At 45.9% G+C, this 138,219-nt stretch overlaps 51 non-coding genes and 8 pseudogenes across 51 annotated transcripts; all 59 read left to right on the forward strand.

Annotated features, from left to right (window-relative positions):
- Positions 1 to 700: 700 nt before the first annotated feature.
- Positions 701 to 891, forward strand: LOC130339299 (U2 spliceosomal RNA). Its single transcript, XR_008879690.1, has one exon. It is a non-coding gene; the product is annotated as a U2 spliceosomal RNA (small nuclear RNA).
- A 2,092-nt stretch (positions 892 to 2,983) lies between these two features.
- Positions 2,984 to 3,174, forward strand: LOC130339300 (U2 spliceosomal RNA). The gene has a single exon (XR_008879691.1). It is a non-coding gene; the product is annotated as a U2 spliceosomal RNA (small nuclear RNA).
- A 2,096-nt stretch (positions 3,175 to 5,270) lies between these two features.
- Positions 5,271 to 5,461, forward strand: LOC130339301 (U2 spliceosomal RNA). The gene has a single exon (XR_008879692.1). It is a non-coding gene; the product is annotated as a U2 spliceosomal RNA (small nuclear RNA).
- A 2,092-nt stretch (positions 5,462 to 7,553) lies between these two features.
- LOC130339293 (U2 spliceosomal RNA) lies at positions 7,554 to 7,741 on the forward strand. Its single transcript, XR_008879688.1, has one exon. It is a non-coding gene; the product is annotated as a U2 spliceosomal RNA (small nuclear RNA).
- A 686-nt stretch (positions 7,742 to 8,427) lies between these two features.
- LOC130339277 (U2 spliceosomal RNA) lies at positions 8,428 to 8,613 on the forward strand. The gene has a single exon (XR_008879680.1). It is a non-coding gene; the product is annotated as a U2 spliceosomal RNA (small nuclear RNA).
- A 2,094-nt stretch (positions 8,614 to 10,707) lies between these two features.
- LOC130339302 (U2 spliceosomal RNA) lies at positions 10,708 to 10,898 on the forward strand. The gene has a single exon (XR_008879693.1). It is a non-coding gene; the product is annotated as a U2 spliceosomal RNA (small nuclear RNA).
- Positions 10,899 to 12,978: 2,080 nt separating this feature from the next.
- LOC130339289 (U2 spliceosomal RNA) lies at positions 12,979 to 13,138 on the forward strand (annotated as a pseudogene).
- Positions 13,139 to 13,826: 688 nt separating this feature from the next.
- LOC130339276 (U2 spliceosomal RNA) lies at positions 13,827 to 14,011 on the forward strand. The gene has a single exon (XR_008879679.1). It is a non-coding gene; the product is annotated as a U2 spliceosomal RNA (small nuclear RNA).
- A 2,096-nt stretch (positions 14,012 to 16,107) lies between these two features.
- On the forward strand, positions 16,108 to 16,298 carry LOC130339303 (U2 spliceosomal RNA). Its single transcript, XR_008879694.1, has one exon. It is a non-coding gene; the product is annotated as a U2 spliceosomal RNA (small nuclear RNA).
- Positions 16,299 to 18,378: 2,080 nt separating this feature from the next.
- On the forward strand, positions 18,379 to 18,569 carry LOC130339305 (U2 spliceosomal RNA). The gene has a single exon (XR_008879696.1). It is a non-coding gene; the product is annotated as a U2 spliceosomal RNA (small nuclear RNA).
- Positions 18,570 to 20,666: 2,097 nt separating this feature from the next.
- On the forward strand, positions 20,667 to 20,857 carry LOC130339306 (U2 spliceosomal RNA). The gene has a single exon (XR_008879697.1). It is a non-coding gene; the product is annotated as a U2 spliceosomal RNA (small nuclear RNA).
- A 2,088-nt stretch (positions 20,858 to 22,945) lies between these two features.
- LOC130339307 (U2 spliceosomal RNA) lies at positions 22,946 to 23,136 on the forward strand. Its single transcript, XR_008879698.1, has one exon. It is a non-coding gene; the product is annotated as a U2 spliceosomal RNA (small nuclear RNA).
- A 2,084-nt stretch (positions 23,137 to 25,220) lies between these two features.
- On the forward strand, positions 25,221 to 25,330 carry LOC130339292 (U2 spliceosomal RNA; annotated as a pseudogene).
- Positions 25,331 to 26,093: 763 nt separating this feature from the next.
- Positions 26,094 to 26,274, forward strand: LOC130339280 (U2 spliceosomal RNA; annotated as a pseudogene).
- Positions 26,275 to 33,224: 6,950 nt separating this feature from the next.
- LOC130339284 (U2 spliceosomal RNA) lies at positions 33,225 to 33,413 on the forward strand. The gene has a single exon (XR_008879685.1). It is a non-coding gene; the product is annotated as a U2 spliceosomal RNA (small nuclear RNA).
- Positions 33,414 to 35,472: 2,059 nt separating this feature from the next.
- LOC130339309 (U2 spliceosomal RNA) lies at positions 35,473 to 35,663 on the forward strand. Its single transcript, XR_008879699.1, has one exon. It is a non-coding gene; the product is annotated as a U2 spliceosomal RNA (small nuclear RNA).
- Positions 35,664 to 37,760: 2,097 nt separating this feature from the next.
- LOC130339263 (U2 spliceosomal RNA) lies at positions 37,761 to 37,951 on the forward strand. The gene has a single exon (XR_008879668.1). It is a non-coding gene; the product is annotated as a U2 spliceosomal RNA (small nuclear RNA).
- Positions 37,952 to 40,036: 2,085 nt separating this feature from the next.
- LOC130339268 (U2 spliceosomal RNA) lies at positions 40,037 to 40,227 on the forward strand. Its single transcript, XR_008879672.1, has one exon. It is a non-coding gene; the product is annotated as a U2 spliceosomal RNA (small nuclear RNA).
- Positions 40,228 to 42,310: 2,083 nt separating this feature from the next.
- Positions 42,311 to 42,501, forward strand: LOC130339310 (U2 spliceosomal RNA). The gene has a single exon (XR_008879700.1). It is a non-coding gene; the product is annotated as a U2 spliceosomal RNA (small nuclear RNA).
- A 2,086-nt stretch (positions 42,502 to 44,587) lies between these two features.
- LOC130339267 (U2 spliceosomal RNA) lies at positions 44,588 to 44,777 on the forward strand. The gene has a single exon (XR_008879671.1). It is a non-coding gene; the product is annotated as a U2 spliceosomal RNA (small nuclear RNA).
- Positions 44,778 to 46,870: 2,093 nt separating this feature from the next.
- Positions 46,871 to 47,061, forward strand: LOC130339311 (U2 spliceosomal RNA). Its single transcript, XR_008879701.1, has one exon. It is a non-coding gene; the product is annotated as a U2 spliceosomal RNA (small nuclear RNA).
- Positions 47,062 to 49,157: 2,096 nt separating this feature from the next.
- On the forward strand, positions 49,158 to 49,348 carry LOC130339312 (U2 spliceosomal RNA). The gene has a single exon (XR_008879702.1). It is a non-coding gene; the product is annotated as a U2 spliceosomal RNA (small nuclear RNA).
- A 2,095-nt stretch (positions 49,349 to 51,443) lies between these two features.
- On the forward strand, positions 51,444 to 51,634 carry LOC130339313 (U2 spliceosomal RNA). The gene has a single exon (XR_008879703.1). It is a non-coding gene; the product is annotated as a U2 spliceosomal RNA (small nuclear RNA).
- Positions 51,635 to 53,571: 1,937 nt separating this feature from the next.
- On the forward strand, positions 53,572 to 53,789 carry LOC130339296 (U2 spliceosomal RNA; annotated as a pseudogene).
- A 5,389-nt stretch (positions 53,790 to 59,178) lies between these two features.
- LOC130339278 (U2 spliceosomal RNA) lies at positions 59,179 to 59,364 on the forward strand. Its single transcript, XR_008879681.1, has one exon. It is a non-coding gene; the product is annotated as a U2 spliceosomal RNA (small nuclear RNA).
- A 2,098-nt stretch (positions 59,365 to 61,462) lies between these two features.
- Positions 61,463 to 61,653, forward strand: LOC130339314 (U2 spliceosomal RNA). Its single transcript, XR_008879704.1, has one exon. It is a non-coding gene; the product is annotated as a U2 spliceosomal RNA (small nuclear RNA).
- A 2,096-nt stretch (positions 61,654 to 63,749) lies between these two features.
- On the forward strand, positions 63,750 to 63,940 carry LOC130339304 (U2 spliceosomal RNA). The gene has a single exon (XR_008879695.1). It is a non-coding gene; the product is annotated as a U2 spliceosomal RNA (small nuclear RNA).
- A 2,088-nt stretch (positions 63,941 to 66,028) lies between these two features.
- Positions 66,029 to 66,219, forward strand: LOC130339315 (U2 spliceosomal RNA). The gene has a single exon (XR_008879705.1). It is a non-coding gene; the product is annotated as a U2 spliceosomal RNA (small nuclear RNA).
- Positions 66,220 to 68,304: 2,085 nt separating this feature from the next.
- Positions 68,305 to 68,495, forward strand: LOC130339265 (U2 spliceosomal RNA). The gene has a single exon (XR_008879669.1). It is a non-coding gene; the product is annotated as a U2 spliceosomal RNA (small nuclear RNA).
- Positions 68,496 to 70,577: 2,082 nt separating this feature from the next.
- On the forward strand, positions 70,578 to 70,768 carry LOC130339317 (U2 spliceosomal RNA). Its single transcript, XR_008879707.1, has one exon. It is a non-coding gene; the product is annotated as a U2 spliceosomal RNA (small nuclear RNA).
- Positions 70,769 to 72,861: 2,093 nt separating this feature from the next.
- Positions 72,862 to 72,991, forward strand: LOC130339295 (U2 spliceosomal RNA; annotated as a pseudogene).
- Positions 72,992 to 74,438: 1,447 nt separating this feature from the next.
- Positions 74,439 to 74,623, forward strand: LOC130339283 (U2 spliceosomal RNA). Its single transcript, XR_008879684.1, has one exon. It is a non-coding gene; the product is annotated as a U2 spliceosomal RNA (small nuclear RNA).
- A 2,093-nt stretch (positions 74,624 to 76,716) lies between these two features.
- LOC130339318 (U2 spliceosomal RNA) lies at positions 76,717 to 76,907 on the forward strand. Its single transcript, XR_008879708.1, has one exon. It is a non-coding gene; the product is annotated as a U2 spliceosomal RNA (small nuclear RNA).
- Positions 76,908 to 78,991: 2,084 nt separating this feature from the next.
- LOC130339320 (U2 spliceosomal RNA) lies at positions 78,992 to 79,182 on the forward strand. Its single transcript, XR_008879709.1, has one exon. It is a non-coding gene; the product is annotated as a U2 spliceosomal RNA (small nuclear RNA).
- Positions 79,183 to 81,271: 2,089 nt separating this feature from the next.
- On the forward strand, positions 81,272 to 81,462 carry LOC130339272 (U2 spliceosomal RNA). Its single transcript, XR_008879676.1, has one exon. It is a non-coding gene; the product is annotated as a U2 spliceosomal RNA (small nuclear RNA).
- Positions 81,463 to 83,553: 2,091 nt separating this feature from the next.
- On the forward strand, positions 83,554 to 83,744 carry LOC130339321 (U2 spliceosomal RNA). The gene has a single exon (XR_008879710.1). It is a non-coding gene; the product is annotated as a U2 spliceosomal RNA (small nuclear RNA).
- A 2,082-nt stretch (positions 83,745 to 85,826) lies between these two features.
- LOC130339322 (U2 spliceosomal RNA) lies at positions 85,827 to 86,017 on the forward strand. The gene has a single exon (XR_008879711.1). It is a non-coding gene; the product is annotated as a U2 spliceosomal RNA (small nuclear RNA).
- A 2,086-nt stretch (positions 86,018 to 88,103) lies between these two features.
- Positions 88,104 to 88,294, forward strand: LOC130339323 (U2 spliceosomal RNA). The gene has a single exon (XR_008879712.1). It is a non-coding gene; the product is annotated as a U2 spliceosomal RNA (small nuclear RNA).
- Positions 88,295 to 90,383: 2,089 nt separating this feature from the next.
- LOC130339290 (U2 spliceosomal RNA) lies at positions 90,384 to 90,543 on the forward strand (annotated as a pseudogene).
- Positions 90,544 to 91,237: 694 nt separating this feature from the next.
- LOC130339285 (U2 spliceosomal RNA) lies at positions 91,238 to 91,422 on the forward strand. The gene has a single exon (XR_008879686.1). It is a non-coding gene; the product is annotated as a U2 spliceosomal RNA (small nuclear RNA).
- Positions 91,423 to 93,515: 2,093 nt separating this feature from the next.
- On the forward strand, positions 93,516 to 93,706 carry LOC130339316 (U2 spliceosomal RNA). Its single transcript, XR_008879706.1, has one exon. It is a non-coding gene; the product is annotated as a U2 spliceosomal RNA (small nuclear RNA).
- A 2,089-nt stretch (positions 93,707 to 95,795) lies between these two features.
- On the forward strand, positions 95,796 to 95,986 carry LOC130339328 (U2 spliceosomal RNA). Its single transcript, XR_008879717.1, has one exon. It is a non-coding gene; the product is annotated as a U2 spliceosomal RNA (small nuclear RNA).
- A 2,088-nt stretch (positions 95,987 to 98,074) lies between these two features.
- On the forward strand, positions 98,075 to 98,265 carry LOC130339324 (U2 spliceosomal RNA). The gene has a single exon (XR_008879713.1). It is a non-coding gene; the product is annotated as a U2 spliceosomal RNA (small nuclear RNA).
- Positions 98,266 to 100,360: 2,095 nt separating this feature from the next.
- Positions 100,361 to 100,551, forward strand: LOC130339325 (U2 spliceosomal RNA). Its single transcript, XR_008879714.1, has one exon. It is a non-coding gene; the product is annotated as a U2 spliceosomal RNA (small nuclear RNA).
- A 2,103-nt stretch (positions 100,552 to 102,654) lies between these two features.
- LOC130339273 (U2 spliceosomal RNA) lies at positions 102,655 to 102,847 on the forward strand. The gene has a single exon (XR_008879677.1). It is a non-coding gene; the product is annotated as a U2 spliceosomal RNA (small nuclear RNA).
- Positions 102,848 to 104,919: 2,072 nt separating this feature from the next.
- Positions 104,920 to 105,079, forward strand: LOC130339291 (U2 spliceosomal RNA; annotated as a pseudogene).
- A 694-nt stretch (positions 105,080 to 105,773) lies between these two features.
- On the forward strand, positions 105,774 to 105,958 carry LOC130339287 (U2 spliceosomal RNA). Its single transcript, XR_008879687.1, has one exon. It is a non-coding gene; the product is annotated as a U2 spliceosomal RNA (small nuclear RNA).
- A 2,096-nt stretch (positions 105,959 to 108,054) lies between these two features.
- LOC130339340 (U2 spliceosomal RNA) lies at positions 108,055 to 108,245 on the forward strand. Its single transcript, XR_008879728.1, has one exon. It is a non-coding gene; the product is annotated as a U2 spliceosomal RNA (small nuclear RNA).
- Positions 108,246 to 110,340: 2,095 nt separating this feature from the next.
- On the forward strand, positions 110,341 to 110,531 carry LOC130339326 (U2 spliceosomal RNA). The gene has a single exon (XR_008879715.1). It is a non-coding gene; the product is annotated as a U2 spliceosomal RNA (small nuclear RNA).
- Positions 110,532 to 112,621: 2,090 nt separating this feature from the next.
- Positions 112,622 to 112,812, forward strand: LOC130339327 (U2 spliceosomal RNA). The gene has a single exon (XR_008879716.1). It is a non-coding gene; the product is annotated as a U2 spliceosomal RNA (small nuclear RNA).
- A 2,076-nt stretch (positions 112,813 to 114,888) lies between these two features.
- Positions 114,889 to 115,021, forward strand: LOC130339298 (U2 spliceosomal RNA; annotated as a pseudogene).
- A 5,170-nt stretch (positions 115,022 to 120,191) lies between these two features.
- LOC130339281 (U2 spliceosomal RNA) lies at positions 120,192 to 120,377 on the forward strand. Its single transcript, XR_008879682.1, has one exon. It is a non-coding gene; the product is annotated as a U2 spliceosomal RNA (small nuclear RNA).
- A 2,086-nt stretch (positions 120,378 to 122,463) lies between these two features.
- On the forward strand, positions 122,464 to 122,654 carry LOC130339271 (U2 spliceosomal RNA). Its single transcript, XR_008879675.1, has one exon. It is a non-coding gene; the product is annotated as a U2 spliceosomal RNA (small nuclear RNA).
- A 2,064-nt stretch (positions 122,655 to 124,718) lies between these two features.
- Positions 124,719 to 124,909, forward strand: LOC130339329 (U2 spliceosomal RNA). The gene has a single exon (XR_008879718.1). It is a non-coding gene; the product is annotated as a U2 spliceosomal RNA (small nuclear RNA).
- Positions 124,910 to 126,999: 2,090 nt separating this feature from the next.
- Positions 127,000 to 127,190, forward strand: LOC130339331 (U2 spliceosomal RNA). The gene has a single exon (XR_008879719.1). It is a non-coding gene; the product is annotated as a U2 spliceosomal RNA (small nuclear RNA).
- Positions 127,191 to 129,281: 2,091 nt separating this feature from the next.
- Positions 129,282 to 129,472, forward strand: LOC130339332 (U2 spliceosomal RNA). The gene has a single exon (XR_008879720.1). It is a non-coding gene; the product is annotated as a U2 spliceosomal RNA (small nuclear RNA).
- Positions 129,473 to 131,560: 2,088 nt separating this feature from the next.
- LOC130339270 (U2 spliceosomal RNA) lies at positions 131,561 to 131,751 on the forward strand. The gene has a single exon (XR_008879674.1). It is a non-coding gene; the product is annotated as a U2 spliceosomal RNA (small nuclear RNA).
- A 2,093-nt stretch (positions 131,752 to 133,844) lies between these two features.
- LOC130339333 (U2 spliceosomal RNA) lies at positions 133,845 to 134,035 on the forward strand. Its single transcript, XR_008879721.1, has one exon. It is a non-coding gene; the product is annotated as a U2 spliceosomal RNA (small nuclear RNA).
- Positions 134,036 to 136,113: 2,078 nt separating this feature from the next.
- LOC130339274 (U2 spliceosomal RNA) lies at positions 136,114 to 136,304 on the forward strand. Its single transcript, XR_008879678.1, has one exon. It is a non-coding gene; the product is annotated as a U2 spliceosomal RNA (small nuclear RNA).
- The last annotated feature ends 1,915 nt before the right edge of the window (positions 136,305 to 138,219 follow it).

Here is a 138,219-nt window from a genome sequence, read left to right on the forward strand (position 1 = left end):
GTGATGTCGTCTATTATGGCCTTCATAGAAGCAACAGGAGATTGTTGCATCCATCTAGAACCCTCAGAACTACAGTGCTATGATGTCACTCACTTCCACAGGCCTTGCAGAGTGTAAACAACAACAACCCAGCTTTGTTGTGTATGTAACCATAGGGATTTGTGATGTCACCTAGAACCTTCACAGCAGCGACAGCTTTATGAGGAGCATCAGCACTGCTCTGCCTGAGCAGAACCATCACCGCCATAGGTTGTCAAATAACCTGGGTTTAACCCACACAGGTAAGTCCAATGGGGTGCAGGCATGTCCTCTATGCTTACAGCTTCCCGTGGGTGTTGGTTTGATACCGTTTGGGGACAGCCAAGGAGGCATCTGCAGGCAACAAAGGTAGGTGTATGCTTGTGTGTGTGTTTCCTATGCAGATCCTAAGCCCAGTGTCACATGCAAGTAGGAGGAGTAAGAAGGGTTCCTGGCAAATCCGGGTTATGGATTGCATTTAAAAAGGCCCCGTGGGAGTGCAATGGGCCCCTGTCTTGCTGCTTAGCAATAATGGTATGGGTTTAGGTTCTGCTGTGTGTACTGGTGGTTGACTGCCCCCCAGCCCAGAGTGTGCATGGAAAATTGTCTGGCAGCCTCCCTGACAGCAAGCAGTGATAGTGCCCATGAAGGGCACCTTGTTGGGCCCGCCCCTTTCACGGTTATCGCTTCTCGGCCTTTTGGCTAAGATCAAGTGTAGTATCTGTTCTTATCAGTTTAATATCTGATACGTCCCCTATCTGGGGACCATATATTAAATGGATTTTTGAGAACGGGGGCCGATTTCGAAGCTTGCTTCCGTCGCCCTATGCATTGACCCGATATGGCAGTATCTTCGGGTACAGTGCACCACCCCCTTACAGGGTTAAAAAGAAAGATTCCTACTTTCATTGCTACCTGCTTGCTGGCTAGCCAGCTAGCCAGCCCTGTGGGCCTTGCTGCTGCTGCAGCCAAAAAACAAAAGGTGGTGCTGCTGCTGCTTCTGCTGCTTCTGCTTCTGCTTGTGTCTGGCCGCTGTTGGAGCGTCCAGGCACAGGACTTCTGCTGCTGCTGACTAAATGGCCTCCTTAATTGGATCATTTGAGTAGCCAGCACACCTGTGCAGGTAGGGCATGACATGATAGGCAGCTGCCTTGATAGCGGGTGGGTGCTGAATGTTCCTAATTGACAAAATAAGATTAATGCTTATGAAGAAATATAAAATCTCATCCCTTCCCCAATATCGCGCCACACCCCTACCCCTTAATTCCCTGGTTGAACTTGATGGACATATGTCTTTTTTCGACCGTACTAACTATGTAACTATGTAACATAACATGGGGGGGGGGGGGGGGGTCTCCTGGCTGTTCACACAGGTGTGTCATTGCTGTACATTGACCATGCATTGCTTCTGTGGTATTGCAAAGGCAAAGACAAATGCTTCCAGCCATCCATTGCACTAATGGATTGGTCATCAGCTGGCTGTCTATGTCCCGCATCAATATAGACCAAAGTACAGAGGGTTAGGCTATGCTATTGTGCACCTACCTGATGCATCAGAAGGTGCGAGGCCCTTGCTAAATTCTGTGCACAGACTTTGAGATCTATACTTTAGACTGTATCTAAACCTGCTCCAACATGGACTGACATTCTGGCCTACTTTCAGCCGATGCGACTTGTCTGTCGCTGAACAGTCGCTTTTTATGTATTCAGCACCTATGTATAATGTTGTAAAAATGCTCTAGAAGCTAAAGTCGCAGAAATGTCACACATATTTGGCCTGCAACTTTCTGTGCGACAAATTCAGACAGGAAAAATCAGTATAAATCCTTAGAAAATTATCCCCCAGTGTCTCCATCTGCTGGCGGTATTGAATAAGCATTGCTGCACTGATGGGGTATGCATTAGACGAAAAAAAAGAAGAAAAAGAAGAATAATACGCCCAGAAAAGAGGCGAAAAGGAGAAAAACGTAAAAAAACGTGAAAAAAAAGTAAGAGGAAGAGAAGGGAAAAAAAGGTGGAAATGGGTTTAAAAGTGATTTCGGCGGAAAAAAAAAAATATATATATATATATATATATATATATATATATATACGCGCACACACACACATATATATAAACGTATTCTCCGTTGAGATATTGCAGCCGCTGCTGTGTCCAGGCCCAGGAGCCTTAGCACTGTGCTGTGATGTCACTCAATACCACTGACATCACTAGGTGTAAACAACATCTCTCCTTTGCTGTGTATGTGACTATGGAGCTGTTTGGTGATGTCGTCTATTATGGCCTTCATAGAAGCAACAGGAGATTGTTGCATCCATCTAGAACCCTCAGAACTACAGTGCTATGATGTCACTCACTTCCACAGGCCTTGCAGAGTGTAAACAACAACAACCCAGCTTTGTTGTGTATGTAACCATAGGGATTTGTGATGTCACCTAGAACCTTCACAGCAGCGACAGCTTTATGAGGAGCATCAGCACTGCTCTGCCTGAGCAGAACCATCACCGCCATAGGTTGTCAAATAACCCGGGTTTAACCCACACAGGTAAGTCCAATGGGGTGCAGGCATGTCCTCTATGCTTACAGCTTCCCGTGGGTGTTGGTTTGATACCGTTTGGGGACAGCCAAGGAGGCATCTGCAGGCAACAAAGGTAGGTGTGTGCTTGTGTGTGTGTTTCCTATGCAGATCCTAAGCCCAGTGTCACATGCAAGTAGGAGGAGTAAGAAGGGTTCCTGGCAAATCCGGGTTATGGATTGCATTTAAAAAGGCCCCGTGGGAGTGCAATGGGCCCCTGTCTTGCTGCTTAGCAATAATGGTATGGGTTTAGGTTCTGCTGTGTGTACTGGTGGTTGACTGCCCCCCAGCCCAGAGTGTGCATGGAAAATTGTCTGGCAGCCTCCCTGACAGCAAGCAGTGATAGTGCCCATGAAGGGCACCTTGTTGGGCCCGCCCCTTTCACGGTTATCGCTTCTCGGCCTTTTGGCTAAGATCAAGTGTAGTATCTGTTCTTATCAGTTTAATATCTGATACGTCCCCTATCTGGGGACCATATATTAAATGGATTTTTGAGAACGGGGGCCGATTTCGAAGCTTGCTTCCGTCGCCCTATGCATTGACCCGATATGGCAGTATCTTCGGGTACAGTGCACCACCCCCTTACAGGGTTAAAAAGAAAGATTCCTACTTTCATTGCTACCTGCTTGCTGGCTAGCCAGCTAGCCAGCCCTGTGGGCCTTGCTGCTGCTGCAGCCAAAAAACAAAAGGTGGTGCTGCTGCTGCTTCTGCTGCTTCTGCTTCTGCTTGTGTCTGGCCGCTGTTGGAGCGTCCAGGCACAGGACTTCTGCTGCTGCTGACTAAATGGCCTCCTTAATTGGATCATTTGAGTAGCCAGCACACCTGTGCAGGTAGGGCATGACATGATAGGCAGCTGCCTTGATAGCGGGTGGGTGCTGAATGTTCCTAATTGACAAAATAAGATTAATGCTTATGAAGAAATATAAAATCTCATCCCTTCCCCAATATCGCGCCACACCCCTACCCCTTAATTCCCTGGTTGAACTTGATGGACATATGTCTTTTTTCGACCGTACTAACTATGTAACTATGTAACATAACATGGGGGGGGGGGGGGGGGTCTCCTGGCTGTTCACACAGGTGTGTCATTGCTGTACATTGACCATGCATTGCTTCTGTGGTATTGCAAAGGCAAAGACAAATGCTTCCAGCCATCCATTGCACTAATGGATTGGTCATCAGCTGGCTGTCTATGTCCCGCATCAATATAGACCAAAGTACAGAGGGTTAGGCTATGCTATTGTGCACCTACCTGATGCATCAGAAGGTGCGAGGCCCTTGCTAAATTCTGTGCACAGACTTTGAGATCTATACTTTAGACTGTATCTAAACCTGCTCCAACATGGACTGACATTCTGGCCTACTTTCAGCCGATGCGACTTGTCTGTCGCTGAACAGTCGCTTTTTATGTATTCAGCACCTATGTATAATGTTGTAAAAATGCTCTAGAAGCTAAAGTCGCAGAAATGTCACACATATTTGGCCTGCAACTTTCTGTGCGACAAATTCAGACAGGAAAAATCAGTATAAATCCTTAGAAAATTATCCCCCAGTGTCTCCATCTGCTGGCGGTATTGAATAAGCATTGCTGCACTGATGGGGTATGCATTAGACGAAAAAAAAGAAGAAAAAGAAGAATAATACGCCCAGAAAAGAGGCGAAAAGGAGAAAAACGTAAAAAAACGTGAAAAAAAAGTAAGAGGAAGAGAAGGGAAAAAAAGGTGGAAATGGGTTTAAAAGTGATTTCGGCGGAGAAATATATATATATATATATATATATATATATATATATATATATATATACGCGCACACACACACATATATATAAACGTATTCTCCGTTGAGATATTGCAGCCGCTGCTGTGTCCAGGCCCAGGAGCCTTAGCACTGTGCTGTGATGTCACTCAATACCACTGACATCACTAGGTGTAAACAACATCTCTCCTTTGCTGTGTATGTGACTATGGAGCTGTTTGGTGATGTCGTCTATTATGGCCTTCATAGAAGCAACAGGAGATTGTTGCATCCATCTAGAACCCTCAGAACTACAGTGCTATGATGTCACTCACTTCCACAGGCCTTGCAGAGTGTAAACAACAACAACCCAGCTTTGTTGTGTATGTAACCATAGGGATTTGTGATGTCACCTAGAACCTTCACAGCAGCGACAGCTTTATGAGGAGCATCAGCACTGCTCTGCCTGAGCAGAACCATCACCGCCATAGGTTGTCAAATAACCCGGGTTTAACCCACACAGGTAAGTCCAATGGGGTGCAGGCATGTCCTCTATGCTTACAGCTTCCCGTGGGTGTTGGTTTGATACCGTTTGGGGACAGCCAAGGAGGCATCTGCAGGCAACAAAGGTAGGTGTGTGCTTGTGTGTGTGTTTCCTATGCAGATCCTAAGCCCAGTGTCACATGCAAGTAGGAGGAGTAAGAAGGGTTCCTGGCAAATCCGGGTTATGGATTGCATTTAAAAAGGCCCCGTGGGAGTGCAATGGGCCCCTGTCTTGCTGCTTAGCAATAATGGTATGGGTTTAGGTTCTGCTGTGTGTACTGGTGGTTGACTGCCCCCCAGTCCAGAGTGTGCATGGAAAATTGTCTGGCAGCCTCCCTGACAGCAAGCAGTGATAGTGCCCATGAAGGGCACCTTGTTGGGCCCGCCCCTTTCACGGTTATCGCTTCTCGGCCTTTTGGCTAAGATCAAGTGTAGTATCTGTTCTTATCAGTTTAATATCTGATACGTCCCCTATCTGGGGACCATATATTAAATGGATTTTTGAGAACGGGGGCCGATTTCGAAGCTTGCTTCCGTCGCCCTATGCATTGACCCGATATGGCAGTATCTTCGGGTACAGTGCACCACCCCCTTACAGGGTTAAAAAGAAAGATTCCTACTTTCATTGCTACCTGCTTGCTGGCTAGCCAGCTAGCCAGCCCTGTGGGCCTTGCTGCTGCTGCAGCCAAAAAACAAAAGGTGGTGCTGCTGCTGCTTCTGCTGCTTCTGCTTCTGCTTGTGTCTGGCCGCTGTTGGAGCGTCCAGGCACAGGACTTCTGCTGCTGCTGACTAAATGGCCTCCTTAATTGGATCATTTGAGTAGCCAGCACACCTGTGCAGGTAGGGCATGACATGATAGGCAGCTGCCTTGATAGCGGGTGGGTGCTGAATGTTCCTAATTGACAAAATAAGATTAATGCTTATGAAGAAATATAAAATCTCATCCCTTCCCCAATATCGCGCCACACCCCTACCCCTTAATTCCCTGGTTGAACTTGATGGACATATGTCTTTTTTCGACCGTACTAACTATGTAACTATGTAACATAACATGGGGGGGGGGGGGGGTCTCCTGGCTGTTCACACAGGTGTGTCATTGCTGTACATTGACCATGCATTGCTTCTGTGGTATTGCAAAGGCAAAGACAAATGCTTCCAGCCATCCATTGCACTAATGGATTGGTCATCAGCTGGCTGTCTATGTCCCGCATCAATATAGACCAAAGTACAGAGGGTTAGGCTATGCTATTGTGCACCTACCTGATGCATCAGAAGGTGCGAGGCCCTTGCTAAATTCTGTGCACAGACTTTGAGATCTATACTTTAGACTGTATCTAAACCTGCTCCAACATGGACTGACATTCTGGCCTACTTTCAGCCGATGCGACTTGTCTGTCGCTGAACAGTCGCTTTTTATGTATTCAGCACCTATGTATAATGTTGTAAAAATGCTCTAGAAGCTAAAGTCGCAGAAATGTCACACATATTTGGCCTGCAACTTTCTGTGCGACAAATTCAGACAGGAAAAATCAGTATAAATCCTTAGAAAATTATCCCCCAGTGTCTCCATCTGCTGGCGGTATTGAATAAGCATTGCTGCACTGATGGGGTATGCATTAGAGGAAAAAAAAGAAGAAAAAGAAGAATAATACGCCCAGAAAAGAGGCGAAAAGGAGAAAAACGTAAAAAAAACGTGAAAAAAAAGTAAGAGGAAGAGAAGGGAAAAAAAGGTGGAAATGGGTTTAAAAGTGATTTCGGCGGAGATATATATATATATATATATATATATATATATATATATATACGCGCACACACACACATATATATAAAATAAACGTATTCTCCGTTGAGATATTGCAGCCGCTGCTGTGTCCAGGCCCAGGAGCCTTAGCACTGTGCTGTGATGTCACTCAATACCACTGACATCACTAGGTGTAAACAACATCTCTCCTTTGCTGTGTATGTGACTATGGAGCTGTTTGGTGATGTCGTCTATTATGGCCTTCATAGAAGCAACAGGAGATTGTTGCATCCATCTAGAACCCTCAGAACTACAGTGCTATGATGTCACTCACTTCCACAGGCCTTGCAGAGTGTAAACAACAACAACCCAGCTTTGTTGTGTATGTAACCATAGGGATTTGTGATGTCACCTAGAACCTTCACAGCAGCGACAGCTTTATGAGGAGCATCAGCACTGCTCTGCCTGAGCAGAACCATCACCGCCATAGGTTGTCAAATAACCCGGGTTTAACCCACACAGGTAAGTCCAATGGGGTGCAGGCATGTCCTCTATGCTTACAGCTTCCCGTGGGTGTTGGTTTGATACCGTTTGGGGACAGCCAAGGAGGCATCTGCAGGCAACAAAGGTAGGTGTGTGCTTGTGTGTGTGTTTCCTATGCAGATCCTAAGCCCAGTGTCACATGCAAGTAGGAGGAGTAAGAAGGGTTCCTGGCAAATCCGGGTTATGGATTGCATTTAAAAAGGCCCCGTGGGAGTGCAATGGGCCCCTGTCTTGCTGCTTAGCAATAATGGTATGGGTTTAGGTTCTGCTGTGTGTACTGGTGGTTGACTGCCCCCCAGCCCAGAGTGTGCATGGAAAATTGTCTGGCAGCCTCCCTGACAGCAAGCAGTGATAGTGCCCATGAAGGGCACCTTGTTGGGCCCGCCCCTTTCACGGTTATCGCTTCTCGGCCTTTTGGCTAAGATCAAGTGTAGTATCTGTTCTTATCAGTTTTTCATGCCGGTGGACAGTAACGCCGGTATGGGGCTGGTGGGGATGGGTGCTGCATGGAGGATGCAGGTGTACCAGGGCTTTCCGGGGCTGGTTCTGAGGAATCAGCTCGACGGCTGCCCCGATGTGACCTGTTCCCTCCGGGTCTCGCCATGAGGCTGAGAGGGTCTAGAGCCGAGGTACTTTTGTGCCTCGGGGAGTGGTGACCCCGAGGTGCCGAAACTCACTGGGAGGATAGGCTCACTGAGTTGAAGCACGGGCACCATAATCTCTTCACCTTGTGGCACTCACCTCTTGATTCCCGGCCTTCTGGCTAGGATCAGAGAAATTTTTATAGATCCGGCCGGATGTCCGGGCAGTATATCTGCACACATTCACTTATTTATTTCTTTTTTGTCTCACTGTGTCACTTTTTGCGTGTTGTGTGTTCACAGGATTGGTCAGGATGCGGTAGCCCTTCTGGGTGTCCCTCCTGGCGGTCTAGGGGAGGTGTGTGTGGCCATTAGGTTCCGCACCTCCCTGCAAACACCCCGGGTACTCCTGCTTTGGCAGGGTACCTACCGTAATCGGCTCTGCGGGCAGATACCTTGGCTAACGCCAAGGGGGATGCCGGGAGCATTTGTGGTCCCCTAGTAGCTTCGGCGAAAAGGGACATCGAACCTGGAACCTCGCAGGTACCTTTTGGTCCGGAGGCGAAGGGTAAGGTTTGTTGGGGGGCCTCTCTCCTATCGGAGAAGGGCTTGCGATAGACCGCATCCTTTGTGCACGTTTTTTTAGTGTAACACGTTTGCACTTTTTCTTGCACTTTGGGTGAATCGAAAGCACGTTCCTCGGCTTTAGATAAAAGAAAAAGTATCTGTTCTTATCAGTTTAATATCTGATACGTCCCCTATCTGGGGACCATATATTAAATGGATTTTTGAGAACGGGGGCCGATTTCGAAGCTTGCTTCCGTCGCCCTATGCATTGACCCGATATGGCAGTATCTTCGGGTACAGTGCACCACCCCCTTACAGGGTTAAAAAGAAAGATTCCTACTTTCATTGCTACCTGCTTGCTGGCTAGCCAGCTAGCCAGCCCTGTGGGCCTTGCTGCTGCTGCAGCCAAAAAACAAAAGGTGGTGCTGCTGCTGCTTCTGCTGCTTCTGCTTCTGCTTGTGTCTGGCCGCTGTTGGAGCGTCCAGGCACAGGACTTCTGCTGCTGCTGACTAAATGGCCTCCTTAATTGGATCATTTGAGTAGCCAGCACACCTGTGCAGGTAGGGCATGACATGATAGGCAGCTGCCTTGATAGCGGGTGGGTGCTGAATGTTCCTAATTGACAAAATAAGATTAATGCTTATGAAGAAATATAAAATCTCATCCCTTCCTCAATATCGCGCCACACCCCTACCCCTTAATTCCCTGGTTGAACTTGATGGACATATGTCTTTTTTCGACCGTACTAACTATGTAACTATGTAACATAACATGGGGGGGGGGGGGGGGGGGTCTCCTGGCTGTTCACACAGGTGTGTCATTGCTGTACATTGACCATGCATTGCTTCTGTGGTATTGCAAAGGCAAAGACAAATGCTTCCAGCCATCCATTGCACTAATGGATTGGTCATCAGCTGGCTGTCTATGTCCCGCATCAATATAGACCAAAGTACAGAGGGTTAGGCTATGCTATTGTGCACCTACCTGATGCATCAGAAGGTGCGAGGCCCTTGCTAAATTCTGTGCACAGACTTTGAGATCTATACTTTAGACTGTATCTAAACCTGCTCCAACATGGACTGACATTCTGGCCTACTTTCAGCCGATGCGACTTGTCTGTCGCTGAACAGTCGCTTTTTATGTATTCAGCACCTATGTATAATGTTGTAAAAATGCTCTAGAAGCTAAAGTCGCAGAAATGTCACACATATTTGGCCTGCAACTTTCTGTGCGACAAATTCAGACAGGAAAAATCAGTATAAATCCTTAGAAAATTATCCCCCAGTGTCTCCATCTGCTGGCGGTATTGAATAAGCATTGCTGCACTGATGGGGTATGCATTAGACGGAAAAAAAGAAGAAAAAGAAGAATAATACGCCCAGAAAAGAGGCGAAAAGGAGAAAAACGTAAAAAAACGTGAAAAAAAAGTAAGAGGAAGAGAAGGGAAAAAAAGGTGGAAATGGGTTTAAAAGTGATTTCGGCGGAGAAATATATATATATATATATATATATATATATATATATATATATACGCGCACACACACACATATATATAAACGTATTCTCCGTTGAGATATTGCAGCCGCTGCTGTGTCCAGGCCCAGGAGCCTTAGCACTGTGCTGTGATGTCACTCAATACCACTGACATCACTAGGTGTAAACAACATCTCTCCTTTGCTGTGTATGTGACTATGGAGCTGTTTGGTGATGTCGTCTATTATGGCCTTCATAGAAGCAACAGGAGATTGTTGCATCCATCTAGAACCCTCAGAACTACAGTGCTATGATGTCACTCACTTCCACAGGCCTTGCAGAGTGTAAACAACAACAACCCAGCTTTGTTGTGTATGTAACCATAGGGATTTGTGATGTCACCTAGAACCTTCACAGCAGCGACAGCTTTATGAGGAGCATCAGCACTGCTCTGCCTGAGCAGAACCATCACCGCCATAGGTTGTCAAATAACCCGGGTTTAACCCACACAGGTAAGTCCAATGGGGTGCAGGCATGTCCTCTATGCTTACAGCTTCCCGTGGGTGTTGGTTTGATACCGTTTGGGGACAGCCAAGGAGGCATCTGCAGGCAACAAAGGAAGGTGTGTGCTTGTGTGTGTGTTTCCTATGCAGATCCTAAGCCCAGTGTCACATGCAAGTAGGAGGAGTAAGAAGGGTTCCTGGCAAATCCGGGTTATGGATTGCATTTAAAAAGGCCCCGTGGGAGTGCAATGGGCCCCTGTCTTGCTGCTTAGCAATAATGGTATGGGTTTAGGTTCTGCTGTGTGTACTGGTGGTTGACTGCCCCCCAGCCCAGAGTGTGCATGGAAAATTGTCTGGCAGCCTCCCTGACAGCAAGCAGTGATAGTGCCCATGAAGGGCACCTTGTTGGGCCCGCCCCTTTCACGGTTATCGCTTCTCGGCCTTTTGGCTAAGATCAAGTGTAGTATCTGTTCTTATCAGTTTAATATCTGATACGTCCCCTATCTGGGGACCATATATTAAATGGATTTTTGAGAACGGGGGCCGATTTCGAAGCTTGCTTCCGTCGCCCTATGCATTGACCCGATATGGCAGTATCTTCGGGTACAGTGCACCACCCCCTTACAGGGTTAAAAAGAAAGATTCCTACTTTCATTGCTACCTGCTTGCTGGCTAGCCAGCTAGCCAGCCCTGTGGGCCTTGCTGCTGCTGCAGCCAAAAAACAAAAGGTGGTGCTGCTGCTGCTTCTGCTGCTTCTGCTTGTGTCTGGCCGCTGTTGGAGCGTCCAGGCACAGGACTTCTGCTGCTGCTGACTAAATGGCCTCCTTAATTGGATCATTTGAGTAGCCAGCACACCTGTGCAGGTAGGGCATGACATGATAGGCAGCTGCCTTGATAGCGGGTGGGTGCTGAATCTTCCTAATTGACAAAATAAGATTAATGCTTATGAAGAAATATAAAATCTCATCCCTTCCCCAATATCGCGCCACACACCTACCCCTTAATTCCCTGGTTGAACTTGATGGACATATGTCTTTTTTCGACCGTACTAACTATGTAACTATGTAACATAACATGGGGGGGGGGGGGGGTCTCCTGGCTGTTCACACAGGTGTGTCATTGCTGTACATTGACCATGCATTGCTTCTGTGGTATTGCAAAGGCAAAGACAAATGCTTCCAGCCATCCATTGCACTAATGGATTGGTCATCAGCTGGCTGTCTATGTCCCGCATCAATATAGACCAAAGTACAGAGGGTTAGGCTATGCTATTGTGCACCTACCTGATGCATCAGAAGGTGCGAGGCCCTTGCTAAATTCTGTGCACAGACTTTGAGATCTATACTTTAGACTGTATCTAAACCTGCTCCAACATGGACTGACATTCTGGCCTACTTTCAGCCGATGCGACTTGTCTGTCGCTGAACAGTCGCTTTTTATGTATTCAGCACCTATGTATAATGTTGTAAAAATGCTCTAGAAGCTAAAGTCGCAGAAATGTCACACATATTTGGCCTGCAACTTTCTGTGCGACAAATTCAGACAGGAAAAATCAGTATAAATCCTTAGAAAATTATCCCCCAGTGTCTCCATCTGCTGGCGGTATTGAATAAGCATTGCTGCACTGATGGGGTATGCATTAGACGAAAAAAAAGAAGAAAAAGAAGAATAATACGCCCAGAAAAGAGGCGAAAAGGAGAAAAACGTAAAAAAACGTGAAAAAAAAGTAAGAGGAAGAGAAGGGAAAAAAAGGTGGAAATGGGTTTAAAAGTGATTTCGGCGGAGAAATATATATATATATATATATATATATATATATATATATACGCGCACACACACACATATATATAAACGTATTCTCCGTTGAGATATTGCAGCCGCTGCTGTGTCCAGGCCCAGGAGCCTTAGCACTGTGCTGTGATGTCACTCAATACCACTGACATCACTAGGTGTAAACAACATCTCTCCTTTGCTGTGTATGTGACTATGGAGCTGTTTGGTGATGTCGTCTATTATGGCCTTCATAGAAGCAACAGGAGATTGTTGCATCCATCTAGAACCCTCAGAACTACAGTGCTATGATGTCACTCACTTCCACAGGCCTTGCAGAGTGTAAACAACAACAACCCAGCTTTGTTGTGTATGTAACCATAGGGATTTGTGATGTCACCTAGAACCTTCACAGCAGCGACAGCTTTATGAGGAGCATCAGCACTGCTCTGCCTGAGCAGAACCATCACCGCCATAGGTTGTCAAATAACCCGGGTTTAACCCACACAGGTAAGTCCAATGGGGTGCAGGCATGTCCTCTATGCTTACAGCTTCCCGTGGGTGTTGGTTTGATACCGTTTGGGGACAGCCAAGGAGGCATCTGCAGGCAACAAAGGTAGGTGTGTGCTTGTGTGTGTGTTTCCTATGCAGATCCTAAGCCCAGTGTCACATGCAAGTAGGAGGAGTAAGAAGGGTTCCTGGCAAATCCGGGTTATGGATTGCATTTAAAAAGGCCCCGTGGGAGTGCAATGGGCCCCTGTCTTGCTGCTTAGCAATAATGGTATGGGTTTAGGTTCTGCTGTGTGTACTGGTGGTTGACTGCCCCCCAGCCCAGAGTGTGCATGGAAAATTGTCTGGCAGCCTCCCTGACAGCAAGCAGTGATAGTGCCCATGAAGGGCACCTTGTTGGGCCCGCCCCTTTCACGGTTATCGCTTCTCGGCCTTTTGGCTAAGATCAAGTGTAGTATCTGTTCTTATCAGTTTTCATGCTGGTGGGGATGGGTGCTGCATGGAGGATGCAGGTGTACCAGGGCTTTCCGGGGCTGGTTCTGAGGAATCAGCTCGACGGCTGCCCCGATGTGACCTGTTCCCTCCGGGTCTCGCCATGAGGCTGAGAGGGTCTAGAGCCGAGGTACTTTTGTGCCTCGGGGAGTGGTGACCCCGAGGTGCCGAAACTCACTGGGAGAATAGGCTCACTGAGTTGAAGCACGGGCACCATAATCTCTTCACCTTGTGGCACTCACCTCTTGATTCCCGGCCTTCTGGCTAGGATCAGAGAAATTTTTATAGATCCGGCCGGATGTCCGGGCAGTATATCTGCACACATTCACTTATTTATTTCTTTTTTGTCTCACTGTGTCACTTTTTGCGTGTTGTGTGTTCACAGGATTTGTCAGGATGCGGTAGCCCTTCTGGGTGTCCCTCCTGGCGGTCTAGGGGAGGTGTGTGTGGCCATTAGGTTCCGCACCTCCCTGCAAACACCCCGGGTACTCCTGCTTTGGCAGGGTACCTACCGTAATCGGCTCTGCGGGCAGATACCTTGGCCAACGCCAAGGGGGATGCCGGGAGCATTTGTGGTCCCCTAGTAGCTTCGGCGAAAAGGGACATCGAACCTGGAACCTCGCAGGTACCTTTTGGTCCGGAGGTGAAGGGTAAGGTTTGTTGGGGGGCCTCTCTCCTATTGGAGAAGGGCTTGCGATAGACCGCATCCTTTGTGCACGTTTTTTTTTAGTGTAACACGTTTGCACTTTTTCTTGCACTTTGGGTGAATCGAAAGCACGTTCCTCGGCTTTAGATAAAAGAAAAGTATCTGTTCTTATCAGTTTAATATCTGATACGTCCCCTATCTGGGGACCATATATTAAATGGATTTTTGAGAACGGGGGCCGATTTCGAAGCTTGCTTCCGTCGCCCTATGCATTGACCCGATATGGCAGTATCTTCGGGTACAGTGCACCACCCCCTTACAGGGTTAAAAAGAAAGATTCCTACTTTCATTGCTACCTGCTTGCTGGCTAGCCAGCTAGCCAGCCCTGTGGGCCTTGCTGCTGCTGCAGCCAAAAAACAAAAGGTGGTGCTGCTGCTGCTTCTGCTGCTTCTGCTGCTTCTGCTTCTGCTTGTGTCTGGCCGCTGTTGGAGCGTCCAGGCACAGGACTTCTGCTGCTGCTGACTAAATGGCCTCCTTAATTGGATCATTTGAGTAGCCAGCACACCTGTGCAGGTAGGGCATGACATGATAGGCAGCTGCCTTGATAGCGGGTGGGTGCTGAATGTTCCTAATTGACAAAATAAGATTAATGCTTATGAAGAAATATAAAATCTCATCCCTTCCCCAATATCGCGCCACACCCCTACCCCTTAATTCCCTGGTTGAACTTGATGGACATATGTCTTTTTTCGACCGTACTAACTATGTAACTATGTAACATAACATGGGGGGGGGGGTCTCCTGGCTGTTCACACAGGTGTGTCATTGCTGTACATTGACCATGCATTGCTTCTGTGGTATTGCAAAGGCAAAGACAAATGCTTCCAGCCATCCATTGCACTAATGGATTGGTCATCAGCTGGCTGTCTATGTCCCGCATCAATATAGACCAAAGTACAGAGGGTTAGGCTATGCTATTGTGCACCTACCTGATGCATCAGAAGGTGCGAGGCCCTTGCTAAATTCTGTGCACAGACTTTGAGATCTATACTTTAGACTGTATCTAAACCTGCTCCAACATGGACTGACATTCTGGCCTACTTTCAGCCGATGCGACTTGTCTGTCGCTGAACAGTCGCTTTTTATGTATTCAGCACCTATGTATAATGTTGTAAAAATGCTCTAGAAGCTAAAGTCGCAGAAATGTCACACATATTTGGCCTGCAACTTTCTGTGCGACAAATTCAGACAGGAAAAATCAGTATAAATCCTTAGAAAATTATCCCCCAGTGTCTCCATCTGCTGGCGGTATTGAATAAGCATTGCTGCACTGATGGGGTATGCATTAGACGAAAAAAAAGAAGAAAAAGAAGAATAATACGCCCAGAAAAGAGGCGAAAAGGAGAAAAACGTAAAAAAACGTGAAAAAAAAAGTAAGAGGAAGAGAAGGGAAAAAAAGGTGGAAATGGGTTTAAAAGTGATTTCGGCGGAGAAATATATATATATATATATATATATATATATATATATATATATACGCGCACACACACACATATATATAAACGTATTCTCCGTTGAGATATTGCAGCCGCTGCTGTGTCCAGGCCCAGGAGCCTTAGCACTGTGCTGTGATGTCACTCAATACCACTGACATCACTAGGTGTAAACAACATCTCTCCTTTGCTGTGTATGTGACTATGGAGCTGTTTGGTGATGCCGTCTATTATGGCCTTCATAGAAGCAACAGGAGATTGTTGCATCCATCTAGAACCCTCAGAACTACAGTGCTATGATGTCACTCACTTCCACAGGCCTTGCAGAGTGTAAACAACAACAACCCAGCTTTGTTGTGTATGTAACCATAGGGATTTGTGATGTCACCTAGAACCTTCACAGCAGCGACAGCTTTATGAGGAGCATCAGCACTGCTCTGCCTGAGCAGAACCATCACCGCCATAGGTTGTCAAATAACCCGGGTTTAACCCACACAGGTAAGTCCAATGGGGTGCAGGCATGTCCTCTATGCTTACAGCTTCCCGTGGGTGTTGGTTTGATACCGTTTGGGGACAGCCAAGGAGGCATCTGCAGGCAACAAAGGTAGGTGTGTGCTTGTGTGTGTGTTTCCTATGCAGATCCTAAGCCCAGTGTCACATGCAAGTAGGAGGAGTAAGAAGGGTTCCTGGCAAATCCGGGTTATGGATTGCATTTAAAAAGGCCCCGTGGGAGTGCAATGGGCCCCTGTCTTGCTGCTTAGCAATAATGGTATGGGTTTAGGTTCTGCTGTGTGTACTGGTGGTTGACTGCCCCCCAGCCCAGAGTGTGCATGGAAAATTGTCTGGCAGCCTCCCTGACAGCAAGCAGTGATAGTGCCCATGAAGGGCACCTTGTTGGGCCCGCCCCTTTCACGGTTATCGCTTCTCGGCCTTTTGGCTAAGATCAAGTGTAGTATCTGTTCTTATCAGTTTAATATCTGATACGTCCCCTATCTGGGGACCATATATTAAATGGATTTTTGAGAACGGGGGCCGATTTCGAAGCTTGCTTCCGTCGCCCTATGCATTGACCCGATATGGCAGTATCTTCGGGTACAGTGCACCACCCCCTTACAGGGTTAAAAAGAAAGATTCCTACTTTCATTGCTACCTGCTTGCTGGCTAGCCAGCTAGCCAGCCCTGTGGGCCTTGCTGCTGCTGCAGCCAAAAAACAAAAGGTGGTGCTGCTGCTGCTTCTGCTGCTTCTGCTTGTGTCTGGCCGCTGTTGGAGCGTCCAGGCACAGGACTTCTGCTGCTGCTGACTAAATGGCCTCCTTAATTGGATCATTTGAGTAGCCAGCACACCTGTGCAGGTAGGGCATGACATGATAGGCAGCTGCCTTGATAGCGGGTGGGTGCTGAATCTTCCTAATTGACAAAATAAGATTAATGCTTATGAAGAAATATAAAATCTCATCCCTTCCCCAATATCGCGCCACACACCTACCCCTTAATTCCCTGGTTGAACTTGATGGACATATGTCTTTTTTCGACCGTACTAACTATGTAACTATGTAACATAACATGGGGGGGGGGGGGTCTCCTGGCTGTTCACACAGGTGTGTCATTGCTGTACATTGACCATGCATTGCTTCTGTGGTATTGCAAAGGCAAAGACAAATGCTTCCAGCCATCCATTGCACTAATGGATTGGTCATCAGCTGGCTGTCTATGTCCCGCATCAATATAGACCAAAGTACAGAGGGTTAGGCTATGCTATTGTGCACCTACCTGATGCATCAGAAGGTGCGAGGCCCTTGCTAAATTCTGTGCACAGACTTTGAGATCTATACTTTAGACTGTATCTAAACCTGCTCCAACATGGACTGACATTCTGGCCTACTTTCAGCCGATGCGACTTGTCTGTCGCTGAACAGTCGCTTTTTATGTATTCAGCACCTATGTATAATGTTGTAAAAATGCTCTAGAAGCTAAAGTCGCAGAAATGTCACACATATTTGGCCTGCAACTTTCTGTGCGACAAATTCAGACAGGAAAAATCAGTATAAATCCTTAGAAAATTATCCCCCAGTGTCTCCATCTGCTGGCGGTATTGAATAAGCATTGCTGCACTGATGGGGTATGCATTAGACGAAAAAAAAGAAGAAAAAGAAGAATAATACGCCCAGAAAAGAGGCGAAAAGGAGAAAAACGTAAAAAAACGTGAAAAAAAAGTAAGAGGAAGAGAAGGGAAAAAAAGGTGGAAATGGGTTTAAAAGTGATTTCGGCGGAGAAATATATATATATATATATATATATATATATATATATATATACGCGCACACACATACATATATATAAACGTATTCTCCGTTGAGATATTGCAGCCGCTGCTGTGTCCAGGCCCAGGAGCCTTAGCACTGTGCTGTGATGTCACTCAATACCACTGACATCACTAGGTGTAAACAACATCTCTCCTTTGCTGTGTATGTGACTATGGAGCTGTTTGGTGATGTCGTCTATTATGGCCTTCATAGAAGCAACAGGAGATTGTTGCATCCATCTAGAACCCTCAGAACTACAGTGCTATGATGTCACTCACTTCCACAGGCCTTGCAGAGTGTAAACAACAACAACCCAGCTTTGTTGTGTATGTAACCATAGGGATTTGTGATGTCACCTAGAACCTTCACAGCAGCGACAGCTTTATGAGGAGCATCAGCACTGCTCTGCCTGAGCAGAACCATCACCGCCATAGGTTGTCAAATAACCCGGGTTTAACCCACACAGGTAAGTCCAATGGGGTGCAGGCATGTCCTCTATGCTTACAGCTTCCCGTGGGTGTTGGTTTGATACCGTTTGGGGACAGCCAAGGAGGCATCTGCAGGCAACAAAGGTAGGTGTGTGCTTGTGTGTGTGTTTCCTATGCAGATCCTAAGCCCAGTGTCACATGCAAGTAGGAGGAGTAAGAAGGGTTCCTGGCAAATCCGGGTTATGGATTGCATTTAAAAAGGCCCCGTGGGAGTGCAATGGGCCCCTGTCTTGCTGCTTAGCAATAATGGTATGGGTTTAGGTTCTGCTGTGTGTACTGGTGGTTGACTGCCCCCCAGCCCAGAGTGTGCATGGAAAATTGTCTGGCAGCCTCCTTGACAGCAAGCAGTGATAGTGCCCATGAAGGGCACCTTGTTGGGCCCGCCCCTTTCACGGTTATCGCTTCTCGGCCTTTTGGCTAAGATCAAGTGTAGTATCTGTTCTTATCAGTTTAATATCTGATACGTCCCCTATCTGGGGACCATATATTAAATGGATTTTTGAGAACGGGGGCCGATTTCGAAGCTTGCTTCCGTCGCCCTATGCATTGACCCGATATGGCAGTATCTTCGGGTACAGTGCACCACCCCCTTACAGGGTTAAAAAGAAAGATTCCTACTTTCATTGCTACCTGCTTGCTGGCTAGCCAGCTAGCCAGCCCTGTGGGCCTTGCTGCTGCTGCAGCCAAAAAACAAAAGGTGGTGCTGCTGCTGCTTCTGCTGCTTCTGCTGCTTCTGCTTCTGCTTGTGTCTGGCCGCTGTTGGAGCGTCCAGGCACAGGACTTCTGCTGCTGCTGACTAAATGGCCTCCTTAATTGGATCATTTGAGTAGCCAGCACACCTGTGCAGGTAGGGCATGACATGATAGGCAGCTGCCTTGATAGCGGGTGGGTGCTGAATGTTCCTAATTGACAAAATAAGATTAATGCTTATGAAGAAATATAAAATCTCATCCCTTCCCCAATATCGCGCCACACCCCTACCCCTTAATTCCCTGGTTGAACTTGATGGACATATGTCTTTTTTCGACCGTACTAACTATGTAACTATGTAACATAACATGGGGGGGGGGGGTCTCCTGGCTGTTCACACAGGTGTGTCATTGCTGTACATTGACCATGCATTGCTTCTGTGGTATTGCAAAGGCAAAGACAAATGCTTCCAGCCATCCATTGCACTAATGGATTGGTCATCAGCTGGCTGTCTATGTCCCGCATCAATATAGACCAAAGTACAGAGGGTTAGGCTATGCTATTGTGCACCTACCTGATGCATCAGAAGGTGCGAGGCCCTTGCTAAATTCTGTGCACAGACTTTGAGATCTATACTTTAGACTGTATCTAAACCTGCTCCAACATGGACTGACATTCTGGCCTACTTTCAGCCGATGCGACTTGTCTGTCGCTGAACAGTCGCTTTTTATGTATTCAGCACCTATGTATAATGTTGTAAAAATGCTCTAGAAGCTAAAGTCGCAGAAATGTCACACATATTTGGCCTGCAACTTTCTGTGCGACAAATTCAGACAGGAAAAATCAGTATAAATCCTTAGAAAATTATCCCCCAGTGTCTCCATCTGCTGGCGGTATTGAATAAGCATTGCTGCACTGATGGGGTATGCATTAGACGAAAAAAAAGAAGAAAAAGAAGAATAATACGCCCAGAAAAGAGGCGAAAAGGAGAAAAACGTAAAAAAACGTGAAAAAAAAAGTAAGAGGAAGAGAAGGGAAAAAAAGGTGGAAATGGGTTTAAAAGTGATTTCGGCGGAGAAATATATATATATATATATATATATATATATATATATATATATACGCGCACACACACACATATATATAAACGTATTCTCCGTTGAGATATTGCAGCCGCTGCTGTGTCCAGGCCCAGGAGCCTTAGCACTGTGCTGTGATGTCACTCAATACCACTGACATCACTAGGTGTAAACAACATCTCTCCTTTGCTGTGTATGTGACTATGGAGCTGTTTGGTGATGCCGTCTATTATGGCCTTCATAGAAGCAACAGGAGATTGTTGCATCCATCTAGAACCCTCAGAACTACAGTGCTATGATTTCACTCACTTCCACAGGCCTTGCAGAGTGTAAACAACAACAACCCAGCTTTGTTGTGTATGTAACCATAGGGATTTGTGATGTCACCTAGAACCTTCACAGCAGCGACAGCTTTATGAGGAGCATCAGCACTGCTCTGCCTGAGCAGAACCATCACCGCCATAGGTTGTCAAATAACCCGGGTTTAACCCACACAGGTAAGTCCAATGGGGTGCAGGCATGTCCTCTATGCTTACAGCTTCCCGTGGGTGTTGGTTTGATACCGTTTGGGGACAGCCAAGGAGGCATCTGCAGGCAACAAAGGTAGGTGTGTGCTTGTGTGTGTGTTTCCTATGCAGATCCTAAGCCCAGTGTCACATGCAAGTAGGAGGAGTAAGAAGGGTTCCTGGCAAATCCGGGTTATGGATTGCATTTAAAAAGGCCCCGTGGGAGTGCAATGGGCCCCTGTCTTGCTGCTTAGCAATAATGGTATGGGTTTAGGTTCTGCTGTGTGTACTGGTGGTTGACTGCCCCCCAGCCCAGAGTGTGCATGGAAAATTGTCTGGCAGCCTCCCTGACAGCAAGCAGTGATAGTGCCCATGAAGGGCACCTTGTTGGGCCCGCCCCTTTCACGGTTATCGCTTCTCGGCCTTTTGGCTAAGATCAAGTGTAGTATCTGTTCTTATCAGTTTAATATCTGATACGTCCCCTATCTGGGGACCATATATTAAATGGATTTTTGAGAACGGGGGCCGATTTCGAAGCTTGCTTCCGTCGCCCTATGCATTGACCCGATATGGCAGTATCTTCGGGTACAGTGCACCACCCCCTTACAGGGTTAAAAAGAAAGATTCCTACTTTCATTGCTACCTGCTTGCTGGCTAGCCAGCTAGCCAGCCCTGTGGGCCTTGCTGCTGCTGCAGCCAAAAAACAAAAGGTGGTGCTGCTGCTGCTTCTGCTGCTTCTGCTTCTGCTTGTGTCTGGCCGCTGTTGGAGCGTCCAGGCACAGGACTTCTGCTGCTGCTGACTAAATGGCCTCCTTAATTGGATCATTTGAGTAGCCAGCACACCTGTGCAGGTAGGGCATGACATGATAGGCAGCTGCCTTGATAGCGGGTGGGTGCTGAATCTTCCTAATTGACAAAATAAGATTAATGCTTATGAAGAAATATAAAATCTCATCCCTTCCCCAATATCGCGCCACACCCCTACCCCTTAATTCCCTGGTTGAACTTGATGGACATATGTCTTTTTTCGACCGTACTAACTATGTAACTATGTAACATAACATGGGGGGGGGGGGTCTCCTGGCTGTTCACACAGGTGTGTCATTGCTGTACATTGACCATGCATTGCTTCTGTGGTATTGCAAAGGCAAAGACAAATGCTTCCAGCCATCCATTGCACTAATGGATTGGTCATCAGCTGGCTGTCTATGTCCCGCATCAATATAGACCAAAGTACAGAGGGTTAGGATATGCTATTGTGCACCTACCTGATGCATCAGAAGATGCGAGGCCCTTGCTAAATTCTGTGCACAGACTTTGAGATCTATACTTTAGACTGTATCTAAACCTGCTCCAACATGGACTGACATTCTGGCCTACTTTCAGCCGATGCGACTTGTCTGTCGCTGAACAGTCGCTTTTTATGTATTCAGCACCTATGTATAATGTTGTAAAAATGCTCTAGAAGCTAAAGTCGCAGAAATGTCACACATATTTGGCCTGCAACTTTCTGTGCGACAAATTCAGACAGGAAAAATCAGTATAAATCCTTAGAAAATTATCCCCCAGTGTCTCCATCTGCTGGCGGTATTGAATAAGCATTGCTGCACTGATGGGGTATGCATTAGACGAAAAAAAAGAAGAAAAAGAAGAATAATACGCCCAGAAAAGAGGCGAAAAGGAGAAAAACGTAAAAAAACGTGAAAAAAAAAGTAAGAGGAAGAGAAGGGAAAAAAAGGTGGAAATGGGTTTAAAAGTGATTTCGGCGGAGAAATATATATATATATATATATATATATATATATATATATATATACGCGCACACACACACATATATATAAACGTATTCTCCGTTGAGATATTGCAGCCGCTGCTGTGTCCAGGCCCAGGAGCCTTAGCACTGTGCTGTGATGTCACTCAATACCACTGACATCACTAGGTGTAAACAACATCTCTCCTTTGCTGTGTATGTGACTATGGAGCTGTTTGGTGATGCCGTCTATTATGGCCTTCATAGAAGCAACAGGAGATTGTTGCATCCATCTAGAACCCTCAGAACTACAGTGCTATGATGTCACTCACTTCCACAGGCCTTGCAGAGTGTAAACAACAACAACCCAGCTTTGTTGTGTATGTAACCATAGGGATTTGTGATGTCACCTAGAACCTTCACAGCAGCGACAGCTTTATGAGGAGCATCAGCACTGCTCTGCCTGAGCAGAACCATCACCGCCATAGGTTGTCAAATAACCCGGGTTTAACCCACACAGGTAAGTCCAATGGGGTGCAGGCATGTCCTCTATGCTTACAGCTTCCCGTGGGTGTTGGTTTGATACCGTTTGGGGACAGCCAAGGAGGCATCTGCAGGCAACAAAGGTAGGTGTGTGCTTGTGTGTGTGTTTCCTATGCAGATCCTAAGCCCAGTGTCACATGCAAGTAGGAGGAGTAAGAAGGGTTCCTGGCAAATCCGGGTTATGGATTGCATTTAAAAAGGCCCCGTGGGAGTGCAATGGGCCCCTGTCTTGCTGCTTAGCAATAATGGTATGGGTTTAGGTTCTGCTGTGTGTACTGGTGGTTGACTGCCCCCCAGCCCAGAGTGTGCATGGAAAATTGTCTGGCAGCCTCCCTGACAGCAAGCAGTGATAGTGCCCATGAAGGGCACCTTGTTGGGCCTGCCTCTTTCACGGTTATCGCTTCTCGGCCTTTTGGCTAAGATCAAGTGTAGTATCTGTTCTTATCAGTTTAATATCTGATACGTCCCCTATCTGGGGACCATATATTAAATGGATTTTTGAGAACGGGGGCCGATTTCGAAGCTTGCTTCCGTCGCCCTATGCATTGACCCGATATGGCAGTATCTTCGGGTACAGTGCACCACCCCCTTACAGGGTTAAAAAGAAAGATTCCTACTTTCATTGCTACCTGCTTGCTGGCTAGCCAGCTAGCCAGCCCTGTGGGCCTTGCTGCTGCTGCAGCCAAAAAACAAAAGGTGGTGCTGCTGCTGCTTCTGCTTCTGCTTGTGTCTGGCCGCTGTTGGAGCGTCCAGGCACAGGACTTCTGCTGCTGCTGACTAAATGGCCTCCTTAATTGGATCATTTGAGTAGCCAGCACACCTGTGCAGGTAGGGCATGACATGATAGGCAGCTGCCTTGATAGCGGGTGGGTGCTGAATGTTCCTAATTGACAAAATAAGATTAATGCTTATGAAGAAATATAAAATCTCATCCCTTCCCCAATATCGCGCCACACCCCTACCCCTTAATTCCCTGGTTGAACTTGATGGACATATGTCTTTTTTCGACCGTACTAACTATGTAACTATGTAACATAACATGGGGGGGGGGGGGGGGTCTCCTGGCTGTTCACACAGGTGTGTCATTGCTGTACATTGACCATGCATTGCTTCTGTGGTATTGCAAAGGCAAAGACAAATGCTTCCAGCCATCCATTGCACTAATGGATTGGTCATCAGCTGGCTGTCTATGTCCCGCATCAATATAGACCAAAGTACAGAGGGTTAGGCTATGCTATTGTGCACCTACCTGATGCATCAGAAGGTGCGAGGCCCTTGCTAAATTCTGTGCACAGACTTTGAGATCTATACTTTAGACTGTATCTAAACCTGCTCCAACATGGACTGACATTCTGGCCTACTTTCAGCCGATGCGACTTGTCTGTCGCTGAACAGTCGCTTTTTATGTATTCAGCACCTATGTATAATGTTGTAAAAATGCTCTAGAAGCTAAAGTCGCAGAAATGTCACACATATTTGGCCTGCAACTTTCTGTGCGACAAATTCAGACAGGAAAAATCAGTATAAATCCTTAGAAAATTATCCCCCAGTGTCTCCATCTGCTGGCGGTATTGAATAAGCATTGCTGCACTGATGGGGTATGCATTAGACGAAAAAAAAGAAGAAAAAGAAGAATAATACGCCCAGAAAAGAGGCGAAAAGGAGAAAAACGTAAAAAAACGTGAAAAAAAAGTAAGAGGAAGAGAAGGGAAAAAAAGGTGGAAATGGGTTTAAAAGTGATTTCGGCGGAGAAATATATATATATATATATATATATATATATATATATATATATATACGCGCACACACACACATATATATAAACGTATTCTCCGTTGAGATATTGCAGCCGCTGCTGTGTCCAGGCCCAGGAGCCTTAGCACTGTGCTGTGATGTCACTCAATACCACTGACATCACTAGGTGTAAACAACATCTCTCCTTTGCTGTGTATGTGACTATGGAGCTGTTTGGTGATGTCGTCTATTATGGCCTTCATAGAAGCAACAGGAGATTGTTGCATCCATCTAGAACCCTCAGAACTACAGTGCTATGATGTCACTCACTTCCACAGGCCTTGCAGAGTGTAAACAACAACAACCCAGCTTTGTTGTGTATGTAACCATAGGGATTTGTGATGTCACCTAGAACCTTCACAGCAGCGACAGCTTTATGAGGAGCATCAGCACTGCTCTGCCTGAGCAGAACCATCACCGCCATAGGTTGTCAAATAACCCGGGTTTAACCCACACAGGTAAGTCCAATGGGGTGCAGGCATGTCCTCTATGCTTACAGCTTCCCGTGGGTGTTGGTTTGATACCGTTTGGGGACAGCCAAGGAGGCATCTGCAGGCAACAAAGGTAGGTGTGTGCTTGTGTGTGTGTTTCCTATGCAGATCCTAAGCCCAGTGTCACATGCAAGTAGGAGGAGTAAGAAGGGTTCCTGGCAAATCCGGGTTATGGATTGCATTTAAAAAGGCCCCGTGGGAGTGCAATGGGCCCCTGTCTTGCTGCTTAGCAATAATGGTATGGGTTTAGGTTCTGCTGTGTGTACTGGTGGTTGACTGCCCCCCAGCCCAGAGTGTGCATGGAAAATTGTCTGGCAGCCTCCCTGACAGCAAGCAGTGATAGTGCCCATGAAGGGCACCTTGTTGGGCCCGCCCCTTTCACGGTTATCGCTTCTCGGCCTTTTGGCTAAGATCAAGTGTAGTATCTGTTCTTATCAGTTTTTCATGCCGGTGTACCGTAACGCCGGTATGGGGCTGGTGGGGATGGGTGCTGCATGGAGGATGCAGGTGTACCAGGGCTTTCCGGGGCTGGTTCTGAGGAATCAGCTCGACGGCTGCCCCGATGTGACCTGTTCCCTCCGGGTCTCGCCATGAGGCTGAGAGGGTCTAGAGCCGAGGTACTTTTGTGCCTCGGGGAGTGGTGACCCCGAGGTGCCGAAACTCACTGGGAGAATAGACTCACTGAGTTGAAGCACGGGCACCATAATCTCTTCACCTTGTGGCACTCACCTCTTGATTCCCGGCCTTCTGGCTAGGATCAGAGAAATTTTTATAGATCCGGCCGGATGTCCGGGCAGTATATCTGCACACATTCACTTATTTATTTCTTTTTTGTCTCACTGTGTCACTTTTTGCGTGTTGTGTGTTCACAGGATTTGTCAGGATGCGGTAGCCCTTCTGGGTGTCCCTCCTGGCGGTCTAGGGAGGTGTGTGTGGCCATTAGGTTCCGCACCTCCCTGCAAACACCCCGGGTACTCCTGCTTTGGCAGGGTACCTACCGTAATCGGCTCTGCGGGCAGATACCTTGGCTAACGCCAAGGGGGATGCCGGGAGCATTTGTGGTCCCCTAGTAGCTTCGGCGAAAAGGGACATCGAACCTGGAACCTCGCAGGTACCTTTTGGTCCGGAGGCGAAGGGTAAGGTTTGTTGGGGGGCCTCTCTCCTATCGGAGAAGGGCTTGCGATAGACCGCATCCTTTGTGCACGTTTTTTTAGTGTAACACGTTTGCACTTTTTCTTGCACTTTGGGTGAATCGAAAGCACGTTCCTCGGCTTTAGATAAAAAAAATCTGTTCTTATCAGTTTAATATCTGATACGTCCCCTATCTGGGGACCATATATTAAATGGATTTTTGAGAACGGGGGCCGATTTCGAAGCTTGCTTCCGTCGCCCTATGCATTGACCCGATATGGCAGTATCTTCGGGTACAGTGCACCACCCCCTTACAGGGTTAAAAAGAAAGATTCCTACTTTCATTGCTACCTGCTTGCTGGCTAGCCAGCTAGCCAGCCCTGTGGGCCTTGCTGCTGCTGCAGCCAAAAAACAAAAGGTGGTGCTGCTGCTGCTTCTGCTGCTTCTGCTTCTGTCTGGCCGCTGTTGGAGCGTCCAGGCACAGGACTTCTGCTGCTGCTGACTAAATGGCCTCCTTAATTGGATCATTTGAGTAGCCAGCACACCTGTGCAGGTAGGGCATGACATGATAGGCAGCTGCCTTGATAGCGGGTGGGTGCTGAATCTTCCTAATTGACAAAATAAGATTAATGCTTATGAAGAAATATAAAATCTCATCCCTTCCCCAATATCGCGCCACACCCCTACCCCTTAATTCCCTGGTTGAACTTGATGGACATATGTCTTTTTTCGACCGTACTAACTATGTAACTATGTAACATAACATGGGGGGGGGGGGTCTCCTGGCTGTTCACACAGGTGTGTCATTGCTGTACATTGACCATGCATTGCTTCTGTGGTATTGCAAAGGCAAAGACAAATGCTTCCAGCCATCCATTGCACTAATGGATTGGTCATCAGCTGGCTGTCTATGTCCCGCATCAATATAGACCAAAGTACAGAGGGTTAGGATATGCTATTGTGCACCTACCTGATGCATCAGAAGGTGCGAGGCCCTTGCTAAATTCTGTGCACAGACTTTGAGATCTATACTTTAGACTGTATCTAAACCTGCTCCAACATGGACTGACATTCTGGCCTACTTTCAGCCGATGCGACTTGTCTGTCGCTGAACAGTCGCTTTTTATGTATTCAGCACCTATGTATAATGTTGTAAAAATGCTCTAGAAGCTAAAGTCGCAGAAATGTCACACATATTTGGCCTGCAACTTTCTGTGCGACAAATTCAGACAGGAAAAATCAGTATAAATCCTTAGAAAATTATCCCCCAGTGTCTCCATCTGCTGGCGGTATTGAATAAGCATTGCTGCACTGATGGGGTATGCATTAGACGAAAAAAAAGAAGAAAAAGAAGAATAATACGCCCAGAAAAGAGGCGAAAAGGAGAAAAACGTAAAAAAACGTGAAAAAAAAAGTAAGAGGAAGAGAAGGGAAAAAAAGGTGGAAATGGGTTTAAAAGTGATTTCGGCGGAGAAATATATATATATATATATATATATATATATATATATACGCGCACACACACACATATATATAAACGTATTCTCCGTTGAGATATTGCAGCCGCTGCTGTGTCCAGGCCCAGGAGCCTTAGCACTGTGCTGTGATGTCACTCAATACCACTGACATCACTAGGTGTAAACAACATCTCTCCTTTGCTGTGTATGTGACTATGGAGCTGTTTGGTGATGCCGTCTATTATGGCCTTCATAGAAGCAACAGGAGATTGTTGCATCCATCTAGAACCCTCAGAACTACAGTGCTATGATGTCACTCACTTCCACAGGCCTTGCAGAGTGTAAACAACAACAACCCAGCTTTGTTGTGTATGTAACCATAGGGATTTGTGATGTCACCTAGAACCTTCACAGCAGCGACAGCTTTATGAGGAGCATCAGCACTGCTCTGCCTGAGCAGAACCATCACCGCCATAGGTTGTCAAATAACCCGGGTTTAACCCACACAGGTAAGTCCAATGGGGTGCAGGCATGTCCTCTATGCTTACAGCTTCCCGTGGGTGTTGGTTTGATACCGTTTGGGGACAGCCAAGGAGGCATCTGCAGGCAACAAAGGTAGGTGTGTGCTTGTGTGTGTGTTTCCTATGCAGATCCTAAGCCCAGTGTCACATGCAAGTAGGAGGAGTAAGAAGGGTTCCTGGCAAATCCGGGTTATGGATTGCATTTAAAAAGGCCCCGTGGGAGTGCAATGGGCCCCTGTCTTGCTGCTTAGCAATAATGGTATGGGTTTAGGTTCTGCTGTGTGTACTGGTGGTTGACTGCCCCCCAGCCCAGAGTGTGCATGGAAAATTGTCTGGCAGCCTCCCTGACAGCAAGCAGTGATAGTGCCCATGAAGGGCACCTTGTTGGGCCCGCCCCTTTCACGGTTATCGCTTCTCGGCCTTTTGGCTAAGATCGGGGTTTATTGCCTCGGTCGGCGCTGAGGGTGCGAGTGAACTGCGCCGCGACTAGCTGCGTAGGTGATCAAGACTGTGGTACTCGTTACCGACAGATTTGGAAAGATGGCTGGATCCAACATGTCTGCAGTGGAGAAGACCGTACGCATCAAGGTGCTAACCACGGATCGTCTAAGAAACAGCATTGAATACATCGGCCATACCATTGTGGAGCGACTGGCAGGATTTTCCTTGAGCGACCTCTTTTGTGTCCAGGAGAACAAGCGCCAAGGTATTTATGACGTGTCCTTCTTATATGATGCTGACTGCCAGAACTTTTATGAGTGCTTAAAACGGAACAGTGGAAGTGAGGTTTTGCGGGATGTGTCCTTTTATCCCCTTTTTGAAATGGGGACAAAGACTTTGTTTATCCACATGTACAATCCGTTTGTTGATGTCTCTATGATTAAGAACTTCTTGAGCATCTATTGTGAGTCTATTGCTGGTGGTACTAAGCAGACAAGCAGCATTGGTGTATTTAATGGCACGTATAAGTTCTTTGTGAAGTTGCGGCTTGATGGAGATTGCATTGGAGGCGTTAAGCACCCTCCGGCGAACTTTACCATTGCTGGTTTCAGAGGTTATCTCTATTACTACGGACAGCCATCTTTCTGTAGAAATTGTCTATTGTTTGGACATGTGAAGGAGGCCTGCCCTGGCAGTAAGAAATGCAGGAACTGTAAGCAACCGGGGCATGAGGCGGGTGCATGTCCACACCCGAGGACCTGTGACCTATGTGGGGAAGCTGGCCATGTGTACAAGAACTGTCCAGTGTTGAAGAGGAGGGAGGAGGAGAGGAGAATGGAAGAGGAAATGGTGGAGAGGAGGAGGGCAGCTGCAGCTGCGGCTGCAGTGGTTCCTGCAAGAGAGAGCGTTATTATTGGAGAGGTACAGAGTCCTGTGGTGGTAGAGGAGCAAGTGAAGGTGGTGGAGGAGCAAGTGGTGGTGGAGGAGGAGCAAATGGCGGTGCAAGTGGAAGAAGGGGAGATTGAGGATGCTCCCAGTCCCCCGGCTGAGGAGTCGCCGCAAATTGAAGAGTGGTCTTCTTCTGAGGGTGAAGACCGTGAGGAGAGACATAGAGAGAGAGAGGATGACTTTGATCTTTTTCGTCCCCCCAAGAAGACGGCCAGGAAGCTTTCTGGTGGACAGATGGAGTCGACGCTGGTGGCTACGGACAATCGGTATCAACCGCTATCTGAGAGCGACATGGATGCGTGCTCTGCGGGAGAAGCTTCTCCCACACCGCTGAGGAAAGCTACCTAAATAACTTTCTTCTTTTCTGTCAAATTCTTCCTTAGGGTTGTTAAGATGGTGGTATGTCTTTTTTAGTCGGTTCTATAAACGTTAGAGTCTTTAGAAGTAAAGTCAGAAGGACAGTAATTTTGGAGGACTTGGCAGGGAAAAAAGCGGACATTATTTGTTTGCAGGAATGTGGGCTAAATGATATTCCGGGGAAGGGAGAATGGGCTTATGGTCCTGCTGTTTGGTCGGTGTCTGGGCATAATAGGAATGATGGGGTAGGGGTGCTTTTTAAGAGCTTTAAGTTTGAAGTTTGTAGTTATGTGGTAATAGAGGAGGGGAGGTGTATCATGGTGGAGGTTAAGGTGCAGGGGGTTAAATTTAGGTTGATAAATGTGTATGCGCCGGTAAGGAGGGAGGAGCGGGTGGGGTTGTTGGAGGTAATTAAGAGGTTTCTGCCGGGTAAAATACCTTTGGTGTGGGTGGGGGATTTCAATTGTGAAATTGAGGGGAATGTGGATGTATCTGGGAATATTCTTAAAAGTATGGTGTGTGACTTTAAGTTAAAGGATGTGGCTGAAGCGTGTGGAGTGTGTCCTTTGTTAGATACATATTATTCTGATAGTGGAAGTCATAGTTCCAGACTTGATATGTGTTTTGTGTCTAAGGGTGTGTTATGTAAGAATTATATGCAAGAAAAAGTAGGATATTCAGATCATGAGTATGTGTGTTGTGAGTTAGTATTGGATGCAGATTGTGTGAGTGGGAGGGGTGTATGGAAATTAAATGTTAAATTGTTGGAAGTGGAAGGAGTGTATGATAGATATGTTAATAAGTATAGGGGTTGGTGTAAGAAAAAGAATGATTTTCCTGATATATTGTGTTGGTGGGAATGGGTTAAGGGTCAAACAAAAGTTTTCTTTAAAAGAGAGGGATATAAGCGGAATGCTGGGAGGAAGAAGAAGTATGAATGGTTGAATAAAAGATTGGTGTTTCTCAATAAGTTAAAGAAGTATGGCTGGAGTGTGGGTGAGCAGATTGAGGTTGTGAAGAGTGATCTAAAAAATTGGTTGAATGAGAAAGGTAAAGAGTTGATGTATCAAGCAAAACTTGATAAGTTAGAGAAAGATGAGAAATGTTCGAGATATTTCTTTAAAAAAGTTATTGGGAAGAGAGAGGATATGGTAAGAGTGTATGATGATGATGGCTGTCTGGTTAAAGGAAAAGCTGTGTTGGGAGTGGTTAAAAGTTTTTATGAAGAGTTGTATGCGGTAAAAGATTGTGAAGAGGACTTGCAGGATGAAGTGTTGAGAGTGCTTGATAAGAGGGTGGATGGTAGTGAATATGGGACTCTGATGAGAGAGATTGGAGAGGAGGAAGTGAAGAGGACTGTGGATAGTATGTCAAGAAATAAAACGCCTGGAGAGGATGGGTTGCCTGTTGAATTTTATGCTTGGATTTGGGATGTTGTGAAGGATGATTTGGTGGAAGTGTATAGGTATATGTGGAGGAAGGAGAGAATGGTGGAAAGTATGAAGAGTGGAGTGGTTGTGTTGATTTATAAGAAAGGTGATGTGAATGATGTGAGGAATTGGAGGCCGATAACTTTGTTGAATGTAGATTATAAGGTGTTTGCTAAAATAATTACAAATAGGATGAGAGATGTGGTTGAGCAGGTGATTGGAGAAGAACAAGTGTGTGGAGTGCCTGGGAGAAGAATAAATGAAAATTTGTGTTTGTTGAGAGATTTGTTATGGGATAGTATGAGTAGGAAACAGGAGGTTAGAGTGATGTCGATAGATTTTGAAAAGGCGTTTGATCGTCTGTCACATAGGTTTTTGTTTAGAGTATTAGTGAGAATGGGATTCCCGGGTGATTTTGTAAATGTTGTAAGGATGCTGTATGATGGAGTATATAGTAAGGTTTTGATAAATGGTTGGATGTCTGAGAAGGTGAAAGTATGTTCTGGTGTAAGGCAGGGTTGTCCGTTGTCCCCTATGGCTTTTATATGTGCTATGGAGCCATTATTAGAGATGTTGCGGCGGGATAAGTGTGTTAGAGGGTTAAAAATTCCAGGGAGTGGTGGGAGAGAAGTCAAAGTTTTGGCCTACATGGATGATGTGTGTATTTTGGGAGAGTCTGTGGCTGTTATGAGAAGGGCAAAGTTACTAGTTGGATTGTTTTGTGGAGCGTCTGGGTTTAAGGTGAATTGGGACAAAAGTGAGTATAAATGTTTTGGTAGTATGCAAGGAAGTGAGGATGTGGGTATGAAGAATATTGAAGGTGGTATTCAGGTTTTAGGTGTTAAAATGGATGAAAGATTGGATGGGAGAGAAAGTTGGGATGATGTAGAGAAGAGAGTGTCCAAAAAATTGAGTCTTTGGAGGTTGAGAGATTTGTCTATGGTTGGGAAAGTGCTGGTTGTGAAAAGTGTAATATTGCCTATTTTATTGTATGTGGCAATAGTGTTTCCGCCAAGTTATATGGTTTTAAGGAAGTTAAAAAGAATTTTGTTTGTGTTTTTTTGGGGTACAAAAGTGGAAAGAGTGAGGAGAGAAGTTGTGATGAAGGATGGTAGTAAGGGTGGAATGGGATTTCCAAATCTAGATGTGTATTTGGGGGTGAATGTGGTGTTTGCGGTTAGAAGGATGATGAGAGGAGAAAATAATTTTGCATGTATGTTGAGATATTTAGGTGGGCGTGTGTTATGCAAATTAGGTTGGCTGGAGAGAGATTTGAGAGTGCCTTATGCGTTTGTGTGCCCGAGTTGGTATTTGTATGTGGAAAAGTTTTTGGAGAGTTATAGGTTGATTGGTGTGAGAAAGGAGTTGTTTGAAAGTAAGAAGAATGTGTTTGGGTATGTCGCCGCAAGTGAGGTGGAGTGTCCGATTAATATGGTAAGAGGCCAGGATGTGTCTAAGGTGTGGAAGAGTTTAATGACAGATGGAATAACAAATAGACAGAGAGAGATAGGATGGCAGTGTTTGCATGGAGCCCTACCAGTAAGAGAGTTCCAAAGGAATAGAGGTATTGGAAGGAGTGAAATATGTCCGAGGGAAGATTGTAGTGGGGTTGAAAGTGTGATGCATGTGATTTGGAATTGTGACATGGCTCAGAATGTATGGAGAGGGATAGGTCCGTTGTGTAAGGAGTTGACTGGGATAAATAGGTTCTCATATGAGGTTGTGATGTTTGGTCTTAGTATGATTGGAAGAAAGAATGAAAGGGTGTTGTTTGTGTTGTTGGCGATTGTGAAGGAAGTCTTGTGGGATGTTAGAAATTTATATGTGTTTAAGAGAAAAGATGTGACTGTGGAAGGAAGTTTAAGAATGATTCTGGATAGGTTGTACACCGTTTATTTACGTGATAAAAAGAAATTAGGTGAAATAGATGCAGAGGGGATATGGAAATTTTTGAAGTGGAGACATGTTGTAAGGGTGTAATGGTGATGGTATTTGAATTTGTTTTGAATTTGCTTTGAACAAATAAAGAATGACCTAATGATGAGTTAGACTTCACCATGAGTCAAAAATGACGCATTATCTAAGTGGTGTTTAGTCTAAACCTGAAGGTTTATAAAAAAAAAAAAAAAAAAAAAAAAAAATCTGTTCTTATCAGTTTAATATCTGATACGTCCCCTATCTGGGGACCATATATTAAATGGATTTTTGAGAACGGGGGCCGATTTCGAAGCTTGCTTCCGTCGCCCTATGCATTGACCCGATATGGCAGTATCTTCGGGTACAGTGCACCACCCCCTTACAGGGTTAAAAAGAAAGATTCCTACTTTCATTGCTACCTGCTTGCTGGCTAGCCAGCTAGCCAGCCCTGTGGGCCTTGCTGCTGCTGCTGCTTCTGCTGCTTCTGCTTCTGCTTGTGTCTGGCCGCTGTTGGAGCGTCCAGGCACAGGACTTCTGCTGCTGCTGACTAAATGGCCTCCTTAATTGGATCATTTGAGTAGCCAGCACACCTGTGCAGGTAGGGCATGACATGATAGGCAGCTGCCTTGATAGCGGGTGGGTGCTGAATCTTCCTAATTGACAAAATAAGATTAATGGTTATGAAGAAATATAAAATCTCATCCCTTCCCCAATATCGCGCCACACCCCTACCCCTTAATTCCCTGGTTGAACTTGATGGACATATGTCTTTTTTCGACCGTACTAACTATGTAACTATGTAACATAACATGGGGGGGGGGGGGGGTCTCCTGGCTGTTCACACAGGTGTGTCATTGCTGTACATTGACCATGCATTGCTTCTGTGGTATTGCAAAGGCAAAGACAAATGCTTCCAGCCATCCATTGCACTAATGGATTGGTCATCAGCTGGCTGTCTATGTCCCGCATCAATATAGACCAAAGTACAGAGGGTTAGGCTATGCTATTGTGCACCTACCTGATGCATCAGAAGGTGCGAGGCCCTTGCTAAATTCTGTGCACAGACTTTGAGATCTATACTTTAGACTGTATCTAAACCTGCTCCAACATGGACTGACATTCTGGCCTACTTTCAGCCGATGCGACTTGTCTGTCGCTGAACAGTCGCTTTTTATGTATTCAGCACCTATGTATAATGTTGTAAAAATGCTCTAGAAGCTAAAGTCGCAGAAATGTCACACATATTTGGCCTGCAACTTTCTGTGCGACAAATTCAGACAGGAAAAATCAGTATAAATCCTTAGAAAATTATCCCCCAGTGTCTCCATCTGCTGGCGGTATTGAATAAGCATTGCTGCACTGATGGGGTATGCATTAGACGAAAAAAAAGAAGAAAAAGAAGAATAATACGCCCAGAAAAGAGGCGAAAAGGAGAAAAACGTAAAAAAACGTGAAAAAAAAGTAAGAGGAAGAGAAGGGAAAAAAAGGTGGAAATGGGTTTAAAAGTGATTTCGGCGGAGAAATATATATATATATATATATATATATATATATATATATATACGCGCACACACACACATATATATAAACGTATTCTCCGTTGAGATATTGCAGCCGCTGCTGTGTCCAGGCCCAGGAGCCTTAGCACTGTGCTGTGATGTCACTCAATACCACTGACATCACTAGGTGTAAACAACATCTCTCCTTTGCTGTGTATGTGACTATGGAGCTGTTTGGTGATGTCGTCTATTATGGCCTTCATAGAAGCAACAGGAGATTGTTGCATCCATCTAGAACCCTCAGAACTACAGTGCTATGATGTCACTCACTTCCACAGGCCTTGCAGAGTGTAAACAACAACAACCCAGCTTTGTTGTGTATGTAACCATAGGGATTTGTGATGTCACCTAGAACCTTCACAGCAGCGACAGCTTTATGAGGAGCATCAGCACTGCTCTGCCTGAGCAGAACCATCACCGCCATAGGTTGTCAAATAACCCGGGTTTAACCCACACAGGTAAGTCCAATGGGGTGCAGGCATGTCCTCTATGCTTACAGCTTCCCGTGGGTGTTGGTTTGATACCGTTTGGGGACAGCCAAGGAGGCATCTGCAGGCAACAAAGGTAGGTGTGTGCTTGTGTGTGTGTTTCCTATGCAGATCCTAAGCCCAGTGTCACATGCAAGTAGGAGGAGTAAGAAGGGTTCCTGGCAAATCCGGGTTATGGATTGCATTTAAAAAGGCCCCGTGGGAGTGCAATGGGCCCCTGTCTTGCTGCTTAGCAATAATGGTATGGGTTTAGGTTCTGCTGTGTGTACTGGTGGTTGACTGCCCCCCAGCCCAGAGTGTGCATGGAAAATTGTCTGGCAGCCTCCCTGACAGCAAGCAGTGATAGTGCCCATGAAGGGCACCTTGTTGGGCCCGCCCCTTTCACGGTTATCGCTTCTCGGCCTTTTGGCTAAGATCAAGTGTAGTATCTGTTCTTATCAGTTTAATATCTGATACGTCCCCTATCTGGGGACCATATATTAAATGGATTTTTGAGAACGGGGGCCGATTTCGAAGCTTGCTTCCGTCGCCCTATGCATTGACCCGATATGGCAGTATCTTCGGGTACAGTGCACCACCCCCTTACAGGGTTAAAAAGAAAGATTCCTACTTTCATTGCTACCTGCTTGCTGGCTAGCCAGCTAGCCAGCCCTGTGGGCCTTGCTGCTGCTGCAGCCAAAAAACAAAAGGTGGTGCTGCTGCTGCTTCTGCTGCTTCTGCTTCTGCTTGTGTCTGGCCGCTGTTGGAGCGTCCAGGCACAGGACTTCTGCTGCTGCTGACTAAATGGCCTCCTTAATTGGATCATTTGAGTAGCCAGCACACCTGTGCAGGTAGGGCATGACATGATAGGCAGCTGCCTTGATAGCGGGTGGGTGCTGAATGTTCCTAATTGACAAAATAAGATTAATGCTTATGAAGAAATATAAAATCTCATCCCTTCCCCAATATCGCGCCACACCCCTACCCCTTAATTCCCTGGTTGAACTTGATGGACATATGTCTTTTTTCGACCGTACTAACTATGTAACTATGTAACATAACATGGGGGGGGGGGGGGGGGGTCTCCTGGCTGTTCACACAGGTGTGTCATTGCTGTACATTGACCATGCATTGCTTCTGTGGTATTGCAAAGGCAAAGACAAATGCTTCCAGCCATCCATTGCACTAATGGATTGGTCATCAGCTGGCTGTCTATGTCCCGCATCAATATAGACCAAAGTACAGAGGGTTAGGCTATGCTATTGTGCACCTACCTGATGCATCAGAAGGTGCGAGGCCCTTGCTAAATTCTGTGCACAGACTTTGAGATCTATACTTTAGACTGTATCTAAACCTGCTCCAACATGGACTGACATTCTGGCCTACTTTCAGCCGATGCGACTTGTCTGTCGCTGAACAGTCGCTTTTTATGTATTCAGCACCTATGTATAATGTTGTAAAAATGCTCTAGAAGCTAAAGTCGCAGAAATGTCACACATATTTGGCCTGCAACTTTCTGTGCGACAAATTCAGACAGGAAAAATCAGTATAAATCCTTAGAAAATTATCCCCCAGTGTCTCCATCTGCTGGCGGTATTGAATAAGCATTGCTGCACTGATGGGGTATGCATTAGACGAAAAAAAAGAAGAAAAAGAAGAATAATACGCCCAGAAAAGAGGCGAAAAGGAGAAAAACGTAAAAAAACGTGAAAAAAAAGTAAGAGGAAGAGAAGGGAAAAAAAGGTGGAAATGGGTTTAAAAGTGATTTCGGCGGAGAAATATATATATATATATATATATATATATATATATATATATATATATACGCGCACACACACACATATATATAAACGTATTCTCCGTTGAGATATTGCAGCCGCTGCTGTGTCCAGGCCCAGGAGCCTTAGCACTGTGCTGTGATGTCACTCAATACCACTGACATCACTAGGTGTAAACAACATCTCTCCTTTGCTGTGTATGTGACTATGGAGCTGTTTGGTGATGTCGTCTATTATGGCCTTCATAGAAGCAACAGGAGATTGTTGCATCCATCTAGAACCCTCAGAACTACAGTGCTATGATGTCACTCACTTCCACAGGCCTTGCAGAGTGTAAACAACAACAACCCAGCTTTGTTGTGTATGTAACCATAGGGATTTGTGATGTCACCTAGAACCTTCACAGCAGCGACAGCTTTATGAGGAGCATCAGCACTGCTCTGCCTGAGCAGAACCATCACCGCCATAGGTTGTCAAATAACCCGGGTTTAACCCACACAGGTAAGTCCAATGGGGTGCAGGCATGTCCTCTATGCTTACAGCTTCCCGTGGGTGTTGGTTTGATACCGTTTGGGGACAGCCAAGGAGGCATCTGCAGGCAACAAAGGTAGGTGTGTGCTTGTGTGTGTGTTTCCTATGCAGATCCTAAGCCCAGTGTCACATGCAAGTAGGAGGAGTAAGAAGGGTTCCTGGCAAATCCGGGTTATGGATTGCATTTAAAAAGGCCCCGTGGGAGTGCAATGGGCCCCTGTCTTGCTGCTTAGCAATAATGGTATGGGTTTAGGTTCTGCTGTGTGTACTGGTGGTTGACTGCCCCCCAGCCCAGAGTGTGCATGGAAAATTGTCTGGCAGCCTCCCTGACAGCAAGCAGTGATAGTGCCCATGAAGGGCACCTTGTTGGGCCCGCCCCTTTCACGGTTATTGCTTCTCGGCCTTTTGGCTAAGATCAAGTGTAGTATCTGTTCTTATCAGTTTAATATCTGATACGTCCCCTATCTGGGGACCATATATTAAATGGATTTTTGAGAACGGGGGCCGATTTCGAAGCTTGCTTCCGTCGCCCTATGCATTGACCCGATATGGCAGTATCTTCGGGTACAGTGCACCACCCCCTTACAGGGTTAAAAAGAAAGATTCCTACTTTCATTGCTACCTGCTTGCTGGCTAGCCAGCTAGCCAGCCCTGTGGGCCTTGCTGCTGCTGCAGCCAAAAAACAAAAGGTGGTGCTGCTGCTGCTTCTGCTGCTTCTGCTTCTGCTTGTGTCTGGCCGCTGTTGGAGCGTCCAGGCACAGGACTTCTGCTGCTGCTGACTAAATGGCCTCCTTAATTGGATCATTTGAGTAGCCAGCACACCTGTGCAGGTAGGGCATGACATGATAGGCAGCTGCCTTGATAGCGGGTGGGTGCTGAATGTTCCTAATTGACAAAATAAGATTAATGCTTATGAAGAAATATAAAATCTCATCCCTTCCCCAATATCGCGCCACACCCCTACCCCTTAATTCCCTGGTTGAACTTGATGGACATATGTCTTTTTTCGACCGTACTAACTATGTAACTATGTAACATAACATGGGGGGGGGGGGTCTCCTGGCTGTTCACACAGGTGTGTCATTGCTGTACATTGACCATGCATTGCTTCTGTGGTATTGCAAAGGCAAAGACAAATGCTTCCAGCCATCCATTGCACTAATGGATTGGTCATCAGCTGGCTGTCTATGTCCCGCATCAATATAGACCAAAGTACAGAGGGTTAGGCTATGCTATTGTGCACCTACCTGATGCATCAGAAGGTGCGAGGCCCTTGCTAAATTCTGTGCACAGACTTTGAGATCTATACTTTAGACTGTATCTAAACCTGCTCCAACATGGACTGACATTCTGGCCTACTTTCAGCCGATGCGACTTGTCTGTCGCTGAACAGTCGCTTTTTATGTATTCAGCACCTATGTATAATGTTGTAAAAATGCTCTAGAAGCTAAAGTCGCAGAAATGTCACACATATTTGGCCTGCAACTTTCTGTGCGACAAATTCAGACAGGAAAAATCAGTATAAATCCTTAGAAAATTATCCCCCAGTGTCTCCATCTGCTGGCGGTATTGAATAAGCATTGCTGCACTGATGGGGTATGCATTAGACGAAAAAAAAGAAGAAAAAGAAGAATAATACGCCCAGAAAAGAGGCGAAAAGGAGAAAAACGTAAAAAAACGTGAAAAAAAAGTAAGAGGAAGAGAAGGGAAAAAAAGGTGGAAATGGGTTTAAAAGTGATTTCGGCGGAGAAATATATATATATATATATATATATATATATATATATATATACGCGCACACACACACATATATATAAACGTATTCTCCGTTGAGATATTGCAGCCGCTGCTGTGTCCAGGCCCAGGAGCCTTAGCACTGTGCTGTGATGTCACTCAATACCACTGACATCACTAGGTGTAAACAACATCTCTCCTTTGCTGTGTATGTGACTATGGAGCTGTTTGGTGATGTCGTCTATTATGGCCTTCATAGAAGCAACAGGAGATTGTTGCATCCATCTAGAACCCTCAGAACTACAGTGCTATGATGTCACTCACTTCCACAGGCCTTGCAGAGTGTAAACAACAACAACCCAGCTTTGTTGTGTATGTAACCATAGGGATTTGTGATGTCACCTAGAACCTTCACAGCAGCGACAGCTTTATGAGGAGCATCAGCACTGCTCTGCCTGAGCAGAACCATCACCGCCATAGGTTGTCAAATAACCCGGGTTTAACCCACACAGGTAAGTCCAATGGGGTGCAGGCATGTCCTCTATGCTTACAGCTTCCCGTGGGTGTTGGTTTGATACCGTTTGGGGACAGCCAAGGAGGCATCTGCAGGCAACAAAGGTAGGTGTGTGCTTGTGTGTGTGTTTCCTATGCAGATCCTAAGCCCAGTGTCACATGCAAGTAGGAGGAGTAAGAAGGGTTCCTGGCAAATCCGGGTTATGGATTGCATTTAAAAAGGCCCCGTGGGAGTGCAATGGGCCCCTGTCTTGCTGCTTAGCAATAATGGTATGGGTTTAGGTTCTGCTGTGTGTACTGGTGGTTGACTGCCCCCCAGCCCAGAGTGTGCATGGAAAATTGTCTGGCAGCCTCCCTGACAGCAAGCAGTGATAGTGCCCATGAAGGGCACCTTGTTGGGCCCGCCCCTTTCACGGTTATCGCTTCTCGGCTTTTTGGCTAAGATCAAGTGTAGTATCTGTTCTTATCAGTTTAATATCTGATACGTCCCCTATCTGGGGACCATATATTAAATGGATTTTTGAGAACGGGGGCCGATTTCGAAGCTTGCTTCCGTCGCCCTATGCATTGACCCGATATGGCAGTATCTTCGGGTACAGTGCACCACCCCCTTACAGGGTTAAAAAGAAAGATTCCTACTTTCATTGCTACCTGCTTGCTGGCTAGCCAGCTAGCCAGCCCTGTGGGCCTTGCTGCTGCTGCAGCCAAAAAACAAAAGGTGGTGCTGCTGCTGCTTCTGCTGCTTCTGCTTCTGCCTGGCCGCTGTTGGAGCGTCCAGGCACAGGACTTCTGCTGCTGCTGACTAAATGGCCTCCTTAATTGGATCATTTGAGTAGCCAGCACACCTGTGCAGGTAGGGCATGACATGATAGGCAGCTGCCTTGATAGCGGGTGGGTGCTGAATGTTCCTAATTGACAAAATAAGATTAATGCTTATGAAGAAATATAAAATCTCATCCCTTCCCCAATATCGCGCCACACCCCTACCCCTTAATTCCCTGGTTGAACTTGATGGACATATGTCTTTTTTCGACCGTACTAACTATGTAACTATGTAACATAACATGGGGGGGGGGGGGGGGGGGGTCTCCTGGCTGTTCACACAGGTGTGTCATTGCTGTACATTGACCATGCATTGCTTCTGTGGTATTGCAAAGGCAAAGACAAATGCTTCCAGCCATCCATTGCACTAATGGATTGGTCATCAGCTGGCTGTCTATGTCCCGCATCAATATAGACCAAAGTACAGAGGGTTAGGCTATGCTATTGTGCACCTACCTGATGCATCAGAAGGTGCGAGGCCCTTGCTAAATTCTGTGCACAGACTTTGAGATCTATACTTTAGACTGTATCTAAACCTGCTCCAACATGGACTGACATTCTGGCCTACTTTCAGCCGATGTGACTTGTCTGTCGCTGAACAGTCGCTTTTTATGTATTCAGCACCTATGTATAATGTTGTAAAAATGCTCTAGAAGCTAAAGTCGCAGAAATGTCACACATATTTGGCCTGCAACTTTCTGTGCGACAAATTCAGACAGGAAAAATCAGTATAAATCCTTAGAAAATTATCCCCCAGTGTCTCCATCTGCTGGCGGTATTGAATAAGCATTGCTGCACTGATGGGGTATGCATTAGACGAAAAAAAAGAAGAAAAAGAAGAATAATACGCCCAGAAAAGAGGCGAAAAGGAGAAAAACGTAAAAAAACTTGAAAAAAAAGTAAGAGGAAGAGAAGGGAAAAAAAGGTGGAAATGGGTTTAAAAGTGATTTCGGCGGAGAAATATATATATATATATATATATATATATATATATATACGCGCACACACACACATATATATAAACGTATTCTCCGTTGAGATATTGCAGCCGCTGCTGTGTCCAGGCCCAGGAGCCTTAGCACTGTGCTGTGATGTCACTCAATACCACTGACATCACTAGGTGTAAACAACATCTCTCCTTTGCTGTGTATGTGACTATGGAGCTGTTTGGTGATGTCGTCTATTATGGCCTTCATAGAAGCAACAGGAGATTGTTGCATCCATCTAGAACCCTCAGAACTACAGTGCTATGATGTCACTCACTTCCACAGGCCTTGCAGAGTGTAAACAACAACAACCCAGCTTTGTTGTGTATGTAACCATAGGGATTTGTGATGTCACCTAGAACCTTCACAGCAGCGACAGCTTTATGAGGAGCATCAGCACTGCTCTGCCTGAGCAGAACCATCACCGCCATAGGTTGTCAAATAACCCGGGTTTAACCCACACAGGTAAGTCCAATGGGGTGCAGGCATGTCCTCTATGCTTACAGCTTCCCGTGGGTGTTGGTTTGATACCGTTTGGGGACAGCCAAGGAGGCATCTGCAGGCAACAAAGGTAGGTGTGTGCTTGTGTGTGTGTTTCCTATGCAGATCCTAAGCCCAGTGTCACATGCAAGTAGGAGGAGTAAGAAGGGTTCCTGGCAAATCCGGGTTATGGATTGCATTTAAAAAGGCCCCGTGGGAGTGCAATGGGCCCCTGTCTTGCTGCTTAGCAATAATGGTATGGGTTTAGGTTCTGCTGTGTGTACTGGTGGTTGACTGCCCCCCAGCCCAGAGTGTGCATGGAAAATTGTCTGGCAGCCTCCCTGACAGCAAGCAGTGATAGTGCCCATGAAGGGCACCTTGTTGGGCCCGCCCCTTTCACGGTTATCGCTTCTCGGCCTTTTGGCTAAGATCAAGTGTAGTATCTGTTCTTATCAGTTTAATATCTGATACGTCCCCTATCTGGGGACCATATATTAAATGGATTTTTGAGAACGGGGGCCGATTTCGAAGCTTGCTTCCGTCGCCCTATGCATTGACCCGATATGGCAGTATCTTCGGGTACAGTGCACCACCCCCTTACAGGGTTAAAAAGAAAGATTCCTACTTTCATTGCTACCTGCTTGCTAGCTAGCCAGCCCTGTGGGCCTTGCTGCTGCTGCAGCCAAAAAACAAAAGGTGGTGCTGCTGCTGCTTCTGCTGCTTCTGCTTCTGCTTGTGTCTGGCCGCTGTTGGAGCGTCCAGGCACAGGACTTCTGCTGCTGCTGACTAAATGGCCTCCTTAATTGGATCATTTGAGTAGCCAGCACACCTGTGCAGGTAGGGCATGACATGATAGGCAGCTGCCTTGATAGCGGGTGGGTGCTGAATGTTCCTAATTGACAAAATAAGATTAATGCTTATGAAGAAATATAAAATCTCATCCCTTCCCCAATATCGCGCCACACCCCTACCCCTTAATTCCCTGGTTGAACTTGATGGACATATGTCTTTTTTCGACCGTACTAACTATGTAACTATGTAACATAACATGGGGGGGGGGGGGGGTCTCCTGGCTGTTCACACAGGTGTGTCATTGCTGTACATTGACCATGCATTGCTTCTGTGGTATTGCAAAGGCAAAGACAAATGCTTCCAGCCATCCATTGCACTAATGGATTGGTCATCAGCTGGCTGTCTATGTCCCGCATCAATATAGACCAAAGTACAGAGGGTTAGGCTATGCTATTGTGCACCTACCTGATGCATCAGAAGGTGCGAGGCCCTTGCTAAATTCTGTGCACAGACTTTGAGATCTATACTTTAGACTGTATCTAAACCTGCTCCAACATGGACTGACATTCTGGCCTACTTTCAGCCGATGCGACTTGTCTGTCGCTGAACAGTCGCTTTTTATGTATTCAGCACCTATGTATAATGTTGTAAAAATGCTCTAGAAGCTAAAGTCGCAGAAATGTCACACATATTTGGCCTGCAACTTTCTGTGCGACAAATTCAGACAGGAAAAATCAGTATAAATCCTTAGAAGATTATCCCCCAGTGTCTCCATCTGCTGGCGGTATTGAATAAGCATTGCTGCACTGATGGGGTATGCATTAGACGAAAAAAAAGAAGAAAAAGAAGAATAATACGCCCAGAAAAGAGGCGAAAAGGAGAAAAACGTAAAAAAACGTGAAAAAAAAGTAAGAGGAAGAGAAGGGAAAAAAAGGTGGAAATGGGTTTAAAAGTGATTTCGGCGGAGAAATATATATATATATATATATATATATATATATATATATATATATATATACGCGCACACACACACATATATAAACGTATTCTCCGTTGAGATATTGCAGCCGCTGCTGTGTCCAGGCCCAGGAGCCTTAGCACTGTGCTGTGATGTCACTCAATACCACTGACATCACTAGGTGTAAACAACATCTCTCCTTTGCTGTGTATGTGACTATGGAGCTGTTTGGTGATGTCGTCTATTATGGCCTTCATAGAAGCAACAGGAGATTGTTGCATCCATCTAGAACCCTCAGAACTACAGTGCTATGATGTCACTCACTTCCACAGGCCTTGCAGAGTGTAAACAACAACAACCCAGCTTTGTTGTGTATGTAACCATAGGGATTTGTGATGTCACCTAGAACCTTCACAGCAGCGACAGCTTTATGAGGAGCATCAGCACTGCTCTGCCTGAGCAGAACCATCACCGCCATAGGTTGTCAAATAACCCGGGTTTAACCCACACAGGTAAGTCCAATGGGGTGCAGGCATGTCCTCTATGCTTACAGCTTCCCGTGGGTGTTGGTTTGATACCGTTTGGGGACAGCCAAGGAGGCATCTGCAGGCAACAAAGGTAGGTGTGTGCTTGTGTGTGTGTTTCCTATGCAGATCCTAAGCCCAGTGTCACATGCAAGTAGGAGGAGTAAGAAGGGTTCCTGGCAAATCCGGGTTATGGATTGCATTTAAAAAGGCCCCGTGGGAGTGCAATGGGCCCCTGTCTTGCTGCTTAGCAATAATGGTATGGGTTTAGGTTCTGCTGTGTGTACTGGTGGTTGACTGCCCCCCAGCCCAGAGTGTGCATGGAAAATTGTCTGGCAGCCTCCCTGACAGCAAGCAGTGATAGTGCCCATGAAGGGCACCTTGTTGGGCCCGCCCCTTTCACGGTTATCGCTTCTCGGCCTTTTGGCTAAGATCAAGTGTAGTATCTGTTCTTATCAGTTTAATATCTGATACGTCCCCTATCTGGGGACCATATATTAAATGGATTTTTGAGAACGGGGCCGATTTCGAAGCTTGCTTCCGTCGCCCTATGCATTGACCCGATATGGCAGTATCTTCGGGTACAGTGCACCACCCCCTTACAGGGTTAAAAAGAAAGATTCCTACTTTCATTGCTACCTGCTTGCTGGCTAGCCAGCTAGCCAGCCCTGTGGGCCTTGCTGCTGCTGCAGCCAAAAAACAAAAGGTGATGCTGCTGCTGCTTCTGCTGCTTCTGCTTCTGCTTGTGTCTGGCAGCTGTTGGAGCGTCCAGGCACAGGACTTCTGCTGCTGCTGACTAAATGGCCTCCTTAATTGGATCATTTGAGTAGCCAGCACACCTGTGCAGGTAGGGCATGACATGATAGGCAGCTGCCTTGATAGCGGGTGGGTGCTGAATGTTCCTAATTGACAAAATAAGATTAATGCTTATGAAGAAATATAAAATCTCATCCCTTCCCCAATATCGCGCCACACCCCTACCCCTTAATTCCCTGGTTGAACTTGATGGACATATGTCTTTTTTCGACCGTACTAACTATGTAACTATGTAACATAACATGGGGGGGGGGGGGGTCTCCTGGCTGTTCACACAGGTGTGTCATTGCTGTACATTGACCATGCATTGCTTCTGTGGTATTGCAAAGGCAAAGACAAATGCTTCCAGCCATCCATTGCACTAATGGATTGGTCATCAGCTGGCTGTCTATGTCCCGCATCAATATAGACCAAAGTACAGAGGGTTAGGCTATGCTATTGTGCACCTACCTGATGCATCAGAAGGTGCGAGGCCCTTGCTAAATTCTGTGCACAGACTTTGAGATCTATACTTTAGACTGTATCTAAACCTGCTCCAACATGGACTGACATTCTGGCCTACTTTCAGCCGATGCGACTTGTCTGTCGCTGAACAGTCGCTTTTTATGTATTCAGCACCTATGTATAATGTTGTAAAAATGCTCTAGAAGCTAAAGTCGCAGAAATGTCACACATATTTGGCCTGCAACTTTCTGTGCGACAAATTCAGACAGGAAAAATCAGTATAAATCCTTAGAAAATTATCCCCCAGTGTCTCCATCTGCTGGCGGTATTGAATAAGCATTGCTGCACTGATGGGGTATGCATTAGACGAAAAAAAAGAAGAAAAAGAAGAATAATACGCCCAGAAAAGAGGCGAAAAGGAGAAAAACGTAAAAAAACGTGAAAAAAAAGTAAGAGGAAGAGAAGGGAAAAAAAGGTGGAAATGGGTTTAAAAGTGATTTCGGCGGAGAAATATATATATATATATATATATATATATATATATATATATATATATACGCGCACACACACACATATATATAAACGTATTCTCCGTTGAGATATTGCAGCCGCTGCTGTGTCCAGGCCCAGGAGCCTTAGCACTGTGCTGTGATGTCACTCAATACCACTGACATCACTAGGTGTAAACAACATCTCTCCTTTGCTGTGTATGTGACTATGGAGCTGTTTGGTGATGTCGTCTATTATGGCCTTCATAGAAGCAACAGGAGATTGTTGCATCCATCTAGAACCCTCAGAACTACAGTGCTATGATGTCACTCACTTCCACAGGCCTTGCAGAGTGTAAACAACAACAACCCAGCTTTGTTGTGTATGTAACCATAAGGATTTGTGATGTCACCTAGAACCTTCACAGCAGCGACAGCTTTATGAGGAGCATCAGCACTGCTCTGCCTGAGCAGAACCATCACCGCCATAGGTTGTCAAATAACCCGGGTTTAACCCACACAGGTAAGTCCAATGGGGTGCAGGCATGTCCTCTATGCTTACAGCTTCCCGTGGGTGTTGGTTTGATACCGTTTGGGGACAGCCAAGGAGGCATCTGCAGGAAACAAAGGTAGGTGTGTGCTTGTGTGTGTGTTTCCTATGCAGATCCTAAGCCCAGTGTCACATGCAAGTAGGAGGAGTAAGAAGGGTTCCTGGCAAATCCGGGTTATGGATTGCATTTAAAAAGGCCCCGTGGGAGTGCAATGGGCCCCTGTCTTGCTGCTTAGCAATAATGGTATGGGTTTAGGTTCTGCTGTGTGTACTGGTGGTTGACTGCCCCCCAGCCCAGAGTGTGCATGGAAAATTGTCTGGCAGCCTCCCTGACAGCAAGCAGTGATAGTGCCCATGAAGGGCACCTTGTTGGGCCCGCCCCTTTCACGGTTATCGCTTCTCGGCCTTTTGGCTAAGATCAAGTGTAGTATCTGTTCTTATCAGTTTAATATCTGATACGTCCCCTATCTGGGGACCATATATTAAATGGATTTTTGAGAACGGGGGCCGATTTCGAAGCTTGCTTCCGTCGCCCTATGCATTGACCCGATATGGCAGTATCTTCGGGTACAGTGCACCACCCCCTTACAGGGTTAAAAAGAAAGATTCCTACTTTCATTGCTACCTGCTTGCTGGCTAGCCAGCTAGCCAGCCCTGTGGGCCTTGCTGCTGCTGCTGCAGCCAAAAAACAAAAGGTGGTGCTGCTGCTGCTTCTGCTTCTGCTTGTGTCTGGCCGCTGTTGGAGCGTCCAGGCACAGGACTTCTGCTGCTGCTGACTAAATGGCCTCCTTAATTGGATCATTTGAGTAGCCAGCACACCTGTGCAGGTAGGGCATGACATGATAGGCAGCTGCCTTGATAGCGGGTGGGTGCTGAATGTTCCTAATTGACAAAATAAGATTAATGCTTATGAAGAAATATAAAATCTCATCCCTTCCCCAATATCGCGCCACACCCCTACCCCTTAATTCCCTGGTTGAACTTGATGGACATATGTCTTTTTTCGACCGTACTAACTATGTAACTATGTAACATAACATGGGGGGGGGGGGGGGTCTCCTGGCTGTTCACACAGGTGTGTCATTGCTGTACATTGACCATGCATTGCTTCTGTGGTATTGCAAAGGCAAAGACAAATGCTTCCAGCCATCCATTGCACTAATGGATTGGTCATCAGCTGGCTGTCTATGTCCCGCATCAATATAGACCAAAGTACAGAGGGTTAGGCTATGCTATTGTGCACCTACCTGATGCATCAGAAGGTGCGAGGCCCTTGCTAAATTCTGTGCACAGACTTTGAGATCTATACTTTAGACTGTATCTAAACCTGCTCCAACATGGACTGACATTCTGGCCTACTTTCAGCCGATGCGACTTGTCTGTCGCTGAACAGTCGCTTTTTATGTATTCAGCACCTATGTATAATGTTGTAAAAATGCTCTAGAAGCTAAAGTCGCAGAAATGTCACACATATTTGGCCTGCAACTTTCTGTGCGACAAATTCAGACAGGAAAAATCAGTATAAATCCTTAGAAAATTATCCCCCAGTGTCTCCATCTGCTGGCGGTATTGAATAAGCATTGCTGCACTGATGGGGTATGCATTAGACGAAAAAAAAGAAGAAAAAGAAGAATAATACGCCCAGAAAAGAGGCGAAAAGGAGAAAAACGTAAAAAAACGTGAAAAAAAAGTAAGAGGAAGAGAAGGGAAAAAAAGGTGGAAATGGGTTTAAAAGTGATTTCGGCGGAGAAATATATATATATATATATATATATATATATATATATATATATATATATATATATACGCGCACACACACACATATATATAAACGTATTCTCCGTTGAGATATTGCAGCCGCTGCTGTGTCCAGGCCCAGGAGCCTTAGCACTGTGCTGTGATGTCACTCAATACCACTGACATCACTAGGTGTAAACAACATCTCTCCTTTGCTGTGTATGTGACTATGGAGCTGTTTGGTGATGTTGTCTATTATGGCCTTCATAGAAGCAACAGGAGATTGTTGCATCCATCTAGAACCCTCAGAACTACAGTGCTATGATGTCACTCACTTCCACAGGCCTTGCAGAGTGTAAACAACAACAACCCAGCTTTGTTGTGTATGTAACCATAGGGATTTGTGATGTCACCTAGAACCTTCACAGCAGCGACAGCTTTATGAGGAGCATCAGCACTGCTCTGCCTGAGCAGAACCATCACCGCCATAGGTTGTCAAATAACCCGGGTTTAACCCACACAGGTAAGTCCAATGGGGTGCAGGCATGTCCTCTATGCTTACAGCTTCCCGTGGGTGTTGGTTTGATACCGTTTGGGGACAGCCAAGGAGGCATCTGCAGGCAACAAAGGTAGGTGTGTGCTTGTGTGTGTGTTTCCTATGCAGATCCTAAGCCCAGTGTCACATGCAAGTAGGAGGAGTAAGAAGGGTTCCTGGCAAATCCGGGTTATGGATTGCATTTAAAAAGGCCCCGTGGGAGTGCAATGGGCCCCTGTCTTGCTGCTTAGCAATAATGGTATGGGTTTAGGTTCTGCTGTGTGTACTGGTGGTTGACTGCCCCCCAGCCCAGAGTGTGCATGGAAAATTGTCTGGCAGCCTCCCTGACAGCAAGCAGTGATAGTGCCCATGAAGGGCACCTTGTTGGGCCCGCCCCTTTCACGGTTATCGCTTCTCGGCCTTTTGGCTAAGATCAAGTGTAGTATCTGTTCTTATCAGTTTAATATCTGATACGTCCCCTATCTGGGGACCATATATTAAATGGATTTTTGAGAACGGGGGCCGATTTCGAAGCTTGCTTCCGTCGCCCTATGCATTGACCCGATATGGCAGTATCTTCGGGTACAGTGCACCACCCCCTTACAGGGTTAAAAAGAAAGATTCCTACTTTCATTGCTACCTGCTTGCTGGCTAGCCAGCTAGCCAGCCCTGTGGGCCTTGCTGCTGCTGCAGCCAAAAAACAAAAGGTGGTGCTGCTGCTGCTTCTGCTGCTTCTGCTTCTGCTTGTGTCTGGCCGCTGTTGGAGCGTCCAGGCACAGGACTTCTGCTGCTGCTGACTAAATGGCCTCCTTAATTGGATCATTTGAGTAGCCAGCACACCTGTGCAGGTAGGGCATGACATGATAGGCAGCTGCCTTGATAGCGGGTGGGTGCTGAATGTTCCTAATTGACAAAATAAGATTAATGCTTATGAAGAAATATAAAATCTCATCCCTTCCCCAATATCGCGCCACACCCCTACCCCTTAATTCCCTGGTTGAACTTGATGGACATATGTCTTTTTTCGACCGTACTAACTATGTAACTATGTAACATAACATGGGGGGGGGGGGGGGGTCTCCTGGCTGTTCACACAGGTGTGTCATTGCTGTACATTGACCATGCATTGCTTCTGTGGTATTGCAAAGGCAAAGACAAATGCTTCCAGCCATCCATTGCACTAATGGATTGGTCATCAGCTGGCTGTCTATGTCCCGCATCAATATAGACCAAAGTACAGAGGGTTAGGCTATGCTATTGTGCACCTACCTGATGCATCAGAAGGTGCGAGGCCCTTGCTAAATTCTGTGCACAGACTTTGAGATCTATACTTTAGACTGTATCTAAACCTGCTCCAACATGGACTGACATTCTGGCCTACTTTCAGCCGATGCGACTTGTCTGTCGCTGAACAGTCGCTTTTTATGTATTCAGCACCTATGTATAATGTTGTAAAAATGCTCTAGAAGCTAAAGTCGCAGAAATGTCACACATATTTGGCCTGCAACTTTCTGTGCGACAAATTCAGACAGGAAAAATCAGTATAAATCCTTAGAAAATTATCCCCCAGTGTCTCCATCTGCTGGCGGTATTGAATAAGCATTGCTGCACTGATGGGGTATGCATTAGACGAAAAAAAAGAAGAAAAAGAAGAATAATACGCCCAGAAAAGAGGCAAAAAGGAGAAAAACGTAAAAAAACGTGAAAAAAAAGTAAGAGGAAGAGAAGGGAAAAAAAGGTGGAAATGGGTTTAAAAGTGATTTCGGCGGAGAAATATATATATATATATATATATATATATATATATATATATATATATACGCGCACACACACACATATATATAAACGTATTCTCCGTTGAGATATTGCAGCCGCTGCTGTGTCCAGGCCCAGGAGCCTTAGCACTGTGCTGTGATGTCACTCAATACCACTGACATCACTAGGTGTAAACAACATCTCTCCTTTGCTGTGTATGTGACTATGGAGCTGTTTGGTGATGTCGTCTATTATGGCCTTCATAGAAGCAACAGGAGATTGTTGCATCCATCTAGAACCCTCAGAACTACAGTGCTATGATGTCACTCACTTCCACAGGCCTTGCAGAGTGTAAACAACAACAACCCAGCTTTGTTGTGTATGTAACCATAGGGATTTGTGATGTCACCTAGAACCTTCACAGCAGCGACAGCTTTATGAGGAGCATCAGCACTGCTCTGCCTGAGCAGAACCATCACCGCCATAGGTTGTCAAATAACCCGGGTTTAACCCACACAGGTAAGTCCAATGGGGTGCAGGCATGTCCTCTATGCTTACAGCTTCCCGTGGGTGTTGGTTTGATACCGTTTGGGGACAGCCAAGGAGGCATCTGCAGGCAACAAAGGTAGGTGTGTGCTTGTGTGTGTGTTTCCTATGCAGATCCTAAGCCCAGTGTCACATGCAAGTAGGAGGAGTAAGAAGGGTTCCTGGCAAATCCGGGTTATGGATTGCATTTAAAAAGGCCCCGTGGGAGTGCAATGGGCCCCTGTCTTGCTGCTTAGCAATAATGGTATGGGTTTAGGTTCTGCTGTGTGTACTGGTGGTTGACTGCCCCCCAGCCCAGAGTGTGCATGGAAAATTGTCTGGCAGCCTCCCTGACAGCAAGCAGTGATAGTGCCCATGAAGGGCACCTTGTTGGGCCCGCCCCTTTCACGGTTATCGCTTCTCGGCCTTTTGGCTAAGATCAAGTGTAGTATCTGTTCTTATCAGTTTAATATCTGATACGTCCCCTATCTGGGGACCATATATTAAATGGATTTTTGAGAACGGGGGCCGATTTCGAAGCTTGCTTCCGTCGCCCTATGCATTGACCCGATATGGCAGTATCTTCGGGTACAGTGCACCACCCCCTTACAGGGTTAAAAAGAAAGATTCCTACTTTCATTGCTACCTGCTTGCTGGCTAGCCAGCTAGCCAGCCCTGTGGGCCTTGCTGCTGCTGCAGCCAAAAAACAAAAGGTGGTGCTGCTGCTGCTTCTGCTGCTTCTGCTTCTGCTTGTGTCTGGCCGCTGTTGGAGCATCCAGGCACAGGACTTCTGCTGCTGCTGACTAAATGGCCTCCTTAATTGGATCATTTGAGTAGCCAGCACACCTGTGCAGGTAGGGCATGACATGATAGGCAGCTGCCTTGATAGCGGGTGGGTGCTGAATGTTCCTAATTGACAAAATAAGATTAATGCTTATGAAGAAATATAAAATCTCATCCCTTCCCCAATATCGCGCCACACCCCTACCCCTTAATTCCCTGGTTGAACTTGATGGACATATGTCTTTTTTCGACCGTACTAACTATGTAACTATGTAACATAACATGGGGGGGGGGGGGGTCTCCTGGCTGTTCACACAGGTGTGTCATTGCTGTACATTGACCATGCATTGCTTCTGTGGTATTGCAAAGGCAAAGACAAATGCTTCCAGCCATCCATTGCACTAATGGATTGGTCATCAGCTGGCTGTCTATGTCCCGCATCAATATAGACCAAAGTACAGAGGGTTAGGCTATGCTATTGTGCACCTACCTGATGCATCAGAAGGTGCGAGGCCCTTGCTAAATTCTGTGCACAGACTTTGAGATCTATACTTTAGACTGTATCTAAACCTGCTCCAACATGGACTGACATTCTGGCCTACTTTCAGCCGATGCGACTTGTCTGTCGCTGAACAGTCGCTTTTTATGTATTCAGCACCTATGTATAATGTTGTAAAAATGCTCTAGAAGCTAAAGTCGCAGAAATGTCACACATATTTGGCCTGCAACTTTCTGTGCGACAAATTCAGACAGGAAAAATCAGTATAAATCCTTAGAAAATTATCCCCCAGTGTCTCCATCTGCTGGCGGTATTGAATAAGCATTGCTGCACTGATGGGGTATGCATTAGACGAAAAAAAAGAAGAAAAAGAAGAATAATACGCCCAGAAAAGAGGCGAAAAGGAGAAAAACGTAAAAAAACGTGAAAAAAAAGTAAGAGGAAGAGAAGGGAAAAAAAGGTGGAAATGGGTTTAAAAGTGATTTCGGCGGAGAAATATATATATATATATATATATATATATATATATATATATATATATACGCGCACACACACACATATATATAAACGTATTCTCCGTTGAGATATTGCAGCCGCTGCTGTGTCCAGGCCCAGGAGCCTTAGCACTGTGCTGTGATGTCACTCAATACCACTGACATCACTAGGTGTAAACAACATCTCTCCTTTGCTGTGTATGTGACTATGGAGCTGTAGGGATTTGTGATGTCACCTAGAACCTTCACAGCAGCGACAGCTTTATGAGGAGCATCAGCACTGCTCTGCCTGAGCAGAACCATCACCGCCATAGGTTGTCAAATAACCCGGGTTTAACCCACACAGGTAAGTCCAATGGGGTGCAGGCATGTCCTCTATGCTTACAGCTTCCCGTGGGTGTTGGTTTGATACCGTTTGGGGACAGCCAAGGAGGCATCTGCAGGCAACAAAGGTAGGTGTGTGCTTGTGTGTGTGTTTCCTATGCAGATCCTAAGCCCAGTGTCACATGCAAGTAGGAGGAGTAAGAAGGGTTCCTGGCAAATCCGGGTTATGGATTGCATTTAAAAAGGCCCCGTGGGAGTGCAATGGGCCCCTGTCTTGCTGCTTAGCAATAATGGTATGGGTTTAGGTTCTGCTGTGTGTACTGGTGGTTGACTGCCCCCCAGCCCAGAGTGTGTATGGAAAATTGTCTGGCAGCCTCCCTGACAGCAAGCAGTGATAGTGCCCATGAAGGGCACCTTGTTGGGCCCGCCCCTTTCACGGTTATCGCTTCTCGGCCTTTTGGCTAAGATCAAGTGTAGTATCTGCATTTGGTCTGGTCGGAAGGTGTCTGTGGTACCCCGCTTCTCGGCCTTGGGGGATTGTCTCTCCTTACGGAGGGACTTCACCCCCTTGCTGCTATTGGGGAGCGGGCTTAGTCCACGGACAACGGGTTGCGATCCCCCTGTCTCTGGGACCTTGTGTCTCAGAAGGCATTTTCGGTACGTTGAGCGTTACCTGTAGCTTCGGAAGCACCTAGGGTACCCCCGACCTCTGCCTTGGGTAAGGGTTCCGCTTTTATAGCGGGATTCCGAGCCCCTGCTGCTATTGGGGAAGGGGCTTAGTCCCTGGGTGTGGAAGATGCCGTTCTCCTGGGCTTTCCCCTCTGGGGAAATGTCGATGCGAAATACCATCCGCATAGAGGTGTCGGAGAGCCATCGTCAGTTGAAGAACCTCCGCTTCATTGCGGAGGTGATTCTTCTTGACTACTTCCGCCTCAATAGGGAGGACATCCTGTGTCTAAATGACCAGGAAAGCCGTGGCCTGTATACCGTCACCTTCACGGCCACGGCGTGTTGCGATAACATCTATGCAACCTTGTCTGGTGCGGACCAGAGGGACGATCGACTCGACGGTCTTTCGTTCCAGTTCCTCTATGGTGAGGAACATATACCGTTGGTGGTGGCTATGCACAGCCCTCATGTGACCACGGAGGATATAGCCACTTTTCTTCGGCGATACTGCGAAGAGGTGCGATTCGCAAACAAAATCTTGAACTCCGTGCGGTTCTGGAACGGCAAGAGGAAGTTCTGGGTCAAGCTCCGTAAGGATCCCGGTGGTATTGGGGGTCTTTGCCATCCGCCCCCAAATTTTGCCATCGGGAGAGTTCGGGGCTTCCTGTTCTATCCTCAAATGCCTATGTATTGCCGAAATTGCTTGAGGTTTGGCCACACCCAGGAGACCTGCGGCGCGGAGCGTGTGATTCGCTGCAATAGGTGTGGCCAAGAAGGTCACATAGCCTCAAGATGTAGCCATACGATAAGGTGCAACCTCTGCGGAGAGGAAAATCACGATTTTAATTCCTGTCCCCATAAAGCAAAAACTACGATGGGTGGGTCAAGGCTGGGCCCACCCAAAGAGGGGACAGGACAAAAGACGTCCTTTTTTAAGATGCCCAAACCCCAGATGGCAGGTACTGATGGGTCCAGGCCCAAGACCTCTGGTGCTCCATCGGGGGGCCCACCGGTGGTAGTGCTAGGGGGAGGCCATGGGGATTCCACGAAGCCCGGGCGGGTGATCGAGTTTACTGCCCGGGAAATTGAAAGACGTCGATCGACTTCCTACCTGGCTCAAGAGCCCGCCGAAACTTCTGAAGGGGGCTCACCTGTGGCGGGTGGCAGCCGACGGGCCTCGGTGGGGGCAAAAGTGGACCCAAAATTGCAGCATAAGCCAGGTACTGGCTTGGCCCAGGGTCGCCCTGCTCCGGACGAAGAGGCCCCGGTGAAAGCCCGCCGGAAGGGGAGCCAGGTGGCCAGGTCTGAGCCCGGTCCTGTTACTCCGCCTATACAGGACAGGGCCAAGAAGACAAGTGGCGCCAAACCAGGGTTTGCTGCCCCGCCAGCAGTGGACCCGGTGGGTAAAACTGGCCATCGTCGATCGATGGGGAAGTTGGAGCAACAGTCCTCAGCAACGCTTGCTGGGGAACAAGCGATGAAAACTTCCCAAGGTAGCGGCAAAGGTTCCGGAAAAGAGGCCTCACAGGCCCCTGTGCAGCAGTTCCAGTCGTCAAATGATGAAAGAAGACGCAGATCCATCAGCCGGGGGCCAGAGATTACATCGAGTGAGAGCAACACAGAGGATATGGACAGCAGTGTGACATTTAAAAGACAAAGAGAAGAAGAAGAGGAAGACATTCAAAGGAAAGCGGCGTGCCGTAGTTCGGACGAGAGCGAGCTCAGGGTCGGGGCATCATCGATCTCAAGCTCCGACCCTCAGAACATCAAGGAGCTGATGACCCCGCAGGCGGGGGATGACGGTACGCAGCTTATTATTGACTTTGATTCTCCAAGCACGGACTCTCCATAAACTATGCCTATCCCTGTAAAAATTGCCTCACTCAATGTGAGGTCCTTAAAGAGCCCTGATCGCAGGGCTGCTTTATTTTCTTATCTAGAGACATGTGACTTTGACCTTTGCCTGCTACAAGAATGTGGAATCCCTAGTAAAATGGACTATAAAGACTTAAAAGAAGACTGGAAGCTGGGCCCATCCATATGGTCCGGTGCAAATGACTGTCGTTCTGTGGGTGTTGGGCTGCTCTGCCGAGGCCAGTCCTTTTCTATTCATACAGTAACTGAGATTGTGCCTGGCAGAGCTCTTTTAATTCATCTATATTTTAATGGACTTTTAATTCGTGTTTTAAATGTGTATGCCCCTCCTGATAAACAGGAGCGGGCAGAACTATTTGAAATTTTACCACTGTTTTGTGTTGGGTCTTCCCCCCTGCTGGTGGGAGGTGATTTTAACTGCATACGTGATGGGGAACACCGGCAGGGTGGGGATATTAATCGTAAAGACCGCACTTCTTACCTGCTTAAAAATTTTATTGATGATTTTAATTTGAAAGATTGCTGGAAGGATCTCTTGCCGGAGGACCCAGGCGCCACATGGTCCAATGGAAGAGTGAGCTCCAGAATCGATTTTATTTTTTCCTCTAGAGCTTTTAAACCCCTGAAATGCACGCTCGAGCAGAATATCTTCTCTGATCATAAGCTCCTCTTGGTGGGCCTGGAGCTAGAGGGGGAGCAAAAAGCAAAAAGGGGCCTCTGGAGATTAAACACCACACTCCTAGAGGACCCTGAGATAAAAGAGGAGTTTGTGCGGACCTACCAATGCTGGCAATCACAAAGAAAACCCCACGAGCCTATGCTGCACTGGTGGGAGGGCACCAAATCTAAAATCAGATTTTTTTTTATCAAAGCAGGTAAGAAGAAGGCAAAAATGGAAAAACAGTGGTTTTATGTTCTTAACATGCGTTTAAATGTACTTTTTAAATTGAAAGAAGCTGGTATGGATGTAGAAAATGATATTTTAAACCTTAAAACTGAAATAAAACATGCCATAGAAAAGAAAGGGAAACAAATCATTTTTAACTCACATGTGCAGCACCTGGAGGAGGGCGAGAAATGTTCCCGTTTCTTTTTTAAAAAAGTGATGAATAGGAGGGATATCATCCAAAACCTTGAGGGTGAATCCACTCCAAAAGGCATGTTAGATGCAGTTTTTAACTTCTACCAGCTTCTTTTTAATAAGAAAGATCTTAATCCATCCTTTTTAGAACATGTTCTTAATTCCCTTGATTTTAAGCTAGATGTTTTAGACCAGGAGGTTTTATCCCGTGATCTTAACTTAGATGAACTTTTATTTGTTTTTAAAAGTTTTTCTAGTGGGAAGGCCCCTGGGGAAGATGGTTTACCCATCGAATTTTATTTAGCTTTTTGGGATATTTTAAAGGATGATATGGTTTTATTGTATAAAGAAACTTTTATTGTTAATGAACTTCCCCCTTCCTGGAGGAGGGGGATTGTATCATTACTTTTTAAAAAGGGTGAAAAGGATATGCTAAAAAATTGGCGCCCCATCACACTTTTAAATGTCGATTATAAAGTTTTAGCCAAGTTATTAGCTGTCCGTTTTAAACCTTTTATTCATAAATTAATTCACCCAAATCAGGTTTGTGGGGTACCTGGAAGGTCTATAGCTGAATCCCTAAATATTTTAAGAGATGTTTTATGGTATTTTAAGGATAGAAATCAAACTGTAGCAATTTTATCCTTAGACTTTGAAAAAGCCTTTGATAGGGTCTCCCATGAATACCTGTTTTTAGTTCTTAAAAAGATGGCAGTGCCTGAAACGATTTTAAGCCGAATCATGCTTTTATACCGATCCTGTTTTAGTCAAGTCTCTGTTAATGGCTTTTTAACCAGCGGTGTTCCTCTTTTATCAGGTGTCAAACAGGGCTGCCCCCTGTCCCCACTCCTTTTTATTTGCGCAATCGAACCACTGATGGCCCTCCTCAGAAAAGACCGGGTAGTAAGAGGCGTACCGATACCTGGTGGAGGAGGGACCCATCTAAAGGTGTTGGGGTACATGGATGATGTCACCATACTGTGCCCGGACTCTCCATCCATGAGGGGGGCATTGAGGAACACCAGCTATTTCTGCGAGGTCTCTGGTTTTAAGCTAAACACAGATAAATGTGACTGTTTTTATATTGGCTCCTGGGATTCATCCATCACCCCAGGAGTCACAATGCAACAGGATCAAATTAAAGTTTTAGGTATTGTTTTTAACCAGGTCAATGATGGGAGCCCTAACTGGGATTCAGCTATAGCTAAGATGGAGAAGAAGATTTTAATGTGGAATCTTAGAAACCTTACCATGGAGGGGAAGATTTTAATAATAAAGATGGTTTTACTCCCTATTATGCTATACATTGCCATGGTATTTCCTCCATCTATTTTATACATTAAAAAAGTAACTAGAATTGTTTTTTCTTTTTTATGGGGTTCAAAAATGGAGAAATTAAAGCGTGATTTTATGTACAAAAGTAAAGATAATGGCGGGAAAGATGTTCCTAACCTTTTTACTTTCTTTTACATAAAGTATTTCTGTTTCTGTTTTAAAATTATTAAATCCGATGGCATTTTTAGCTGCTTTTTAAGGTACGCTGCGGGCATGGTTTTTAAAAGATGGTTGCGCATCCCTCTGAACGCTCCGGTGCTTCTGTGTCCCCCAAAACATTATGTGGTGTTGGAAAAGACAGTCAGGCTCCTAGGTCTCCAAGATTTGGAGCCTGACATACTGGGGGACCAGAGAAAGGTATCAAAGGTCCTCAGGCGGAGTGAGGTTACCCTGGCAGTGTCCAATTTCACACAGGCAAGATCCAAAAAGGTATGGCGGAACGTGTACGGGAAGTTTCTGGCGAATGTACACAGGGATCTTGCCTGGGCAATCGTCCACCAGTGCCTCCCTACTCGTGAGTTCCAGCACAGGCGAGGACTGGTGGCGAGAGCCAAGTGCCCGAGAGATGGCTGCGGAGTGGACGAAACGGTGCTGCACATATTTTGGAACTGCCCTTTTGCACGGGAGCTTTGGAGGAAGGTAGGCCCACTTTTGAAGTGGGCCTGCGGCCTAAAAGATTTTAATCACGAATGTGTCTTTTACGGTCTTTTTAACTGCCCCAATTTTAAACAGCAGATGATCTGCTGGATGATTATTAATTGTTTTAAAAATGCCATCTGGAAAGTTAGGAACATCTTACTTTTTAAACATGATTTTATTGATGTTAAAAACTGTATAAAGCTGGCCCTGAGTGAGATGTACATCTATTACCTAAGAGACAAGAAACAGTTGGGGGCCAGCGAGGCAGCATCCATGTGGTGTCTGCCTCTATGGAACGAAATAACAGTATAATCAGTTTTTATGACATTTGTATAATGTTTTATCCTGCCATTTTTATTTTTTCTCCTTTTATTACTGGTTTTATTATTTGTATTTTAAAACTTTTGTGAACCTTTTATTATTTTGCATTTTAAATTTTGTATGGTTTCTTATTTATTCAATAAAATTTTGTTGAAACCTTATCTGTTCTTATCAGTTTAATATCTGATACGTCCCCTATCTGGGGACCATATATTAAATGGATTTTTGAGAACGGGGGCCGATTTCGAAGCTTGCTTCCGTCGCCCTATGCATTGACCCGATATGGCAGTATCTTCGGGTACAGTGCACCACCCCCTTACAGGGTTAAAAAGAAAGATTCCTACTTTCATTGCTACCTGCTTGCTGGCTAGCCAGCTAGCCAGCCCTGTGGGCCTTGCTGCTGCTGCAGCCAAAAAACAAAAGGTGGTGCTGCTGCTGCTTCTGCTGCTTCTGCTTCTGTTTGTGTCTGGCCGCTGTTGGAGCGTCCAGGCACAGGACTTCTGCTGCTGCTGACTAAATGGCCTCCTTAATTGGATCATTTGAGTAGCCAGCACACCTGTGCAGGTAGGGCATGACATGATAGGCAGCTGCCTTGATAGCGGGTGGGTGCTGAATGTTCCTAATTGACAAAATAAGATTAATGCTTATGAAGAAATATAAAATCTCATCCCTTCCCCAATATCGCGCCACACCCCTACCCCTTAATTCCCTGGTTGAACTTGATGGACATATGTCTTTTTTCGACCGTACTAACTATGTAACTATGTAACATAACATGTGGGGGGGGGGGGGGGGGTCTCCTGGCTGTTCACACAGGTGTGTCATTGCTGTACATTGACCATGCATTGCTTCTGTGGTATTGCAAAGGCAAAGACAAATGCTTCCAGCCATCCATTGCACTAATGGATTGGTCATCAGCTGGCTGTCTATGTCCCGCATCAATATAGACCAAAGTACAGAGGGTTAGGCTATGCTATTGTGCACCTACCTGATGCATCAGAAGGTGCGAGGCCCTTGCTAAATTCTGTGCACAGACTTTGAGATCTATACTTTAGACTGTATCTAAACCTGCTCCAACATGGACTGACATTCTGGCCTACTTTCAGCCGATGCGACTTGTCTGTCGCTGAACAGTCGCTTTTTATGTATTCAGCACCTATGTATAATGTTGTAAAAATGCTCTAGAAGCTAAAGTCGCAGAAATGTCACACATATTTGGCCTGCAACTTTCTGTGCGACAAATTCAGACAGGAAAAATCAGTATAAATCCTTAGAAAATTATCCCCCAGTGTCTCCATCTGCTGGCGGTATTGAATAAGCATTGCTGCACTGATGGAGTATGCATTAGACGAAAAAAAAGAAGAAAAAGAAGAATAATACGCCCAGAAAAGAGGCGAAAAGGAGAAAAACGTAAAAAAACGTGAAAAAAAAGTAAGAGGAAGAGAAGGGAAAAAAAGGTGGAAATGGGTTTAAAAGTGATTTCGGCAGAGAAATATATATATATATATATATATATATATATATATATATATATATACGCGCACACACACACATATATATATAAACGTATTCTCCGTTGAGATATTGCAGCCGCTGCTGTGTCCAGGCCCAGGAGCCTTAGCACTGTGCTGTGATGTCACTCAATACCACTGACATCACTAGGTGTAAACAACATCTCTCCTTTGCTGTGTATGTGACTATGGAGCTGTTTGGTGATGTCGTCTATTATGGCCTTCATAGAAGCAACAGGAGATTGTTGCATCCATCTAGAACCCTCAGAACTACAGTGCTATGATGTCACTCACTTCCACAGGCCTTGCAGAGTGTAAACAACAACAACCCAGCTTTGTTGTGTATGTAACCATAGGGATTTGTGATGTCACCTAGAACCTTCACAGCAGCGACAGCTTTATGAGGAGCATCAGCACTGCTCTGCCTGAGCAGAACCATCACCGCCATAGGTTGTCAAATAACCCGGGTTTAACCCACACAGGTAAGTCCAATGGGGTGCAGGCATGTCCTCTATGCTTACAGCTTCCCGTGGGTGTTGGTTTGATACCGTTTGGGGACAGCCAAGGAGGCATCTGCAGGCAACAAAGGTAGGTGTGTGCTTGTGTGTGTGTTTCCTATGCAGATCCTAAGCCCAGTGTCACATGCAAGTAGGAGGAGTAAGAAGGGTTCCTGGCAAATCCGGGTTATGGATTGCATTTAAAAAGGCCCCGTGGGAGTGCAATGGGCCCCTGTCTTGCTGCTTAGCAATAATGGTATGGGTTTAGGTTCTGCTGTGTGTACTGGTGGTTGACTGCCCCCCAGCCCAGAGTGTGCATGGAAAATTGTCTGGCAGCCTCCCTGACAGCAAGCAGTGATAGTGCCCATGAAGGGCACCTTGTTGGGCCCGCCCCTTTCACGGTTATCGCTTCTCGGCCTTTTGGCTAAGATCAAGTGTAGTATCTGTTCTTATCAGTTTAATATCTGATACGTCCCCTATCTGGGGACCATATATTAAATGGATTTTTGAGAACGGGGGCCGATTTCGAAGCTTGCTTCCGTCGCCCTATGCATTGACCCGATATGGCAGTATCTTCGGGTACAGTGCACCACCCCCTTACAGGGTTAAAAAGAAAGATTCCTACTTTCATTGCTACCTGCTTGCTGGCTAGCCAGCTAGCCAGCCCTGTGGGCCTTGCTGCTGCTGCAGCCAAAAAACAAAAGGTGGTGCTGCTGCTGCTTCTGCTGCTTCTGCTTCTGCTTGTGTCTGGCCGCTGTTGGAGCGTCCAGGCACAGGACTTCTGCTGCTGCTGACTAAATGGCCTCCTTAATTGGATCATTTGAGTAGCCAGCACACCTGTGCAGGTAGGGCATGACATGATAGGCAGCTGCCTTGATAGCGGGTGGGTGCTGAATGTTCCTAATTGACAAAATAAGATTAATGCTTATGAAGAAATATAAAATCTCATCCCTTCCCCAATATCGCGCCACACCCCTACCCCTTAATTCCCTGGTTGAACTTGATGGACATATGTCTTTTTTCGACCGTACTAACTATGTAACTATGTAACATAACATGGGGGGGGGGGGGGGTCTCCTGGCTGTTCACACAGGTGTGTCATTGCTGTACATTGACCATGCATTGCTTCTGTGGTATTGCAAAGGCAAAGACAAATGCTTCCAGCCATCCATTGCACTAATGGATTGGTCATCAGCTGGCTGTCTATGTCCCGCATCAATATAGACCAAAGTACAGAGGGTTAGGCTATGCTATTGTGCACCTACCTGATGCATCAGAAGGTGCGAGGCCCTTGCTAAATTCTGTGCACAGACTTTGAGATCTATACTTTAGACTGTATCTAAACCTGCTCCAACATGGACTGACATTCTGGCCTACTTTCAGCCGATGCGACTTGTCTGTCGCTGAACAGTCGCTTTTTATGTATTCAGCACCTATGTATAATGTTGTAAAAATGCTCTAGAAGCTAAAGTCGCAGAAATGTCACACATATTTGGCCTGCAACTTTCTGTGCGACAAATTCAGACAGGAAAAATCAGTATAAATCCTTAGAAAATTATCCCCCAGTGTCTCCATCTGCTGGCGGTATTGAATAAGCATTGCTGCACTGATGGGGTATGCATTAGACGAAAAAAAAGAAGAAAAAGAAGAATAATACGCCCAGAAAAGAGGCGAAAAGGAGAAAAACGTAAAAAAACGTGAAAAAAAAGTAAGAGGAAGAGAAGGGAAAAAAAGGTGGAAATGGGTTTAAAAGTGATTTCGGCGGAGAAATATATATATATATATATATATATATATATATATATATATATATATACACGCGCACACACACACATATATATAAACGTATTCTCCGTTGAGATATTGCAGCCGCTGCTGTGTCCAGGCCCAGGAGCCTTAGCACTGTGCTGTGATGTCACTCAATACCACTGACATCACTAGGTGTAAACAACATCTCTCCTTTGCTGTGTATGTGACTATGGAGCTGTTTGGTGATGTCGTCTATTATGGCCTTCATAGAAGCAACAGGAGATTGTTGCATCCATCTAGAACCCTCAGAACTACAGTGCTATGATGTCACTCACTTCCACAGGCCTTGCAGAGTGTAAACAACAACAACCCAGCTTTGTTGTGTATGTAACCATAGGGATTTGTGATGTCACCTAGAACCTTCACAGCAGCGACAGCTTTATGAGGAGCATCAGCACTGCTCTGCCTGAGCAGAACCATCACCGCCATAGGTTGTCAAATAACCCGGGTTTAACCCACACAGGTAAGTCCAATGGGATGCAGGCATGTCCTCTATGCTTACAGCTTCCCGTGGGTGTTGGTTTGATACCGTTTGGGGACAGCCAAGGAGGCATCTGCAGGCAACAAAGGTAGGTGTGTGCTTGTGTGTGTGTTTCCTATGCAGATCCTAAGCCCAGTGTCACATGCAAGTAGGAGGAGTAAGAAGGGTTCCTGGCAAATCCGGGTTATGGATTGCATTTAAAAAGGCCCCGTGGGAGTGCAATGGGCCCCTGTCTTGCTGCTTAGCAATAATGGTATGGGTTTAGGTTCTGCTGTGTGTACTGGTGGTTGACTGCCCCCCAGCCCAGAGTGTGCATGGAAAATTGTCTGGCAGCCTCCCTGACAGCAAGCAGTGATAGTGCCCATGAAGGGCACCTTGTTGGGCCCGCCCCTTTCACGGTTATCGCTTCTCGGCCTTTTGGCTAAGATCAAGTGTAGTATCTGTTCTTATCAGTTTAATATCTGATACGTCCCCTATCTGGGGACCATATATTAAATGGATTTTTGAGAACGGGGGCCGATTTCGAAGCTTGCTTCTGTCGCCCTATGCATTGACCCGATATGGCAGTATCTTCGGGTACAGTGCACCACCCCCTTACAGGGTTAAAAAGAAAGATTCCTACTTTCATTGCTACCTGCTTGCTGGCTAGCCAGCTAGCCAGCCCTGTGGGCCTTGCTGCTGCTGCAGCCAAAAAACAAAAGGTGGTGCTGCTGCTGCTTCTGCTGCTTCTGCTTCTGCTTGTGTCTGGCCGCTGTTGGAGCGTCCAGGCACAGGACTTCTGCTGCTGCTGACTAAATGGCCTCCTTAATTGGATCATTTGAGTAGCCAGCACACCTGTGCAGGTAGGGCATGACATGATAGGCAGCTGCCTTGATAGCGGGTGGGTGCTGAATGTTCCTAATTGACAAAATAAGATTAATGCTTATGAAGAAATATAAAATCTCATCCCTTCCCCAATATCGCGCCACACCCCTACCCCTTAATTCCCTGGTTGAACTTGATGGACATATGTCTTTTTTCGACCGTACTAACTATGTCACTATGTAACATAACATGGGGGGGGGGGGGTCTCCTGGCTGTTCACACAGGTGTGTCATTGCTGTACATTGACCATGCATTGCTTCTGTGGTATTGCAAAGGCAAAGACAAATGCTTCCAGCCATCCATTGCACTAATGGATTGGTCATCAGCTGGCTGTCTATGTCCCGCATCAATATAGACCAAAGTACAGAGGGTTAGGCTATGCTATTGTGCACCTACCTGATGCATCAGAAGGTGCGAGGCCCTTGCTAAATTCTGTGCACAGACTTTGAGATCTATACTTTAGACTGTATCTAAACCTGCTCCAACATGGACTGACATTCTGGCCTACTTTCAGCCGATGCGACTTGTCTGTCGCTGAACAGTCGCTTTTTATGTATTCAGCACCTATGTATAATGTTGTAAAAATGCTCTAGAAGCTAAAGTCGCAGAAATGTCACACATATTTGGCCTGCAACTTTCTGTGCGACAAATTCAGACAGGAAAAATCAGTATAAATCCTTAGAAAATTATCCCCCAGTGTCTCCATCTGCTGGCGGTATTGAATAAGCATTGCTGCACTGATGGGGTATGCATTAGACGGAAAAAAAGAAGAAAAAGAAGAATAATACGCCCAGAAAAGAGGCGAAAAGGAGAAAAACGTAAAAAAACGTGAAAAAAAAGTAAGAGGAAGAGAAGGGAAAAAAAGGTGGAAATAGGTTTAAAAGTGATTTCGGCGTAGAAATATATATATATATATATATATATATATATATATATATATATACGCGCACACACACACATATATATAAACGTATTCTCCGTTGAGATATTGCAGCCGCTGCTGTGTCCAGGCCCAGGAGCCTTAGCACTGTGCTGTGATGTCACTCAATACCACTGACATCACTAGGTGTAAACAACATCTCTCCTTTGCTGTGTATGTGACTATGGAGCTGTTTGGTGATGTCGTCTATTATGGCCTTCATAGAAGCAACAGGAGATTGTTGCATCCATCTAGAACCCTCAGAACTACAGTGCTATGATGTCACTCACTTCCACAGGCCTTGCAGAGTGTAAACAACAACAACCCAGCTTTGTTGTGTATGTAACCATAGGGATTTGTGATGTCACCTAGAACCTTCACAGCAGCGACAGCTTTATGAGGAGCATCAGCACTGCTCTGCCTGAGCAGAACCATCACCGCCATAGGTTGTCAAATAACCCGGGTTTAACCCACACAGGTAAGTCCAATGGGGTGCAGGCATGTCCTCTATGCTTACAGCTTCCCGTGGGTGTTGGTTTGATACCGTTTGGGGACAGCCAAGGAGGCATCTGCAGGCAACAAAGGTAGGTGTGTGCTTGTGTGTGTGTTTCCTATGCAGATCCTAAGCCCAGTGTCACATGCAAGTAGGAGGAGTAAGAAGGGTTCCTGGCAAATCCGGGTTATGGATTGCATTTAAAAAGGCCCCGTGGGAGTGCAATGGGCCCCTGTCTTGCTGCTTAGCAATAATGGTATGGGTTTAGGTTCTGCTGTGTGTACTGGTGGTTGACTGCCCCCCAGCCCAGAGTGTGCATGGAAAATTGTCTGGCAGCCTCCCTGACAGCAAGCAGTGATAGTGCCCATGAAGGGCACCTTGTTGGGCCCGCCCCTTTCACGGTTATCGCTTCTCGGCCTTTTGGCTAAGATCAAGTGTAGTATCTGTTCTTATCAGTTTAATATCTGATACGTCCCCTATCTGGGGACCATATATTAAATGGATTTTTGAGAACGGGGGCCGATTTCGAAGCTTGCTTCCGTCGCCCTATGCATTGACCCGATATGGCAGTATCTTCGGGTACAGTGCACCACCCCCTTACAGGGTTAAAAAGAAAGATTCCTACTTTCATTGCTACCTGCTTGCTGGCTAGCCAGCTAGCCAGCCCTGTGGGCCTTGCTGCTGCTGCAGCCAAAAAACAAAAGGTGGTGCTGCTGCTGCTGCTGCTGCTTCTGCTTCTGCTTGTGTCTGGCCGCTGTTGGAGCGTCCAGGCACAGGACTTCTGCTGCTGCTGACTAAATGGCCTCCTTAATTGGATCATTTGAGTAGCCAGCACACCTGTGCAGGTAGGGCATGACATGATAGGCAGCTGCCTTGATAGCGGGTGGGTGCTGAATGTTCCTAATTGACAAAATAAGATTAATGCTTATGAAGAAATATAAAATCTCATCCCTTCCCCAATATCGCGCCACACCCCTACCCCTTAATTCCCTGATTGAACTTGATGGACATATGTCTTTTTTCGACCGTACTAACTATGTAACTATGTAACATAACATGGGGGGGGGGGGGGGGGGTCTCCTGGCTGTTCACACAGGTGTGTCATTGCTGTACATTGACCATGCATTGCTTCTGTGGTATTGCAAAGGCAAAGACAAATGCTTCCAGCCATCCATTGCACTAATGGATTGGTCATCAGCTGGCTGTCTATGTCCCGCATCAATATAGACCAAAGTACAGAGGGTTAGGCTATGCTATTGTGCACCTACCTGATGCATCAGAAGGTGCGAGGCCCTTGCTAAATTCTGTGCACAGACTTTGAGATCTATACTTTAGACTGTATCTAAACCTGCTCCAACATGGACTGACATTCTGGCCTACTTTCAGCCGATGCGACTTGTCTGTCGCTGAACAGTCGCTTTTTATGTATTCAGCACCTATGTATAATGTTGTAAAAATGCTCTAGAAGCTAAAGTCGCAGAAATGTCACACATATTTGGCCTGCAACTTTCTGTGCGACAAATTCAGACAGGAAAAATCAGTATAAATCCTTAGAAAATTATCCCCCAGTGTCTCCATCTGCTGGCGGTATTGAATAAGCATTGCTGCACTGATGGGGTATGCATTAGACGAAAAAAAAGAAGAAAAAGAAGAATAATACGCCCAGAAAAGAGGCGAAAAGGAGAAAAACGTGAAAAAAAAGTAAGAGGAAGAGAAGGGAAAAAAAGGTGGAAATGGGTTTAAAAGTGATTTCGGCGGAGAAATATATATATATATATATATATATATATATATATATATATATATACGCGCACACACACACATATATATAAACGTATGCTCCGTTGAGATATTGCAGCCGCTGCTGTGTCCAGGCCCAGGAGCCTTAGCACTGTGCTGTGATGTCACTCAATACCACTGACATCACTAGGTGTAAACAACATCTCTCCTTTGCTGTGTATGTGACTATGGAGCTGTTTGGTGATGTCGTCTATTATGGCCTTCATAGAAGCAACAGGAGATTGTTGCATCCATCTAGAACCCTCAGAACTACAGTGCTATGATGTCACTCACTTCCACAGGCCTTGCAGAGTGTAAACAACAACAACCCAGCTTTGTTGTGTATGTAACCATAGGGATTTGTGATGTCACCTAGAACCTTCACAGCAGCGACAGCTTTATGAGGAGCATCAGCACTGCTCTGCCTGAGCAGAACCATCACCGCCATAGGTTGTCAAATAACCCGGGTTTAACCCACACAGGTAAGTCCAATGGGGTGCAGGCATGTCCTCTATGCTTACAGCTTCCCGTGGGTGTTGGTTTGATACCGTTTGGGGACAGCCAAGGAGGCATCTGCAGGCAACAAAGGTAGGTGTGTGCTTGTGTGTGTGTTTCCTATGCAGATCCTAAGCCCAGTGTCACATGCAAGTAGGAGGAGTAAGAAGGGTTCCTGGCAAATCCGGGTTATGGATTGCATTTAAAAAGGCCCCGTGGGAGTGCAATGGGCCCCTGTCTTGCTGCTTAGCAATAATGGTATGGGTTTAGGTTCTGCTGTGTGTACTGGTGGTTGACTGCCCCCCAGCCCAGAGTGTGCATGGAAAATTGTCTGGCAGCCTCCCTGACAGCAAGCAGTGATAGTGCCCATGAAGGGCACCTTGTTGGGCCCGCCCCTTTCACGGTTATCGCTTCTCGGCCTTTTGGCTAAGATCAAGTGTAGTATCTGTTCTTATCAGTTTAATATCTGATACGTCCCCTACCTGGGGACCATATATTAAATGGATTTTTGAGAACGGGGGCCGATTTCGAAGCTTGCTTCCGTCGCCCTATGCATTGACCCGATATGGCAGTATCTTCGGGTACAGTGCACCACCCCCTTACAGGGTTAAAAAGAAAGATTCCTACTTTCATTGCTACCTGCTTGCTGGCTAGCCAGCTAGCCAGCCCTGTGGGCCTTGCTGCTGCTGCAGCCAAAAAACAAAAGGTGGTGCTGCTGCTGCTTCTGCTGCTTCTGCTTCTGCTTGTGTCTGGCCGCTGTTGGAGCGTCCAGGCACAGGACTTCTGCTGCTGCTGACTAAATGGCCTCCTTAATTGGATCATTTGAGTAGCCAGCACACCTGTGCAGGTAGGGCATGACATGATAGGCAGCTGCCTTGATAGCGGGTGGGTGCTGAATGTTCCTAATTGACAAAATAAGATTAATGCTTATGAAGAAATATAAAATCTCATCCCTTCCCCAATATCGCGCCACACCCCTACCCCTTAATTCCCTGGTTGAACTTGATGGACATATGTCTTTTTTCGACCGTACTAACTATGTAACTATGTAACATAACATGGGGGGGGGGGGGGTCTCCTGGCTGTTCACACAGGTGTGTCATTGCTGTACATTGACCATGCATTGCTTCTGTGGTATTGCAAAGGCAAAGACAAATGCTTCCAGCCATCCATTGCACTAATGGATTGGTCATCAGCTGGCTGTCTATGTCCCGCATCAATATAGACCAAAGTACAGAGGGTTAGGCTATGCTATTGTGCACCTACCTGATGCATCAGAAGGTGCGAGGCCCTTGCTAAATTCTGTGCACAGACTTTGAGATCTATACTTTAGACTGTATCTAAACCTGCTCCAACATGGACTGACATTCTGGCCTACTTTCAGCCGATGCGACTTGTCTGTCGCTGAACAGTCGCTTTTTATGTATTCAGCACCTATGTATAATGTTGTAAAAATGCTCTAGAAGTTAAAGTCGCAGAAATGTCACACATATTTGGCCTGCAACTTTCTGTGCGACAAATTCAGACAGGAAAAATCAGTATAAATCCTTAGAAAATTATCCCCCAGTGTCTCCATCTGCTGGCGGTATTGAATAAGCATTGCTGCACTGATGGGGTATGCATTAGACGAAAAAAAAGAAGAAAAAGAAGAATAATACGCCCAGAAAAGAGGCGAAAAGGAGAAAAACGTAAAAAAACGTGAAAAAAAAGTAAGAGGAAGAGAAGGGAAAAAAAGGTGGAAATGGGTTTAAAAGTGATTTCGGCGGAGAATATATATATATATATATATATATATATATATATATACGCGCACACACACACATATATATAAACGTATTCTCCGTTGAGATATTGCAGCCGCTGCTGTGTCCAGGCCCAGGAGCCTTAGCACTGTGCTGTGATGTCACTCAATACCACTGACATCACTAGGTGTAAACAACATCTCTCCTTTGCTGTGTATGTGACTATGGAGCTGTTTGGTGATGTCGTCTATTATGGCCTTCATAGAAGCAACAGGAGATTGTTGCATCCATCTAGAACCCTCAGAACTACAGTGCTATGATGTCACTCACTTCCACAGGCCTTGCAGAGTGTAAACAACAACAACCCAGCTTTGTTGTGTATGTAACCATAGGGATTTGTGATGTCACCTAGAACCTTCACAGCAGCGACAGCTTTATGAGGAGCATCAGCACTGCTCTGCCTGAGCAGAACCATCACCGCCATAGGTTGTCAAATAACCCGGGTTTAACCCACACAGGTAAGTCCAATGGGGTGCAGGAATGTCCTCTATGCTTACAGCTTCCCGTGGGTGTTGGTTTGATACCGTTTGGGGACAGCCAAGGAGGCATCTGCAGGCAACAAAGGTAGGTGTGTGCTTGTGTGTGTGTTTCCTATGCAGATCCTAAGCCCAGTGTCACATGCAAGTAGGAGGAGTAAGAAGGGTTCCTGGCAAATCCGGGTTATGGATTGCATTTAAAAAGGCCCCGTGGGAGTGCAATGGGCCCCTGTCTTGCTGCTTAGCAATAATGGTATGGGTTTAGGTTCTGCTGTGTGTACTGGTGGTTGACTGCCCCCCAGCCCAGAGTGTGCATGGAAAATTGTCTGGCAGCCTCCCTGACAGCAAGCAGTGATAGTGCCCATGAAGGGCACCTTGTTGGGCCCGCCCCTTTCACGGTTATCGCTTCTCGGCCTTTTGGCTAAGATCAAGTGTAGTATCTGTTCTTATCAGTTTAATATCTGATACGTCCCCTATCTGGGGACCATATATTAAATGGATTTTTGAGAACGGGGGCCGATTTCGAAGCTTGCTTCCGTCGCCCTATGCATTGACCCGATATGGCAGTATCTTCGGGTACAGTGCACCACCCCCTTACAGGGTTAAAAAGAAAGATTCCTACTTTCATTGCTACCTGCTTGCTGGCTAGCCAGCTAGCCAGCCCTGTGGGCCTTGCTGCTGCTGCAGCCAAAAAACAAAAGGTGGTGCTGCTGCTGCTTCTGCTGCTTCTGCTTCTGCTTGTGTCTGGCCGCTGTTGGAGCGTCCAGGCACAGGACTTCTGCTGCTGCTGACTAAATGGCCTCCTTAATTGGATCATTTGAGTAGCCAGCACACCTGTGCAGGTAGGGCATGACATGATAGGCAGCTGCCTTGATAGCGGGTGGGTGCTGAATGTTCCTAATTGACAAAATAAGATTAATGCTTATGAAGAAATATAAAATCTCATCCCTTCCCCAATATCGCGCCACACCCCTACCCCTTAATTCCCTGGTTGAACTTGATGGACATATGTCTTTTTTCGACCGTACTAACTATGTAACTATGTAACATAACATGGGGGGGGGGGGGGGGTCTCCTGGCTGTTCACACAGGTGTGTCATTGCTGTACATTGACCATGCATTGCTTCTGTGGTATTGCAAAGGCAAAGACAAATGCTTCCAGCCATCCATTGCACTAATGGATTGGTCATCAGCTGGCTGTCTATGTCCCGCATCAATATAGACCAAAGTACAGAGGGTTAGGCTATGCTATTGTGCACCTACCTGATGCATCAGAAGGTGCGAGGCCCTTGCTAAATTCTGTGCACAGACTTTGAGATCTATACTTTAGACTGTATCTAAACCTGCTCCAACATGGACTGACATTCTGGCCTACTTTCAGCCGATGCGACTTGTCTGTCGCTGAACAGTCGCTTTTTATGTATTCAGCACCTATGTATAATGTTGTAAAAATGCTCTAGAAGCTAAAGTCGCAGAAATGTCACACATATTTGGCCTGCAACTTTCTGTGCGACAAATTCAGACAGGAAAAATCAGTATAAATCCTTAGAAAATTATCCCCCAGTGTCTCCATCTGCTGGCGGTATTGAATAAGCATTGCTGCACTGATGGGGTATGCATTAGACGAAAAAAAAGAAGAAAAAGAAGAATAATACGCCCAGAAAAGAGGCGAAAAGGAGAAAAACGTAAAAAAACGTGAAAAAAAAGTAAGAGGAAGAGAAGGGAAAAAAAGGTGGAAATGGGTTTAAAAGTGATTTCGGCGGAGAAATATATATATATATATATATATATATATATATATATATATATATACGCGCACACACACACATATATATAAACGTATTCTCCGTTGAGATATTGCAGCCGCTGCTGTGTCCAGGCCCAGGAGCCTTAGCACTGTGCTGTGATGTCACTCAATACCACTGACATCACTAGGTGTAAACAACATCTCTCCTTTGCTGTGTATGTGACTATGGAGCTGTTTGGTGATGTCGTCTATTATGGCCTTCATAGAAGCAACAGGAGATTGTTGCATCCATCTAGAACCCTCAGAACTACAGTGCTATGATGTCACTCACTTCCACAGGCCTTGCAGAGTGTAAACAACAACAACCCAGCTTTGTTGTGTATGTAACCATAGGGATTTGTGATGTCACCTAGAACCTTCACAGCAGCGACAGCTTTATGAGGAGCATCAGCACTGCTCTGCCTGAGCAGAACCATCACCGCCATAGGTTGTCAAATAACCCGGGTTTAACCCACACAGGTAAGTCCAATGGGGTGCAGGCATGTCCTCTATGCTTACAGCTTCCCGTGGGTGTTGGTTTGATACCGTTTGGGGACAGCCAAGGAGGCATCTGCAGGCAACAAAGGTAGGTGTGTGCTTGTGTGTGTGTTTCCTATGCAGATCCTAAGCCCAGTGTCACATGCAAGTAGGAGGAGTAAGAAGGGTTCCTGGCAAATCCGGGTTATGGATTGCATTTAAAAAGGCCCCGTGGGAGTGCAATGGGCCCCTGTCTTGCTGCTTAGCAATAATGGTATGGGTTTAGGTTCTGCTGTGTGTACTGGTGGTTGACTGCCCCCCAGCCCAGAGTGTGCATGGAAAATTGTCTGGCAGCCTCCCTGACAGCAAGCAGTGATAGTGCCCATGAAGGGCACCTTGTTGGGCCCGCCCCTTTCACGGTTATCGCTTCTCGGCCTTTTGGCTAAGATCAAGTGTAGTATCTGTTTGCTTGATCTGGCTGGAAGGTGCCCGGGGTACCCGCTCCTTTTCCCTGGGGGATCGTCCCATCTATATGGTGGGACTAAACCCCCTTGCTGACATCAGGGTTGCGGCTTAGTCCCCGGGCAACGAGGAGCGATCACTACCTACCTGCCTGCAGTAGGGGAGGTGTTTTTTCTGCGATGGAGGAGGCTGGCAAGAAAGAAGAGCCTGCTGGAGGTGTACCTAGCTACGCCAGACTACGAAATGGAGTCCGAATTACTCTTTTGGATGCTGGAAAGAAGGAGAGAGGTTTATTCTTCGTGGTGGAGGAGATTTTGTTCCAGCTTTTTGAGCTGAGGAAGGACCAGATATTATCGATGCTGGAATTTCCAAGAAGTGGAGTCTATGATGTGGTTCTGGTTTCGGAGGAGGACTATGGTGTGTTCTGCAATAAAGCATTGCTGTGGAAGTCGCACCCTAAGTTGGGAGGGGTAGAGATTACTCCCCATTTCCCGACTCGGGAAAGACTTATAACTGTGAGGATGTACAGTCCGTATATCACAGAAAAAGAGATTGTTCTGTTCCTTTCTAGATTCTGTGAGGAGGTGAAGCCAAAAGGCAAGATCTATAATCAATATGGACTTTGGACGACAAAGTGGAAATTTCAAGTGAAGTTTCAGAAAACACCTGATGGAAAGCTAATTTATCCCCCAGGGCGTTTTAAGATTGGCCCAGTAAATGGTGACCTGTTCTTTTCAGGCATGGACGACTTTTGTCGAAAGTGTAAAAGGTATGGCCATAGGAAAGATTTTTGTGATATTGTTTGGTGCTATAAATGCCAAGAAGAAGGCCATGAGCCAGAAGCATGTAAGGTGAAGAAAAAGTGTCATCTATGTGGTGATGAGGGACACCTGGCAGTAATGTGTCCTAAGAAGAAGAAGAAGAAAAAGGAGGTTATGAAACGAAGTAGGGAGGAGGAAACTGATGTGAGGGAAGAACCTGAAGAGGAGGAAACTCCAACCAGGAAAGTGATGGAGGAGAAGAAAAGGAAAGAAAATGAAGAAGAATATGTACCGGTAGAGTATGGAGGCTCTCTTGATGTTGTCTTCAAGAGTGTGTCAAAAAAAAGAGAAAAAAGCCTTTGACGAGGATTTGGGAAATCTGAAAGAAAGATTGGGAATCAAAGTCAATGAAGCAAGGGATAAAGTCTATTGTTCCTTTCACGCAGATATAGATAGATTTGTGGAAACATACAAGGTTCCAGCGTGGCTGGCGATTCCAGCCAAAAGTGAGATGCTGAGTGGATCTATAACTTGTGGTTTCTTAGACTTCTTGATGGTCTTTGCATGGAGAAGAGGAATGACATTTGGGTAATTTTTCTTTAAGAAATTATAGAATTATAGTATGGTTAGTTTTGGTTTGATAATTTTTTTATGTTTTAAATATGGTTTCTTTTATTGTTTAAAAAAAAAAAAAAAAAGAGATAAAGAAATAAAGAAAAACGGGTTTTCCTGATGATGAACAAAAAATCAAGCTCAAATAAGATCTTAGAGCTCTGATGGAGTTCTGAGGGTTAACTAAAAAAAAAAATCTGTTCTTATCAGTTTAATATCTGATACGTCCCCTATCTGGGGACCATATATTAAATGGATTTTTGAGAACGGGGGCCGATTTCGAAGCTTGCTTCCGTCGCCCTATGCATTGACCCGATATGGCAGTATCTTCGGGTACAGTGCACCACCCCCTTACAGGGTTAAAAAGAAAGATTCCTACTTTCATTGCTACCTGCTTGCTGGCTAGCCAGCTAGCCAGCCCTGTGGGCCTTGCTGCTGCTGCAGCCAAAAAACAAAAGGTGGTGCTGCTGCTGCTTCTGCTGCTTCTGCTTCTGCTTGTGTCTGGCCGCTGTTGGAGCGTCCAGGCACAGGACTTCTGCTGCTGCTGACTAAATGGCCTCCTTAATTGGATCATTTGAGTAGCCAGCACACCTGTGCAGGTAGGGCATGACATGATAGGCAGCTGCCTTGATAGCGGGTGGGTGCTGAATGTTCCTAATTGACAAAATAAGATTAATGCTTATGAAGAAATATAAAATCTCATCCCTTCCCCAATATCGCGCCACACCCCTACCCCTTAATTCCCTGGTTGAACTTGATGGACATATGTCTTTTTTTCGACCGTACTAACTATGTAACTATGTAACATAACATGGGGGGGGGGGGGTCTCCTGGCTGTTCACACAGGTGTGTCATTGCTGTACATTGACCATGCATTGCTTCTGTGGTATTGCAAGGGCAAAGACAAATGCTTCCAGCCATCCATTGCACTAATGGATTGGTCATCAGCTGGTTGTCTATGTCCCGCATCAATATAGACCAAAGTACAGAGGGTTAGGCTATGCTATTGTGCACCTACCTGATGCATCAGAAGGTGCGAGGCCCTTGCTAAATTCTGTGCACAGACTTTGAGATCTATACTTTAGACTGTATCTAAACCTGCTCCAACATGGACTGACATTCTGGCCTACTTTCAGCCGATGCGACTTGTCTGTCGCTGAACAGTCGCTTTTTATGTATTCAGCACCTATGTATAATGTTGTAAAAATGCTCTAGAAGCTAAAGTCGCAGAAATGTCACACATATTTGGCCTGCAACTTTCTGTGCGACAAATTCAGACAGGAAAAATCAGTATAAATCCTTAGAAAATTATCCCCCAGTGTCTCCATCTGCTGGCGGTATTGAATAAGCATTGCTGCACTGATGGGGTATGCATTAGACGAAAAAAAAGAAGAAAAAGAAGAATAATACGCCCAGAAAAGAGGCGAAAAGGAGAAAAACGTAAAAAAACGTGAAAAAAAAAGTAAGAGGAAGAGAAGGGAAAAAAAGGTGGAAATGGGTTTAAAAGTGATTTCGGCGGAGAATATATATATATATATATATATATATATATATATATATATATATATACGCGCACACACACACATATATATAAACGTATTCTCCGTTGAGATATTGCAGCCGCTGCTGTGTCCAGGCCCAGGAGCCTTAGCACTGTGCTGTGATGTCACTCAATACCACTGACATCACTAGGTGTAAACAACATCTCTCCTTTGCTGTGTATGTGACTATGGAGCTGTTTGGTGATGTCGTCTATTATGGCCTTCATAGAAGCAACAGGAGATTGTTGCATCCATCTAGAACCCTCAGAACTACAGTGCTATGATGTCACTCACTTCCACAGGCCTTGCAGAGTGTAAACAACAACAACCCAGCTTTGTTGTGTATGTAACCATAGGGATTTGTGATGTCACCTAGAACCTTCACAGCAGCGACAGCTTTATGAGGAGCATCAGCACTGCTCTGCCTGAGCAGAACCATCACCGCCATAGGTTGTCAAATAACCCGGGTTTAACCCACACAGGTAAGTCCAATGGGGTGCAGGCATGTCCTCTATGCTTACAGCTTCCCGTGGGTGTTGGTTTGATACCGTTTGGGGACAGCCAAGGAGGCATCTGCAGGCAACAAAGGTAGGTGTGTGCTTGTGTGTGTGTTTCCTATGCAGATCCTAAGCCCAGTGTCACATGCAAGTAGGAGGAGTAAGAAGGGTTCCTGGCAAATCCGGGTTATGGATTGCATTTAAAAAGGCCCCGTGGGAGTGCAATGGGCCCCTGTCTTGCTGCTTAGCAATAATGGTATGGGTTTAGGTTCTGCTGTGTGTACTGGTGGTTGACTGCCCCCCAGCCCAGAGTGTGCATGGAAAATTGTCTGGCAGCCTCCCTGACAGCAAGCAGTGATAGTGCCCATGAAGGGCACCTTGTTGGGCCCGCCCCTTTCACGGTTATCGCTTCTCGGCCTTTTGGCTAAGATCAAGTGTAGTATCTGTTCTTATCAGTTTAATATCTGATACGTCCCCTATCTGGGGACCATATATTAAATGGATTTTTGAGAACGGGGGCCGATTTCGAAGCTTGCTTCCGTCGCCCTATGCATTGACCCGATATGGCAGTATCTTCGGGTACAGTGCACCACCCCCTTACAGGGTTAAAAAGAAAGATTCCTACTTTCATTGCTACCTGCTTGCTGGCTAGCCAGCTAGCCAGCCCTGTGGGCCTTGCTGCTGCTGCAGCCAAAAAACAAAAGGTGGTGCTTCTGCTGCTTCTGCTTCTGCTTGTGTCTGGCCACTGTTGGAGCGTCCAGGCACAGGACTTCTGCTGCTGCTGACTAAATGGCCTCCTTAATTGGATCATTTGAGTAGCCAGCACACCTGTGCAGGTAGGGCATGACATGATAGGCAGCTGCCTTGATAGCGGGTGGGTGCTGAATGTTCCTAATTGACAAAATAAGATTAATGCTTATGAAGAAATATAAAATCTCATCCCTTCCCCAATATCGCGCCACACCCCTACCCCTTAATTCCCTGGTTGAACTTGATGGACATATGTCTTTTTTCGACCGTACTAACTATGTAACTATGTAACATAACATGGGGGGGGGGGGGGGGTCTCCTGGCTGTTCACACAGGTGTGTCATTGCTGTACATTGACCATGCATTGCTTCTGTGGTATTGCAAAGGCAAAGACAAATGCTTCCAGCCATCCATTGCACTAATGGATTGGTCATCAGCTGGCTGTCTATGTCCCGCATCAATATAGACCAAAGTACAGAGGGTTAGGCTATGCTATTGTGCACCTACCTGATGCATCAGAAGGTGCGAGGCCCTTGCTAAATTCTGTGCACAGACTTTGAGATCTATACTTTAGACTGTATCTAAACCTGCTCCAACATGGACTGACATTCTGGCCTACTTTCAGCCGATGCGACTTGTCTGTCGCTGAACAGTCGCTTTTTATGTATTCAGCACCTATGTATAATGTTGTAAAAATGCTCTAGAAGCTAAAGTCGCAGAAATGTCACACATATTTGGCCTGCAACTTTCTGTGCGACAAATTCAGACAGGAAAAATCTGTATAAATCCTTAGAAAATTATCCCCCAGTGTCTCCATCTGCTGGCGGTATTGAATAAGCATTGCTGCACTGATGGGGTATGCATTAGACGAAAAAAAAGAAGAAAAAGAAGAATAATACGCCCAGAAAAGAGGCGAAAAGGAGAAAAACGTAAAAAAACGTGAAAAAAAAGTAAGAGGAAGAGAAGGGAAAAAAAGGTGGAAATGGGTTTAAAAGTGATTTCGGCGGAGAAATATATATATATATATATATATATATATATATATATATATATATACGCGCACACACACACATATATATAAACGTATTCTCCGTTGAGATATTGCAGCCGCTGCTGTGTCCAGGCCCAGGAGCCTTAGCACTGTGCTGTGATGTCACTCAATACCACTGACATCACTAGGTGTAAACAACATCTCTCCTTTGCTGTGTATGTGACTATGGAGCTGTTTGGTGATGTCGTCTATTATGGCCTTCATAGAAGCAACAGGAGATTGTTGCATCCATCTAGAACCCTCAGAACTACAGTGCTATGATGTCACTCACTTCCACAGGCCTTGCAGAGTGTAAACAACAACAACCCAGCTTTGTTGTGTATGTAACCATAGGGATTTGTGATGTCACCTAGAACCTTCACAGCAGCGACAGCTTTATGAGGAGCATCAGCACTGCTCTGCCTGAGCAGAACCATCACCGCCATAGGTTGTCAAATAACCCGGGTTTAACCCACACAGGTAAGTCCAATGGGGTGCAGGCATGTCCTCTATGCTTACAGCTTCCCGTGGGTGTTGGTTTGATACCGTTTGGGGACAGCCAAGGAGGCATCTGCAGGCAACAAAGGTAGGTGTGTGCTTGTGTGTGTGTTTCCTATGCAGATCCTAAGCCCAGTGTCACATGCAAGTAGGAGGAGTAAGAAGGGTTCCTGGCAAATCCGGGTTATGGATTGCATTTAAAAAGGCCCCGTGGGAGTGCAATGGGCCCCTGTCTTGCTGCTTAGCAATAATGGTATGGGTTTAGGTTCTGCTGTGTGTACTGGTGGTTGACTGCCCCCCAGCCCAGAGTGTGCATGGAAAATTGTCTGGCAGCCTCCCTGACAGCAAGCAGTGATAGTGCCCATGAAGGGCACCTTGTTGGGCCCGCCCCTTTCACGGTTATCGCTTCTCGGCCTTTTGGCTAAGATCAAGTGTAGTATCTGTTCTTATCAGTTTAATATCTGATACGTCCCCTATCTGGGGACCATATATTAAATGGATTTTTGAGAACGGGGGCCGATTTCGAAGCTTGCTTCCGTCGCCCTATGCATTGACCCGATATGGCAGTATCTTCGGGTACAGTGCACCACCCCCTTACAGGGTTAAAAAGAAAGATTCCTACTTTCATTGCTACCTGCTTGCTGGCTAGCCAGCTAGCCAGCCCTGTGGGCCTTGCTGCTGCTGCAGCCAAAAAACAAAAGGTGGTGCTGCTGCTGCTTCTGCTGCTTCTGCTTCTGCTTGTGTCTGGCCGCTGTTGGAGCGTCCAGGCACAGGACTTCTGCTGCTGCTGACTAAATGGCCTCCTTAATTGGATCATTTGAGTAGCCAGCACACCTGTGCAGGTAGGGCATGACATGATAGGCAGCTGCCTTGATAGCGGGTGGGTGCTGAATGTTCCTAATTGACAAAATAAGATTAATGCTTATGAAGAAATATAAAATCTCATCCCTTCCCCAATATCGCGCCACACCCCTACCCCTTAATTCCCTGGTTGAACTTGATGGACATATGTCTTTTTTCGACCGTACTAACTATGTAACTATGTAACATAACATGGGGGGGGGGGGGTCTCCTGGCTGTTCACACAGGTGTGTCATTGCTGTACATTGACCATGCATTGCTTCTGTGGTATTGCAAAGGCAAAGACAAATGCTTCCAGCCATCCATTGCACTAATGGATTGGTCATCAGCTGGTTGTCTATGTCCCGCATCAATATAGACCAAAGTACAGAGGGTTAGGCTATGCTATTGTGCACCTACCTGATGCATCAGAAGGTGCGAGGCCCTTGCTAAATTCTGTGCACAGACTTTGAGATCTATACTTTAGACTGTATCTAAACCTGCTCCAACATGGACTGACATTCTGGCCTACTTTCAGCCGATGCGACTTGTCTGTCGCTGAACAGTCGCTTTTTATGTATTCAGCACCTATGTATAATGTTGTAAAAATGCTCTAGAAGCTAAAGTCGCAGAAATGTCACACATATTTGGCCTGCAACTTTCTGTGCGACAAATTCAGACAGGAAAAATCAGTATAAATCCTTAGAAAATTATCCCCCAGTGTCTCCATCTGCTGGCGGTATTGAATAAGCATTGCTGCACTGATGGGGTATGCATTAGACGAAAAAAAAGAAGAAAAAGAAGAATAATACGCCCAGAAAAGAGGCGAAAAGGAGAAAAACGTAAAAAAACGTGAAAAAAAAGTAAGAGGAAGAGAAGGGAAAAAAAGGTGGAAATGGGTTTAAAAGTGATTTCGGCGGAGAAATAATATATATATATATATATATATATATATATATATATATATACGCGCACACACACACATATATATAAACGTATTCTCCGTTGAGATATTGCAGCCGCTGCTGTGTCCAGGCCCAGGAGCCTTAGCACTGTGCTGTGATGTCACTCAATACCACTGACATCACTAGGTGTAAACAACATCTCTCCTTTGCTGTGTATGTGACTATGGAGCTGTTTGGTGATGTCGTCTATTATGGCCTTCATAGAAGCAACAGGAGATTGTTGCATCCATCTAGAACCCTCAGAACTACAGTGCTATGATGTCACTCACTTCCACAGGCCTTGCAGAGTGTAAACAACAACAACCCAGCTTTGTTGTGTATGTAACCATAGGGATTTGTGATGTCACCTAGAACCTTCACAGCAGCGACAGCTTTATGAGGAGCATCAGCACTGCTCTGCCTGAGCAGAACCATCACCGCCATAGGTTGTCAAATAACCCGGGTTTAACCCACACAGGTAAGTCCAATGGGGTGCAGGCATGTCCTCTATGCTTACAGCTTCCCGTGGGTGTTGGTTTGATACCGTTTGGGGACAGCCAAGGAGGCATCTGCAGGCAACAAAGGTAGGTGTGTGCTTGTGTGTGTGTTTCCTATGCAGATCCTAAGCCCAGTGTCACATGCAAGTAGGAGGAGTAAGAAGGGTTCCTGGCAAATCCGGGTTATGGATTGCATTTAAAAAGGCCCCATGGGAGTGCAATGGGCCCCTGTCTTGCTGCTTAGCAATAATGGTATGGGTTTAGGTTCTGCTGTGTGTACTGGTGGTTGACTGCCCCCCAGCCCAGAGTGTGCATGGAAAATTGTCTGGCAGCCTCCCTGACAGCAAGCAGTGATAGTGCCCATGAAGGGCACCTTGTTGGGCCCGCCCCTTTCACGGTTATCGCTTCTCGGCCTTTTGGCTAAGATCAAGTGTAGTATCTGTTCTTATCAGTTTAATATCTGATACGTCCCCTATCTGGGTACCATATATTAAATGGATTTTTGAGAACGGGGGCCGATTTCGAAGCTTGCTTCCGTCGCCCTATGCATTGACCCGATATGGCAGTATCTTCGGGTACAGTGCACCACCCCCTTACAGGGTTAAAAAGAAAGATTCCTACTTTCATTGCTACCTGCTTGCTGGCTAGCCAGCTAGCCAGCCCTGTGGGCCTTGCTGCTGCTGCAGCCAAAAAACAAAAGGTGGTGCTGCTGCTGCTTCTGCTGCTTCTGCTTCTGCTTGTGTCTGGCCGCTGTTGGAGCGTCCAGGCACAGGACTTCTGCTGCTGCTGACTAAATGGCCTCCTTAATTGGATCATTTGAGTAGCCAGCACACCTGTGCAGGTAGGGAATGACATGATAGGCAGCTGCCTTGATAGCGGGTGGGTGCTGAATGTTCCTAATTGACAAAATAAGATTAATGCTTATGAAGAAATATAAAATCTCATCCCTTCCCCAATATCGCGCCACACCCCTACCCCTTAATTCCCTGGTTGAACTTGATGGACATATGTCTTTTTTCGACCGTACTAACTATGTAACTATGTAACATAACATGGGGGGGGGGGGGGTCTCCTGGCTGTTCACACAGGTGTGTCATTGCTGTACATTGACCATGCATTGCTTCTGTGGTATTGCAAAGGCAAAGACAAATGCTTCCAGCCATCCATTGCACTAATGGATTGGTCATCAGCTGGCTGTCTATGTCCCGCATCAATATAGACCAAAGTACAGAGGGTTAGGCTATGCTATTGTGCACCTACCTGATGCATCAGAAGGTGCGAGGCCCTTGCTAAATTCTGTGCACAGACTTTGAGATCTATACTTTAGACTGTATCTAAACCTGCTCCAACATGGACTGACATTCTGGCCTACTTTCAGCCGATGTGACTTGTCTGTCGCTGAACAGTTGCTTTTTATGTATTCAGCACCTATGTATAATGTTGTAAAAATGCTCTAGAAGCTAAAGTCGCAGAAATGTCACACATATTTGGCCTGCAACTTTCTGTGCGACAAATTCAGACAGGAAAAATCAGTATAAATCCTTAGAAAATTATCCCCCAGTGTCTCCATCTGCTGGCGGTATTGAATAAGCATTGCTGCACTGATGGGGTATGCATTAGACGAAAAAAAAGAAGAAAAAGAAGAATAATACGCCCAGAAAAGAGGCGAAAAGGAGAAAAACGTAAAAAAACGTGAAAAAAAAGTAAGAGGAAGAGAAGGGAAAAAAAGGTGGAAATGGGTTTAAAAGTGATTTCGGCGGAGAAATATATATATATATATATATATATATATATATATATATATATATACGCGCACACACACACATATATATAAACGTATTCTCCGTTGAGATATTGCAGCCGCTGCTGTGTCCAGGCCCAGGAGCCTTAGCACTGTGCTGTGATGTCACTCAATACCACTGACATCACTAGGTGTAAACAACATCTCTCCTTTGCTGTCTATGTGACTATGGAGCTGTTTGGTGATGTCGTCTATTATGGCCTTCATAGAAGCAACAGGAGATTGTTGCATCCATCTAGAACCCTCAGAACTACAGTGCTATGATGTCACTCACTTCCACAGGCCTTGCAGAGTGTAAACAACAACAACCCAGCTTTGTTGTATATGTAACCATAGGGATTTGTGATGTCACCTAGAACCTTCACAGCAGCGACAGCTTTATGAGGAGCATCAGCACTGCTCTGCCTGAGCAGAACCATCACCGCCATAGGTTGTCAAATAACCCGGGTTTAACCCACACAGGTAAGTCCAATGGGGTGCAGGCATGTCCTCTATGCTTACAGCTTCCCGTGGGTGTTGGTTTGATACCGTTTGGGGACAGCCAAGGAGGCATCTGCAGGCAACAAAGGTAGGTGTGTGCTTGTGTGTGTGTTTCCTATGCAGATCCTAAGCCCAGTGTCACATGCAAGTAGGAGGAGTAAGAAGGGTTCCTGGCAAATCCGGGTTATGGATTGCATTTAAAAAGGCCCCGTGGGAGTGCAATGGGCCCCTGTCTTGCTGCTTAGCAATAATGGTATGGGTTTAGGTTCTGCTGTGTGTACTGGTGGTTGACTGCCCCCCAGCCCAGAGTGTGCATGGAAAATTGTCTGGCAGCCTCCCTGACAGCAAGCAGTGATAGTGCCCATGAAGGGCACCTTGTTGGGCCCGCCCCTTTCACGGTTATCGCTTCTCGGCCTTTTGGCTAAGATCAAGTGTAGTATCTGTTCTTATCAGTTTAATATCTGATACGTCCCCTATCTGGGGACCATATATTAAATGGATTTTTGAGAACGGGGGCCGATTTCGAAGCTTGCTTCCGTCGCCCTATGCATTGACCCGATATGGCAGTATCTTCGGGTACAGTGCACCACCCCCTTACAGGGTTAAAAAGAAAGATTCCTACTTTCATTGCTACCTGCTTGCTGGCTAGCCAGCTAGCCAGCCCTGTGGGCCTTGCTGCTGCTGCAGCCAAAAAACAAAAGGTGGTGCTTCTGCTGCTTCTGCTTCTGCTTGTGTCTGGCCACTGTTGGAGCGTCCAGGCACAGGACTTCTGCTGCTGCTGACTAAATGGCCTCCTTAATTGGATCATTTGAGTAGCCAGCACACCTGTGCAGGTAGGGAATGACATGATAGGCAGCTGCCTTGATAGCGGGTGGGTGCTGAATGTTCCTAATTGACAAAATAAGATTAATGCTTATGAAGAAATATAAAATCTCATCCCTTCCCCAATATCGCGCCACACCCCTACCCCTTAATTCCCTGGTTGAACTTGATGGACATATGTCTTTTTTCGACCGTACTAACTATGTAACTATGTAACATAACATGGGGGGGGGGGGGGTCTCCTGGCTGTTCACACAGGTGTGTCATTGCTGTACATTGACCATGCATTGCTTCTGTGGTATTGCAAAGGCAAAGACAAATGCTTCCAGCCATCCATTGCACTAATGGATTGGTCATCAGCTGGCTGTCTATGTCCCGCATCAATATAGACCAAAGTACAGAGGGTTAGGCTATGCTATTGTGCACCTACCTGATGCATCAGAAGGTGCGAGGCCCTTGCTAAATTCTGTGCACAGACTTTGAGATCTATACTTTAGACTGTATCTAAACCTGCTCCAACATGGACTGACATTCTGGCCTACTTTCAGCCGATGCGACTTGTCTGTCGCTGAACAGTCGCTTTTTATGTATTCAGCACCTATGTATAATGTTGTAAAAATGCTCTAGAAGCTAAAGTCGCAGAAATGTCACACATATTTGGCCTGCAACTTTCTGTGCGACAAATTCAGACAGGAAAAATCAGTATAAATCCTTAGAAAATTATCCCCCAGTGTCTCCATCTGCTGGCGGTATTGAATAAGCATTGCTGCACTGATGGGGTATGCATTAGACGAAAAAAAAGAAGAAAAAGAAGAATAATACGCCCAGAAAAGAGGCGAAAAGGAGAAAAACGTAAAAAAACGTGAAAAAAAAGTAAGAGGAAGAGAAGGGAAAAAAAGGTGGAAATGGGTTTAAAAGTGATTTCGGCGGAGAAATATATATATATATATATATATATATATATATATATATATATATACGCGCACACACACACATATATATAAACGTATTCTCCGTTGAGATATTGCAGCCGCTGCTGTGTCCAGGCCCAGGAGCCTTAGCACTGTGCTGTGATGTCACTCAATACCACTGACATCACTAGGTGTAAACAACATCTCTCCTTTGCTGTCTATGTGACTATGGAGCTGTTTGGTGATGTCGTCTATTATGGCCTTCATAGAAGCAACAGGAGATTGTTGCATCCATCTAGAACCCTCAGAACTACAGTGCTATGATGTCACTCACTTCCACAGGCCTTGCAGAGTGTAAACAACAACAACCCAGCTTTGTTGTATATGTAACCATAGGGATTTGTGATGTCACCTAGAACCTTCACAGCAGCGACAGCTTTATGAGGAGCATCAGCACTGCTCTGCCTGAGCAGAACCATCACCGCCATAGGTTGTCAAATAACCCGGGTTTAACCCACACAGGTAAGTCCAATGGGGTGCAGGCATGTCCTCTATGCTTACAGCTTCCCGTGGGTGTTGGTTTGATACCGTTTGGGGACAGCCAAGGAGGCATCTGCAGGCAACAAAGGTAGGTGTGTGCTTGTGTGTGTGTTTCCTATGCAGATCCTAAGCCCAGTGTCACATGCAAGTAGGAGGAGTAAGAAGGGTTCCTGGCAAATCCGGGTTATGGATTGCATTTAAAAAGGCCCCGTGGGAGTGCAATGGGCCCCTGTCTTGCTGCTTAGCAATAATGGTATGGGTTTAGGTTCTGCTGTGTGTACTGGTGGTTGACTGCCCCCCAGCCCAGAGTGTGCATGGAAAATTGTCTGGCAGCCTCCCTGACAGCAAGCAGTGATAGTGCCCATGAAGGGCACCTTGTTGGGCCCGCCCCTTTCACGGTTATCGCTTCTCGGCCTTTTGGCTAAGATCAAGTGTAGTATCTGTTCTTATCAGTTTAATATCTGATACGTCCCCTATCTGGGGACCATATATTAAATGGATTTTTGAGAACGGGGGCCGATTTCGAAGCTTGCTTCCGTCGCCCTATGCATTGACCCGATATGGCAGTATCTTCGGGTACAGTGCACCACCCCCTTACAGGGTTAAAAAGAAAGATTCCTACTTTCATTGCTACCTGCTTGCTGGCTAGCCAGCTAGCCAGCCCTGTGGGCCTTGCTGCTGCTGCAGCCAAAAAACAAAAGGTGGTGCTTCTGCTGCTTCTGCTTCTGCTTGTGTCTGGCCACTGTTGGAGCGTCCAGGCACAGGACTTCTGCTGCTGCTGACTAAATGGCCTCCTTAATTGGATCATTTGAGTAGCCAGCACACCTGTGCAGGTAGGGAATGACATGATAGGCAGCTGCCTTGATAGCGGGTGGGTGCTGAATGTTCCTAATTGACAAAATAAGATTAATGCTTATGAAGAAATATAAAATCTCATCCCTTCCCCAATATCGCGCCACACCCCTACCCCTTAATTCCCTGGTTGAACTTGATGGACATATGTCTTTTTTCGACCGTACTAACTATGTAACTATGTAACATAACATGGGGGGGGGGGGGGGGTCTCCTGGCTGTTCACACAGGTGTGTCATTGCTGTACATTGACCATGCATTGCTTCTGTGGTATTGCAAAGGCAAAGACAAATGCTTCCAGCCATCCATTGCACTAATGGATTGGTCATCAGCTGGCTGTCTATGTCCCGCATCAATATAGACCAAAGTACAGAGGGTTAGGCTATGCTATTGTGCACCTACCTGATGCATCAGAAGGTGCGAGGCCCTTGCTAAATTCTGTGCACAGACTTTGAGATCTATACTTTAGACTGTATCTAAACCTGCTCCAACATGGACTGACATTCTGGCCTACTTTCAGCCGATGCGACTTGTCTGTCGCTGAACAGTCGCTTTTTATGTATTCAGCACCTATGTATAATGTTGTAAAAATGCTCTAGAAGCTAAAGTCGCAGAAATGTCACACATATTTGGCCTGCAACTTTCTGTGCGACAAATTCAGACAGGAAAAATCAGTATAAATCCTTAGAAAATTATCCCCCAGTGTCTCCATCTGCTGGCGGTATTGAATAAGCATTGCTGCACTGATGGGGTATGCATTAGACGAAAAAAAAGAAGAAAAAGAAGAATAATACGCCCAGAAAAGAGGCGAAAAGGAGAAAAACGTAAAAAAACGTGAAAAAAAAGTAAGAGGAAGAGAAGGGAAAAAAAGGTGGAAATGGGTTTAAAAGTGATTTCGGCGGAGAAATATATATATATATATATATATATATATATATATATATATATATATACGCGCACACACACACATATATATAAACGTATTCTCCGTTGAGATATTGCAGCCGCTGCTGTGTCCAGGCCCAGGAGCCTTAGCACTGTGCTGTGATGTCACTCAATACCACTGACATCACTAGGTGTAAACAACATCTCTCCTTTGCTGTGTATGTGACTATGGAGCTGTTTGGTGATGTCGTCTATTATGGCCTTCATAGAAGCAACAGGAGATTGTTGCATCCATCTAGAACCCTCAGAACTACAGTGCTATGATGTCACTCACTTCCACAGGCCTTGCAGAGTGTAAACAACAACAACCCAGCTTTGTTGTGTATGTAACCATAGGGATTTGTGATGTCACCTAGAACCTTCACAGCAGCGACAGCTTTATGAGGAGCATCAGCACTGCTCTGCCTGAGCAGAACCATCACCGCCATAGGTTGTCAAATAACCCGGGTTTAACCCACACAGGTAAGTCCAATGGGGTGCAGGCATGTCCTCTATGCTTACAGCTTCCCGTGGGTGTTGGTTTGATACCGTTTGGGGACAGCCAAGGAGGCATCTGCAGGCAACAAAGGTAGGTGTGTGCTTGTGTGTGTGTTTCCTATGCAGATCCTAAGCCCAGTGTCACATGCAAGTAGGAGGAGTAAGAAGGGTTCCTGGCAAATCCGGGTTATGGATTGCATTTAAAAAGGCCCCGTGGGAGTGCAATGGGCCCCTGTCTTGCTGCTTAGCAATAATGGTATGGGTTTAGGTTCTGCTGTGTGTACTGGTGGTTGACTGCCCCCCAGCCCAGAGTGTGCATGGAAAATTGTCTGGCAGCCTCCCTGACAGCAAGCAGTGATAGTGCCCATGAAGGGCACCTTGTTGGGCCCGCCCCTTTCACGGTTATCGCTTCTCGGCCTTTTGGCTAAGATCAAGTGTAGTATCTGTTCTTATCAGTTTAATATCTGATACGTCCCCTATCTGGGGACCATATATTAAATGGATTTTTGAGAACGGGGGCCGATTTCGAAGCTTGCTTCCGTCGCCCTATGCATTGACCCGATATGGCAGTATCTTCGGGTACAGTGCACCACCCCCTTACAGGGTTAAAAAGAAAGATTCCTACTTTCATTGCTACCTGCTTGCTGGCTAGCCAGCTAGCCAGCCCTGTGGGCCTTGCTGCTGCTGCAGCCAAAAAACAAAAGGTGGTGCTGCAGCTGCTTCTGCTGCTTCTGCTTCTGCTTGTGTCTGGCCGCTGTTGGAGCGTCCAGGCACAGGACTTCTGCTGCTGCTGACTAAATGGCCTCCTTAATTGGATCATTTGAGTAGCCAGCACACCTGTGCAGGTAGGGCATGACATGATAGGCAGCTGCCTTGATAGCGGGTGGGTGCTGAATGTTCCTAATTGACAAAATAAGATTAATGCTTATGAAGAAATATAAAATCTCATCCCTTCCCCAATATCGCGCCACACCCCTACCCCTTAATTCCCTGGTTGAACTTGATGGACATATGTCTTTTTTCGACCGTACTAACTATGTAACTATGTAACATAACATGGGGGGGGGGGGGGGGTCTCCTGGCTGTTCACACAGGTGTGTCATTGCTGTACATTGACCATGCATTGCTTCTGTGGTATTGCAAAGGCAAAGACAAATGCTTCCAGCCATCCATTGCACTAATGGATTGGTCATCAGCTGGCTGTCTATGTCCCGCATCAATATAGACCAAAGTACAGAGGGTTAGGCTATGCTATTGTGCACCTACCTGATGCATCAGAAGGTGCGAGGCCCTTGCTAAATTCTGTGCACAGACTTTGAGATCTATACTTTAGACTGTATCTAAACCTGCTCCAACATGGACTGACATTCTGGCCTACTTTCAGCCGATGCGACTTGTCTGTCGCTGAACAGTCGCTTTTTATGTATTCAGCACCTATGTATAATGTTGTAAAAATGCTCTAGAAGCTAAAGTCGCAGAAATGTCACACATATTTGGCCTGCAACTTTCTGTGCGACAAATTCAGACAGGAAAAATCAGTATAAATCCTTAGAAAATTATCCCCCAGTGTCTCCATCTGCTGGCGGTATTGAATAAGCATTGCTGCACTGATGGGGTATGCATTAGACGAAAAAAAAGAAGAAAAAGAAGAATAATACGCCCAGAAAAGAGGCGAAAAGGAGAAAAACGTAAAAAAACGTGAAAAAAAAGTAAGAGGAAGAGAAGGGAAAAAAAGGTGGAAATGGGTTTAAAAGTGATTTCGGCGGAGAAATATATATATATATATATATATATATATATATATATATATACGCGCACACACACACATATATATAAACGTATTCTCCGTTGAGATATTGCAGCCGCTGCTGTGTCCAGGCCCAGGAGCCTTAGCACTGTGCTGTGATGTCACTCAATACCACTGACATCACTAGGTGTAAACAACATCTCTCCTTTGCTGTGTATGTGACTATGGAGCTGTTTGGTGATGTCGTCTATTATGGCCTTCATAGAAGCAACAGGAGATTGTTGCATCCATCTAGAACCCTCAGAACTACAGTGCTATGATGTCACTCACTTCCACAGGCCTTGCAGAGTGTAAACAACAACAACCCAGCTTTGTTGTGTATGTAACCATAGGGATTTGTGATGTCACCTAGAACCTTCACAGCAGCGACAGCTTTATGAGGAGCATCAGCACTGCTCTGCCTGAGCAGAACCATCACCGCCATAGGTTGTCAAATAACCCGGGTTTAACCCACACAGGTAAGTCCAATGGGGTGCAGGCATGTCCTCTATGCTTACAGCTTCCCGTGGGTGTTGGTTTGATACCGTTTGGGGACAGCCAAGGAGGCATCTGCAGGCAACAAAGGTAGGTGTGTGCTTGTGTGTGTGTTTCCTATGCAGATCCTAAGCCCAGTGTCACATGCAAGTAGGAGGAGTAAGAAGGGTTCCTGGCAAATCCGGGTTATGGATTGCATTTAAAAAGGCCCCGTGGGAGTGCAATGGGCCCCTGTCTTGCTGCTTAGCAATAATGGTATGGGTTTAGGTTCTGCTGTGTGTACTGGTGGTTGACTGCCCCCCAGCCCAGAGTGTGCATGGAAAATTGTCTGGCAGCCTCCCTGACAGCAAGCAGTGATAGTGCCCATGAAGGGCACCTTGTTGGGCCCGCCCCTTTCACGGTTATCGCTTCTCGGCCTTTTGGCTAAGATCAAGTGTAGTATCTGTTCTTATCAGTTTTCATGCTGGTGGGGATGGGTGCTGCATGGAGGATGCAGGTGTACCAGGGCTTTCCGGGGCTGGTTCTGAGGAATCAGCTCGACGGCTGCCCCGATGTGACCTGTTCCCTCCGGGTCTCGCCATGAGGCTGAGAGGGTCTAGAGCCGAGGTACTTTTGTGCCTCGGGGAGTGGTGACCCCGAGGTGCCGAAACTCACTGGGAGAATAGACTCACTGGGTTGAAGCACGGGCACCATAATCTCTTCACCTTGTGGCACTCACCTCTTGATTCCCGGCCTTCTGGCTAGGATCAGAGAAATTTTTATAGATCCGGCCGGATGTCCGGGCAGTATATCTGCACACATTCACTTATTTATTTCTTTTTTTGTCTCACTGTGTCACTTTTTGCGTGTTGTGTGTTCACAGGATTTGTCAGGATGCGTTAGCCCTTCTGGGTGTCCCTCCTGGCGGTCTAGGGGAGGTGTGTGTGGCCATTAGGTTCCGCACCTCCCTGCAAACACCCCGGGTACTCCTGCTTTGGCAGGGTACCTACCGTAATCGGCTCTGCGGGCAGATACCTTGGCTAACGCCAAGGGGGATGCCGGGAGCATTTGTGGTCCCCTAGTAGCTTCGGCGAAAAGGGGCATCGAACCTGGAACCTCGCAGGTACCTTTTGGTCCGGAGGCGAAGGGTAAGGTTTGTTGGGGGGCCTCTCTCCTATCGGAGAAGGGCTTGCGATAGACCGCATCCTTTGTGCACGTTTTTTTAGTGTAACACGTTTGCACTTTTTCTTGCACTTTGGGTGAATCGAAAGCACGTTCCTCGGCTTTAGATAAAAAAAAAAAAAAAAAAATCTGTTCTTATCAGTTTAATATCTGATACGTCCCCTATCTGGGGACCATATATTAAATGGATTTTTGAGAACGGGGGCCGATTTCGAAGCTTGCTTCCGTCGCCATATGCATTGACCCGATATGGCAGTATCTTCGGGTACAGTGCACCACCCCCTTACAGGGTTAAAAAGAAAGATTCCTACTTTCATTGCTACCTGCTTGCTGGCTAGCCAGCTAGCCAGCCCTGTGGGCCTTGCTGCTGCTGCAGCCAAAAAACAAAAGGTGGTGCTGCTGCTGCTTCTGCTGCTTCTGCTGCTTCTGCTTCTGCTTGTGTCTGGCCGCTGTTGGAGCGTCCAGGCACAGGACTTCTGCTGCTGCTGACTAAATGGCCTCCTTAATTGGATCATTTGAGTAGCCAGCACACCTGTGCAGGTAGGGCATGACATAATAGGCAGCTGCCTTGATAGCGGGTGGGTGCTGAATGTTCCTAATTGACAAAATAAGATTAATGCTTATGAAGAAATATAAAATCTCATCCCTTCCCCAATATCGCGCCACACCCCTACCCCTTAATTCCCTGGTTGAACTTGATGGACATATGTCTTTTTTCGACCGTACTAACTATGTAACTATGTAACATAACATGGGGGGGGGGGGGTCTCCTGGCTGTTCACACAGGTGTGTCATTGCTGTACATTGACCATGCATTGCTTCTGTGGTATTGCAAAGGCAAAGACAAATGCTTCCAGCCATCCATTGCACTAATGGATTGGTCATCAGCTGGCTGTCTATGTCCCGCATCAATATAGACCAAAGTACAGAGGGTTAGGCTATGCTATTGTGCACCTACCTGATGCATCAGAAGGTGCGAGGCCCTTGCTAAATTCTGTGCACAGACTTTGAGATCTATACTTTAGACTGTATCTAAACCTGCTCCAACATGGACTGACATTCTGGCCTACTTTCAGCCGATGCGACTTGTCTGTCGCTGAACAGTCGCTTTTTATGTATTCAGCACCTATGTATAATGTTGTAAAAATGCTCTAGAAGTTAAAGTCGCAGAAATGTCACACATATTTGGCCTGCAACTTTCTGTGCGACAAATTCAGACAGGAAAAATCAGTATAAATCCTTAGAAAATTATCCCCCAGTGTCTCCATCTGCTGGCGGTATTGAATAAGCATTGCTGCACTGATGGGGTATGCATTAGACGAAAAAAAAGAAGAAAAAGAAGAATAATACGCCCAGAAAAGAGGCGAAAAGGAGAAAAACGTAAAAAAACGTGAAAAAAAAGTAAGAGGAAGAGAAGGGAAAAAAAGGTGGAAATGGGTTTAAAAGTGATTTCGGCGGAGAAATATATATATATATATATATATATATATATATATATATATACGCACACACACACATATATATAAACGTATTCTCCGTTGAGATATTGCAGCCGCTGCTGTGTCCAGGCCCAGGAGCCTTAGCACTGTGCTGTGATGTCACTCAATACCACTGACATCACTAGGTGTAAACAACATCTCTCCTTTGCTGTGTATGTGACTATGGAGCTGTTTGGTGATGTCGTCTATTATGGCCTTCATAGAAGCAACAGGAGATTGTTGCATCCATCTAGAACCCTCAGAACTACAGTGCTATGATGTCACTCACTTCCACAGGCCTTGCAGAGTGTAAACAACAACAACCCAGCTTTGTTGTGTATGTAACCATAGGGATTTGTGATGTCACCTAGAACCTTCACAGCAGCGACAGCTTTATGAGGAGCATCAGCACTGCTCTGCCTGAGCAGAACCATCACCGCCATAGGTTGTCAAATAACCCGGGTTTAACCCACACAGGTAAGTCCAATGGGGTGCAGGCATGTCCTCTATGCTTACAGCTTCCCGTGGGTGTTGGTTTGATACCGTTTGGGGACAGCCAAGGAGGCATCTGCAGGCAACAAAGGTAGGTGTGTGCTTGTGTGTGTGTTTCCTATGCAGATCCTAAGCCCAGTGTCACATGCAAGTAGGAGGAGTAAGAAGGGTTCCTGGCAAATCCAGGTTATGGATTGCATTTAAAAAGGCCCCGTGGGAGTGCAATGGGCCCCTGTCTTGCTGCTTAGCAATAATGGTATGGGTTTAGGTTCTGCTGTGTGTACTGGTGGTTGACTGCCCCCCAGCCCAGAGTGTGCATGGAAAATTGTCTGGCAGCCTCCCTGACAGCAAGCAGTGATAGTGCCCATGAAGGGCACCTTGTTGGGCCCGCCCCTTTCACGGTTATCGCTTCTCGGCCTTTTGGCTAAGATCAAGTGTAGTATCTGTTCTTATCAGTTTAATATCTGATACGTCCCCTATCTGGGGACCATATATTAAATGGATTTTTGAGAACGGGGGCCGATTTCGAAGCTTGCTTCTGTCGCCCTATGCATTGACCCGATATGGCAGTATCTTCGGGTACAGTGCACCACCCCCTTACAGGGTTAAAAAGAAAGATTCCTACTTTCATTGCTACCTGCTTGCTGGCTAGCCAGCTAGCCAGCCCTGTGGGCCTTGCTGCTGCTGCAGCCAAAAAACAAAAGGTGGTGCTGCTGCTGCTTCTGCTGCTTCTGCTGCTTCTGCTTCTGCTTGTGTCTGGCCGCTGTTGGAGCGTCCAGGCACAGGACTTCTGCTGCTGCTGACTAAATGGCCTCCTTAATTGGATCATTTGAGTAGCCAGCACACCTGTGCAGGTAGGGCATGACATAATAGGCAGCTGCCTTGATAGCGGGTGGGTGCTGAATGTTCCTAATTGACAAAATAAGATTAATGCTTATGAAGAAATATAAAATCTCATCCCTTCCCCAATATCGCGCCACACCCCTACCCCTTAATTCCCTGGTTGAACTTGATGGACATATGTCTTTTTTCGACCGTACTAACTATGTAACTATGTAACATAACATGGGGGGGGGGGGGTCTCCTGGCTGTTCACACAGGTGTGTCATTGCTGTACATTGACCATGCATTGCTTCTGTGGTATTGCAAAGGCAAAGACAAATGCTTCCAGCCATCCATTGCACTAATGGATTGGTCATCAGCTGGCTGTCTATGTCCCGCATCAATATAGACCAAAGTACAGAGGGTTAGGCTATGCTATTGTGCACCTACCTGATGCATCAGAAGGTGCGAGGCCCTTGCTAAATTCTGTGCACAGACTTTGAGATCTATACTTTAGACTGTATCTAAACCTGCTCCAACATGGACTGACATTCTGGCCTACTTTCAGCCGATGCGACTTGTCTGTCGCTGAACAGTCGCTTTTTATGTATTCAGCACCTATGTATAATGTTGTAAAAATGCTCTAGAAGTTAAAGTCGCAGAAATGTCACACATATTTGGCCTGCAACTTTCTGTGCGACAAATTCAGACAGGAAAAATCAGTATAAATCCTTAGAAAATTATCCCCCAGTGTCTCCATCTGCTGGCGGTATTGAATAAGCATTGCTGCACTGATGGGGTATGCATTAGACGAAAAAAAAGAAGAAAAAGAAGAATAATACGCCCAGAAAAGAGGCGAAAAGGAGAAAAACGTAAAAAAACGTGAAAAAAAAGTAAGAGGAAGAGAAGGGAAAAAAAGGTGGAAATGGGTTTAAAAGTGATTTCGGCGGAGAAATATATATATATATATATATATATATATATATATATACGCACACACACACATATATATAAACGTATTCTCCGTTGAGATATTGCAGCCGCTGCTGTGTCCAGGCCCAGGAGCCTTAGCACTGTGCTGTGATGTCACTCAATACCACTGACATCACTAGGTGTAAACAACATCTCTCCTTTGCTGTGTATGTGACTATGGAGCTGTTTGGTGATGTCGTCTATTATGGCCTTCATAGAAGCAACAGGAGATTGTTGCATCCATCTAGAACCCTCAGAACTACAGTGCTATGATGTCACTCACTTCCACAGGCCTTGCAGAGTGTAAACAACAACAACCCAGCTTTGTTGTGTATGTAACCATAGGGATTTGTGATGTCACCTAGAACCTTCACAGCAGCGACAGCTTTATGAGGAGCATCAGCACTGCTCTGCCTGAGCAGAACCATCACCGCCATAGGTTGTCAAATAACCCGGGTTTAACCCACACAGGTAAGTCCAATGGGGTGCAGGCATGTCCTCTATGCTTACAGCTTCCCGTGGGTGTTGGTTTGATACCGTTTGGGGACAGCCAAGGAGGCATCTGCAGGCAACAAAGGTAGGTGTGTGCTTGTGTGTGTGTTTCCTATGCAGATCCTAAGCCCAGTGTCACATGCAAGTAGGAGGAGTAAGAAGGGTTCCTGGCAAATCCAGGTTATGGATTGCATTTAAAAAGGCCCCGTGGGAGTGCAATGGGCCCCTGTCTTGCTGCTTAGCAATAATGGTATGGGTTTAGGTTCTGCTGTGTGTACTGGTGGTTGACTGCCCCCCAGCCCAGAGTGTGCATGGAAAATTGTCTGGCAGCCTCCCTGACAGCAAGCAGTGATAGTGCCCATGAAGGGCACCTTGTTGGGCCCGCCCCTTTCACGGTTATCGCTTCTCGGCCTTTTGGCTAAGATCAAGTGTAGTATCTGTTCTTATCAGTTTAATATCTGATACGTCCCCTATCTGGGGACCATATATTAAATGGATTTTTGAGAACGGGGGCCGATTTCGAAGCTTGCTTCTGTCGCCCTATGCATTGACCCGATATGGCAGTATCTTCGGGTACAGTGCACCACCCCCTTACAGGGTTAAAAAGAAAGATTCCTACTTTCATTGCTACCTGCTTGCTGGCTAGCCAGCTAGCCAGCCCTGTGGGCCTTGCTGCTGCTGCAGCCAAAAAACAAAAGGTGGTGCTGCTGCTGCTTCTGCTGCTTCTGCTTCTGCTTGTGTCTGGCCGCTGTTGGAGCGTCCAGGCACAGGACTTCTGCTGCTGCTGACTAAATGTCCTCCTTAATTGGATCATTTGAGTAGCCAGCACACCTGTGCAGGTAGGGCATGACATGATAGGCAGCTGCCTTGATAGCGGGTGGGTGCTGAATGTTCCTAATTGACAAAATAAGATTAATGCTTATGAAGAAATATAAAATCTCATCCCTTCCCCAATATCGCGCCACACCCCTACCCCTTAATTCCCTGGTTGAACTTGATGGACATATGTCTTTTTTCGACCGTACTAACTATGTAACTATGTAACATAACATGGGGGGGGGGGGGGGTCTCCTGGCTGTTCACACAGGTGTGTCATTGCTGTACATTGACCATGCATTGCTTCTGTGGTATTGCAAAGGCAAAGACAAATGCTTCCAGCCATCCATTGCACTAATGGATTGGTCATCAGCTGGCTGTCTATGTCCCGCATCAATATAGACCAAAGTACAGAGGGTTAGGCTATGCTATTGTGCACCTACCTGATGCATCAGAAGGTGCGAGGCCCTTGCTAAATTCTGTGCACAGACTTTGAGATCTATACTTTAGACTGTATCTAAACCTGCTCCAACATGGACTGACATTCTGGCCTACTTTCAGCCGATGCGACTTGTCTGTCGCTGAACAGTCGCTTTTTATGTATTCAGCACCTATGTATAATGTTGTAAAAATGCTCTAGAAGCTAAAGTCGCAGAAATGTCACACATATTTGGCCTGCAACTTTCTGTGCGACAAATTCAGACAGGAAAAATCAGTATAAATCCTTAGAAAATTATCCCCCAGTGTCTCCATCTGCTGGCGGTATTGAATAAGCATTGCTGCACTGATGGGGTATGCATTAGACGAAAAAAAAGAAGAAAAAGAAGAATAATACGCCCAGAAAAGAGGCGAAAAGGAGAAAAACGTAAAAAAACGTGAAAAAAAAGTAAGAGGAAGAGAAGGGAAAAAAAGGTGGAAATGGGTTTAAAAGTGATTTCGGCGGAGAAATATATATATATATATATATATATATATATATATATATATACGCGCACACACACACATATATATAAACGTATTCTCCGTTGAGATATTGCAGCCGCTGCTGTGTCCAGGCCCAGGAGCCTTAGCACTGTGCTGTGATGTCACTCAATACCACTGACATCACTAGGTGTAAACAACATCTCTCCTTTGCTGTGTATGTGACTATGGAGCTGTTTGGTGATGTCGTCTATTATGGCCTTCATAGAAGCAACAGGAGATTGTTGCATCCATCTAGAACCCTCAGAACTACAGTGCTATGATGTCACTCACTTCCACAGGCCTTGCAGAGTGTAAACAACAACAACCCAGCTTTGTTGTGTATGTAACCATAGGGATTTGTGATGTCACCTAGAACCTTCACAGCAGCGACAGCTTTATGAGGAGCATCAGCACTGCTCTGCCTGAGCAGAACCATCACCGCCATAGGTTGTCAAATAACCCGGGTTTAACCCACACAGGTAAGTCCAATGGGGTGCAGGCATGTCCTCTATGCTTACAGCTTCCCGTGGGTGTTGGTTTGATACCGTTTGGGGACAGCCAAGGAGGCATCTGCAGGCAACAAAGGTAGGTGTGTGCTTGTGTGTGTGTTTCCTATGCAGATCCTAAGCCCAGTGTCACATGCAAGTAGGAGGAGTAAGAAGGGTTCCTGGCAAATCCGGGTTATGGATTGCATTTAAAAAGGCCCCGTGGGAGTGCAATGGGCCCCTGTCTTGCTGCTTAGCAATAATGGTATGGGTTTAGGTTCTGCTGTGTGTACTGGTGGTTGACTGCCCCCCAGCCCAGAGTGTGCATGGAAAATTGTCTGGCAGCCTCCCTGACAGCAAGCAGTGATAGTGCCCATGAAGGGCACCTTGTTGGGCCCGCCCCTTTCACGGTTATCGCTTCTCGGCCTTTTGGCTAAGATCAAGTGTAGTATCTGTTCTTATCAGTTTAATATCTGATACGTCCCCTATCTGGGGACCATATATTAAATGGATTTTTGAGAACGGGGGCCGATTTCGAAGCTTGCTTCCGTCGCCCTATGCATTGACCCGATATGGCAGTATCTTCGGGTACAGTGCACCACCCCCTTACAGGGTTAAAAAGAAAGATTCCTACTTTCATTGCTACCTACTTGCTGGCTAGCCAGCTAGCCAGCCCTGTGGGCCTTGCTGCTGCTGCAGCCAAAAAACAAAAGGTGGTGCTGCTGCTGCTTCTGCTGCTTCTGCTTCTGCTTGTGTCTGGCCGCTGTTGGAGCGTCCAGGCACAGGACTTCTGCTGCTGCTGACTAAATGGCCTCCTTAATTGGATCATTTGAGTAGCCAGCACACCTGTGCAGGTAGGGCATGACATGATAGGCAGCTGCCTTGATAGCGGGTGGGTGCTGAATGTTCCTAATTGACAAAATAAGATTAATGCTTATGAAGAAATATAAAATCTCATCCCTTCCCCAATATCGCGCCACACCCCTACCCCTTAATTCCCTGGTTGAACTTGATGGACATATGTCTTTTTTCGACCGTACTAACTATGTAACTATGTAACATAACATGGGGGGGGGGGGGGTCTCCTGGCTGTTCACACAGGTGTGTCATTGCTGTACATTGACCATGCATTGCTTCTGTGGTATTGCAAAGGCAAAGACAAATGCTTCCAGCCATCCATTGCACTAATGGATTGGTCATCAGCTGGCTGTCTATGTCCCGCATCAATATAGACCAAAGTACAGAGGGTTAGGCTATGCTATTGTGCACCTACCTGATGCATCAGAAGGTGCGAGGCCCTTGCTAAATTCTGTGCACAGACTTTGAGATCTATACTTTAGACTGTATCTAAACCTGCTCCAACATGGACTGACATTCTGGCCTACTTTCAGCCGATGCGACTTGTCTGTCGCTGAACAGTCGCTTTTTATGTATTCAGCACCTATGTATAATGTTGTAAAAATGCTCTAGAAGCTAAAGTCGCAGAAATGTCACACATATTTGGCCTGCAACTTTCTGTGCGACAAATTCAGACAGGAAAAATCAGTATAAATCCTTAGAAAATTATCCCCCAGTGTCTCCATCTGCTGGCGGTATTGAATAAGCATTGCTGCACTGATGGGGTATGCATTAGACGAAAAAAAAGAAGAAAAAGAAGAATAATACGCCCAGAAAAGAGGCGAAAAGGAGAAAAACGTAAAAAAACGTGAAAAAAAAGTAAGAGGAAGAGAAGGGAAAAAAAGGTGGAAATGGGTTTAAAAGTGATTTCGGCGGAGAAATATATATATATATATATATATATATATATATATATATATATATATATACGCGCACACACACACATATATATAAACGTATTCTCCGTTGAGATATTGCAGCCGCTGCTGTGTCCAGGCCCAGGAGCCTTAGCACTGTGCTGTGATGTCACTCAATACCACTGACATCACTAGGTGTAAACAACATCTCTCCTTTGCTGTGTATGTGACTATGGAGCTGTTTGGTGATGTCGTCTATTATGGCCTTCATAGAAGCAACAGGAGATTGTTGCATCCATCTAGAACCCTCAGAACTACAGTGCTATGATGTCACTCACTTCCACAGGCCTTGCAGAGTGTAAACAACAACAACCCAGCTTTGTTGTGTATGTAACCATAGGGATTTGTGATGTCACCTAGAACCTTCACAGCAGCGACAGCTTTATGAGGAGCATCAGCACTGCTCTGCCTGAGCAGAACCATCACCGCCATAGGTTGTCAAATAACCCGGGTTTAACCCACACAGGTAAGTCCAATGGGGTGCAGGCATGTCCTCTATGCTTACAGCTTTCCGTGGGTGTTGGTTTGATACCGTTTGGGGACAGCCAAGGAGGCATCTGCAGGCAACAAAGGTAGGTGTGTGCTTGTGTGTGTGTTTCCTATGCAGATCCTAAGCCCAGTGTCACATGCAAGTAGGAGGAGTAAGAAGGGGTTCCTGGCAAATCCGGGTTATGGATTGCATTTAAAAAGGCCCCGTGGGAGTGCAATGGGCCCCTGTCTTGCTGCTTAGCAATAATGGTATGGGTTTAGGTTCTGCTGTGTGTACTGGTGGTTGACTGCCCCCCAGCCAGAGTGTGCATGGAAAATTGTCTGGCAGCCTCCCTGACAGCAAGCAGTGATAGTGCCCATGAAGGGCACCTTGTTGGGCCCGCCCCTTTCACGGTTATCGCTTCTCGGCCTTTTGGCTAAGATCAAGTGTAGTATCTGTTCTTATCAGTTTAATATCTGATACGTCCCCTATCTGGGGACCATATATTAAATGGATTTTTGAGAACGGGGGCCGATTTCGAAGCTTGCTTCCGTCGCCCTATGCATTGACCCGATATGGCAGTATCTTCGGGTACAGTGCACCACCCCCCTTACAGGGTTAAAAAGAAAGATTCCTACTTTCATTGCTACCTGCTTGCTGCTAGCCAGCTAGCCAGCCCTGTGGGCCTTGCTGCTGCTGCAGCCAAAAAACAAAAGGTGGTGCTTCTGCTGCTTCTGCTTCTGCTTGTGTCTGGCCACTGTTGGAGCGTCCAGGCACAGGACTTCTGCTGCTGCTGACTAAATGGCCTCCTTAATTGGATCATTTGAGTAGCCAGCACACCTGTGCAGGTAGGGAATGACATGATAGGCAGCTGCCTTGATAGCGGGTGGGGTGCTGAATGTTCCTAATTGACAAAATAAGATTAATGCTTATGAAGAAATATAAAATCTCATCCCTTCCCCAATATCGCGCCACACCCCTACCCCTTAATTCCCTGGTTGAACTTGATGGACATATGTCTTTTTTTCGACCGTACTAACTATGTAACTATGTAACATAACATGGGGGGGGGGGGGGGGGTCTCCTGGCTGTTCACACAGGTGTGTCATTGCTGTACATTGACCATGCATTGCTTCTGTGGTATTGCAAAGGCAAAGACAAATGCTTCCAGCCATCCATTGCACTAATGGATTGGTCATCAGCTGGCTGTCTATGTCCCGCATCAATATAGACCAAAGTACAGAGGTTAGGCTATGCTATTGTGCACCTACCTGATGCATCAGAAGGTTGCGAGGCCCTTGCTAAATTCTGTGCACAGACTTTGAGATCTATACTTTAGACTGTATCTAAACCTGCTCCAACATGGACTGACATTCTGGCCTACTTTCAGCCGATGCGACTTGTCTGTCGGCTGAACAGGTCGCTTTTTATGTATTCAGCACCTATGTATAATGTTGTAAAAAATGCTCTAGAAGCTAAAGTCGCAGAAATGTCACACATATTTGGCCTGCAACTTTCTGTGCGACCAAATTCAGACAGGAAAAATCAGTATAAATCCTTAGAAATTATCCCCCAGTGTCTCCATCTGCTGGCGGTAATGAATAAGCATTGCTGCACTGATGGGTATGCATTAGACGAAAAAAAAGAAGAAAAAGAAGAATAATACGCCCAGAAAAGAGGCGAAAGGAGGAAAAAACGTAAAAAAAAACGTGAAAAAAAAGTAAGAGGAAGAGAAGGGAAAAAAAGGTGGAAATGGGTTTAAAAGTGATTTCGGCGGAGAAATATATATATATATATATATATATATATATATATATATATATATATATACGCGCACACACACACATATATATAAACGTATTCTCCGTTGAGATATTGCAGCCGCTGCTGTGTCCAGGCCCAGGAGCCTTAGCACTGTGCTGTGATGTCACTCAATACCACTGACATCACTAGGTGTAAACAACATCTCTCCTTTGCTGTGTATGTGACTATGGAGCTGTTTGGTGATGTCGTCTATTATGGCCTTCATAGAAGCAACAGGAGATTGTTGCCATCCATCTAGAACCCTCAGAACTACAGTGCTATGATGTCACTCACTTCCACAGGCCTTGCAGAGTGTAAACAACAACAACCCAGCTTTGTTGTGTATGTAACCATAGGGATTTGTGATGTCACCTAGAACCTTCACAGCAGCGACAGCTTTATGAGGAGCATCAGCACTGCTCTGCCTGAGCAGAACCATCACCCCGCCATAGGTTGTCAAATAACCCGGGTTTAAACCCACACAGGTAAGTCCAATGGGGTGCAGGCATGTCCTCTATGCTTACAGCTTCCCGTGGGTGTTGGTTTGATACCGTTTGGGGACAGCCAAGGAGGCATCTGCAGGCAACAAAGGTAGGTGTGTGCTTGTGTGTGTGTTTCCTATGCAGATCCTAAGCCCAGTGTCACATGCAAGTAGGAGGAGTAAGAAGGGTTCCTGGCAAATCCGGGTTATGGATTGCATTTAAAAAGGCCCCGTGGGAGTGCAATGGGCCCCTGTCTTGCTGCTTAGCAATAATGGTATGGGTTTTAGGTTCTGCTGTGTGTACTGGTGGTTGACTGCCCCCCAGCCCAGAGTGTGCATGGAAAATTGTCTGGCAGCCTCCCTGACAGCAAGCAGTGATAGTGCCCATGAAGGGCACCTTGTTGGGCCCCGCCCCTTTCACGGGTTATCGCTTTCTCGGCCTTTTGGCTAAGATCAAGTGTAGTATCTGTTCTTATCAGTTTAATATCTGATACGTCCCCTATCTGGGGGACCATATATTAAATGGATTTTTGAGAACGGGGGCCGATTTCGAAGCTTGCTTCCGTCGCCCTATGCATTGACCTGATATGGCAGTATCTTCGGGTACAGTGCACCACCCCCTTACAGGGTTAAAAAGAAAGATTCCTACTTTCATTGCTACCTGCTTGCTGGCTAGCCAGCTAGCCAGCCCTGTGGGCCCTTGCTGCTGCTGCAGCCAAAAAACAAAAGGTGGTGCTGCAGCTGCTTCTGCTGCTTCTGCTTCTGCTTGTGTCTGGCCGCTGTTGGAGCGTCCAGGCACAGGACTTCTGCTGCTGCTGACTAAATGGCCTCCTTAATTGGATCATTTGAGTAGCCAGCACACCTGTGCAGGTAGGGCATGACATGATAGGCAGCTGCCTTGATAGCGGGTGGGTGCTGAATGTTCCTAATTGACAAAATTAAGATTAATGCTTATGAAGAAATATAAAATCTCATCCCTTCCCCCAATATCGCGCCACACCCCTACCCCTTAATTCCCTGGTTGAACTTGATGGACATATGTCTTTTTTCGACCGTACTAACTATGTAACTATGTAACATAACATGGGGGGGGGGGGGGGGGGGGGTCTCCTGGCTGTTCACACAGGTGTGTCATTGCTGTACATTGACCATGCATTGCTTCTGTGGTATTGCAAAGGCAAAGACAAATGCTTCCAGCCATCCATTGCACTAATGGATTGGTCATCAGCTGGCTGTCTATGTCCCGCATCAATATAGACCAAAGTACAGAGGGTTAGGCTATGCTATTGTGCACCTACCTGATGCATCAGAAGGTGCGAGGCCCTTGCTAAATTCTGTGCACAGACTTTGAGATCTATACTTTAGACTGTATCTAAACCTGCTCCAACATGGACTGACATTCTGGCCTACTTTCAGCCGATGCGACTTGTCTGTCGCTGAACAGTCGCTTTTTATGTATTCAGCACCTATGTATAATGTTGTAAAAATGCTCTAGAAGCTAAAGTCGCAGAAATGTCACACATATTTGGCCTGCAACTTTCTGTGCGGACAAATTCAGACAGGAAAAATCAGTATAAATCCTTAGAAAATTATCCCCCAGTGTCTCCATCTGCTGGCGGTATTGAATAAGCATTGCTGCACTGATGGGGTATGCATTAGACGAAAAAAAAAGAAGAAAAAGAAGAATACTACGCCCAGAAAAGAGGCGAAAAGGAGAAAAAACGTAAAAAAACGTGAAAAAAAAAGTAAGAGGAAGAGAAGGGAAAAAAAGGTGGAAATGGGTTTAAAAGTGATTTCGGCGGAGAAATGATATAATATATATATATATATATATATATATATATACGCGCACAACACACACATATATATAAACGTATTCTCCGTTGAGATATTGCAGCCGCTGCTGTGTCCAGGCCCAGGAGCCTTAGCCACTGTGCTGTGATGTCACTCAATACCACTTGACATCACTAGGTGTAAACAACATCTCTCCTTTGCTGTTGTATGTGACTATGGAGCTGTTTGGTGATGTCGTCTATTATGGGCCGTTCATAGAAGCAACAGGAGATTGTTGCATCCCATCTAGAACCCTCAGAACTACAGTGCTATGATGTCACTCACTTCCACAGGCCTTGCAGAGTGTAAACAACAACAACCCAGCTTTGTTGTGTATGTAACCATAGGGATTTGTGATGTCACCTAGAACCTTCACAGCAGCGACAGCTTTATGAGGAGCATCAGCACTGCTCTGCCTGAGCAGAACCATCACCGCCATAGGTTGTCCAAATAACCCGGGTTTACCCACACAGGTAAGTCCAATGGGGTGCAGGCCATGTCCTCTATGTTGGGGACAGCCAAGGAGGCATCTGCAGGCAACAAAGGTAGGTGTGTGCTTGTGTGTGTGTTTCCTATGCAGATCCTAAGCCCAGTGTCACATGCAAGTAGGAGGAGTAAGAAGGGTTCCTGGCAAATCCGGGTTATGGATTGCATTTAAAAAGGCCCCGTGGGAGTGCAATGGGCCCCTGTCTTGCTGCTTAGCAATAATGGTATGGGTTTAGGTTCTGCTGTGTGTACTGGTGGTTGACTGCCCCCCAGCCCAGAGTGTGCATGGAAAATTGTCTGGCAGCCTCCCTGACAGCAAGCAGTGATAGTGCCCATGAAGGGCACCTTGTTGGGCCCGCCCCTTTCACGGTTATCGCTTCTCGGCCTTTTGGCTAAGATCAAGTGTAGTATCTGTTCTTATCAGTTTTCATGCTGGTGGGGATGGGTGCTGCATGGAGGATGCAGGTGTACCAGGGCTTTCCGGGGCTGGTTCTGAGGAATCAGCTCGACGGCTGCCCCGATGTGACCTGTTCCCTCCGGGTCTCGCCATGAGGCTGAGAGGGTCTAGAGCCGAGGTACTTTTGTGCCTCGGGGAGTGGTGACCCCGAGGTGCCGAAACTCACTGGGAGAATAGACTCACTGGGTTGAAGCACGGGCACCATAATCTCTTCACCTTGTGGCACTCACCTCTTGATTCCCGGCCTTCTGGCTAGGATCAGAGAAATTTTTATAGATCCGGCCGGATGTCCGGGCAGTATATCTGCACACATTCACTTATTTATTTCTTTTTTTGTCTCACTGTGTCACTTTTTGCGTGTTGTGTGTTCACAGGATTTGTCAGGATGCGTTAGCCCTTCTGGGTGTCCCTCCTGGCGGTCTAGGGGAGGTGTGTGTGGCCATTAGGTTCCGCACCTCCCTGCAAACACCCCGGGTACTCCTGCTTTGGCAGGGTACCTACCGTAATCGGCTCTGCGGGCAGATACCTTGGCTAACGCCAAGGGGGATGCCGGGAGCATTTGTGGTCCCCTAGTAGCTTCGGCGAAAAGGGGCATCGAACCTGGAACCTCGCAGGTACCTTTTGGTCCGGAGGCGAAGGGTAAGGTTTGTTGGGGGGCCTCTCTCCTATCGGAGAAGGGCTTGCGATAGACCGCATCCTTTGTGCACGTTTTTTTAGTGTAACACGTTTGCACTTTTTCTTGCACTTTGGGTGAATCGAAAGCACGTTCCTCGGCTTTAGATAAAAAAAAAAAAAAAAAAATCTGTTCTTATCAGTTTAATATCTGATACGTCCCCTATCTGGGGACCATATATTAAATGGATTTTTGAGAACGGGGGCCGATTTCGAAGCTTGCTTCCGTCGCCATATGCATTGACCCGATATGGCAGTATCTTCGGGTACAGTGCACCACCCCCTTACAGGGTTAAAAAGAAAGATTCCTACTTTCATTGCTACCTGCTTGCTGGCTAGCCAGCTAGCCAGCCCTGTGGGCCTTGCTGCTGCTGCAGCCAAAAAACAAAAGGTGGTGCTGCTGCTGCTTCTGCTGCTTCTGCTGCTTCTGCTTCTGCTTGTGTCTGGCCGCTGTTGGAGCGTCCAGGCACAGGACTTCTGCTGCTGCTGACTAAATGGCCTCCTTAATTGGATCATTTGAGTAGCCAGCACACCTGTGCAGGTAGGGCATGACATAATAGGCAGCTGCCTTGATAGCGGGTGGGTGCTGAATGTTCCTAATTGACAAAATAAGATTAATGCTTATGAAGAAATATAAAATCTCATCCCTTCCCCAATATCGCGCCACACCCCTACCCCTTAATTCCCTGGTTGAACTTGATGGACATATGTCTTTTTTCGACCGTACTAACTATGTAACTATGTAACATAACATGGGGGGGGGGGGTCTCCTGGCTGTTCACACAGGTGTGTCATTGCTGTACATTGACCATGCATTGCTTCTGTGGTATTGCAAAGGCAAAGACAAATGCTTCCAGCCATCCATTGCACTAATGGATTGGTCATCAGCTGGCTGTCTATGTCCCGCATCAATATAGACCAAAGTACAGAGGGTTAGGCTATGCTATTGTGCACCTACCTGATGCATCAGAAGGTGCGAGGCCCTTGCTAAATTCTGTGCACAGACTTTGAGATCTATACTTTAGACTGTATCTAAACCTGCTCCAACATGGACTGACATTCTGGCCTACTTTCAGCCGATGCGACTTGTCTGTCGCTGAACAGTCGCTTTTTATGTATTCAGCACCTATGTATAATGTTGTAAAAATGCTCTAGAAGTTAAAGTCGCAGAAATGTCACACATATTTGGCCTGCAACTTTCTGTGCGACAAATTCAGACAGGAAAAATCAGTATAAATCCTTAGAAAATTATCCCCCAGTGTCTCCATCTGCTGGCGGTATTGAATAAGCATTGCTGCACTGATGGGGTATGCATTAGACGAAAAAAAAGAAGAAAAAGAAGAATAATACGCCCAGAAAAGAGGCGAAAAGGAGAAAAACGTAAAAAAACGTGAAAAAAAAGTAAGAGGAAGAGAAGGGAAAAAAAGGTGGAAATGGGTTTAAAAGTGATTTCGGCGGAGAAATATATATATATATATATATATATATATATATATATATATATATACGCACACACACACATATATATAAACGTATTCTCCGTTGAGATATTGCAGCCGCTGCTGTGTCCAGGCCCAGGAGCCTTAGCACTGTGCTGTGATGTCACTCAATACCACTGACATCACTAGGTGTAAACAACATCTCTCCTTTGCTGTGTATGTGACTATGGAGCTGTTTGGTGATGTCGTCTATTATGGCCTTCATAGAAGCAACAGGAGATTGTTGCATCCATCTAGAACCCTCAGAACTACAGTGCTATGATGTCACTCACTTCCACAGGCCTTGCAGAGTGTAAACAACAACAACCCAGCTTTGTTGTGTATGTAACCATAGGGATTTGTGATGTCACCTAGAACCTTCACAGCAGCGACAGCTTTATGAGGAGCATCAGCACTGCTCTGCCTGAGCAGAACCATCACCGCCATAGGTTGTCAAATAACCCGGGTTTAACCCACACAGGTAAGTCCAATGGGGTGCAGGCATGTCCTCTATGCTTACAGCTTCCCGTGGGTGTTGGTTTGATACCGTTTGGGGACAGCCAAGGAGGCATCTGCAGGCAACAAAGGTAGGTGTGTGCTTGTGTGTGTGTTTCCTATGCAGATCCTAAGCCCAGTGTCACATGCAAGTAGGAGGAGTAAGAAGGGTTCCTGGCAAATCCAGGTTATGGATTGCATTTAAAAAGGCCCCGTGGGAGTGCAATGGGCCCCTGTCTTGCTGCTTAGCAATAATGGTATGGGTTTAGGTTCTGCTGTGTGTACTGGTGGTTGACTGCCCCCCAGCCCAGAGTGTGCATGGAAAATTGTCTGGCAGCCTCCCTGACAGCAAGCAGTGATAGTGCCCATGAAGGGCACCTTGTTGGGCCCGCCCCTTTCACGGTTATCGCTTCTCGGCCTTTTGGCTAAGATCAAGTGTAGTATCTGTTCTTATCAGTTTAATATCTGATACGTCCCCTATCTGGGGACCATATATTAAATGGATTTTTGAGAACGGGGGCCGATTTCGAAGCTTGCTTCTGTCGCCCTATGCATTGACCCGATATGGCAGTATCTTCGGGTACAGTGCACCACCCCCTTACAGGGTTAAAAAGAAAGATTCCTACTTTCATTGCTACCTGCTTGCTGGCTAGCCAGCTAGCCAGCCCTGTGGGCCTTGCTGCTGCTGCAGCCAAAAAACAAAAGGTGGTGCTGCTGCTGCTTCTGCTGCTTCTGCTTCTGCTTGTGTCTGGCCGCTGTTGGAGCGTCCAGGCACAGGACTTCTGCTGCTGCTGACTAAATGTCCTCCTTAATTGGATCATTTGAGTAGCCAGCACACCTGTGCAGGTAGGGCATGACATGATAGGCAGCTGCCTTGATAGCGGGTGGGTGCTGAATGTTCCTAATTGACAAAATAAGATTAATGCTTATGAAGAAATATAAAATCTCATCCCTTCCCCAATATCGCGCCACACCCCTACCCCTTAATTCCCTGGTTGAACTTGATGGACATATGTCTTTTTTCGACCGTACTAACTATGTAACTATGTAACATAACATGGGGGGGGGGGGGGGGTCTCCTGGCTGTTCACACAGGTGTGTCATTGCTGTACATTGACCATGCATTGCTTCTGTGGTATTGCAAAGGCAAAGACAAATGCTTCCAGCCATCCATTGCACTAATGGATTGGTCATCAGCTGGCTGTCTATGTCCCGCATCAATATAGACCAAAGTACAGAGGGTTAGGCTATGCTATTGTGCACCTACCTGATGCATCAGAAGGTGCGAGGCCCTTGCTAAATTCTGTGCACAGACTTTGAGATCTATACTTTAGACTGTATCTAAACCTGCTCCAACATGGACTGACATTCTGGCCTACTTTCAGCCGATGCGACTTGTCTGTCGCTGAACAGTCGCTTTTTATGTATTCAGCACCTATGTATAATGTTGTAAAAATGCTCTAGAAGCTAAAGTCGCAGAAATGTCACACATATTTGGCCTGCAACTTTCTGTGCGACAAATTCAGACAGGAAAAATCAGTATAAATCCTTAGAAAATTATCCCCCAGTGTCTCCATCTGCTGGCGGTATTGAATAAGCATTGCTGCACTGATGGGGTATGCATTAGACGAAAAAAAAGAAGAAAAAGAAGAATAATACGCCCAGAAAAGAGGCGAAAAGGAGAAAAACGTAAAAAAACGTGAAAAAAAAGTAAGAGGAAGAGAAGGGAAAAAAAGGTGGAAATGGGTTTAAAAGTGATTTCGGCGGAGAAATATATATATATATATATATATATATATATATATATATATATATATACGCGCACACACACACATATATATAAACGTATTCTCCGTTGAGATATTGCAGCCGCTGCTGTGTCCAGGCCCAGGAGCCTTAGCACTGTGCTGTGATGTCACTCAATACCACTGACATCACTAGGTGTAAACAACATCTCTCCTTTGCTGTGTATGTGACTATGGAGCTGTTTGGTGATGTCGTCTATTATGGCCTTCATAGAAGCAACAGGAGATTGTTGCATCCATCTAGAACCCTCAGAACTACAGTGCTATGATGTCACTCACTTCCACAGGCCTTGCAGAGTGTAAACAACAACAACCCAGCTTTGTTGTGTATGTAACCATAGGGATTTGTGATGTCACCTAGAACCTTCACAGCAGCGACAGCTTTATGAGGAGCATCAGCACTGCTCTGCCTGAGCAGAACCATCACCGCCATAGGTTGTCAAATAACCCGGGTTTAACCCACACAGGTAAGTCCAATGGGGTGCAGGCATGTCCTCTATGCTTACAGCTTCCCGTGGGTGTTGGTTTGATACCGTTTGGGGACAGCCAAGGAGGCATCTGCAGGCAACAAAGGTAGGTGTGTGCTTGTGTGTGTGTTTCCTATGCAGATCCTAAGCCCAGTGTCACATGCAAGTAGGAGGAGTAAGAAGGGTTCCTGGCAAATCCGGGTTATGGATTGCATTTAAAAAGGCCCCGTGGGAGTGCAATGGGCCCCTGTCTTGCTGCTTAGCAATAATGGTATGGGTTTAGGTTCTGCTGTGTGTACTGGTGGTTGACTGCCCCCCAGCCCAGAGTGTGCATGGAAAATTGTCTGGCAGCCTCCCTGACAGCAAGCAGTGATAGTGCCCATGAAGGGCACCTTGTTGGGCCCGCCCCTTTCACGGTTATCGCTTCTCGGCCTTTTGGCTAAGATCAAGTGTAGTATCTGTTCTTATCAGTTTAATATCTGATACGTCCCCTATCTGGGGACCATATATTAAATGGATTTTTGAGAACGGGGGCCGATTTCGAAGCTTGCTTCCGTCGCCCTATGCATTGACCCGATATGGCAGTATCTTCGGGTACAGTGCACCACCCCCTTACAGGGTTAAAAAGAAAGATTCCTACTTTCATTGCTACCTACTTGCTGGCTAGCCAGCTAGCCAGCCCTGTGGGCCTTGCTGCTGCTGCAGCCAAAAAACAAAAGGTGGTGCTGCTGCTGCTTCTGCTGCTTCTGCTTCTGCTTGTGTCTGGCCGCTGTTGGAGCGTCCAGGCACAGGACTTCTGCTGCTGCTGACTAAATGGCCTCCTTAATTGGATCATTTGAGTAGCCAGCACACCTGTGCAGGTAGGGCATGACATGATAGGCAGCTGCCTTGATAGCGGGTGGGTGCTGAATGTTCCTAATTGACAAAATAAGATTAATGCTTATGAAGAAATATAAAATATCATCCCTTCCCCAATATCGCGCCACACCCCTACCCCTTAATTCCCTGGTTGAACTTGATGGACATATGTCTTTTTTCGACCGTACTAACTATGTAACTATGTAACATAACATGGGGGGGGGGGGGAGGCTCCTGGCTGTTCACACAGGTGTGTCATTGCTGTACATTGACCATGCATTGCTTCTGTGGTATTGCAAAGGCAAAGACAAATGCTTCCAGCCATCCATTGCACTAATGGATTGGTCATCAGCTGGCTGTCTATGTCCCGCATCAATATAGACCAAAGTACAGAGGGTTAGGCTATGCTATTGTGCACCTACCTGATGCATCAGAAGGTGCGAGGCCCTTGCTAAATTCTGTGCACAGACTTTGAGATCTATACTTTAGACTGTATCTAAACCTGCTCCAACATGGACTGACATTCTGGCCTACTTTCAGCCGATGCGACTTGTCTGTCGCTGAACAGTCGCTTTTTATGTATTCAGCACCTATGTATAATGTTGTAAAAATGCTCTAGAAGCTAAAGTCGCAGAAATGTCACACATATTTGGCCTGCAACTTTCTGTGCGACAAATTCAGACAGGAAAAATCAGTATAAATCCTTAGAAAATTATCCCCCAGTGTCTCCATCTGCTGGCGGTATTGAATAAGCATTGCTGCACTGATGGGGTATGCATTAGACGAAAAAAAAGAAGAAAAAGAAGAATAATACGCCCAGAAAAGAGGCGAAAAGGAGAAAAACGTAAAAAAACGTGAAAAAAAAGTAAGAGGAAGAGAAGGGAAAAAAAGGTGGAAATGGGTTTAAAAGTGATTTCGGCGGAGAAATATATATATATATATATATATATATATATATATATATATATACGCGCACACACACACATATATATAAACGTATTCTCCGTTGAGATATTGCAGCCGCTGCTGTGTCCAGGCCCAGGAGCCTTAGCACTGTGCTGTGATGTCACTCAATACCACTGACATCACTAGGTGTAAACAACATCTCTCCTTTGCTGTGTATGTGACTATGGAGCTGTTTGGTGATGTCGTCTATTATGGCCTTCATAGAAGCAACAGGAGATTGTTGCATCCATCTAGAACCCTCAGAACTACAGTGCTATGATGTCACTCACTTCCACAGGCCTTGCAGAGTGTAAACAACAACAACCCAGCTTTGTTGTGTATGTAACCATAGGGATTTGTGATGTCACCTAGAACCTTCACAGCAGCGACAGCTTTATGAGGAGCATCAGCACTGCTCTGCCTGAGCAGAACCATCACCGCCATAGGTTGTCAAATAACCCGGGTTTAACCCACACAGGTAAGTCCAATGGGGTGCAGGCATGTCCTCTATGCTTACAGCTTCCCGTGGGTGTTGGTTTGATACCGTTTGGGGACAGCCAAGGAGGCATCTGCAGGCAACAAAGGTAGGTGTGTGCTTGTGTGTGTGTTTCCTATGCAGATCCTAAGCCCAGTGTCACATGCAAGTAGGAGGAGTAAGAAGGGTTCCTGGCAAATCCGGGTTATGGATTGCATTTAAAAAGGCCCCGTGGGAGTGCAATGGGCCCCTGTCTTGCTGCTTAGCAATAATGGTATGGGTTTAGGTTCTGCTGTGTGTACTGGTGGTTGACTGCCCCCCAGCCCAGAGTGTGCATGGAAAATTGTCTGGCAGCCTCCCTGACAGCAAGCAGTGATAGTGCCCATGAAGGGCACCTTGTTGGGCCCGCCCCTTTCACGGTTATCGCTTCTCGGCCTTTTGGCTAAGATCAAGTGTAGTATCTGTTCTTATCAGTTTAATATCTGATACGTCCCCTATCTGGGGACCATATATTAAATGGATTTTTGAGAACGGGGGCCGATTTCGAAGCTTGCTTCCGTCGCCCTATGCATTGACCCGATATGGCAGTATCTTCGGGTACAGTGCACCACCCCCTTACAGGGTTAAAAAGAAAGATTCCTACTTTCATTGCTACCTGCTTGCTGGCTAGCCAGCTAGCCAGCCCTGTGGGCCTTGCTGCTGCTGCAGCCAAAAAACAAAAGGTGGTGCTGCTGCTGCTTCTGCTGCTTCTGCTTCTGCTTGTGTCTGGCCGCTGTTGGAGCGTCCAGGCACAGGACTTCTGCTGCTGCTGACTAAATGGCCTCCTTAATTGGATCATTTGAGTAGCCAGCACACCTGTGCAGGTAGGGCATGACATGATAGGCAGCTGCCTTGATAGCGGGTGGGTGCTGAATGTTCCTAATTGACAAAATAAGATTAATGCTTATGAAGAAATATAAAATCTCATCCCTTCCCCAATATCGCGCCACACCCCTACCCCTTAATTCCCTGGTTGAACTTGATGGACATATGTCTTTTTTCGACCGTACTAACTATGTAACTATGTAACATAACATGGGGGGGGGGGGGGGTCTCCTGGCTGTTCACACAGGTGTGTCATTGCTGTACATTGACCATGCATTGCTTCTGTGGTATTGCAAAGGCAAAGACAAATGCTTCCAGCCATCCATTGCACTAATGGATTGGTCATCAGCTGGCTGTCTATGTCCCGCATCAATATAGACCAAAGTACAGAGGGTTAGGCTATGCTATTGTGCACCTACCTGATGCATCAGAAGGTGCGAGGCCCTTGCTAAATTCTGTGCACAGACTTTGAGATCTATACTTTAGACTGTATCTAAACCTGCTCCAACATGGACTGACATTCTGGCCTACTTTCAGCCGATGCGACTTGTCTGTCGCTGAACAGTCGCTTTTTATGTATTCAGCACCTATGTATAATGTTGTAAAAATGCTCTAGAAGCTAAAGTCGCAGAAATGTCACACATATTTGGCCTGCAACTTTCTGTGCGACAAATTCAGACAGGAAAAATCAGTATAAATCCTTAGAAAATTATCCCCCAGTGTCTCCATCTGCTGGCGGTATTGAATAAGCATTGCTGCACTGATGGGGTATGCATTAGACGAAAAAAAAGAAGAAAAAGAAGAATAATACGCCCAGAAAAGAGGCGAAAAGGAGAAAAACGTAAAAAAACGTGAAAAAAAAGTAAGAGGAAGAGAAGGGAAAAAAAGGTGGAAATGGGTTTAAAAGTGATTTCGGCGGAGAAATATATATATATATATATATATATATATACGCGCACACACACACATATATATAAACGTATTCTCCGTTGAGATATTGCAGCCGCTGCTGTGTCCAGGCCCAGGAGCCTTAGCACTGTGCTGTGATGTCACTCAATACCACTGACATCACTAGGTGTAAACAACATCTCTCCTTTGCTGTGTATGTGACTATGGAGCTGTTTGGTGATGTCGTCTATTATGGCCTTCATAGAAGCAACAGGAGATTGTTGAATCCATCTAGAACCCTCAGAACTACAGTGCTATGATGTCACTCACTTCCACAGGCCTTGCAGAGTGTAAACAACAACAACCCAGCTTTGTTGTGTATGTAACCATAGGGATTTGTGATGTCACCTAGAACCTTCACAGCAGCGACAGCTTTATGAGGAGCATCAGCACTGCTCTGCCTGAGCAGAACCATCACCGCCATAGGTTGTCAAATAACCCGGGTTTAACCCACACAGGTAAGTCCAATGGGGTGCAGGCATGTCCTCTATGCTTACAGCTTCCCGTGGGTGTTGGTTTGATACCGTTTGGGGACAGCCAAGGAGGCATCTGCAGGCAACAAAGGTAGGTGTGTGCTTGTGTGTGTGTTTCCTATGCAGATCCTAAGCCCAGTGTCACATGCAAGTAGGAGGAGTAAGAAGGGTTCCTGGCAAATCCGGGTTATGGATTGCATTTAAAAAGGCCCCGTGGGAGTGCAATGGGCCCCTGTCTTGCTGCTTAGCAATAATGGTATGGGTTTAGGTTCTGCTGTGTGTACTGGTGGTTGACTGCCCCCCAGCCCAGAGTGTGCATGGAAAATTGTCTGGCAGCCTCCCTGACAGCAAGCAGTGATAGTGCCCATGAAGGGCACCTTGTTGGGCCCGCCCCTTTCACGGTTATCGCTTCTCGGCCTTTTGGCTAAGATCAAGTGTAGTAATACAGGAGATCTGGTCAGAAGGTACTCGGGTACCCCTCTCCTCGGCCTTGTGGGATCGCCCAGGTTTATTGCCTGGGCTTCACCCACTTGTTGCTATTGGGGAGAGGGCTTAGTCCCAGGGTAACGGGTTGCGATCGCCTCTCAAAGCCTTCGGGTGGAGAGAGGTTTGAGCGAATTGGCTGGTTGGTTGGAGCGGAGAGAACCAGACCAAAACACGAATGAACCATGGATGAAGATCTAGATCCTGGTTCGGTACCGGCTTATGCCCGGATTAAACACACTGTGCGGGTCATTCTCACAGGTGATGCGGCGGATGCACGTGGCATGAGGTTCGTGATAGAGGACGTGCTCGACAAGATTCTTAATGTTCGTAAGCGAGAGATTTTGGCCATCCAGGATTACCCTAAGCGGAGGATCTACGACTGCACTTTCATAGGGGAAGGCGTATTCTTAGATGCAGTAATGAAAATTCCAAAGCAAGATGATCCGAGGCTTAAGGGTATCCAAATTGTCGAGCACGTCCTAGATGAAACCAAGTTGATTGTCGTGAAGATGTACTCCCCTTTTGTAAATCAGAGAGAGATCGATGGGTTCCTGGCAGCCTACTTTAAAAAGGTGGAGTTCAGAGGAAAAATCATGAACGACTGTGGTGTCTGGACCTCAAAATGGCGATATCAAGTCACGTGCAACAAAGACCCCACCCTCCCAGGGGGGATACTATTACCGCCTGCTCGTTTTAAATTAAACAATGTGTGTGGCGACCTCTTTTTTGCGGGAATGCCAAACTTCTGCAGAAGGTGCCAACGTTATGGGCACATAAAGGAAAATTGTGAAAGTTCCTGTAAGAAATGTGGAAGCATGCAACATGAAACAGAAAAATGTGATAAGGGTTTGAGATGTAATTTTTGCCGTCACTTTGGTCACGTGTATGCTTTCTGTCCCCACAGACCAAAAAAAACCACAGAACAGCAAGGGCAACCCAAGAGAGACGTCCGGAGACCAGCCTGGGGAAAAGCCAGAGAGGAGGAGCACCCCCCACAAGAAGAGGTAAGCTGTGAGATGGAGACCACGGCCCCCCCAAAAGAACCCCAGGAGAAAGAGGCACAGGTGGAAAGGGGGACCCCAAATGAGAGGAGGCCGGGGAAGAGAAATGCCAGAGGGGATCGGGCAGATACCTCAGAGAAGGTGGAAGAGCGAGAGGTGCCCGATTCCACCCCGGAAGGTCCTCCTGCTCGGGGTCCCCCTGAGTGTGAAAACCCGGACGGAGTAGCAAAGGTGAAAAGACGAAGGGGCTCCAAAGGGCGTCCGGACTCGGAGGTGGTCCAGGAGGAGCAGATGGAAGTTCCTGTCGTGACGGGGGCTCCAAGTGAAGCTCCTCCACAGGTCCCAGCGGTGGATACCCCTCCTCCTCCCAGCCAGGAGGAGGTTTCAGGGGTGACCATCTCCGAGGTCCCGGAAACGGACCTAAGTACGCACCCGACCCCTATGGAGGGGCAAGAGGTGGACGCCGAAAAAGAGAATGGAGCCCAGAAGCTGTTCTTACCAATGTACTCCGTCTATACACCTGTGGTCTTGGAAGAGGGGGGCTGCTCGAGCGATGGTGGTTCCTCTCCGGCTTCCTCTATGTGTACGGTAGAGTCAGAGGTGGGGGGTAACGAGAGCTCCAGTGCGCAATCTGGTTTTTAGTTTGTTATCTGAGCCTCCCTTTTTTTTACATCTCCAATGGCTGAGTTGTCCGGATTGTCTATGAATGTAAGAAGTATAAGTTCACGAGCGAAACGGGTTGCCCTTTTTAACTACTTGTCTATTTTTGCTGCTTCTGTGGTTTTCCTGCAGGAGTGCGGCATCCCGCATAGTTTAAATTATGAAAAGTATAAAAAAGATTGGGTACACGGTCCATCAGTCTGGTCTGGATCTAACGAATCCAGATCAGCAGGGGTCGCCATACTTTTTAAAGGAAATGCTTTTATTGATTTTATTCATGAGATTTTACCAGGCAGAATTTTATTGGTTAAAGCTTTTATTGATGGTATTAAATGGCAGTTTTTAAATTTTTATGGTTCACCCAATAAAAATGATAGAGCACGGATGTTAGAGATTTTACCCCTTTTTATCAATGATTCTGAACCTCTTATTTTAGCAGGTGATTTTAATTGTATTTTAAGGGGGGAGCACCGTTTTACCAATTCAGTAAGTAGAAACTATGATAAAACATCTTCTATGTTAAAAAATATGATTATTGATTTTAGACTTACTGATGTTTTTAAGAAATGCAATAGTATTTTACCAGAAAGAGACGGTGTGACCTGGAGCAACGCAAACTGCAGCTCCAGGATCGATTTTATCTTCTGTTCTTATCAAGTACTGCCTTTTAAGTGTGATGTTTTAACCAATGTTTTTTCTGATCACAAACTTTTATCTTTTAAGGTGAAGAGTGATTTTAGAAAAAAGACTGGGAGGAATGCCTGGAAGATGAATGTATCCCTTTTAGAAGATCCGCAGGTTTTATCCGATTTTATCAACTTCTACAAGGACTGCAGACGGGTAAGAGATCCTAACACTCCCATCAGTATATGGTGGGAGAAAATGAAAATAAAAATAAAAGAGTTTTTTATTAGAGTAGGGATCTCTAGAGCTAAAGAGAAGCGTGAGTTTTACTCCCTTCTAAATACCCGTCTGCAAACCCTGTACAAATTCAGAGACAATGGTATAGAGGTTTATAGAGAAATTACTGACTTAAAAAAAGAAATAAAACAGTGCCTGGAGCAGAAGGGAAAAGAGATAATTTTCAGATCCAAAATAAAGCACCTTGAAGAGAACGAGACCTGCTCCAGGTACTTTTTTAAGAAAGTAACGGATAAAAAGGTTTTAATTGATAATATACAAGGAGAAAAAGATGTACAGGGTATTTTAAAAAGGGTACATTCATTTTATGCGGATCTTTTTAATACAAAAAATATTGATATTGATTTTATGAATGACTCATTGAAGGAGATTACCAATGTTTTAGACCCTGTGTCCCAGTCTCTTTTACAGAGGGAGATCTCGGAACAGGAGGTTTTAGAGACGATCAGGAGTTTTAAATCCGGTAAGGTGCCTGGTCCTGACGGTATACCCATTGAGTTTTATGTCATTTTTTATGGTGTTTTAAAAGATGACCTTTTTTCCCTTTTTACAGAAGTATTTAAAACAAAAGCCCTCCCAGGTTCATGGAGGAAGGGTGATGTCTCCCTGCTGTTCAAAAAGGGAGACCGGTCAGATCTAAAGAACTGGAGACCAATCACCCTCCTCAACTGTGACTACAAAGTGATGGCAAAACTGTGCGCAAATAGATTAAAAAGTGTAATAGAGAAAATAATCCATTCAAATCAGGTCTGTGGGGTGCCTGGGAGGAGCATATGGGAAAATCTTAACCTTTTAAAAGATGTGATTAGTGACACAAAGTCTAGAAACGGAAAACTAGCCATTTTATCCTTAGACTTCGAGAAGGCTTTTGACAGAGTGTCACATTTTTATCTTTTTAAGGTTTTAGAGAAAATGGGTATACCTGAAGGCTTTTTATTGTCTCTTAAGGCCTTTTATAAAAACTGCACAAGCAAGATTTTAGTTAACGGTTTTAAGACACAGGATGTGATTTTAAATTCCGGAGTGAAGCAGGGGTGTCCTTTGTCCCCACTACTTTTCATATGTGCGCTTGAGCCTCTACTATGCACCTTGAGGAGAGATAAGCAAATAAGAGGGGTCCCCCTGCCGGGAGGAGGGGGACTAGAGGCTAAAGTAGTGGGGTACATGGACGATGTGGCAGTGCTTGGAAGGGACACCCCATCGCTTCAAAAAGCCCTAAAGCAAGTTGAATTTTTTTGTTGTGCCTCCGGTTTTAAGGTAAATTTTAATAAAAGCAGTGTTTTAAATATAGGAGGACTGTTTTTAAGGGATTTACCCATTCCTGTGTCTGAGTCTGTGCAGATTTTAGGGGTCTCCTTCAGTGAGTCAAACAATGGTTTTAATAGCTGGGACTTGGTGGCTCAAAAAATAAACACAAAAATTTGTGTGTGGAACATGAGAAAGCTAACGATGGAGGGGAAGGTTTTAGTTACAAAGATGGTGATTTTACCCATTTTATTGTATCTTGGCATGGTCTTTCCACCCCCCGAAATGATTTTAAATAAAATTATTAAAGCATGTTTTACCTTTTTATGGAGCTCCAAGAGTGAAAAATTGAGAAGAGAGATCGTCATGATGCCAAAGGGTATGGGTGGAAAGGACTTCCCCGACATCAGGGCGTTCCTTTTTACCAAGTTTTTTAGCATGTGTGTTAGCACACTTTTTAAGGATAGTTACTGGTCATATTTTATCCGTTTTAATACAGGTTTTTTTATGAGGAGGAATGGGTGGTTTAAAACTGTTTTAAGCTGTCCTTATGCTTTTAATCTTCCCCAACAATACAAGATTTTAGAGAAAATTTTCAACTTGTACAACTTTAACGGAAAAAGTATTAATGAAGTAACTAATAGCAAAAAAATGTTAAAATATATTAAAGAAAGTGGTTTTATTGCCCCTGTGAATAATTTTAATGAAGAGAAATGCAGGAAAATATGGAAGATGGCAAATATGATTTATCTTTTTAATTCACAGAAAGATCTGGCCTGGAGCTGCATACACGAGTGTCTTCCATGCCGGGCATTCCAGCACCGAAGAAGGATGGCCAACACTGCAGTATGCCCGAGGGAGGGCTGCCAGGAACCCGAGACCGTGTACCACCTTTTCTGGACTTGTTTTTATGCAAAAAGGATATGGACTAAAATACTCCCTCTGGTGAAGAAGATAACAGAAATAAAGGACTTAAACTCTGCAGCTGTTTTTTATGGATGTCTGGAATGCCCAATACGGACTCAAGAGACAATGGCATGGAAGATCATAAACTGTGTTAAAGCAGCTCTATGGAATGCCAGAAACATTTTACTTTTTAAACATGAGATTTTATCTGTGAATGATGTTTTAGCTCTTTGTTTTAGTGATATGTACCAGTACTTTTTATTAGACAAGAAATATTATCCTTTATTAGCTAGAAAATGGTATTTTAATGAATGGAACGCCCTTTTGTAAAGCCACCAAGTGCCCATTTTAAGTGTATTATGATTGTATTTATGTGAACTTTTATTGTTATATGTGATTTTATTATCAAAATTTGTTTTTATTGAAAAAAAATTATATTTATAAATCGTAATGCACTTTGTAAAATGTTATGAATTCTAAATAAAAAGATACCCCTCAGGGGTAGCCAAGTTAAAAAAAAATCTGTTCTTATCAGTTTAATATCTGATACGTCCCCTATCTGGGGACCATATATTAAATGGATTTTTGAGAACGGGGGCCGATTTCGAAGCTTGCTTCCGTCGCCCTATGCATTGACCCGATATGGCAGTATCTTCGGGTACAGTGCACCACCCCCTTACAGGGTTAAAAAGAAAGATTCCTACTTTCATTGCTATCTGCTTGCTGGCTAGCCAGCTAGCCAGCCCTGTGGGCCTTGCTGCTGCTGCAGCCAAAAAACAAAAGGTGGTGCTGCTGCTGCTTCTGCTGCTTCTGCTTCTGCTTGTGTCTGGCCGCTGTTGGAGCGTCCAGGCACAGGACTTCTGCTGCTGCTGACTAAATGGCCTCCTTAATTGGATCATTTGAGTAGCCAGCACACCTGTGCAGGTAGGGCATGACATGATAGGCAGCTGCCTTGATAGCGGGTGGGTGCTGAATGTTCCTAATTGACAAAATAAGATTAATGCTTATGAAGAAATATAAAATCTCATCCCTTCCCCAATATCGCGCCACACCCCTACCCCTTAATTCCCTGGTTGAACTTGATGGACATATGTCTTTTTTCGACCGTACTAACTATGTAACTATGTAACATAACATGGGGGGGGGGGGGGGTCTCCTGGCTGTTCACACAGGTGTGTCATTGCTGTACATTGACCATGCATTGCTTCTGTGGTATTGCAAAGGCAAAGACAAATGCTTCCAGCCATCCATTGCACTAATGGATTGGTCATCAGCTGGCTGTCTATGTCCCGCATCAATATAGACCAAAGTACAGAGGGTTAGGCTATGCTATTGTGCACCTACCTGATGCATCAGAAGGTGCGAGGCCCTTGCTAAATTCTGTGCACAGACTTTGAGATCTATACTTTAGACTGTATCTAAACCTGCTCCAACATGGACTGACATTCTGGCCTACTTTCAGCCGATGCGACTTGTCTGTCGCTGAACAGTCGCTTTTTATGTATTCAGCACCTATGTATAATGTTGTAAAAATGCTCTAGAAGCTAAAGTCGCAGAAATGTCACACATATTTGGCCTGCAACTTTCTGTGCGACAAATTCAGACAGGAAAAATCAGTATAAATCCTTAGAAAATTATCCCCCAGTGTCTCCATCTGCTGGCGGTATTGAATAAGCATTGCTGCACTGATGGGGTATGCATTAGACGAAAAAAAAGAAGAAAAAGAAGAATAATACGCCCAGAAAAGAGGCGAAAAGGAGAAAAACGTAAAAAAACGTGAAAAAAAAGTAAGAGGAAGAGAAGGGAAAAAAAGGTGGAAATGGGTTTAAAAGTGATTTCGGCGGAGAAATATATATATATATATATATATATATATATATATATATACGCGCACACACACACATATATATAAACGTATTCTCCGTTGAGATATTGCAGCCGCTGCTGTGTCCAGGCCCAGGAGCCTTAGCACTGTGCTGTGATGTCACTCAATACCACTGACATCACTAGGTGTAAACAACATCTCTCCTTTGCTCTGTATGTGACTATGGAGCTGTTTGGTGATGTTGTCTATTATGGCCTTCATAGAAGCAACAGGAGATTGTTGCATCCATCTAGAACCCTCAGAACTACAGTGCTATGATGTCACTCACTTCCACAGGCCTTGCAGAGTGTAAACAACAACAACCCAGCTTTGTTGTGTATGTAACCATAGGGATTTGTGATGTCACCTAGAACCTTCACAGCAGCGACAGCTTTATGAGGAGCATCAGCACTGCTCTGCCTGAGCAGAACCATCACCGCCATAGGTTGTCAAATAACCCGGGTTTAACCCACACAGGTAAGTCCAATGGGGTGCAGGCATGTCCTCTATGCTTACAGCTTCCCGTGGGTGTTGGTTTGATACCGTTTGGGGACAGCCAAGGAGGCATCTGCAGGCAACAAAGGTAGGTGTGTGCTTGTGTGTGTGTTTCCTATGCAGATCCTAAGCCCAGTGTCACATGCAAGTAGGAGGAGTAAGAAGGGTTCCTGGCAAATCCGGGTTATGGATTGCATTTAAAAAGGCCCCGTGGGAGTGCAATGGGCCCCTGTCTTGCTGCTTAGCAATAATGGTATGGGTTTAGGTTCTGCTGTGTGTACTGGTGGTTGACTGCCCCCCAGCCCAGAGTGTGCATGGAAAATTGTCTGGCAGCCTCCCTGACAGCAAGCAGTGATAGTGCCCATGAAGGGCACCTTGTTGGGCCCGCCCCTTTCACGGTTATCGCTTCTCGGCCTTTTGGCTAAGATCAAGTGTAGTATCTGTTCTTATCAGTTTAATATCTGATACGTCCCCTATCTGGGGACCATATATTAAATGGATTTTTGAGAACGGGGGCCGATTTCGAAGCTTGCTTCCGTCGCCATATGCATTGACCCGATATGGCAGTATCTTCGGGTACAGTGCACCACCCCCTTACAGGGTTAAAAAGAAAGATTCCTACTTTCATTGCTACCTGCTTGCTGGCTAGCCAGCTAGCCAGCCCTGTGGGCCTTGCTGCTGCTGCAGCCAAAAAACAAAAGGTGGTGCTGCTGCTGCTTCTGCTGCTTCTGCTTCTGCTTGTGTCTGGCCGCTGTTGGAGCGTCCAGGCACAGGACTTCTGCTGCTGCTGACTAAATGGCCTCCTTAATTGGATCATTTGAGTAGCCAGCACACCTGTGCAGGTAGGGCATGACATGATAGGCAGCTGCCTTGATAGCGGGTGGGTGCTGAATGTTCCTAATTGACAAAATAAGATTAATGCTTATGAAGAAATATAAAATCTCATCCCTTCCCCAATATCGCGCCACACCCCTACCCCTTAATTCCCTGGTTGAACTTGATGGACATATGTCTTTTTTCGACCGTACTAACTATGTAACTATGTAACATAACATGGGGGGGGGGGGGTCTCCTGGCTGTTCACACAGGTGTGTCATTGCTGTACATTGACCATGCATTGCTTCTGTGGTATTGCAAAGGCAAAGACAAATGCTTCCAGCCATCCATTGCACTAATGGATTGGTCATCAGCTGGCTGTCTATGTCCCGCATCAATATAGACCAAAGTACAGAGGGTTAGGCTATGCTATTGTGCACCTACCTGATGCATCAGAAGGTGCGAGGCCCTTGCTAAATTCTGTGCACAGACTTTGAGATCTATACTTTAGACTGTATCTAAACCTGCTCCAACATGGACTGACATTCTGGCCTACTTTCAGCCGATGCGACTTGTCTGTCGCTGAACAGTCGCTTTTTATGTATTCAGCACCTATGTATAATGTTGTAAAAATGCTCTAGAAGCTAAAGTCGCAGAAATGTCACACATATTTGGCCTGCAACTTTCTGTGCGACAAATCCAGACAGGAAAAATCAGTATAAATCCTTAGAAAATTATCCCCCAGTGTCTCCATCTGCTGGCGGTATTGAATAAGCATTGCTGCACTGATGGGGTATGCATTAGATGAAAAAAAAGAAGAAAAAGAAGAATAATACGCCCAGAAAAGAGGCGAAAAGGAGAAAAACGTAAAAAAACGTGAAAAAAAAGTAAGAGGAAGAGAAGGGAAAAAAAGGTGGAAATGGGCTTAAAAGTGATTTCGGCGGAGAAATATATATATATATATATACGCGCACACACACACATATATATAAACGTATTCTCCGTTGAGATATTGCAGCCGCTGCTGTGTCCAGGCCCAGGAGCCTTAGCACTGTGCTGTGATGTCACTCAATACCACTGACATCACTAGGTGTAAACAACATCTCTCCTTTGCTGTGTATGTGACTATGGAGCTGTTTGGTGATGTCGTCTATTATGGCCTTCATAGAAGCAACAGGAGATTGTTGCATCCATCTAGAACCCTCAGAACTACAGTGCTATGATGTCACTCACTTCCACAGGCCTTGCAGAGTGTAAACAACAACAACCCAGCTTTGTTGTGTATGTAACCATAGGGATTTGTGATGTCACCTAGAACCTTCACAGCAGCGACAGCTTTATGAGGAGCATCAGCACTGCTCTGCCTGAGCAGAACCATCACCGCCATAGGTTGTCAAATAACCCGGGTTTAACCCACACAGGTAAGTCCAATAGGGTGCAGGCATGTCCTCTATGCTTACAGCTTCCCGTGGGTGTTGGTTTGATACCGTTTGGGGACAGCCAAGGAGGCATCTGCAGGCAACAAAGGTAGGTGTGTGCTTGTGTGTGTGTTTCCTATGCAGATCCTAAGCCCAGTGTCACATGCAAGTAGGAGGAGTAAGAAGGGTTCCTGGCAAATCCGGGTTATGGATTGCATTTAAAAAGGCCCCGTGGGAGTGCAATGGGCCCCTGTCTTGCTGCTTAGCAATAATGGTATGGGTTTAGGTTCTGCTGTGTGTACTGGTGGTTGACTGCCCCCCAGCCCAGAGTGTGCATGGAAAATTGTTTGGCAGCCTCCCTGACAGCAAGCAGTGATAGTGCCCATGAAGGGCACCTTGTTGGGCCCGCCCCTTTCACGGTTATCGCTTCTCGGCCTTTTGGCTAAGATCAAGTGTAGTATCTGTTCTTATCAGTTTAATATCTGATACGTCCCCTATCTGGGGACCATATATTAAATGGATTTTTGAGAACGGGGGCCGATTTCGAAGCTTGCTTCCGTCGCCCTATGCATTGACCCGATATGGCAGTATCTTCGGGTACAGTGCACCACCCCCTTACAGGGTTAAAAAGAAAGATTCCTACTTTCATTGCTACCTGCTTGCTGGCTAGCCAGCTAGCCAGCCCTGTGGGCCTTGCTGCTGCTGCAGCCAAAAAACAAAAGGTGGTGCTGCTGCTGCTTCTGCTGCTTCTGCTTCTGCTTGTGTCTGGCCGCTGTTGGAGCGTCCAGGCACAGGACTTCTGCTGCTGCTGACTAAATGGCCTCCTTAATTGGATCATTTGAGTAGCCAGCACACCTGTGCAGGTAGGGCATGACATAATAGGCAGCTGCCTTGATAGCGGGTGGGTGCTGAATGTTCCTAATTGACAAAATAAGATTAATGCTTATGAAGAAATATAAAATCTCATCCCTTCCCCAATATCGCGCCACACCCCTACCCCTTAATTCCCTGGTTGAACTTGATGGACATATGTCTTTTTTCGACCGTACTAACTATGTAACTATGTAACATAACATGGGGGGGGGGGGGTCTCCTGGCTGTTCACACAGGTGTGTCATTGCTGTACATTGACCATGCATTGCTTCTGTGGTATTGCAAAGGCAAAGACAAATGCTTCCAGCCATCCATTGCACTAATGGATTGGTCATCAGCTGGCTGTCTATGTCCCGCATCAATATAGACCAAAGTACAGAGGGTTAGGCTATGCTATTGTGCACCTACCTGATGCATCAGAAGGTGCGAGGCCCTTGCTAAATTCTGTGCACAGACTTTGAGATCTATACTTTAGACTGTATCTAAACCTGCTCCAACATGGACTGACATTCTGGCCTACTTTCAGCCGATGCGACTTGTCTGTCGCTGAACAGTCGCTTTTTATGTATTCAGCACCTATGTATAATGTTGTAAAAATGCTCTAGAAGTTAAAGTCGCAGAAATGTCACACATATTTGGCCTGCAACTTTCTGTGCGACAAATTCAGACAGGAAAAATCAGTATAAATCCTTAGAAAATTATCCCCCAGTGTCTCCATCTGCTGGCGGTATTGAATAAGCATTGCTGCACTGATGGGGTATGCATTAGACGGAAAAAAAGAAGAAAAAGAAGAATAATACGCCCAGAAAAGAGGCGAAAAGGAGAAAAACGTAAAAAAACGTGAAAAAAAAGTAAGAGGAAGAGAAGGGAAAAAAAGGTGGAAATGGGTTTAAAAGTGATTTCGGCGGAGAAATATATATATATATATATATATATATATATATATATATATATATACGCGCACACACACACATATATATAAACGTATTCTCCGTTGAGATATTGCAGCCGCTGCTGTGTCCAGGCCCAGGAGCCTTAGCACTGTGCTGTGATGTCACTCAATACCACTGACATCACTAGGTGTAAACAACATCTCTCCTTTGCTGTGTATGTGACTATGGAGCTGTTTGGTGATGTCGTCTATTATGGCCTTCATAGAAGCAACAGGAGATTGTTGCATCCATCTAGAACCCTCAGAACTACAGTGCTATGATGTCACTCACTTCCACAGGCCTTGCAGAGTGTAAACAACAACAACCCAGCTTTGTTGTGTATGTAACCATAGGGATTTGTGATGTCACCTAGAACCTTCACAGCAGCGACAGCTTTATGAGGAGCATCAGCACTGCTCTGCCTGAGCAGAACCATCACCGCCATAGGTTGTCAAATAACCCGGGTTTAACCCACACAGGTAAGTCCAATGGGGTGCAGGCATGTCCTCTATGCTTACAGCTTCCCGTGGGTGTTGGTTTGATACCGTTTGGGGACAGCCAAGGAGGCATCTGCAGGCAACAAAAGTAGGTGTGTGCTTGTGTGTGTGTTTCCTATGCAGATCCTAAGCCCAGTGTCACATGCAAGTAGGAGGAGTAAGAAGGGTTCCTGGCAAATCCGGGTTATGGATTGCATTTAAAAAGGCCCCGTGGGAGTGCAATGGGCCCCTGTCTTGCTGCTTAGCAATAATGGTATGGGTTTAGGTTCTGCTGTGTGTACTGGTGGTTGACTGCCCCCCAGCCCAGAGTGTGCATGGAAAATTGTCTGGCAGCCTCCCTGACAGCAAGCAGTGATAGTGCCCATGAAGGGCACCTTGTTGGGCCGGCCCCTTTCACGGTTATCGCTTCTCGGCCTTTTGGCTAAGATCAAGTGTAGTATCTGTTCTTATCAGTTTAATATCTGATACGTCCCCTATCTGGGGACCATATATTAAATGGATTTTTGAGAACGGGGGCCGATTTCGAAGCTTGCTTCCGTCGCCCTATGCATTGACCCGATATGGCAGTATCTTCGGGTACAGTGCACCACCCCCTTACAGGGTTAAAAAGAAAGATTCCTACTTTCATTGCTACCTGCTTGCTGGCTAGCCAGCTAGCCAGCCCTGTGGGCCTTGCTGCTGCTGCAGCCAAAAAACAAAAGGTGGTGCTGCTGCTGCTTCTGCTGCTTCTGCTTCTGCTTGTGTCTGGCCGCTGTTGGAGCGTCCAGGCACAGGACTTCTGCTGCTGCTGACTAAATGGCCTCCTTAATTGGATCATTTGAGTAGCCAGCACACCTGTGCAGGTAGGGCATGACATGATAGGCAGCTGCCTTGATAGCGGGTGGGTGCTGAATGTTCCTAATTGACAAAATAAGATTAATGCTTATGAAGAAATATAAAATCTCATCCCTTCCCCAATATCGCGCCACACCCCTACCCCTTAATTCCCTGGTTGAACTTGATGGACATATGTCTTTTTTCGACCGTACTAACTATGTAACTATGTAACATAACATGGGGGGGGGGGGGGGTCTCCTGGCTGTTCACACAGGTGTGTCATTGCTGTACATTGACCATGCATTGCTTCTGTGGTATTGCAAAGGCAAAGACAAATGCTTCCAGCCATCCATTGCACTAATGGATTGGTCATCAGCTGGCTGTCTATGTCCCGCATCAATATAGACCAAAGTACAGAGGGTTAGGCTATGCTATTGTGCACCTACCTGATGCATCAGAAGGTGCGAGGCCCTTGCTAAATTCTGTGCACAGACTTTGAGATCTATACTTTAGACTGTATCTAAACCTGCTCCAACATGGACTGACATTCTGGCCTACTTTCAGCCGATGCGACTTGTCTGTCGCTGAACAGTCGCTTTTTATGTATTCAGCACCTATGTATAATGTTGTAAAAATGCTCTAGAAGCTAAAGTCGCAGAAATGTCACACATATTTGGCCTGCAACTTTCTGTGCGACAAATTCAGACAGGAAAAATCAGTATAAATCCTTAGAAAATTATCCCCCAGTGTCTCCATCTGCTGGCGGTATTGAATAAGCATTGCTGCACTGATGGGGTATGCATTAGACGAAAAAAAAGAAGAAAAAGAAGAATAATACGCCCAGAAAAGAGGCGAAAAGGAGAAAAACGTAAAAAAACGTGAAAAAAAAGTAAGAGGAAGAGAAGGGAAAAAAAGGTGGAAATGGGTTTAAAAGTGATTTCGGCGGAGAAATATATATATATATATATATATATATATATATATATATATATATACGCGCACACACACACATATATATAAACGTATTCTCCGTTGAGATATTGCAGCCGCTGCTGTGTCCAGGCCCAGGAGCCTTAGCACTGTGCTGTGATGTCACTCAATACCACTGACATCACTAGGTGTAAACAACATCTCTCCTTTGCTGTGTATGTGACTATGGAGCTGTTTGGTGATGTCGTCTATTATGGCCTTCATAGAAGCAACAGGAGATTGTTGCATCCATCTAGAACCCTCAGAACTACAGTGCTATGATGTCACTCACTTCCACAGGCCTTGCAGAGTGTAAACAACAACAACCCAGCTTTGTTGTGTATGTAACCATAGGGATTTGTGATGTCACCTAGAACCTTCACAGCAGCGACAGTTTATGAGGAGCATCAGCACTGCTCTGCCTGAGCAGAACCATCACCGCCATAGGTTGTCAAATAACCCGGGTTTAACCCACACAGGTAAGTCCAATGGGGTGCAGGCATGTCCTCTATGCTTACAGCTTCCCGTGGGTGTTGGTTTGATACCGTTTGGGGACAGCCAAGGAGGCATCTGCAGGCAACAAAGGTAGGTGTGTGCTTGTGTGTGTGTTTCCTATGCAGATCCTAAGCCCAGTGTCACATGCAAGTAGGAGGAGTAAGAAGGGTTCCTGGCAAATCCGGGTTATGGATTGCATTTAAAAAGGCCCCGTGGGAGTGCAATGGGCCCCTGTCTTGCTGCTTAGCAATAATGGTATGGGTTTAGGTTCTGCTGTGTGTACTGGTGGTTGACTGCCCCCCAGCCCAGAGTGTGCATGGAAAATTGTCTGGCAGCCTCCCTGACAGCAAGCAGTGATAGTGCCCATGAAGGGCACCTTGTTGGGCCCGCCCCTTTCACGGTTATCGCTTCTCGGCCTTTTGGCTAAGATCAAGTGTAGTATCTGTTCTTATCAGTTTAATATCTGATACGTCCCCTATCTGGGGACCATATATTAAATGGATTTTTGAGAACGGGGGCCGATTTCGAAGCTTGCTTCCGTCGCCCTATGCATTGACCCGATATGGCAGTATCTTCGGGTACAGTGCACCACCCCCTTACAGGGTTAAAAAGAAAGATTCCTACTTTCATTGCTACCTACTTGCTGGCTAGCCAGCTAGCCAGCCCTGTGGGCCTTGCTGCTGCTGCAGCCAAAAAACAAAAGGTGGTGCTGCTGCTGCTTCTGCTGCTTCTGCTTCTGCTTGTGTCTGGCCGCTGTTGGAGCGTCCAGGCACAGGACTTCTGCTGCTGCTGACTAAATGGCCTCCTTAATTGGATCATTTGAGTAGCCAGCACACCTGTGCAGGTAGGGCATGACATGATAGGCAGCTGCCTTGATAGCGGGTGGGTGCTGAATGTTCCTAATTGACAAAATAAGATTAATGCTTATGAAGAAATATAAAATCTCATCCCTTCCCCAATATCGCGCCACACCCCTACCCCTTAATTCCCTGGTTGAACTTGATGGACATATGTCTTTTTTCGACCGTACTAACTATGTAACTATGTAACATAACATGGGGGGGGGGGGGAGGCTCCTGGCTGTTCACACAGGTGTGTCATTGCTGTACATTGACCATGCATTGCTTCTGTGGTATTGCAAAGGCAAAGACAAATGCTTCCAGCCATCCATTGCACTAATGGATTGGTCATCAGCTGGCTGTCTATGTCCCGCATCAATATAGACCAAAGTACAGAGGGTTAGGCTATGCTATTGTGCACCTACCTGATGCATCAGAAGGTGCGAGGCCCTTGCTAAATTCTGTGCACAGACTTTGAGATCTATACTTTAGACTGTATCTAAACCTGCTCCAACATGGACTGACATTCTGGCCTACTTTCAGCCGATGCGACTTGTCTGTCGCTGAACAGTCGCTTTTTATGTATTCAGCACCTATGTATAATGTTGTAAAAATGCTCTAGAAGCTAAAGTCGCAGAAATGTCACACATATTTGGCCTGCAACTTTCTGTGCGACAAATTCAGACAGGAAAAATCAGTATAAATCCTTAGAAAATTATCCCCCAGTGTCTCCATCTGCTGGCGGTATTGAATAAGCATTGCTGCACTGATGGGGTATGCATTAGACGAAAAAAAAGAAGAAAAAGAAGAATAATACGCCCAGAAAAGAGGCGAAAAGGAGAAAAACGTAAAAAAACGTGAAAAAAAAGTAAGAGGAAGAGAAGGGAAAAAAAGGTGGAAATGGGTTTAAAAGTGATTTCGGCGGAGAAATATATATATATATATATATATATATATATATATATATATACGCGCACACACACACATATATATAAACGTATTCTCCGTTGAGATATTGCAGCCGCTGCTGTGTCCAGGCCCAGGAGCCTTAGCACTGTGCTGTGATGTCACTCAATACCACTGACATCACTAGGTGTAAACAACATCTCTCCTTTGCTGTGTATGTGACTATGGAGCTGTTTGGTGATGTCGTCTATTATGGCCTTCATAGAAGCAACAGGAGATTGTTGCATCCATCTAGAACCCTCAGAACTACAGTGCTATGATGTCACTCACTTCCACAGGCCTTGCAGAGTGTAAACAACAACAACCCAGCTTTGTTGTGTATGTAACCATAGGGATTTGTGATGTCACCTAGAACCTTCACAGCAGCGACAGCTTTATGAGGAGCATCAGCACTGCTCTGCCTGAGCAGAACCATCACCGCCATAGGTTGTCAAATAACCCGGGTTTAACCCACACAGGTAAGTCCAATGGGGTGCAGGCATGTCCTCTATGCTTACAGCTTCCCGTGGGTGTTGGTTTGATACCGTTTGGGGACAGCCAAGGAGGCATCTGCAGGCAACAAAGGTAGGTGTGTGCTTGTGTGTGTGTTTCCTATGCAGATCCTAAGCCCAGTGTCACATGCAAGTAGGAGGAGTAAGAAGGGTTCCTGGCAAATCCGGGTTATGGATTGCATTTAAAAAGGCCCCGTGGGAGTGCAATGGGCCCCTGTCTTGCTGCTTAGCAATAATGGTATGGGTTTAGGTTCTGCTGTGTGTACTGGTGGTTGACTGCCCCCCAGCCCAGAGTGTGCATGGAAAATTGTCTGGCAGCCTCCCTGACAGCAAGCAGTGATAGTGCCCATGAAGGGCACCTTGTTGGGCCCGCCCCTTTCACGGTTATCGCTTCTCGGCCTTTTGGCTAAGATCAAGTGTAGTATCTGTTCTTATCAGTTTAATATCTGATACGTCCCCTATCTGGGGACCATATATTAAATGGATTTTTGAGAACGGGGGCCGATTTTGAAGCTTGCTTCCGTCGCCCTATGCATTGACCCGATATGGCAGTATCTTCGGGTACAGTGCACCACCCCCTTACAGGGTTAAAAAGAAAGATTCCTACTTTCATTGCTACCTGCTTGCTGGCTAGCCAGCTAGCCAGCCCTGTGGGCCTTGCTGCTGCTGCAGCCAAAAAACAAAAGGTGGTGCTGCTGCTGCTTCTGCTGCTTCTGCTTCTGCTTGTGTCTGGCCGCTGTTGGAGCGTCCAGGCACAGGACTTCTGCTGCTGCTGACTAAATGGCCTCCTTAATTGGATCATTTGAGTAGCCAGCACACCTGTGCAGGTAGGGCATGACATGATAGGCAGCTGCCTTGATAGCGGGTGGGTGCTGAATGTTCCTAATTGACAAAATAAGATTAATGCTTATGAAGAAATATAAAATCTCATCCCTTCCCCAATATCGCGCCACACCCCTACCCCTTAATTCCCTGGTTGAACTTGATGGACATATGTCTTTTTTCGACCGTACTAACTATGTAACTATGTAACATAACATGGGGGGGGGGGGGGGGTCTCCTGGCTGTTCACACAGGTGTGTCATTGCTGTACATTGACCATGCATTGCTTCTGTGGTATTGCAAAGGCAAAGACAAATGCTTCCAGCCATCCATTGCACTAATGGATTGGTCATCAGCTGGCTGTCTATGTCCCGCATCAATATAGACCAAAGTACAGAGGGTTAGGCTATGCTATTGTGCACCTACCTGATGCATCAGAAGGTGCGAGGCCCTTGCTAAATTCTGTGCACAGACTTTGAGATCTATACTTTAGACTGTATCTAAACCTGCTCCAACATGGACTGACATTCTGGCCTACTTTCAGCCGATGCGACTTGTCTGTCGCTGAACAGTCGCTTTTTATGTATTCAGCACCTATGTATAATGTTGTAAAAATGCTCTAGAAGCTAAAGTCGCAGAAATGTCACACATATTTGGCCTGCAACTTTCTGTGCGACAAATTCAGACAGGAAAAATCAGTATAAATCCTTAGAAAATTATCCCCCAGTGTCTCCATCTGCTGGCGGTATTGAATAAGCATTGCTGCACTGATGGGGTATGCATTAGACGAAAAAAAAGAAGAAAAAGAAGAATAATACGCCCAGAAAAGAGGCGAAAAGGAGAAAAACGTAAAAAAACGTGAAAAAAAAGTAAGAGGAAGAGAAGGGAAAAAAAGGTGGAAATGGGTTTAAAAGTGATTTCGGCGGAGAAATATATATATATATATATATATATATATATATATATATATATACGCGCACACACACACATATATATATAAACGTATTCTCCGTTGAGATATTGCAGCCGCTGCTGTGTCCAGGCCCAGGAGCCTTAGCACTGTGCTGTGATGTCACTCAATACCACTGACATCACTAGGTGTAAACAACATCTCTCCTTTGCTGTGTATGTGACTATGGAGCTGTTTGGTGATGTCGTCTATTATGGCCTTCATAGAAGCAACAGGAGATTGTTGCATCCATCTAGAACCCTCAGAACTACAGTGCTATGATGTCACTCACTTCCACAGGCCTTGCAGAGTGTAAACAACAACAACCCAGCTTTGTTGTGTATGTAACCATAGGGATTTGTGATGTCACCTAGAACCTTCACAGCAGCGACAGCTTTATGAGGAGCATCAGCACTGCTCTGCCTGAGCAGAACCATCACCGCCATAGGTTGTCAAATAACCCGGGTTTAACCCACACAGGTAAGTCCAATGGGGTGCAGGCATGTCCTCTATGCTTACAGCTTCCCGTGGGTGTTGGTTTGATACCGTTTGGGGACAGCCAAGGAGGCATCTGCAGGCAACAAAGGTAGGTGTGTGCTTGTGTGTGTGTTTCCTATGCAGATCCTAAGCCCAGTGTCACATGCAAGTAGGAGGAGTAAGAAGGGTTCCTGGCAAATCCGGGTTATGGATTGCATTTAAAAAGGCCCCGTGGGAGTGCAATGGGCCCCTGTCTTGCTGCTTAGCAATAATGGTATGGGTTTAGGTTCTGCTGTGTGTACTGGTGGTTGACTGCCCCCCAGCCCAGAGTGTGCATGGAAAATTGTCTGGCAGCCTCCCTGACAGCAAGCAGTGATAGTGCCCATGAAGGGCACCTTGTTGGGCCCGCCCCTTTCACGGTTATCGCTTCTCGGCCTTTTGGCTAAGATCAAGTGTAGTATCTGTTCTTATCAGTTTAATATCTGATACGTCCCCTATCTGGGGACCATATATTAAATGGATTTTTGAGAACGGGGGCCGATTTCGAAGCTTGCTTCCGTCGCCCTATGCATTGACCCGATATGGCAGTATCTTCGGGTACAGTGCACCACCCCCTTACAGGGTTAAAAAGAAAGATTCCTACTTTCATTGCTACCTGCTTGCTGGCTAGCCAGCTAGCCAGCCCTGTGGGCCTTGCTGCTGCTGCAGCCAAAAAACAAAAGGTGGTGCTGCTGCTGCTTCTGCTGCTTCTGCTTCTGCTTGTGTCTGGCCGCTGTTGGAGCGTCCAGGCACAGGACTTCTGCTGCTGCTGACTAAATGGCCTCCTTAATTGGATCATTTGAGTAGCCAGCACACCTGTGCAGGTAGGGCATGACATGATAGGCAGCTGCCTTGATAGCGGGTGGGTGCTGAATGTTCCTAATTGACAAAATAAGATTAATGCTTATGAAGAAATATAAAATCTCATCCCTTCCCCAATATCTCGCCACACCCCTACCCCTTAATTCCCTGGTTGAACTTGATGGACATATGTCTTTTTTCGACCGTACTAACTATGTAACTATGTAACATAACATGGGGGGGGGGGGGGGTCTCCTGGCTGTTCACACAGGTGTGTCATTGCTGTACATTGACCATGCATTGCTTCTGTGGTATTGCAAAGACAAATGCTTCCAGCCATCCATTGCACTAATGGATTGGTCATCAGCTGGCTGTCTATGTCCCGCATCAATATAGACCAAAGTACAGAGGGTTAGGCTATGCTATTGTGCACCTACCTGATGCATCAGAAGGTGCGAGGCCCTTGCTAAATTCTGTGCACAGACTTTGAGATCTATACTTTAGACTGTATCTAAACCTGCTCCAACATGGACTGACATTCTGGCCTACTTTCAGCCGATGCGACTTGTCTGTCGCTGAACAGTCGCTTTTTATGTATTCAGCACCTATGTATAATGTTGTAAAAATGCTCTAGAAGCTAAAGTCGCAGAAATGTCACACATATTTAGCCTGCAACTTTCTGTGCGACAAATTCAGACAGGAAAAATCAGTATAAATCCTTAGAAAATTATCCCCCAGTGTCTCCATCTGCTGGCGGTATTGAATAAGCATTGCTGCACTGATGGGGTATGCATTAGACGAAAAAAAAGAAGAAAAAGAAGAATAATACGCCCAGAAAAGAGGCGAAAAGGAGAAAAACGTAAAAAAACGTGAAAAAAAAGTAAGAGGAAGAGAAGGGAAAAAAAGGTGGAAATGGGTTTAAAAGTGATTTCGGCGGAGAAATATATATATATATATATATATATATATATATATATACGCGCACACACACACATATATATAAACGTATTCTCCGTTGAGATATTGCAGCCGCTGCTGTGTCCAGGCCCAGGAGCCTTAGCACTGTGCTGTGATGTCACTCAATACCACTGACATCACTAGGTGTAAACAACATCTCTCCTTTGCTGTGTATGTGACTATGGAGCTGTTTGGTGATGTCGTCTATTATGGCCTTCATAGAAGCAACAGGAGATTGTTGCATCCATCTAGAACCCTCAGAACTACAGTGCTATGATGTCACTCACTTCCACAGGCCTTGCAGAGTGTAAACAACAACAACCCAGCTTTGTTGTGTATGTAACCATAGGGATTTGTGATGTCACCTAGAACCTTCACAGCAGCGACAGCTTTATGAGGAGCATCAGCACTGCTCTGCCTGAGCAGAACCATCACCGCCATAGGTTGTCAAATAACCCGGGTTTAACCCACACAGGTAAGTCCAATGGGGTGCAGGCATGTCCTCTATGCTTACAGCTTCCCGTGGGTGTTGGTTTGATACCGTTTGGGGACAGCCAAGGAGGCATCTGCAGGCAACAAAGGTAGGTGTGTGCTTGTGTGTGTGTTTCCTATGCAGATCCTAAGCCCAGTGTCACATGCAAGTAGGAGGAGTAAGAAGGGTTCCTGGCAAATCCGGGTTATGGATTGCATTTAAAAAGGCCCCGTGGGAGTGCAATGGGCCCCTGTCTTGCTGCTTAGCAATAATGGTATGGGTTTAGGTTCTGCTGTGTGTACTGGTGGTTGACTGCCCCCCAGCCCAGAGTGTGTATGGAAAATTGTCTGGCAGCCTCCCTGACAGCAAGCAGTGATAGTGCCCATGAAGGGCACCTTGTTGGGCCCGCCCCTTTCACGGTTATCGCTTCTCGGCCTTTTGGTTAAGATCAAGTGTAGTATCTATTCTTATCAGTTTAATATCTGATACGTCCCCTATCTGGGGACCATATATTAAATGGATTTTTGAGAACGGGGGCCGATTTCGAAGCTTGCTTCCGTCGCCCTATGCATTGACCCGATATGGCAGTATCTTCGGGTACAGTGCACCACCCCCTTACAGGGTTAAAAAGAAAGATTCCTACTTTCATTGCTACCTGCTTGCTGGCTAGCCAGCTAGCCAGCTTTGTGGGCCTTGCTGCTGCTGCAGCCAAAAAACAAAAGGTGGTGCTGCTGCTGCTTCTGCTGCTTCTGCTTCTGCTTGTGTCTGGCCGCTGTTGGAGCGTCCAGGCACAGGACTTCTGCTGCTGCTGACTAAATGGCCTCCTTAATTGGATCATTTGAGTAGCCAGCACACCTGTGCAGGTAGGGCATGACATGATAGGCAGCTGCCTTGATAGCGGGTGGGTGCTGAATGTTCCTAATTGACAAAATAAGATTAATGCTTATGAAGAAATATAAAATCTCATCCCTTCCCCAATATCGCGCCACACCCCTACCCCTTAATTCCCTGGTTGAACTTGATGGACATATGTCTTTTTTCGACCGTACTAACTATGTAACTATGTAACATAACATGGGGGGGGGGGGTCTCCTGGCTGTTCACACAGGTGTGTCATTGCTGTACATTGACCATGCATTGCTTCTGTGGTATTGCAAAGGCAAAGACAAATGCTTCCAGCCATCCATTGCACTAATGGATTGGTCATCAGCTGGCTGTCTATGTCCCGCATCAATATAGACCAAAGTACAGAGGGTTAGGCTATGCTATTGTGCACCTACCTGATGCATCAGAAGGTGCGAGGCCCTTGCTAAATTCTGTGCACAGACTTTGAGATCTATACTTTAGACTGTATCTAAACCTGCTCCAACATGGACTGACATTCTGGCCTACTTTCAGCCGATGCGACTTGTCTGTCGCTGAACAGTCGCTTTTTATGTATTCAGCACCTATGTATAATGTTGTAAAAATGCTCTAGAAGCTAAAGTCGCAGAAATGTCACACATATTTGGCCTGCAACTTTCTGTGCGACAAATTCAGACAGGAAAAATCAGTATAAATCCTTAGAAAATTATCCCCCAGTGTCTCCATCTGCTGGCGGTATTGAATAAGCATTGCTGCACTGATGGGGTATGCATTAGACGAAAAAAAAGAAGAAAAAGAAGAATAATACGCCCAGAAAAGAGGCGAAAAGGAGAAAAACGTAAAAAAACGTGAAAAAAAAGTAAGAGGAAGAGAAGGGAAGAAAAGGTGGAAATGGGTTTAAAAGTGATTTCGGCGGAGAAATATATATATATATATATATATATATATATATATATATATATATATATACGCGCACACACACACATATATATAAACGTATTCTCCGTTGAGATATTGCAGCCGCTGCTGTGTCCAGGCCCAGGAGCCTTAGCACTGTGCTGTGATGTCACTCAATACCACTGACATCACTAGGTGTAAACAACATCTCTCCTTTGCTGTGTATGTGACTATGGAGCTGTTTGGTGATGTCGTCTATTATGGCCTTCATAGAAGCAACAGGAGATTGTTGCATCCATCTAGAACCCTCAGAACTACAGTGCTATGATGTCACTCACTTCCACAGGCCTTGCAGAGTGTAAACAACAACAACCCAGCTTTGTTGTGTATGTAACCATAGGGATTTGTGATGTCACCTAGAACCTTCACAGCAGCGACAGCTTTATGAGGAGCATCAGCACTGCTCTGCCTGAGCAGAACCATCACCGCCATAGGTTGTCAAATAACCCGGGTTTAACCCACACAGGTAAGTCCAATGGGGTGCAGGCATGTCCTCTATGCTTACAGCTTCCCGTGGGTGTTGGTTTGATACCGTTTGGGGACAGCCAAGGAGGCATCTGCAGGCAACAAAGGTAGGTGTGTGCTTGTGTGTGTGTTTCCTATGCAGATCCTAAGCCCAGTGTCACATGCAAGTAGGAGGAGTAAGAAGGGTTCCTGGCAAATCCGGGTTATGGATTGCATTTAAAAAGGCCCCGTGGGAGTGCAAT

This window comes from Hyla sarda, unplaced genomic scaffold (genome assembly GCF_029499605.1).
Source record: "Hyla sarda isolate aHylSar1 unplaced genomic scaffold, aHylSar1.hap1 scaffold_540, whole genome shotgun sequence".
Lineage (NCBI taxonomy): Eukaryota > Metazoa > Chordata > Amphibia > Anura > Hylidae > Hyla > Hyla sarda.